Source organism: Coptis chinensis, chromosome 9, assembly GCF_015680905.1.
Source record: "Coptis chinensis isolate HL-2020 chromosome 9, ASM1568090v1, whole genome shotgun sequence".
NCBI lineage: Eukaryota > Viridiplantae > Streptophyta > Magnoliopsida > Ranunculales > Ranunculaceae > Coptis > Coptis chinensis.
In genome coordinates, this window is record NC_141464.1 from 3,279,952 (window position 1) to 3,424,130 (window position 144,179).

The 144,179-nt window shown below is 37.8% G+C and overlaps 5 protein-coding genes, 2 long non-coding RNA genes and 2 pseudogenes across 12 annotated transcripts; 4 read left to right on the top strand and 5 right to left on the bottom strand.

Annotated features, from left to right (window-relative positions):
• Window positions 1-710: 710 nt before the first annotated feature.
• LOC147474420 (DNA repair protein RAD50-like) lies at window positions 711-18,346 on the bottom strand. 5 transcript variants are annotated; one of them, XR_015208912.1, is made up of 7 exons: window positions 18,057-18,346; window positions 17,069-17,144; window positions 15,913-16,044; window positions 15,242-15,502; window positions 14,670-14,792; window positions 14,526-14,563; window positions 711-997 (listed from the first exon to the last, which is right to left on the bottom strand). XR_015208912.1 is itself a non-coding variant. In XM_086584253.1 (4 exons), exons 1-4 carry the CDS (start codon window positions 18,060-18,062, stop codon window positions 15,287-15,289), a joined length of 273 nt encoding a protein of 90 aa, XP_086440379.1. In that variant the 5' UTR covers window positions 18,063-18,346; the 3' UTR covers window positions 14,799-15,286. The 5 variants fall into 5 exon arrangements, 1 of the variants encoding a protein (XP_086440379.1); XR_015208911.1 differs by having other exon boundaries at window positions 14,526-14,792; XR_015208910.1 differs by lacking the exons at window positions 711-997; window positions 17,069-17,144 and adding an exon at window positions 12,805-13,556 and having other exon boundaries at window positions 14,526-14,792; window positions 15,242-15,294; window positions 15,376-15,502.
• An 11,545-nt stretch (window positions 18,347-29,891) lies between these two features.
• Window positions 29,892-30,512, bottom strand: LOC147474421 (uncharacterized). The gene has a single exon (XM_086585075.1). The coding sequence runs from the start codon at window positions 30,510-30,512 to the stop codon at window positions 29,892-29,894; it is 621 nt and encodes a 206-aa protein (XP_086441201.1).
• Window positions 30,513-33,282: 2,770 nt separating this feature from the next.
• On the top strand, window positions 33,283-44,727 carry LOC147474422 (uncharacterized; annotated as a pseudogene).
• A 3,940-nt stretch (window positions 44,728-48,667) lies between these two features.
• On the top strand, window positions 48,668-51,403 carry LOC147474423 (uncharacterized). The gene is made up of 3 exons (XR_015207723.1): window positions 48,668-48,821; window positions 51,176-51,252; window positions 51,343-51,403. It is a non-coding gene; the product is annotated as an uncharacterized LOC147474423 (long non-coding RNA).
• A 7,700-nt stretch (window positions 51,404-59,103) lies between these two features.
• Window positions 59,104-65,247, bottom strand: LOC147474424 (uncharacterized). 2 transcript variants are annotated; one of them, XR_015207914.1, is made up of 6 exons: window positions 64,959-65,247; window positions 64,465-64,552; window positions 62,780-63,058; window positions 61,675-61,733; window positions 61,059-61,096; window positions 59,104-59,890 (listed from the first exon to the last, which is right to left on the bottom strand). It is a non-coding gene; the product is annotated as an uncharacterized LOC147474424 (long non-coding RNA). The 2 variants fall into 2 exon arrangements; XR_015207913.1 differs by having other exon boundaries at window positions 59,104-61,096.
• Window positions 65,248-66,225: 978 nt separating this feature from the next.
• LOC147474425 (putative TPR repeat-containing protein At1g05150 pseudogene) lies at window positions 66,226-67,879 on the bottom strand (annotated as a pseudogene).
• A 22,859-nt stretch (window positions 67,880-90,738) lies between these two features.
• LOC147474426 (uncharacterized) lies at window positions 90,739-91,176 on the top strand. The gene has a single exon (XM_086585077.1). The coding sequence runs from the start codon at window positions 90,739-90,741 to the stop codon at window positions 91,174-91,176; it is 438 nt and encodes a 145-aa protein (XP_086441203.1).
• A 9,801-nt stretch (window positions 91,177-100,977) lies between these two features.
• LOC147474427 (uncharacterized) lies at window positions 100,978-101,929 on the top strand. Its single transcript, XM_086585078.1, has 2 exons — window positions 100,978-101,350; window positions 101,400-101,929. The coding sequence occupies exons 1-2, from the start codon at window positions 100,978-100,980 to the stop codon at window positions 101,927-101,929; spliced, it is 903 nt and encodes a 300-aa protein (XP_086441204.1).
• Window positions 101,930-110,413: 8,484 nt separating this feature from the next.
• Window positions 110,414-110,860, bottom strand: LOC147474428 (uncharacterized). The gene has a single exon (XM_086585079.1). The coding sequence runs from the start codon at window positions 110,858-110,860 to the stop codon at window positions 110,414-110,416; it is 447 nt and encodes a 148-aa protein (XP_086441205.1).
• Between the last annotated feature and the right edge of the window lie 33,319 nt (window positions 110,861-144,179).

Consider the following 144,179-nt stretch of genomic DNA (forward strand, 5'->3'; position numbering starts at 1 on the left):
CCTTTGTTAGATTAATAAAAATAGTTAGTTCTTCATAATTTCGGTTTTGATTTATTTAATTACTTAGATTTAAATTCATATCTTAGTTATTAATAATTTCTTAGTTGTTAATTTAGATTTAAATTATTGTTTAGTTCAATTCGGTAAAGTTAGAACCTTTATATGATGTCTTGTTTGAATTCCATGAGAAATGATAGTTTTATGAATCAAGGCTAAACCTCCATTAGAAGGGTTCGATGAAGCCTTGATGAAAACTTGATTGTATAGTGTAGAATCGTTGTAAGAGACTATTCCACTCTAGAAGGTAGTTGATTCGCCATGAGAATGGGTAGAACTTCATCACATGCTAGTCATTAGTTGGTAGAGATTGTCATGAATGATTAGGGATTAGAACAATCAATTCTTATCGTAAGAACGTAAGAATTTGATTACAACAATCTATGCTAGTTTATTAAGTTGGATTCAAGGTGGAATCAAATTCCCCTAATTCTTTATCTAGATTCAAACCTTAGTATTTCTGTCATTTCATTATCGTATCTTGTTTAGTATTTGAATTTACATCGTAGTATAGTTCTCACCATTACTCTCACTACTTTGGATAGACCGATAGTCATAGAAAACTTTGAATGCTAAAGAACTAGGAGTGGAAGAATCTTTTACTCCACTCTATTTCGATAGATTCGAGAGTATAGAAATCTTTGATAAACATCTCTAGTAAAGACTAGTAATAGTTTTACTTATCTATGCGTAATTGTATTCGTAGGTAAAACTAGTAATATTTTACTCATTTATCAATTGCAAACTTGTTATGGAACTCTGGAAGAAACACAAAATATAGCTGAAAAAAATCAAGCTGCACAGGCTGCTCTCACATCACTTCGTGAATTGTACCAATTCGACGTCAGAGATTTCAACTTCAAAGAACTTAGCCATATACGACAACAACTTAAAGAAGCAAGGAGCGAAATCAATCATCTGCGTCAGATTCATGAAGAAGCTACAAACGAAATCATACAACTTCAAGAAGTCAATGAACAGTTTCATGAAATAAATCAAGAACTACATGTCGATATCATGTATGTTGGACAAGAAAATAGAGAATTACGAACATCATTTGCTAATGTTGACATGACGAGTGATGAAGTTGTCAAATAATCAACATTAGTGATGATGATGATCAGTAGAATAAATTTTAATGGAACTATTACTTATTTAAGGAGCAATAATTAGGTTATAGATTGTGCCAAGTTTTAAACTTATCAAGCACGCAAATATATGCTTAAATTTATTACATATTTGTGATTTATTATGCAATAATTTCTCAATTAGTTAAATTACATGATAATACACTTACTCCTATTACACAATGCTGGAAATGAAATTTCACAACTAGTTAAATTACATGATAATACCCTTACTCCTATTACACAATGCTGAAAATGAAAATTTCATAAAAGAACCCGGGCATATGCCCGGGTATAATACATAGTCTATATACTAAAGTTGAGACCTTTAAAAGGGGATTTTCTCTCTCTTATGTGGCACTCTAATATGAGAGTTAGTCTTTTCTCTATCCTATGTGGCACTCTAATATGAAAGATAGTATCTTCTAATAGCCTACAATCTCACGTACATGGAACCTCTTTGGAGAGGTTGAGTGTATTTCTAATTCTTATATTTGGAGAGTGTAAGTGTATTTCAAATTCTTATATATTTGATCAAATAAAAAAAAAAAAAATTCTAAAAAATAAATGATTTGTAGATAATAATTTCCTATTACGAATCAAACACTTTTAGTGTTCCAATTCTTATATATTTGATCAAATAAAAAAAAAAAATTGCTAAAAAATAAGTGATTTATAAAAACTAATTTCCTATTACAAATCATACAATTTTAGTGCCTATGATAAAACACTGACTTATTTCGAATATATCCTTAACACAGCCTCAAAACATAGTTAAAAACAATTATACAAAAATAACATCACAAAATATATAATAGAAAATGAAAATAATAATAATAATAATGGCAAAACAATAATGATAAATATTTTAAAATATGTATAATACTGAATAAAACTAATGTCAAAAAATAATTAATGGGGAACCGAAAACTGGATGCAAATGTATCGAACTAACCTCAAATAATATTTAACGGGAAATCGGAAACTGAATGCAAATGCAAGTATTAAACTAATCTTAAAAAGTAATTAATAGAAAATCGGAATATGGATATAACTGCATTAAACTAACCTCAAAGAATAATTAACAGAAAATCAAAACTTGGATGCAAATACATCAAACTAACATAAAAAAATAATTGTCGGAAAATCGAAAACTAGATGCAAATGCATTGAGCTAACCCTCAAAGATTAAATTAACGGGAAATTGAAAACTAGATGCAACTGCATTAAACTAACCTCAAAGAAAAATTAATTATAAATTGGAAACATAATGTAAATGCGTGGAACTAATTTAAAAAAATAATTAACGGGAAATCGGAAACAGGATGCAACTGCACTAAACTAATCTAAAAAAATACACTGGATGCAAAACCTCAAGAAATAATTAACGGGAAATCGGAAACTGGTTGCAAATTCATTGAACTAACCTCAAACAATAATTAACGGAAAATCGGAAACTATATGCAAATGCAACTTTATCAAATAATAAACGAAAAATCGAAAACTGGATGCAAATGCATTAAACTAATCTCACAGAATAATTAACGGAAAATCAGAAACTGGATGCAAATGCATTGAACTGACCTCAAAGAACAATTAACAGATAATTGGAAATTGGATGCAAATGTATTGAACTAACCGAAAAGAATAATTAACAAGAAATCAGAAACTGGATGCAACTGCATTGAATTGATCTCAAAAAATAAATAACGGGAATTGAAAATTGGATGCAACTGCATTGAACTAACCTCAAAATATAAATAACGGATCAGAAACTGGATGTAAATGCATTGAACTAACCTCAAAACATAGTTGGGTTATATGTTGTGGGAATGTCTCGATAAATATAGTTTTGCATTTAAAATGATGTTTATATTATGTCTTTTTGTATGATTGAGAACTCCTTGCTATTCGAGTAGCTTCAATATATATGAATTTATCCTTATTAGGCAATCTCATAAAACTTCAATCAAACTTCTATTATTAAACAACAAAATGAAGTTGAAGAATTTTATCAAAGGTGAGTTATGTTTTTTTTTAATGGAGAGTGAGGTTTTCACGTTATAAGAAATTTGGTTGAGTGATCAATATAATATCAATATATAATAGTTTTGCATATTTGCAAATATTTTTCAGAATAATTAATATAACAGCACCCGTTCGTAGATAATCTTTGAAAATTCCACATAATGAGTCATGCATAATTTAAAGAATAATTAACGGGAAATCGGGAACTGGATAATCTTCGATGATCCCACATAGTAAATTAAGCATAATTTATTTTTTATGTCATGCTTGCAAGGACACTACAGATGGATCAGTAGAAGTTGGTATTACACACCACATTGGATAATTATAAAGAAATCGGAAATTTGATTCAAATACATAACTGAGCTCAATAAGTAATTAACGGAAATCGGAAACTTTATGCAAATTCCATTAAACTAATGACAGAGAATAACCAATGGGAAATTAGAAATTGGATGCAAATCTTTGAAAAATATTTAACGGAAAATCGGAAACAATATGCAAATACATCAAACAAACCTCAAATAATAATTAATGAGAAACAAGAAACTGGATGCAAATGGATTGAACTTAACTCAAAAAATAATTAACAAAAATCAAAAACCGAATGCAACTGCATTGAACTAACCTCATAGAATAATTGGTGGGAAATCGGAAACTAAATGCAAATGCATTGAAATAACTTCAAAGAATAGTTAACGGAAAATGAAATCGGATATAATTGTATCGAACTAACCTCAAAGCATAAATAATTAGAAACTAGATGCAGATATATTTGACTAACTTTAAAGAGTTATTAATAGAAAATCGGAAACTGGATCCAAATGCAATGAACTAATCTCAAAGACTAATTAATGAAACATTGAAAAATAGATGAAACTGCACTGAACTAACCTAAATGAATAATTAACTGGAAATTATAAATTTGATGTAACTGCATTGAACTAACCTCAAAAACAATTAACATAAAATCAGAAATTGGATGCAACTGGCACTGAACTAACCTCAAAGAATAATTAATGAAAAACCAAAAACTGGATGCAACTGCATTAAACTAAAATAAGAAATTATCTAACAGGAGATCAGAAATTGGATGCAAATGCGCATTTGAAATAATCTCAAAAAATAGTTAACTAAAAATCGGAAGTCGGATGTAACTGCATCGTCAATGACCTCAAAGCATAAATATCCACTTTTTTAGCCTTTTCACATTAGTAATTACGAGTAATTAGGAACCCAAAACGAAAGTGAGTTTATAAAAATAGACTCTTACATGTATGCAAACAAATTGTAAACTATCGAACTAACCTAGAAAAGCAATTAACGGAAAATCAGAAACTGGATGCAGATGTATTGAACTAACCTCAAAGAGTAATTAACGGGAGATTGGAATCTAGATGCAAATGCAATGAACTAATCTCAAAGACTAATTAACGAAACATCGAAAACTGGATGCAACTGTACTGAATTAACATTAATCGATAACTAACGATAAATCATAAATAAGTGAATGCAATTGCACTGAACTAACCTCAAATAATAATTAACGGAAAATCGGAAACTTGATGCAACTACATTGAACTAACCTCAAAGAATAATTAATGAGAAATTGGAAACTGGATGCAACGTACTACATTAAACTAACCTCAAAGAATAATTAATGAAAAATAAAAAACTTGATGCAAATGCATTAAACTAATAACCCTAAAACATATTTGTATTATATGTAGGGGGAATAAATGTTTCGACAAATATAGTTTTGCATTTTAAATAATGTTTATTATAATTCTTTTATTGTGATTGGGAATGCCTTCCTATTCAAGTAGCTTCAATATTATCTTCGTCATATTGGGCATTCTCACAAAACTTCAATCAAACTTCTATTATTAAACCTAACAATAAAAAGAAGTCGATGAGTTTTATCAAGGTTTGGTGCTTCATTTTTATAGAGAGTGGTCAAGAAATTTAAATGAGTAATTAATATAATTTTCATATCTCATAACTATGCATAGTTGCTAATATTTTTTAGAATAATTTAATATAATGACACCCGTTTGTAAGACACGTTCATATGATAAATATTTTCAAATGGGAGTAGTGTATTATTTGAGGATATGGAAACAATGAATATGTTTTAGTGATTTGTACACATTACGTAAGCCGAATGGTGATGATTTACCGCTAAATCACCATAAATCTAATAAAACTATTATGCATGCTAGATCGAGTTTAAGATAATTTTATTTGAAAATTACGGATTAATATTATAAACCACAATGTGAAGAGGTTATCTCAATTTGATCCCTTAGTTTTCAAGTACTTATGCACTATAATCGCTGCTTATTAACGTATTTCGGTTTATTTTCAATAAAAATATATTCTTATTAAAAAATTTGTCGCTAAATCACCATAAATCTAAGAAAACTATTATACAAGCTAGATCGAGTTTAAGATAATTCTATTTGAAAATTACGGATTAATATCCTAAACCACAAAGTGCAGAGGCTATCTCAATTTGATTCCTTAGTTTCCAAGTACTTGTGCACCATAATCGCTGGTCATTAATGTATTTTTGTTTATTTTTAATAAAAATATATTCTGATTCGAAAATTTGTGTGAGACATTTTTTTTTTTAAAAGATAAGCTAGGGTTTAGGCTGACCCTCACCTGCATTATTTAACCATATCTTACATAGATAGCACCTCGTGCATCCTCCTCTATTAGATTTTGCAATTCTCTATCTAAAGGAGGAATGAACACTGATAACTCTTTACATAGAGATGGGTTTAGCCCAGCAAGAAAGTCTGCCGGCTGGTTAACTTCCCTAAATACATGCGAGAAGGAACAAAAACTAAATTGTTCAGCAATCTTTGTTATCTGAGCTTCTATGTCCACGCAAGTCCAAGGTGGTTTTGCTATCTTGTTGATGATGTTCACTAGCTGTCGGTGAGTCGATTCCACTTCCACCTTTTGGATTCCTATCTCATAGCATACCTCAAGCCCAATTCCTATCGCTTTCGCTCACAAAAACTTGACACCGCTGCTTATCTCCACTTCGAGAAAGCTGCCAAAGATTGCTCCCTCACTATCTATCTCGATGATCCCCATGACCGGCTCAGGTCTCGTCAATGCTCCATCAAGTATTCAACTTTGCTATACCTTGTTTGGTGGTGTCCAGCTGCACTCTTTGCTTCTTTGCACTTGAAACTCTATTTGTAAGCCCAAATGGCCGCATAGATTCCTTGCTTCAATGGATTCTGCGACTTCTTTCACTTGTGTTTGTATATGCGCCTTTGTCTCTCTAAGTAATCTCCTTAGCACCACTGTAGCTGGTCTCTCATTGTTCTTGAATCTGTGCCCATTCCTTTCTTTCCAAATTCCCCTACATCCGCGACAAATATAGACCTTATTATAGACTTGACCACAACACTTTCGATTTTTGCATACTCCGGCGGTGGCGACCATTCTCTGTTCGAAAGCCTTTATTCCCCAAGCATTCTTTCGCCTTCAATGATCTCATGTGAATATGTACACTCAAAGAAAAGGTGATTAGAAAACTCTCTACTCTGATTACATAAACAGTAGGACGAGAAGGAGATGATTTTCTTGTATACTAACCTGTCTTGCGTGGATAAACTGTTAGAGAATAGATTCCATGTAGTAAAGGAGTGTCTTGGTATAACCAATCTACCCCAGACTAGCCTCTACCATTTTACTTTTTCAACTTTTCTTCTCAAGGCTTCATACGCGCTGTTCGATGTAAACTTGCCACTAGGATGAGGTTTCCACACTACTCGGTCCCCGATCAAGATGCTTATTGATCCTTGTATTCAGAATGTCTTCGTAGCCTATTACTTTGGATGTTACGTACCACTTCGTTCCAACTTCCTTCCGATATGAGTTCATCCCATTTGCGTTAATAGGAATTTGTAGTTCATTTCATTGCTGTCGCGTTGAACAAGAGAGGACTCTTGTTGCACCGGATATCATGCCATACTAAGCGTGTCTCGTCCATTTGAGATAGAGTACGAGGATTAGTTCACGCTTCTTTTTCTTCTCTTTAGGATGTTCCTCCAAGACCATGAACAGTCTTGCGGGATTGCCATAGTCCACAAGAACTTGTTAGCCAATTGATTTTTCCACACCCAATCAACCCAAATACTACTATCCTTTGCAGCTACTTTGAATAGCAGCCCACAATAAGCCCCTGTGTTCCATACTTCCATATTCATGATCCCCAGCCCTCCTTCTTCTTTCGTCTTTTAGAGATGATCGAGGCTTGCTTGATGCACACATCTCTTGTTATCAGTTCTACTCCATAGAAAAGTTGCACATATCTTTTCCACGTTCTCTAGAACCGTTTTTGGTAGGATGAAAGTTCTAGCCCAGTATATATGCAACGAGTTGAGCACTGATAAAATCAGTTGTAGTCTTCCTGCATGAGAGAGTAATTTTGCTTTCCAATCCTTGATTCTGCTTGTAACCTTATCTATCAGAGGCTGACATTCTTTGATACCTAGTCGAGCAGAGAAAAGTGGAAGACCTAGGTATCTTACTAGAGGAGTTACCAGTTCAATGCCTAATATCTGAGCCAAATCCAAAGAGGCTTGTTGACTCATGGCACCAGTCATAATAGTTGTCTTGTGCGAATTTATCTGTAGGCCAGTCGCTGCACTGAATTCCTACAAGCAATCTCTGAGAGAATGAATTGAATTCACTTCACCTTTGCAGAAAATTAGAACGTCATCAGCAAACGCCAGGTGTGTGAGCTGATTTCTCTTGCATCTAGAATGATATTGAATAAGTTTGTTTTCAATACCCACTCGATCGGACAACCAAGAATTTCCATGATAAGCACAAACAAATATGGAGACATTGGGTCTCCACGCCTTAAAGCCTCTGCCTCGGGGAAGAATCCTTCGGGAGAGCCATTTATGAGTCTGAGAATAAGAAGGGGCTGATGCACATTTGAATCCACGATCTCATCTTATTTTGAGGCGGTATCTCATTCAACATGTAAAGGATGGATTTCCAGCTTACCATATCATAGGCCTTCCTGATATCCAGTTTCACGGAGCATCTAGGTGTTCCGTGTCTTCTTTCATAGCCTCTCAAAACTTCATGAGACATGAGTATATTATCCTGTATCGATCTTTCAGGAATGAAAGCCGACTGATTTTCGTGTACTATCTCAGGCATCACCATCTTCAACTTGTTAGTAATGACTTTGGCCACACCTTTGTAGATCGTGTTGCACAAAGCTATGGGTCTGAAATCTTCAACTTTGGTGGGTGATATCACTTTTGGGATTAGACAGAGGAAAGTTGCATTAATACCCCGAGGCAACTTATGTGTTCTAAACACATTGTTTATCGCGTTCACAACATCCATCCCTGTGTCGGTCCCAAAGAATTATTTGAAAAAGAAAGGATTAAATCCATTCGGTCCTGGCACCTTGTTGTTCTCCATCTCAAAGAACGCTTCCCTTATCTCTGTTTCAGTCACCTCTGCTTCCAGTATAGCATTCAGACTTGGTTCAATGATTTTTTTAACTTTCAGGTCCATGAAGAAATCTCTGTCACTGACTGAAGGTCCTGTGGCACCCAACATCTGTGTGAAGTATTTCACAATACTCTGAGTTACTTCTGCCTGCCCATGCGCTGTGCCAACACTATCATTCTCTATCGCCCATATGCCTTTTATGGCTGCCTTTTCCTTTAATGAGTTGAAGAAATACTGTGAACATTTGTCACCTTTTGTCATCCATTTTAAAACCTTTTTGATCCATATCTATTGCTTCGGCTCTTGCTAAATCAACATATTTCTTCATAGCCTCTTTTTCACCTCTTCCAAACCCCACATCGGTTGAATTTGTTTTGGAGCAGAATCCGTGCATCTTGTAGGCATGTTGCTTTCTTTGTGATAACCCGGCTCATGTAGATTAGAAAAGTTTTTTCCTAGCCCACGGACGAATCCTCTCCTTAAGCATCTTAAGCTTTTGTATGAGAACATACATAGGATTTGCATAAATCCTTGTTTTCCAAACTTCCTCTAGAATGATTTGAACTCACGGTTGATACACCCAAAAGTTGCAAAACCGAAAGGTGTTGGGGCTCGACTAAAGTCATGCCATGTGAGGAGCATGGGTGAGTGATCGGATACTCCACGAGGCAAGAATTGACCCCGAGTTTGGATAAGCTTGTAGCCATAGGCTGTTCACTAAGCATCTATCTATCCTCGACATAATACTTGCGGCTCAATAGATTTATTCCACCAAGTATAGAAAAACCACTAGAGTTTATATCCGTTAATCCGCATTTCGAAGGCGAGTATAAAGTCATGGGCTTCCCTTGGATGCATAGGGTCCCCACCTACTCTTTCATTAGCAGTCCGATGTTATTGAAATCTCCCGCTACACTCCACGGTTTATTTATTGAACCTTGTATCCTCATCGGATCTTTCCACAAAACTAGCCTTTCTTGAAAAGCATTACTCGCGATACACCAGCAGAAGAAAAATACTTACGCCGGGCGGGTATTCCACACTACAATGGATGAATTGTTCGGACATCTCTATTTTCTGTATCTTCACAACAAAAGGGTCCCAACAAATCCAAATCCGTCCGACGGTCAGGCTTTTTAAGTAGTTATTTTCTTCCTCCCAACAAAGGGCAACCTGACTTGCGGATCTTTGTCATACTTATCCTTTTTCACTTTTGTTTTGAGAATCCCAAACACACATAATTTCTTGTCTATCCTCACCTTATTTATCTCTTTGGCTTTCAAAAGGTCATTTGCTCCTCTCACATTCCAAATGCATATAGGACCTATCATTAATGGTGATGTTTTTTATTCCTTGCTCCCTTAGGTCTCCCCTTACTTTTGCTACCTTGCTTTTTTTTCCCACTGGCAGTTTGGTTCTGTTTTCCTTTGCTTCGAGTCACCACTCCATCTCGAGGTATTGGGGTATGAGTCTCTTGAGATATAGGCAGAAGATTTTTATCCTGAAAATATTCAGTTTCTTCCTCAGACACTTCGTCGTCCGATATCTCCCCAAGTCGTACACTTTCACTGATGTTGTTGTACTCCTCCTGTTCCTCTTCGTATCGCATCAAAGGATTGAAGCCAACCGCTTGTTCAAGGCCTTGTATGCTCTCCACATAAGGCACTAATGCGTTACCATGCTCTTCCATAAACTCCCCTGACAACCTCTCCTCGTTTCTCGAATCCACCACCACTGTCTTTGCTCTGTACTATCACGACCCCCCCCTCGATGCTCGATCGTCCTCAATTGATCCCCGGAACCCCTCATTATACGTACTTGTTCTCTCTGAAAAGCCCTTCATCGTACTTTCAACCACACTTTCGACTTCTCTCCTGTTACCACTATAAATGGCGTCGGAATCTCTGCCTCTATCCGATTGACTGCATTAGCAACGGTTTCGAAAACTCCTTCTGGCCTCTCTATCTCTCCTCTTCTGTCCCTGTTTTCCTCAGACTCACTATACTCTACTGCTGATGCTTCTGCCACTACCTCCGACCGAATCACAAGCTCTCTTCTCGCTATCGATTACGACTACTACGAGACACCATCTCTTCACGAACTTCTTACGCCCTCTTCCTCATCAGAGTTTCTGTCTAGCATCTCCTCTCTCTCAGCTTGTACCTCTCTTCCTGTCACAACCTCAATCTGACGCACTTCCTCCCTTACTTCCATAGAGCCTACAAATTACTCGAGACAATTTGCTCTCTCCAAAATCCCCGTGTCCACTTCCTCATTAATGTTGCAACGATTTGCTCTCTCTACCTCAAATGGTTTGGTACCTCTCTCTCGGTGAACAATGCGCATCAAACTGCTCCACTCTCTCATTTTGGGTTTGTTATTGTAACCCGGGAAGACTGGTGATTTCTTCCACTCTATCATTTCTAACCATGCTACTCTCAGGTATGGTTACAGTATTTTCTACCTGCACCTCCTTTTGACCTCCAGCCCCTATCGTGTTCACTCTTTGCAAACACCCTTTAGTCTTATGCCCAAATTTACGACAGTAATCACACATCTTTGGGATCCATTCATATTCCACTTCTATCCGTCTAATATCCTCATCACCCATATCTATCTCAAAGGTACTAGGTAATTCTGCATCAAACTCTACTAGTACATTAACTCTCGCAAATGCCAATCTTTTCCTTGTGGCAGTTGCTTCATCCATCCTCTGGGGTGTTCCTATTCTACTAGCCAAAAACCCCAATCCTTCACCAGTCCATAGATCTTTTGGCACGTTGTATAGATTAATCCATATCGGGATAACCTTTACTGTATTCTTTCTCTTCTCTACATCTTGATTCCATTGGGTTACTATGAAGCACTTTCCTGCCATAAAGATTTGAGCCATCCCCAAGACCTTCCTTTTATCTTCTTCATTGGTGAATTTGAAGTAGAAAAGGTTTGAATCAGCCACCATCTCATAATCCCCCTTTGTTTGCCATTTTTTCCTAAGGAATTCTCTGACCACTGGGTATGGAAGTTTTTGTTCTAAAAAGAACCCCACAACATAGTCTTTCCATATACTTCGCCCTCTACATATTAAATCCTGTGGAACTTGAGTTACACCCCAATATTGAGGCTAAACTGTTTGAGACCTGTTTCCAGTGAAGCTCCTTTTTCTCCCTAGAACAGCTCGTTCCAATTTCTTGTTTGAGCTCCTGAATTTACTGCATTCACTCCTTACATATGTTGAAGCCTTTTCAGCACACAAAATATTTAATAGATCCCGGACGTATGCACGTGTCCAAAATCTAGTTTATAATCTACATTACACACCTAAAAGCTTAATTGTAAGGTGTTAATCTAATATTCTGTACACGTTAAGTTTTGTTTAATATCTGTTCTAAGTCCACAAACGTTATCTGTACACCTTGAACCACGGCCTTGTGTAGTTACATGCCCTGTTTACTACTTAGGCGTGTCATTTTTCCAGTTATAGAAATGCAAACAAAATACAAATAGAAGAAATATAACATGCAACAAGCGCAGGCCGCCACTAGAGCAAGTAACAACTTCAATGAAAATCGTCTCCAAGTTGAGCGCCAATGATTCCAAAACTACTGAACCACTCTCAAATTTCACATTCAACACCATTTCCTAACAACTGAGCCACCATAAGGCAAAATGTTTTAACCTTTACATGCACTTCATATGTATCCCTTGAAGACTTAGATAGTTAAGTGAGATTGTCATAAAATATCTATCAATGCAAAAGGTACCTACAGGAAGAACGTGTGATTACAATTCCATCGAATTCAAAGAGTCCAAGAGTGCCTTTAATCAGGGCGCTGCCTTTTGGAGCTTCAACGACCTACAAAAATCTTGATATTGCGTATATTCATTTAGAAACTTTACAACATGCGCCTTCAAAATCTTGTAACCTTGCAGCCCCTTGGACACAAAAGTCATCTGAGGATAATTAAAGTTCAGCTTTATTGGGCACAAATCATCAAAGAATTCTAATCCGACAACTTCCTCCTTGGAGGTCGAAATGAAAGTATCAAACTTGTCATCTTCATAAACACGTTTTGCCGGGTTCAACTCTGGTTATGTTCTTCTCTGGTAAGATACAGGGCTTGTGAACCAATAAGGGCTTTAGCTCCTCTTTTTCACTGACCACCTTCATGACCACATTGCATTGAAGCGCCACTTCAGCCTCTGCGGAAAACTCATTATCCTTTCTCAGATTTTTGCCAACTTCACGAAGAGTAAGTACATAGGGAAAAGGAAGCACTGGACCCACAAGAACGTCACCCCGCTTACGTTTCTTTGACAAGTTGTCACTTTCACTCAAACACGACGTCTTCAAGTAAAAGGAAGGCAAGTTTGGAGCATCGGGATCATCCAACTGTAAATGCCAACTGCATAAAATCCATATTTAAACCAGACCACATCCTGCTTGATGTAATCTCATGTACACTCATAGGGCCGTTGATGCAACTAAGAAAATTTTCCATTGAAGGCGACAAACCACTGCAGTCAACACCTGCAGCTCTCAAAAGATTGCCTACATGTTTGCAAATGTCTGGACTGTAAACAACTTTTTTAGTAGTTTTACAACCGGGGTTTTGCAACTTTGAAATCAGGAGTTTAGAAAGATCACCATTAATATATCCCAAAAGATAATCGAATCTCCTTGGAAACTACTTATACTCCTGAACAGGGAACAAATTCAGATGAGAGTCTTCGGCCTGTGAAGATACTTTCCTTGATTCGTTCAACTTGCACTTGTAAGGAGTGGCGTGTCCCAAGAGGCCCACATATTTCTGCTTTTCAAGCTTTCCATTGGACAACAGCCTGATCAATGTGAAGCCACTTAAACCATTAGAAACTTAACAGAATCCCAAAAGTCTCTTTTTTTTCCATTCAGGAAGCCTTTCACTAGAAATAACCTGTCCTAAAACACAGCCGCCACATTTGCATTGTTGGCCAGAGATGGAAATCTCTGAAGGTAGCTCCCATGCATAGAGGGACTTGCAGAAATTGGAAACATATGAAGCTACTGTTCTATCAAGTGCAGATAAAGGTGGTCCATAGCAGAAGAGATTGAACTTAATTCAAGACAGATCCCAGAAGAATGCCGAAACCAGAATCAGTAGCCCACTTATAATTGTCGTCCACGGATGTAGACCTTAACTCTGACAATCTGAACACCTTGATGTACTCTGGGTCATTGTTATTGTGAGCCCATTGCAGCAAGGGCATCACTGGGCTTCTTATATCAAGGATTAATCATTTTGACCTTTTTAAAGGACAACTATTTCATTAACCAAAGGTCCACATTGAAAAATGTAACTAATACATAGTCCTATTGCCAAATATGTCTGCAAGTGTCCTATCGAAAAAAAATATATAAGTTTGCTAGTGAGATAATTGTTTCTTCAACATTACCGTATCTCTTTTCAGACGACAGTTCTGTCTTCCCATCCTTTGTTCCACTCTCAAAGTCCCTAAAACTTATGAAGAATTGTTTAGTATAGACCGATACGTTGACATACCACTGAGCCACTTTTTTATTAACACATTTGCATCAAGCCCTTACTGCGGCCATGCTACTGAATCAGCTGCTTTACTTTTTTCTATCAATTATTAAGAATTGTTTTCCCCTACTTGTGGGCATCAAAAACTAAGTCGGGAGTTTCTAATAAAAAAGGAGCAGTTCTAGTGAGATTTGTACCCTTACATATAATCTAAGGAAAAACTAATCAAGAGAAGACTTCTACCATTCTCTTTCATATAAAATACTAGAAAGTTGCACGTTCTCACCTTCTGACCAGCACTGCACCGTCCACACATTTCCAGCTCTGCATCACCAGTCCGCATGAGCACTTACAAAGTAGAGGGAGAAACAGCACCAAAGTTCATTACAAGGAAACCATATTAAGTCTAAAAGCAGTTTTTACTGCGTACTCTGTAGCTATAGGATCGAATCCTAGCACTCTCAGAATCAGAATGAATACTTGTATAATCTATATCTTGTCCCCTGTATGTTTGCTGCCACAGTTCCCTTATAATCTTGTTTATTTCCTCCATCTTCATAGAGTGAAAACCAGAGAAGAATATAAAGAATATTTAGATAAACAGATAAAAGCAATATTGTGTAAGTACAAATGCGTTGTTGAGAGAAGGAAAAAAAACACAATCAAATGCTACCAGTGAGGCTTGATACAGCAGTACAATAAGACACTATAGAAGGTACTAAATTTGACTGTGCCAAAAAGTTCAACTAAATTATATTAGAAGTATATCGAAGAAACGTGGGAAAGTTTCAGAAGAGGTTTGGCAGAGACGTAGGTAGAGAATGCAACAAGCCACAGTAATTTCTATTGCGCAGAATATTGTGCAGAATTTCTATTAAAATAATTCGAACTGTTTTGCATGTATACAGTTTCATTTAGAACTGCTAACAAAAAGCCAATGGATCAATCCCAAAGCACATTTTTAGAAGACAGGGAGAACTAAGATGTTTTTCGAGCACTCACTTATCAAGTGCATTGTAGTATCTGTCCGGGTCTTTGTTTGCCATCTCAGTTGTCTGTACAAGAAATGTAGTCAAAAGCATATGACGAACAAACAGATAAAACTGATAAACATGTCGAGGACAAGTACATTTCACCTTGAGCTGAATCAGCTTGGTTAAAATAACGATTGTCAATGTCATTGCACTGTGCTTGTTTGAGGTCAATTTTAAGCTTTGACACTTTAGCATAATAGACAGACAACGTTCCATGACACCTGCCAAGCTGCATATCGAGGTATATCTAGTTAAAATTTCACTCAAAGAATTGAGCAACTTTTTTTGTCTTCTTTTGGGGGGAGTGGGGGTGTGGGTGGAGGGGCGGACTGGGAGAAAGAAAGAACCAATTCAGACCAAGTTTCTATACTAGCATTTACAATACTAGGGAGGAAAAGAAAAGAGCCCTGTGTCATGCTGACTAGGACCAGGGAATGGCACTAGATGACATCAACTCATGTTGATATAAACTGCAAGATTTGCTACAGGAACTTCTTTGGATCTGGATCTGATGAAACATTAGACACAGACCAAGTATCTGAACCCAGACTAAACACTGAAATCTGAATGGATACATAATTCATTTTGGTAGCTCCATTTCAGTTCATTAAAATGAATATATAAGGGTCCTGTACATACCTCTGAACGAAGTCTCACTTTTTCCTGCAGGTGTTTTTTGTGATCAGTTTCAAAGGTGGAAACTCCCCCAATCTTTAATATTCTACCTTCAAGCGACTCTATCTCATGAAAATAGCTTGATAAAATCACCCCCTAATCACTTGCAGCACAAAACAATGTGTTACTGCTAAAAGAGTAAAAGAACATTTACAAGAGAAAAGATTTAGTAATACAGATATTGAGATAAAAATCAATAGAGAAACGTACTAAGTAGATTCAACTCACACCAGTAATGTACTTCAGTTTCCACAGGTTGCGAAAATACAATGCAATACAGAACATTTCTAATCGAACTCTAAGGTACATGATTCAAAGAAACTTTTCAACTCAACTAGAAGACTCGAGTGACATCTCATATTGGTAGTTTCTACTTTCTACACCAAAAAGAACAAAGACATAAAATGGATTTGAGTCTGAACAAACTGTTCTCAGTCGCTAATCAAACATGTCTTGTCATTTGGGTTCATGTAATGATATGAAAGATGAGATTACTAAGCAAATAACTGATGGTCACGTATGACCAAGGTATGACTTTGGAACCTAATTCCAATGCCTATGCCGATTTTAGGGTTCGACTAACTTGTTCCTCGCGAAGACACGAACTCTCACAAGAATTCAATTGAGAAAACCTTTCTCTAACACTCAAATTTTATTATTCATCAACTCTAACTATAGCCAATAGCCTACAACTCAATTTATAGTTTTCTACAGCTTCAAAAATAGAAACCTATTCTAAAACCAACTCTAATCAAAATAGAAACATTAAATTCGTAATTAAAATAACCACAAAAATAGAAATAGCCTAAAGCACCTAGAAACACTAATTAGACTCGATTCCTAAAAATCCCTAAAAATACTAATAATAATAGTAACTAATTTGGGGATGATCAACCCTAGGATGCATCAATAACATACGAGAATTCGGTCTAATAACAACATCAGGGAACATACACATATTACCAGAGTAAAAAGACATGATTCAAATTGGGCAAAACCAAATATGGCCATCACTATAGTGTCAAGGTAAACGGGCTATTCTGCAGAGGATAACATTCTACCCTGAGAAACATACTCTTATTTTCATACCACCAATAAAACCTAAGCTATTGCCGTATACCTCCAGCAACAAAGTCGGCTATGTCTTCTCTGCATGAATGCAGTAATACCAAATTCATAGTCAGCCCGGCATGTTTCTACATTTGTCAAGAAATACTACATTAGAGACGATGAAGTTCAGGGACTAGGGATCATAGGTGCAGTAAATAATTATACACCAACAGTTCAACAAAAAAAATGAAATGCCTAATGTTCACTTATAATATACAACAACTGTTTCACTGCTAAAGTGCCAAAAGAATAAATATAAAAGGAAAGATTCGTAACAAGATCAAGATGGAAATTTACCGAGGAAAAGCAACTCAATTTTTTTCTAAAGATATAGAACTTTCAACCATTATAACCAAACTCAAGATCAACTATAATGCCTAGATCTTGTTAACTAAATGAATCTCACGACCAACATTCCAACACAACATAAATCACTACCGATAATCCCGTCGATACAAATAAATGTACATGTCAATGAATACAAATATACATGTTTTTAAGTTCTGCAACGCTTTTATTGGATACAAATATACATGTCTTAAAACATACAACACTCTGTTGGCTACCTTAGTCACCGCAATCTTTCACCAATGAAAAAAAAAGCATCAAACTATGGTTAGATCATGGCATAGTTACTACACGGACTCCACTGAGTTACACCATTATGAAGGCAAACAACTTGGGAGGTGCCTGGACATGGTTTAAGATTCGCTTCAAACCACATGCGTATATGCGTGTGTTTCGATTTCAATCATTGTTGAAGTTGCCTTCTTCCATCTACCTAGCTAGAAGTCTAGCATTCTTAAATTAGATGTACTTTACATGATAATTGTTAAATTAGAACATGTTATACATCGAGGAATAGACTTATGGATATTGTTCCAGAAACGAAGCCAGACTTTCTATATATTATGAAACAAACTAATTAAGCTTATAACCATTGTAAGAGAATGATCACTTTCCAGCAAAAAAAAGGTGACTAATAAGAGATTTGTTACCTTCATTTTCTTCTTCTGCAATCAAATTATTGTATCTCAATCAGATGAGTAGTGGTTCCCCTGAATAGCTTGCATCGCAGTGATCATCAATCCCCATGCGAAAATCAATGTCACCTTATCATAACCAATCCAAATGAAAAAAATAAAATTAAGCAAGGCTTTAAATCGATTATACCAATGCATGAAACATCAATGTAAAACCGTTTTGAACAGTTACGTAGAGTCTAGAGAAATGGGACTATATATAGTTTCTAGATTTAATATTCGGAATATATATTGGATTTGGAAACCTATACTCGTTTTATAAATTTGAATTTGATTGATCACCCTATTATTATAAAAACTTTGTTGAATAGTTAGTTAACAAGTTTTATTGCTATGAAGAGGCGTTGTAATGAAATTCCCTTGGATATATTACCAAACATACTCACTCCCTCTCAAGTCTTTGTAGATTCTGGAAATCCTTGATTATCAATAAGTCCAAAGGCTACCCATCGTTTGTTGGATAGATTATGATCCACTATCCATAATATTCTATTATATTGATGGATGTGGAAAAGCAAGTAGCACTTGGATAAATTTTCATCGTTTGAGATCATCTACTTGCACCCTTTGTAATGGTCTATTCTGTTTTGTTGATTGATCGAGATAATTTGATTGTAAGTAATCCAATTACCCAAGAAAAAGTGGATTTACCCATGACATCGGGGCGGGGGGGATTTGGAAGTTTTATGATGGATTGACCCCTTGTCCAGAAAATTTAAAGTCTTTGATTGGAACAATTACCCAAATTGCCTCATCCACACTTTAGGAAGCAACTTATTGAGGCCGAGAACGAAGCACGCTCTTAGAAGATGGATGGGACCATCTTTCTACAGACCCCCTCTACTCAACGGGAGATTATATTGGTACCACACTCTTAAATTTAAGATCATCTACTTTGACTTTGCTAATGAAACTTTCGGTCTCATCCAAGTCTCTGGAATCAACAGTCCGGTACTAAATCTCTTCCGTTTTGACGGGAATCTGTCTTTGTCAGCTTTGTCATCTCATGCTTTGGAGTTTTGGATATTAAACGACTGTAACAACGGTTGGGATATGATGGTAACTATTCCCCCGCCTTCCCCACATTTCAGGTGGACGATGCCATATACCACTCGAACGGGTGAAATGGTATATGCTATAGATTTTTTTTTTTTGTTAAGATTTAACCTTTTATTATACCAAACGTAATTTACATAATCCTAAGACATCATAAAGAACTTGCATGACACGATCAAAGTTGTTGGACTACCTCTAGATTATTTTTTCGTGCCTGATTATGTAGAAATAAAGTTAGCCTAAAAGACTTGTGAATTACTTCCAAATCAATTTTTTTTTAGCATTATTTTAGCAATAAGGATGGAGTGGTATCCCTTTTTCTCTCTATTTCTCTCTGTCTTTTCTTTCCTCCACTCCTTTTTTCTCTCTCCTCTACTATTCTTTTTATACCCCTTTTCTCCTCCATCTTGATCGTCTGTCTGTCCCTCTATCTCTCGCTTTCTCTGTCGCCACGTGTAGAGTTTCCGCAGCATACCTAAGGGTCCGCGGACTTATCCTATACCATGCGTGTTCACTACTTATCTTACGTTAGGCTAATCCCACCCTTAACCTACAATATTCATCCATCGATGCCCTGCCCCACTTACACATTCTCCTACTAAGATTTTGGTATCCGCAGCCCTGATACAATACTCCCCCCTCTCTTTATTGCTTTGCCCCCAGGTGTCTCCCCTTCCCCAAGCGTGCTTATTCGGTTAGGTGGTATAGATATCCGCGGTCCTGATCCCATACTCCTCCGCTCCATTTATTGTCTTACTACCATGCCCATCTGCCGTTGATTCTTCTGCTATCATAGATTGGGTCACTACAAATGCTGAGAGTCCGCGAACTTGTTGACGCTTGCGGGGTTGAAAACCCACATTTTCCTCCTATTTCTACTTGGCTTATGTCCCACGCTTGGTTATGCCGTCTTAGACATGTTTCACGCGTGCATAGTCTATGTCTCTTCGTTTTCTGTTCCCCCACGTGTCTTGCTTTCCCTGGTTCAATTGATGGCACCTCGGTTTTTGCCCCTTCGCATTTACTATTTTGTCCTTTCTCCTCTTCAAATCCCGCTCGATTCCCCTCCCTCTCTCATTCACTCCCCACTCTCTCCTCTCTCTTGCTTTCAGAGGCCATTTTCAACATCCTCAACTTCTTACTCGCTCTCTTTGCCTTCTCTTTACTACCAGCACCCTTTTTTTTCTTTTTGCTTTGATCCCGTTTTCTTTCTCCTCTCAGTGATCGTTTAGACGCTCATTCCACTAATTGGATTATTGCATCAGGTTGGGTTTTTCTTTTCTTTTCTCTTGTATCTCCTTCCCTTTGTTTGTTGGGTTTTTACTATTTTTCCGTTCATTGTAACGGTTCGTCTCCTTTCACTCTCCCCTGATGTCGGACTCCTAGTCAAAGGATCCAACTTCTTCACGATCTGACACGGTGGCGTCCCCTCCTCCGATGGACTCCACCGCGGCCCCCTCCATCACTAGGTGGCCATTTAAACTTCCGCCACCCCCCCATGATCCCGCCAACCTAATTTAGAAGCGATTAGGGTTGGTTAAGGGATCCCGGATGACGTCCTTATTAAGCACGTGCCTGACGTAACTCACTTTCCTCATTTAGGTCCTAGCAGGTCGGGATGTCTGGTAGCCACGGTAGGTCAAATCGTATCTGGCATGCGGTTTCCAATATCTTTGTTAGATGTCGAAGTGTGCAAACACTTCAATATTCCCCCTTGCCAAGGTATAGACAATTTTTGGCGTATTATGTATGCCGCAAACCATTACAACAAGAACCGTGAGCCCAAGATAGTCCTCCGCGACATAATTTCTCACTACTACATAAGAAAGAGTACTAAGGACATCAGCGTGTGATATCATTCTTTCTATGTTCGTCTATGTAAACGATCTTTTATTTTTCAAATCACCACCTCGGACAAGACCTGGCACCACTACCCCTTGTATGTCTCTGGTAAATTTCCTATCCCGAAGTGACTCTTAATCACCTCACTTTTCTGACCAGCGGTGAGTGCTTTTACATATTTCTCTTTTTGTGTGCAATATATGCTGCTGAGTGATCCTTTACCCTATCTTTGCACAGGCTGGAGGACCGATTCTAAATCTCGCTTCTGCGAGGGGATCACCTCCGCAGGCTTTGAACAACTCCGCAGCTTGATTGGGTCCATATCAAACTGAAATCCTCGACATCAACCCCGCTCTCGGGACTTCCCTACTGACAGACCCAACTTTGTACACACTACGCAAGTATTCTGCTCCGTTATATCGCCCACCACCCCTAAAGAAAGAAAGCCTCGAACCACCAAAGGAAAGTTCCACTACCACGGTTTCACCCATAAAACTTCCAAGTCCCAGGTCCGGGCCCAGGCTCTTTCCGAGATAGTTCGGAAAGCTACCGTTGATCTTCCTTCTTAGTCTTGTAGAAATGCCCCCTCTTCCTTTCGCTCCATCTTTGCTTGGGAAGATCAGTACATCTCTCCCGACACCCCTTCCGCAGATTCCGCACCGCCCCCCATGGATATCATCACTAAGATAAAACTATTTGATAGTGACTTTGACGATGAGGTGACGGAAATTCCTGCTACCCAAGCTATCTTTACTCCGTCTGACATTCCTGCAACTGTTGAAACTTCACTTGGTGAGCCTCCTCATAAGCGAAACTAGCTTTCCACATCCGCGGAACCAATCGTTGCCATTTCTCCTGGTTCCCAGCCTCATCGCCCTGGCAAAGAAATCACTCCTTCCACCAAAGGGACCGCTACCCCTGAGATCTTTTGCCCCACCTACAAGGTTCGCAGCCACAATGTCAACATCGCGGATTCTGCTATGGAGAACCCAGCCGTAGCCTCTGCCTTGTTCTATGGCTATCATCTTCCCCGCCATATTGCCTATGCTGAAAGTGGAACGTTTGAGCAATATTGAACCTCTCTCTACACCAGCTGGGAGAAGGTAACCGCCTTTTATACCGCGTGTCACTCCTTCATGTCTTCTTTATTCTAATTGCTATTCCGTTTCTAGGTGAGCTTGGATGTTTTGTATATGATCCGCGGCCTCTTCTCATCTCTGAATACCGTGGAAATACTGGAGAAGGAGGTTGGCGGTCCTAGTGGATTGCATGCCACTTGTGCTCGTCTCCAAATGGAATTGGATGCCGCAATGATGGCTAAACCCCGAGCTAAGGACGAACTCAAAAATGTTGAGACTACACACCAGCAGTTCATGGACACAGTAAATGATCGCTTGAGCAAGCAGCATGAAACCCTCCTCCTCCAACATAAAGACACTATTGACACCCTCGTCAGCCAGCATGCAGAAAGCACTAAGGCCCTCCTTCTGTAGCATACAAAAGACATGGAGCAGCTGTAGCTAAGCTTCAAGGCACAAGCTAACAAACATGTGGCTAAGAAGCTCGTGAAGAGCATGCCTGTCTTGCCAAGGAAGGTCACCTCCTCCCAAAAAAGCCTTTGTCTCCCGTAATTGAAGCCCATGATGCCGCGACCACAACCGCTTCCACCCCTGTGTCCGAGGACCTCATTGCTGATGATACTACGTCTGAACATGCCACGATATCTACTGAAACAACACTCCCTGCCGACACTCCACGCCAAGACTTAGATTAACTCAAATGTTTGGCTACTCTTTTGAACTCGGAGATTGTATTTAGGTTTGCCCTCTTTGTTTTGTAATTGAATTTGATGCTTGCAGTACTCACTTGTTCATTTTATTGTGTTTACTTTGCTATAATTGTTTTGCTCCCAATTTTAGGCTTCTCTCCCCTTGCTATAGTTAGTATTTTGGTTTATGTGCACTCTCCCCTTTGCAATCCCTGCTCTTGGGACATTTCCTTTATGTCCCTTAGCCAGATTCCCCTAGACTAGCTTGTGGAAGACCCTCTTTTCCTCATCTGGATTGCCCTCGGCAATTTGGGAGCAACTCACTTTGCCCCCAGGTCAGAAATAACCTCTCACGGTCGCGTTACTCATCGCGCAGCGGAGGGCTCCTCCCCTCCCCACCTCTAGATTGCACTTTCCAATCCACTATAGGCTCCGTCCCCCATTGTGTAGCAAGATTTGCATCATAAGATAAAGTTTGGTCATATCTCAAAAGTGTCGTTGTATTATTTATATTGCATACAATGCTTGCCTCGTAAGCCAGACTTATATTGTGATTACCAGTAATTTTTTTTCAACATCCTTACATTCCATGGCCTCTCTATCAATTTTCCTTCTTTGGTCTGAAGCTTGTATGTGCTGGCTCCTCCTTTTTTCACCACGATGTAAGGTCCTTCCCAGTGGGGACCTAATTTTCCATCACTGTCTTTTCTCAAGCTTGGAGTCACTCTTCGCAACACCAAATCTCCTACTAGAAACTGCCGTGGCCTCACTCTTTTGTTACATTGCCTTTGCAGCCTTCGGTGGTATTCCTCTAACCTGATCCGTGTAGTGTCCATTCTCTGTTCCGCCAAGTTCAAATCCCTTGACAATATGCCCCAATTTGTTCCATTTTCCACGGCTTGGGTTCTCGTGGTGGATGCCACCATTTTCGAAAGGATAACTACTTCCACCCCATATGCTAACGAGAAAGGCGTTTCTCCGGTTGAGGTTCGCGATGTAGTATGGTATGCCCACAGTACATGGTTTAGTTCATATGCCCATGACCCTTTCCTATCCTCCAGCTTCCTCTTGAGATTGTTTATAATGATTTTGTTAGATGACTCCGCCTGCCCGTTGCCTTCAGGATTGTAGGGAGCAGAGAATCCCTGCTTCACTTTGGAAGCCTGTAAGAACGCCTTCACCTTTGATCTGGTGAACTGTGTCCCATTATTCACAATCACCGCATAAGGCAGCCCGAACTTGCATATCACATTCTCCCACAAGAATTTGGTATGTAGAGGGACCTCTTCCACCCACTTGGTGAAATAATCCGTCGCTAGTAGCATAAACCTCCTTTTACCACTAGCCATAGGAAGCGACCCCACTATGTCCATTCCCACAAGGCGAAAGGCCACGGACTCAATATGTTGTGCAAAGGCTCTACAGGTGCAAATATTAATTGTGAGAACCTTTGGCACTTCCCGCATTTCTTAGCGTATTCCATAGCATCTCTCTTCATGTGTGGCCAAAAATACCCTTGCATTAACAACCTGTGTACTGTAGTTCTCCTAGCAGAATGACTACCACAATCTCCCTCATGTAACTCCCCAGCACCTCCTGCTCCCGTGTAGGGCTGAGGCATTTCAACAGGGGTCCGTAGAAGTTCTTTCTGTATAATTCTTCTCCCAGCATAGTGTATCTCTGGGATGTTTTTCCAATCTTCGCTTCTCCTTTTTATCTTCTGTGACTGCTCCGGACAAGAATCACTTTATTGGGTCGATCCACCCATTTTTAGCTTCCTCTAGCTATAACACTACTTCGCTTTCCGCAGTACTGGGTCTCTCTAGCCTTCCCACATTTATAACCTTCACCTCTAACCCTGGTATTATCGCTGCCACATAGGCTAATGCAACAACATGCCTATTCTCGCCGCGGCTCAGATGTATGCACTTTATCTTCTGGAATTTCTTTGCTTTTTTTCTTAGACCTCCAAGTACTTGGCCATCCCCAAACATCGGGCGACAAATCCACCATTCATTTGACATATGACCAAGTTGGAGTCCGAAAATACCGTTACCTCCTCTACTCCTAAGTCCTCAGCCATTTTCAATCCTGCTATCACGGTTTCATATTCTGCCTGATTGTTCGATGCCACGAATCCCAACTTCATTGTCAATTCCATTCTCGTGTTATCTGGTGTGACCAATACTACACCTATTCCATTGCCTGAATCTGTTGCTGACCCATCTGCGAATATCCTCCAACCATTCCTTTCGTCCCAAGGATCCAGAAGGTCCTGCTGATGGCCACTATCAGGCTCCATGATCATCTCTTCCCCCCAAGTGGGATCTTCAGCTAGAAATTCTGCCAAGAGCTCAACTAGATCTTATGCCTTCTCCACAGTTCTGACCTGATATAGGAGTTCATAGGAGCTGAGCATTACCGCCTACTTCAGCATTCTCCCCGATTTCTCGGCTCTCAACACTTGCTTGAGGGGCAAATTTGTTAAAACTACCACTGAGTGCGACTCGAAGTATGGCTTCAACTTCAATGTCGAGAAGATCAGTGCCAAAGCGTACTTCTCAATTATGCTATACCATGTTTCCGCATCTAGTAAAGTTTTACTCTGGAAGTAAACTGGATTCTCTATCTTGTCGACCATTCTGATGAGAACCGAGCTTACCACATATTTTGATACCCCTAGATACAGATACAATTTCTCTCCCAACTCTAGACGCGACAACAAAGGGGCCTATCCCAAATATCTCTTTAGATCCTGGAATGCACTCTCACACTCCGTAGTCCATTGGAAGTCCGGGGTACTTCTCAATAATCGATACAATGGCCTACACTTGTCAGATGATTTGGAAATGAATCGGTTCAATGCCGCTACCAGTCCCGCTAACCGCTACACCTCCTTGACATTTTGGGGCGACAACATCTCTACCAAGGATCTAATCTGATCGGGATTCGCTTCTATTCCGCGGTGTGTGACAATGTATCCAAGGAACTTCCCTGTGGTTACTCCGATGGTGCATTTCTCTGGGTTAAGCTTCAATATGTGTTTCCGCAGTATGCTAAATGTTTCACTAAGCCCTTCCATGTGTTCCTTTTCGGTCATACTTTTTTCTACCATATCATTGATGTAAACTTCTATCCATTTCGAATTTTACCCTCAAACATATTTTCTCCCAATCTCTGGAAGGTGGCTTCGGCATTCTTTAACATAAATGGCATCTTTGTATAGCAATATGTTCCCCCTTCTACCACGAAAGTGGTCTTCGATCTCTTGATCCGGTCCATACATCGCGACCTGATTATACCCCATAGACGCATCCATGAAAGAAAACACTTTGAAACCTGTTGTCCTATCTACTAGCTCATCTACCTACGACATCGGATAACTATCTTTAGGACACTCCTTATTTACATCCGTGAAGTCGACGCACATCCTGACTTTTCCACTCTTTTTTGGTACCGCGGCCACATTTGATAACCATTCAGTGTATTCCACCTCCTTTATTATTCCTGACCTTTTCAACCTTACAATATCCTCTCGTATGTATTCCGCATACTTGGGTCTTATGCTTCTCATATTTTGCCTTACCGGCTTTGTGTCTGCGTTCATGTGTAGGTGGTGACATGCAAATTCGGATCTAACCCAATTATATCTTCAATTCCCTATGCGAATACGTCCTGATTCTCTATCAGGAACTTGATCATCTTACTCTTCCATTCCTTTGGTAAATTTGATCCTATTGAGACAAACTTCTCCTCCTCTCTAACTCCCACATTCACTATTTCAACCTCATCCAAGGTCCTCGACTCCCTAGGAGGCTCGCTCTCTTCTTCCGTGGCCTCACTCTGTAATTGCTAGGCAGACATTTTCCCGGGAGCCGAAAACTCCCCTACTACCCCGCGGATCATACTTTTCACCTTTACTTGGTGTATATTCTTTTCCGAAACCTGATCCCCAATGTCACACCCCGAATTTCGACAGAATTCGGAAAAAACAATATTTGTTCCCGACTCTTCGATCTTCAAGGTGTGACGCACTCTCCACTCCCAAAACCCCCAAAAACAGTTTAAATATGTGGATAATTAAAAACCAATAATTTTTTTAACTTAAACAAAGTCCTCTTCATTACAAAAAATTTCAAATAAGATTAGGTTACAAATCTCTTTTCAATAACTCCTTATTTAAATTACAAATGAAAATACAAAAACATTGTTTAGACTGAAAATCTATATCACCTCAAGGGAAAACAAAACATATCCTGAAATGCAACGCTAACGCAAACCACAAGCAACAACCAACCTTCTTCAACACTAAACCTGTTAAGACTTATCAACTATGTTCATTTAATGAACACACCCGATAAGCAAACATGCAAATCGGGTCAGCATTATAAAAATGCTGGTGTGAGTAGCTCTAAAATACAACATATATTTATACATAAAGATACACAATCCATAAGGTAGTTAGTTCCTCCACCGAGGCGCCTTAACTTCCAACAACTAATACAACATTCTTAACTACAATAAGTAAAAGGCGGGGTAGTTCCTCCATTTTGATCGCCTTAACTTCCCACTAACCACACAACAAACCATACGCATAATAAAAAGGCATGTAGTTCCTCCATCGAGGCGCCTTAGGTTCTAACTAAACAAATAACCAACCAAGCATATTCCATACTTACCTCATTTCATGCTCAATTACAGAGTGAGTCGTCTCTGCACAAGTAATTAGTTTGACCCACTCTTCTGCCAAACCATATACAATCATCTATCTAAAGATATATCATTAACCAACATATTACCATAATTATATTAATTAAGGTTTTCTTTGCGTGTTCCTAAAATCACGTCGTATCTGTGTCTTACCTAGTTTCCTTGGCTACCACAATCGCTTCCCAACGCCGAACATGTACATCCACATGCCTCCCCTTACATAATGAACCACTCCGTGCGTAACTACCCTGAGCGGGATGCCACACACCAGGTAACCCTCACACGAAAGGCATTATGTAAGTATTGCCATTATACGGCATAAAATATCGCGCATCTCGTTCTAATTTTGCGAACGGAATAATCAAGCCACCATTCGGCTACGCCAGAAGGGCCATTCAGATTTACTGAAATGCCAGAAGGGCCAATCCAATTACTTTCGCCCAAAGGGCCATTTAGATTCACTGAAACGCCAGAAGGGCCAAATCACATAAGTTGTGGTAGCTAGGTTTCTAGGATTTTCGTTAATTAATTTATTCAAGTGTCAGACATATATATCTCAGAATCATTCCACTATATCACGTGCAGGTCAATTACCTTATTGCACTAAGCCACAATATTTAGAAATATCTCAATTATATCTCATAACCACTTTCATTCTTTCACGTGCAAATATATTATTGCACTACGCCATACTCGTGGGAAATATGCACAAATACTCTACTAGCATCTCACATATAAACTAATGGAGCGTTTATACATTTATTTCTCCAAAACTATTGCATTTAATATATATATCCCAACATATTATATAATGTCACAATATCAATGTCAAATCTTAATTAGATAATGACAACCAAATTTATACAAGCTTCCACAGCATTTTAGCATTTGATTTGTCCATACAATTTACAACATAAAACATAGCACAATTAAATAGTCCACAATCAAAGTCAAAGGTCAATGGTCAACGGTCAAAGTCAAAGTCAAAGTGTCGTTTCCATGTTCAATAGGTTTAGGGTCATAGCCATGGTTCATGGCTAAGGGCAAAGGTGCATGGCTCATGGGCTCCTGACTAAAGTAATAGTTCGGACCCAACTGGAAATATCTAAAGGGGACAGATCCACTTAAAAACCAAAATGACCCAGCCCACAAAGTAAAAAAAAACCGGCCCAAAACTAAAATAGATTTTTGGCCCAACCAAAACCAACTAAGGCCCAGCAAAACAAAACCCATTGGCTTTGGCCCAAGCCCAAGCCCAAACCGATCAACAGTTTTTCTTCTCCCTCCACCAGCAGCCACCGATTTGGCCACCGCCAGTTCTGATCGTCCGCCCCTTTCAACCCCACGGTTTTGATCCCCGCGAAAACCCCTACCACTTTAATAAAAGCTAAATCCCCAACTCTTTCAATTCATATACTTCCTCAAAGTAGATCTAAAATTTGTCTGCCATTAATGGCTTCTCTAAGCTCCAGCAGCACCCTTTACATCCCCCACACACACACTACATTACCCCATCAAACCAACAACCCGCAACACAAACCAAACAGTTCACAACAACGAAATCCCATAAAAATCCAACCCTCAGTATCACAGTAATGAAAATTTACAGGGGAGGAGGTTTGGGGCTCGCGCCTCCATTGACGCTCCCTTCAAGCTTCCACAGCCCCCTCCAAACCAACATTCAATCACCCAACAACAAGTTCCAACCAAACAAAAACAACCCACGCACAACAGTTCACCTAAACAAATCTAAAGGGACGATTTTTCTCTGGCCGCCATTAACAAAGCTCCCGAGTTTGGAACCGTTCCCCCCAGTTCACTAAAACCCATATCCACACCACATCATTATCCCAGTTCAACAGTTCGACGATATACACTACAAAATGCTAGTTTGGGGCTCGCGCCACCATTGACGCTCTTTCGAGCTTCAACAGCCCAAACAGTTTCAATACTATACTAATAGTTCCAAATAAACATAGCCACACCACCACGCAGTAGCACAGTTCGACAGTTCTATATCAAATTTTAGAGTTTTAAGTTTTAACAACACGACAGATTTCAACCGAAAAGAAATCGACAGTAACGAGGATTTTATAAAAATAAATCCATAAAATATCTACTCACCTGTATTTAAACCCGACGAATCCCTCATCGTTCGAATCGTCGCGTTCCAACGCTATAGAAATCCAGCTTCTATCTTTGCCTCCATTTTTATTATATTTTATTCTCTAAAAAACCCTATTCTCTAGAACAATGTGATTATATACTTGGGTTTGAAACCCAAACCCAATACAAACTCGGGCCCAGAAATCAGGCCCGCGTATCTCAAATCCAATCTAGCAAATTTTAAATAAATAATTAAATTAATAACTAAATACGTATTTTAAAATACGGGAGTTACACCCAAGGACCTCCTACATTCCACTAGGTGTCGGGAAGCGGATCACATGGAAATACGTGGATGGCACCGCTCTCATTTCATGTATCCATCGTCTCCCCAGAATTGTGTTATATTGTGAGCTTGAGTCCACCACCATGAATCTGGTGAACACCGTCATAGGACCCATCGTTACCGGGAGTAGGAGCTCTCCCATAGGCTCTATCATGCTTCCATTGAAACCGTACAGGTTGGTTAGCGGCGGCCTCAATTGTTTCGCATCTATATTCATTTCTTCCATTGCCCCTTTAAACAACAAATCCATTAAGCTACCACAGTCAATCAACACCCTCTTCACCAAATAGTTATCCATTGCCACCGTAACCACCAAGGCATCCTCATGGGGGAAGTCCACTACCTTAAGGTCCGCCGCCGAAAAAACAATCTGATATGTTGGTGCCGTCAGCCAAGTAACGGGCCGCGAATAGCTGTTTACTTCATTAACCTGTTGAATGCTCGCGGTACGCCTGATTGTTTCTCTGTGAGCATTGCGACTCAACGCCTCTCCACTAAAGATAACATTAATTGTTCCTAAAATCCTGGCCATTTGAGGCTCCTGTTGGTCTTTCGGGACCTCTTTCACAAACTCCGCCAACATCCCCTTGTATATCAACCTTTGAATCAGCCATTTTAATGGATAACAATCATTATGTTTTTGTTTTTAACCCACCCTATGGTTTTACTTGAAATCTCTAAGGGTGTCGTGTAATACTAGAGGTGGCAAGATCGGCTTATTGGAGTGTTTTTCACCCCGCGATATGGCTTTCTGTCTCTACTCTCTCTCCTAACCATGTCTCAATTCCTCTCAGGCTGCGACGAGCCCCCACTGTACCCTCTCCTTTCCCTCTCTGATGTCTCATTTCTCCTGTTGTCGTCGCTCTTTTCCATGGATAGCACGGCCTTCCCCGTCCTTTTCACTTCCTTATGCATAGTATCCTTATATCTTATGTATTTACCCACCCTTGGATAAAGGTCGTGTAAGGTAGCGATCTCGTTCTTCGCCACTGACTCATGGACTCGGGTTCCCGGGCGCAATCCCCTTTCAAAAGTTATCACCGCGGTCTTCTCATCCAAATTCTCCACTTTCAATGTCTCGGCCTTGAACCTGCATAGATAATCTCTCACTGATTCCGTGGACCTCTATCGAACATTAAACAAGGACGCGATATCAACCATACGTCTCTTCTGATGTATGAAGTGGTTTATGAAGGCCTGCTCCAACTCTTGAAAGTTGCTTATGCTCTTCGGAGGCAGCCGATAATACCAATCTGAAGCCCCTCCCTTTAAACTAGCAGGGAACATCATGCATCGCAACCCATCATACTTGTGTTCTTGCCATAGAGGCATCTATTATCGAAAAATGGTGGATATGATCAACCGGATCTCCTTTCCCGTCATACCTTTCAAATCTGGGTTGATTGAAATGCTTTGGAACCTCAGATGTCTAGACTGCATTTGCCAATGGGTTGCGGTCCACCACTTGGTTCGTCGCTCGACTAAGCCTCTAGCTTGCTGTAGATTTGCCTCCCGGTCATTGGCAATCATCTCCATGACCTACTCCATCATGATTCTAGTTACCACCTTTTCCACCTGGTCGGGCCTTTCTGCCTCTCTTTCCTCTCCTTCATCCGATTCCTCTCTCTCCTCGTCTCTTGTTTCCCTTTCCCTCCGAAGTCCGTCATTCTCTTCTCTCAACCTTCCTATCTCTTCTTGCAAGAGCCTTGTTCCTTTAGAAACCGGTGTCGTGGTCTCTTCCTCACCCTGTTCTCCCCTTTCACTCCTTACTGACTCCATGTCCTCCTCTGGCACCACCACCTTTCTCGGTCTCCCCACTCCTCTTTTTGCTACTGTTGCCATCTTTTACTTGGCTTTGAACTCAAGTCCCCACAGACAGTGCCAAATGTTATATCCCTTTTTCTCTCTAGGTCTTTTCTTTCCTCCACTTTCCTCTTTTTCTCTCTCCTCTATTGTTCTTTTTATACCCCTTTTCTCCTCCATCTTGATCGTCCATCTGTCCCTTTATCTCTCGCTTTCTCTGTCACCATGTGTAGGGTTTCCGCAACGTACCTAAGGGTCCACGGACTTATCCTGCACCATGCGTGTTCACTGCTTATCTTATGTCAGGCTCATCCCACCCTTAACCTACGATATTCATCCATCGATCCCCCGCCCCACGTACACACTATCCTACTAAGATTTCGGTATCCGTAGCCCTGATACAATACTCCCCCCCTCCCTTTATTGCCTTGCCCCCAGGTGTCTCCCCTTCCCCACGTGCATATTCGGTTAGGTGGTATATATATCTGCGGTCCTGATCCCATACTCCTCGGCTCCATTTATTGCCTTGCTACCATGCCCATCTGCTATCATAGATTGGGTCACTACAACTTCTGTATAATTTCATTAATGCACGTGTTATCAAATTTAATTTGCATGTTTGTATGTTGTTTGGAAGTAGTTCATTCTACTCTAATGTTGATTCCTATCTAAATATATTATTTACGTGCTTTATTGTTTTTCTCATATTATTACTTTTAATTTGGCTTAATATTAAAGGTCGTATTTTTCTACATTGAAAAACAGTTAAAACATGCCATTCGACCGTCTTCTCTCTATGAGCTCTCTTATTTAGTCTTCTTGAATTATATTCGTTAACAACATTCTCCCTCTCTTAAGACGAGCTTTTCCTAATGTAGTTTTGCCTACTCTATGGGTGTGTCGTAAATTATGAGTTTAGAATTATGTATTTTAGATGAACAAAAATGCCGAGTTTGTGTTTTTACTGATGTACGTACTTGTTCCATGTAACTGGTTGTTGCATACTTGCATGCATGATCATCATGGGAAGAAAATGGGTGTCTAGTCTCTACTAGTCACCATGCTTCCTTATTCTAGCACTCAGGAATCATGATTTTGTTTGTGGTCTAATAAATAGTGTAGTTTGAAATTTTAATTATCGAAGAAAAGAAAATGCCAAAGATCCATGAAGTTTTTGAGTTTTGTCAAAAGTTAAGGTGATGGATGTCAAAACATTTCTGATATGTTGGTAGTATATCCAATATCTTTGTTCTCTAGTTAGCGGTTTATTACGATATTAATAGGTATTGTACTTAAAATAGGAGTTATCTTTTAAGATATTTTTAGTATTTGTATTTTAGGTAAATACATCTTTTAGGAGGATTTTTAGGAGATCAACATAGCCTTGGAGAGCAAGGACTCTCGACAATTCTTTGTATATATATACTTGATGTTTTGTGAAAAAAGGCAGAGAAAATTCAGTGAACAATTTATCATGGTATCAGGAGCTTAGAGAGATCCTAAGGCAAACATGATTTTTTTTTTCAGTCTTTTAGCCTCCATGAGAGATCATGGCTGGCGGAGAGGGAGAACAATCAGGAGATAGCGAAAAGAAGGTGGATAGGACATATCATCTTGGATCGAGGGACGGTCCGGGAAACATCATTACTCCTATTCAATTACGTGGTGAGAACTACGATGAATGGGCGAGGGCAATTCGCACCTCGCTAAAGGCGAAGAGGAAATTTGGCTTTGTGGAAGGGACAATTCCGAAGCCAACAACAGAGGAGAAACTTGAAGATTGGATCGCTGTGCATTCGATGTTGGTGTCATGGCTGACCAATACTATTGAGCCATTCGTTCGGACGACACTCGGAGAATATGATGATGCACAACTCCTATGGAACAATCTCAAAAGCAGGTTTTGTGTGGTAAGCGGCACTCGTATATGTCAATTAAAGATGTCCTTGGGGGAGTGCAAGCAAGGAAAAATCGAGATTATGGCAATTTACTTTGGTCGTTTTCAAGAATCTGGGACGAACTAACCACATATGTGAAGGTGCCGGTTTGTAAGTGTGGAAGTTGCACGTGTAGCATAGTCATGCATGTAGAAAAGTTGAGAGGAGAAGACTATCTACATCACTTTCTTATTGGCCTCGATGGAGCATATGCTTCAATTCACACAAATCTGCTCGGACAAGAGCCATTGCTGCCGACGCTTGATAGAGCATATCAACAAGTGATTCAAGTGGAAAGACTGCGTGGAGGAGAGTTATCCATATCCAAGGAAGAACGAGATAGTATCATGGCCTTCTCAATTCAGCCTGATATGCGTGGCAAGTCTCGTTCTGTGGATCCTACCAACAAGTTTTCAATCATTGTAATAGAGAAGGCCACGACGAATCCTCTTGTTTTCAATTACATGGCTTCCCGAATGGTGGGGGGACCGGCCTCGCGGAGGTAAGGGACCAGGTCGTGGTGGAGGACGGACAGGAAGAAGAGGTGGGCGTGCAGGTTCTGGTTGTGGCCGAGGGTATGGTTCACCGCCTGTCCACGCAAATAAAACTGGTAGGGCTGGAACTTCGTCTGGGCAGCAGGCAATGTCCTCGCAGGGGCTAGCGGATGCGACCGAAGTTGCGGGTCTTGCAGCTATTTTAGCAACGCAACTGCAGCAACTTCTTGATCTTTTGAGCTTAGCCAAAACAAAAGACCGACTGTATGGTAAGAACAGTAATTTTAGTTGGATTGTCGATACAGGAGCATCGAACCATGTGTCGTGTGACTTGTCTTTGTTGCAGAATGTGAGAAAGGTGAAACATTGTCCGGTGGGATTGCCGGATGGCAACACGAGTGTCGTGATGCCAGGAGGATTGAAGCTTGACAGTGTGCTTTATGTCCCACAATTAACATGCAATTTAATTTCTGTGACTCAATTAATCGATGACTTAAATTGAGTTGTACAATTCACTAAAAATCTTTGTGTTATACAGGACCAACCGACGAGGAAGGTGATTGGAGCGGGTGAAAGATTGGATGGACTTTATTTTTTCCGTGGTGTTCCTCAAGTGAAGGTCTTAACAGTGGATGGTGATTCATCGTTCAAGTTATGGCATTAACGAATGGGGCATCCATCGGAGAAAATATTGAAGATGATTCCGGCTGTCAGTCATTCTCGTCGAAACAATAGTAGAGCTTGTGATGTATGTCCGCGTGCAAAGCAACCTAGGTCTAGTTTTCCCACTAGTATGAATAAAGTTGGTAGGATTTTTGAACTTGTTCATTTGGATTTGTGGGGGCCTTACAAGGCTCGTTCTTCATGTGGGGCTATCTATTTTTTGACAATAGTAGATGATTTTTCAAGAGGAGTTTAGGTATACTTACTATGCAATAAATTGGAAGTTGAATCTATGTTTCTTAATTTTGTTGCTATGGTTGAACGACAATTTGAACAAGTGATAAAACGTGTGCGAAGTGACAATGGGACCGAATTTAATTGTTTGCATGATTATTTTCAAAATAATGGAATTCTTTTTGAGACTTCTTGTGTTGGGACTCCACAACAAAATTGGAGGGTTGAGAGAAAACACCAACACATTTTGAACGTGGCTCGAGCATTGCGATTTCAAGGGAACTTACCAATCAAATTTTGGGGAGAATGTATGTTGGCAGCATGTTACTTGATTAATAGAACACCCTCTACTTTACTGAAGACTAAATCGCCATATGAACTGTTGTTTGGGAAAGTGCTTTCTTATGAGGTTGTTCGTGTATTTGGTTGTCTTTGCTATGCTCATAATCAACGACACAAAGGTGATAAATTTGCAAGTAGGAGTCGCAAGTATGTCTTTATTGGCTATCCTTTTGGGAAGAAAGGTTGGAAATTGTATGATTTAGAAACACATGAGTACTTTGTATCGAGGGATGTGAAGTTTTTTGAGAAAGAATTTCCTTTTGCGCCACACCAACCACGGAGTGTGGTGACTCGATCCTACACTGGTGAACAATAAGGATGGGGCGTGGAGTGAGGATGAGGGTGCCGATGAATGTGCTGTGTGTATTGAGGAGGGGGTTGGAGGAGCATCCACCCTCGAGAAGGGGTTTGCGGTGCAACCCGAGGTGCAACCCGCACATGAGGATATGTGTGATGAGGGGCTGGAGAAGACAGTGGGGGGCAAGATGCGCACGGTGAGTTGGGGTGCGGAAAATGAGCCAAAACTCCTTCCACACGGTATCGTGATTTTGTTACTCATACTATACGAAAAATAAGTCCATCTGAGATTTTATCAGCTCCTTCATCTTGCTCAAGTACACCCTATCCTATAACATATTTTGTGAATTGTGAATGTTTTTCTGTGAGACATAGGAATTTTCTTGCAGTAGTGACAGTGGGACATGAGCCAAAGCATTTTAAAGAAGCAATGAAAGACTTGGGATGGCGAGATGCGATGGGAAAGGAGATACGAGCCCTTGAAGACAATGAAACTTGGGTAATGGAGACTCTTCCACCCGAAAAGAAAGCGCTAGGGAGCCAGTGGATATATAAAATTAAGTATAAATCTGATGGCAGCATAGAGCGACTCAAAGCAAGACTTGTGATCTATGGCAATCATCAGGTGGAAGGAATTGACTATAACGAGACATTTGCTCCTGTGGCAAAAATGGTGGCGGTTCGCACTTTTCTTGCAATTGCTGCTGTTAAAAATTGGGAGGTACATCAAATGGATGTGCATAATGCTTTCCTTCATGGTGACTTAAATGAGGAGGTTTATATGAAGGTTCCTCCAGGTTTCGAGAATACAAATCCTAACATGGTTTGTCGCTTGAAAAAGTTGTTGTATGGTCTAAAACAAGCTCCCAGGTGTTGGTTTGCAAAATTATCAACAACATTGAAGAATTATGGATTTGTACAATCCTATTCAGATTATTCATTATTTGGGTTGTGCAGGGGAAGAACTTAACTCAACGTGTTAGTTTATGTTGATGATTTGATTATTGCAGGGAATGACAAGGTTGCATTGACAATTTTTAAAGATTACCTTGGCAGGTGTTTTCATATGAAGGATTTGGGAGTTTTGAAATATTTCTTAGGGCTAGAGGTAGCCCGTAATCTAGAAGGAATTTTTCTTTGACAAAGAAAATACACACTAGAGATAATTTCCGAAACGGGTTTATTGGGAGCAAAGCCTACGACATTCCCTATGGAACAAAATCACAATTTGTCCCTTGCTAAGGGTGAATTTCTTGCAGATCCGGCTCCGTATAGACGACTTGTAGGGAGATTGATTTACTTGTCTGTGACAAGACATGATCTTGCATGTTCGGTTCATAATCTGTCCCAATTTATGCAACAACCTCATGAGGATCATTGGGAGGCGACTCTCAGGGTCGTGCGATATTTGAAGAAGAGTCCGGGGCAAGGGATTTTGCTTCGTGCTAATAGTGACCTCAGTCTAGAAGGATGGTGTGACTCAGATTGGGCTAGTTGTCTACTTACGCGGCGTTCCTTGACTAGATGGTTCATGTTACTTGGCTGTTCTCCGGTGTCGTGGAAGACCAAGAAGCAACAAACAGTGTCTAGATCGTCTGCGGAAGCTAAGTATAGATCAATGGCGGCAACAGTGTGCGAGTTGAAGTGGCTTAAACAACTTTTAGGTAATTTGGGTGTGCAACATCCGAAGGGTATGAAGTTGTATTGTGATAGTCAGTCGGCGTTGTACATTGTTCAAGATCCAATTTTTCACGAAAGAACTAAGTATATAGAGTCCGACTGCATTTTGTTCGAGATGCGGTGACTTAAGGGATGATTTGTCCGTCATATGTTTCTACTAGTGTTCAATTGGCAGACATCTTTACAAAAGCATTGGGGAAAGCAAAATTTGAGTTTCTACTTGGCAAGTTGGGCATTTGAGATCTTCACGCTCCAACTTGAGAGGGGATATTATGATATTAATAGGTATTGTACCTAAAATAGGAGTTATCTTTTAAGATATTTTTAGTATTTGTAGTTTAGGTAAATACATCTTTTAGGAGGATTTTTAGGAGATCAACAGAGCCTTGGAGAGCAAGGACTCTCGGCAATTCTTTGTATATATATACTTGATGTTTTGTATATATCACGGTTACAACTTATAGCTTCACAAGAGCATACATAACTTATTCCTAAAGTGCATTCTTTTGCAGAAAGGGGTTAATATTATGAAAGGTTTGGAAAATGCTTTTGTTTTCTTGAGAGGTTTGGAAAATGATTGGAACTAATGATTTGAAGTTTTAAAATGTGATTAGGTCAGGTTCTCTTAATCTATTCGGCAATTACAAACAAAAAAAAATTGCATTGGAACAACATAGTGTCAATTTAGTTGAAAAAACTTCTAATAACTCGATTCCTTTAATGAGTCGACTTATGAACACATTCTTTCTTTTAATCTATGAATGTTGATGAGGGAAGGATAAAAGGAAGAACTTAAAGTTGACGGGATGCAGAAACAAACCTAGTCTATACTTTGTACAACATAAGCCTAATTCTCCAATTACAATGTAATTAAAAACCCATTGCTCCAATTCAAGTGTCACACCGTCATGCATCAGCCAACCTCTAAATTTTGTAGCATTTAGTTTTCTCTAAGAATGATGAACAACCAATCTTTCATGTAGAATTTTTAATCACTTTTCAATTGAAAACCCCACCCATTCTATAAATTTGTAAGTAGGCATTCCTTGGATTCATCAAAGCTTATTGCGAATGCATGGGGACAATGTAAAATTGATCGTTAATGATAAAGACAAGAGGTTATCCATTGAGAGTCGTGGCTCCATTGCATCATATACTTAAAATCATGCGTTTAAACACCCTTAAGTCCTTATTGTATGAAATGTGTTGGGGAAAATGATACCAATCGATCCCCACTAAGATAGCTTGTACTTTGGACAATCTACTACTCCAGATAAATAATCTAAACTTTCATTACAACCAACAACAAACCTAACCTTCCAAGTAATCAACAACTATCACAAACAGGTAATAATAATGCCAAGAAAGTAAAGCATACCACAACACAAAGATGTACCGTGGTTTGGCTAATGATGCGTACTTCCACAAGAGCTAATCTTTTTATAAGTATGGGAAGGAAGATTACAATCACTCCTCTCAAGTCTCTCCACCTTACTAGATCACTCTTATCTCCTTACAAGGGTTTTCTCTCAATCTTGATCTCTCTCAAAATTGGGTTTCTATTCAAGACTTCTTTACTAAAAACCTAGCTTTGGTTTTTATAGCAATCTGAAATTTTAGTGCGTCTGCAAAATTTCAGTTCCAACCGACATGCCAATGTCGAAATATCATGTCCCGATGTGTTCAGATCATTGGAAGCCACACTTCCAGACGAATGGGCTCTTAACGATGTCTGCAGACCACTCGAGCACCTTGCGAACGACTCCATGAGATCGCTCAAGCTCCTTACGAATGATATGAGCAGATTGTTCGAGAAAGCGAATTTCGGACGAATTAGCTTTCAACGACTTGAGCAGATCGCTCAAGCTCCATGTGGTCGATGCCACCATATCGTCCAACCTACATGTAGACGATGCCACCAGGTCATACCAACATATATAGTGAGGGACCCAACAATCTCCCCCTCCCGAAACCATGAGGGGGGGTACTGCACACATTCCCAAATCAACAGGAGGAGTGTGCTACCATTCCGGCAGTAGCACAACAAACATCAAATTTGCCTTTAGGCAAAAGTTTGGTCATTATATCAGACCCGTTCTTGTAGGTATGGATCTTCTCAATGCACAATTGCTTCTCTTCAAGAACTTCTCTAATCCAATGATAACGCACATGTATGTGCTTGGATCTAGAATGAAAACTCGAATTCTTGCTCAAATAGATGGCGCTCTAACTGTCACATAGAACTATAAACTGTTTCTGCTTTAGCCCTAGTTCATTGAAGAACCTCTTCAACCATAGCATCTCCTTACAACACTCAATGGATACAATATACTCGGCTTCTGTAGTGGAGGGGGCAACATACTTTTGCAACTTTGATTGCCAAGAAACTGCTCCCCCTGCAAAAGTAAACAGATAACCGGAGGTGGACTTTATAGAGTCAACATCACCTGCCATGTCTGCATCTGTGTAGTCTTCAAGCAAGGTTTTACTTCCACCAAAACATAAACACACCTTGGAAGTGCCCTTGAGATATCTCAATATCCACTTAACACTTTCCCAATGTTCCTTACCCGGATTTCACAGAAATCGGCTTACAACACCAATGGCAAAAGCAATATCCGGTCTTGTACATACCATTGCATACATCAAGCTGCCCATTGTGGATGCATAATGAATCTTTTCCATTTGACTCTGCTCATGCTCACCTTTTGGACACATATCTTTGGTTATACGGAACTGGCCACCAAGCTGACAACTGACTGACTTTGCTTGATCCATGTTGAATTTATTCAACACCTTCTCAATATAGCTTTCTTGAGAAAGCCACAACTTTCCACTCTTTCTGTCATGAGTGATCCACATACCAAGTATCTACTTTGTTTGACCAAAATCTTTTATCTCAAAGGACTAACTCAAGTCTTTCTTTATCTTGGATATCTTGTTGATGTTCTGGCCAACTATCAATATATCATCCACATACAACAAGAGCACTATGAAATTCCCATATGGAAATTTATGAACAAACACACAATGATCGGAAGCGGATTTCATGTAGCCATGCTTCACCATAAAGGAATCAAACTTTATGTACCATTGTCTCGATGCCTGCTTCAACCCATACAAACTCTTTATTAGCTTGCATACTATGTAGACATCTTCTTCAAGGTCTCCATAAAGAAAAGTTGTCTTAACATCTAGTTGCTCAACCTCTAGGTTCATACTTACGGTCAGACCTAATACCACCCTGATAGAAGTCACCTTAACTACAGGACAGAAAATTTCATCAAAGTCAATATCTTTCCTTTGACTGAATCCCTTCACAACAAGGTGAGCTTTGTGCCTTGGATGTGGATTATTCTCCTCATGCTTGACTTTGTAAATCCACTTATTTTTGAGAACTTTTCTTCCTTTCAGTTTCTTAACTAAGTTATAAGTGTGATTCTTATACAAAGAATCCATCTCATTATGCATGGCCTTCAACCACTTCTCTTTGTCTGTACCATCAAAAGCCTTTTGATAGGACATAGGTTTTCCACCATCAGATAGTAAAACATACGTATGTGGTGGATACCTGGTTGAAGCTTGTCTTTCTCTGTTGGACTTCCTTGCCCCATCTTCTTGTGCCTCAAGAGGATACACTTCTGCTTGCTCAGGTGGTGGTTCATGCACTTCATCTGCATCTTCTATATCAATAAGTTCTATCCCATCATGAGCTTCAAACCCATGGTTCTTTTCATTCTCAATGCCTTCTGCACGTTCTATAGTAAGAACTTCTGGTTTTGAATCAATAAGATCATTAGTAAAAGCTTCTAACTTCTCACCATCCTCAAAGTTTGCTATGGTTTGGTATTCCAAGAACACAACATCTAGACTTCGGATTACCTTGTTAATTGGATCATAAAGTCTTTAACCAAACATCTCAACCCCATAACCTAGAAAAATGCACTGCTTAGCTTTGTCATCAAGCTTGGATCTCTCATCTTTAGGAATATGAATAAATGCACTGCACCAAAATATCCTCAAGTATCCATAATCAATATCTCTGCCTGACCATACTCTTTCTGGATAATCACTATTCAGAGGCTTCGAAGGCGATAAGTTAATCACATGTATGGTTGTGTGCATTGTTTCTACCCAGTAACTTCTAGGTAACTTAGAGTGAGACAACATGCATCTCATCCTCTCTACAATGGTCCGGTTCATCCTCTCGGCTATACCATTATGTTGCGGAGTCTTAGGAACGGTCTGCTCATGACGAATCCTATGACTCTTGCAATACTCTTCAAATGGCCCAATGTACTCACCCGTATTATCTGAGCGAATACACTTCAAAGGCTTCCCTGTCTCTCTTTCCACCATGCTATGGAAAGTCTTAAACACGCCAAGTACTTCATCCTTGGTTTTCAGACTATATACCTATATCTTTCTTGATGCATCATCAATGAAAGTCAAGAAGTACAAAGCTCCCTTATGTGACTTCAGTTTCATAGAACCACATAAATATGTGTGTACAAGCTCAAGGACATTGTCCTTTCTGTGAGAGGGGAATCTTTGGAAAGACACCCTGTGTTGCTTTCCTACCAAACAATGATTACATCTATTTAAATATGTACCTTTGATGTTTGGCAAGGCCTTTTTCTTGGCAAGAACTTCCATGCCTTTTTCTCCCATATGACACAGTCTCTTATGCCATAGTTCGGAGGAAGCTTCTTTTTGTGCCACATTTAACTTTGCTTTAGACAAACTAGCCTATGTCTTGTAAAGCGAGCAAGTTTTCTTCCTTTTAGCTACTACAATGGAACCTCTGCTCATTTTCCAAACTCCATTACCAAACGAGTTTTGAAAGCCATCATTATTTAACTTTCTAGCGGAAATTAGGCTTAGCTGAATGTTAGGGACATGTCTTACATCCTTGAGTGTCAAGGTGTATCCGACATTGGTTTTTACATGAACATCACTAATGCCTACAATCTTTGAGATGCCACTGTTACCCATCTTTACCTCACCAAATTCACCACAGCTGTAAGTAGTGAAGAATCCCCTGTGTGGTGTGACGTGATAAGATGCTCCTATATCTATCACCCACTCTGTATCCTGGCATGAGGTACTAATACATCACTCACCACAATCTGACACAATTCCCACTAGATCATTGTCTACTAGTGCGGTAGTATCTCGGCCTGTGTTTCAGTTCCTCTTTACCATGTTTTCATGTACATAGTTATTCTTCTCATCCCTCTTCAGTGTTCTACACTTATACCTGAAGTGACCCTTGGTGGCACAATAGTAACATTGTCTCTCTACCTTAGGAGTTATAGCTTCACCCCTAGATTTGCTTATGTCATCACCTCTAGAATGAGATGGTTTTCTGCTCTTACCTCTCCCCCACTTCTCTGTGACAAGGATCTCTGAGTGAGAGGAGTTGCTTTGTGAACCCCTGCTTGTCTCCTCATTCAACAATGCCCCGATAGTCATCTCCAAGGAAATGATTACATCTTTAGCGGCTTCGTTAAGAGAGACTGCTAACGCCTCCCAATTGTCGGGTAGAGAGTTTAATAGGAACATAGCCTCAACTTCGTCACCCATATTAATCTTCATCAAGTGCAATTGATTGATGGTATTCTGTACATCATTAAGATGCTCAGACATTGAAGAACCTTCTTTGTACTTCGTGTTAGCAAACTTCTTAATGAGTAGCACTTTGTTTCCGGCCGACTTCCTCTCATAGAGGTCTTCGAGTTTCTTCCACAAGCCAAAAGAGGTAGTCTCTTGGGATACATAGTGGAAGACACTGTCATCTATCCACTGTCTAATGTACCCAATTGCTTTTCTGTTAAGCTTGCTCCACTCAGCCACTGCAGTCACTTCCGGTTTTACTCCTCCATTCTCAATGGGTTATGCCAACTCCTTGCAATATAGCAAGTTTTCCATCTTGGCTTTCCAAATAGTGTAGTTAGCTCTATTCAGACTAGTCATGCGAGTGTTTACAGAATGGTCCATCTCTACAAGCTATTTAAACTCAAACCTTCTCTCAGGAATTTTGTCAAACACCTTCCGAGCAAAATTTGGATAACAACCTAGGTTAATTAAACCTGACTCGATACCACTTGTTGGGGAAAACGATACCAATCGATCCCCACTAAGATAGCTTGTACTTTGGACAATCTACTACTCTAGACAAAAAATCTAAACTTTCATTACAACCAACAACAAACCCAACCTTCCAAGCAATTAACAACTATCACTACAAGTAATAATAATGCAAAGAAAGTAAATCATACCACAACACAAAGATGTACCGTGGTTCAGCCAATGATGCCTACTTCAACAAGAGCTAATCCTTTTATAAGTATGGGAATGAAGATTACAATCACTCCTCTTAAGTCTCTCCAGCTTACTAGATCACTCCTATCTCCTTACAAATTTTTCTCTTTGCAAGGGTTTTCTCTCAATCTTGATCTCTCTCAAAATTGGGTTTCTATTCAAGATTTCTTTACTAAAAACCTAGCTTTGGTTTTTATAGCAATCTGAAATTTCGGTGCGTCTGCAAAATTTTGGTTTCAACCGACATGCCAATGTCGAAATATCATGTCCCGATGTGTACAGATCATTAGAAGCCACACTTCCAGATGAATGTGCACTTAACGATGTCTGCAGACCGCTCGAGCACCATACAAACGACTCCATGAGATCACTCAAGCTCCTTAGCAACGATGTGAGCAGATCGTTCGAGAAAGCGAATTCCAGACGAATTGGCTTCTAACGACCCAAGAAGATCTCTCAAGCTCCATGTGGCCGATGCCACCATATCCTCCAACCCACCTGTGGACGATGCCACCAGGTCATACCAAGATATATGGTGAGGGACCCAACAAAATGCACATATTTTTTTTTCTTTCAAAGAAACACAAATCTATATCTAGCTGTTGGTGAAAAAACAATTTGAGCAAGTGACATTATTTTGGGTCTAAATTCCTTTTCTAGATGTTTACTTGGAGCTGATATGTTTGTACTAGATTTTTCTAGAATGTTGACATGTTTATGCATTTGACAAGTAAGAGAAAAAGTTGTATGAAGAGGATGAAGCTCTTGTGAAAGCACTATTTTAGGTAATTGGATTTCACATACACTTTTGTTATGCTTCTAGTATTTTTTGTTTTTTGTGTTACTTCATTGACAAAAAAGGTGTTGTCGATCATACATTCCACTAAATCATATTATTGTGATGTAGGTTCCAAGAACTATCATTCGACGGATAAATGATGATGAGATTGAAGAAGATGAAGATTTGAATCTAACAACTAATGATGATGAACCGATAAATTACAAAGGCAAGGTATGCTTGTAGGGTGTCTCATGAGTTCAGTCTTTTGACAAGCAAAATTTTTATGTTTACTCTATTCTAAGTAAATTAAAACATTTATAAGCCGTACCTATATCCTAAACTTAAAAAGTTTTGTGTCGTACCCTGTACATGTATCTGGGTGTCATAGCCTACGACCTAGCTAGTACATTTCCCTTTCAATTTTTAGCATACATACTTCATGTCCATGACCCTCTACCCAACAAAAAAACTTCACAAGAAAGGGTTTATAAGGACCCCCAGTCTCCCACCAACAAGGTTTTCTTTTCACAACAATTTTCTTTCTGCTTATTGTTCATTTAATAGCATCCCTGTTTGGTACTGTATTGTTTATGCAAATGCTGTTAGATATGCTATATTACTACTTGCATCACTTTTAAGACTGATTACAGTATTTAGTGAAAACTACAATTGTGTTGTTAATTGCTAGAATTGTTTTTGCAACATTTTTAATGAATCATTCATGGCATTTAATAGATGCTATAATTGTAATTATCAATGCAGTGATTTGTGATGCAGCTAGTATGCTCTTATCTACCATGACTTATGGTATGAATTATATAATTGTAATGTTTGATATTTAATGTGGTTGTCTATCTATTACGCAACATTTTTGGAGAAATGATTGTATAATAAAATTGGCATCATGTTTATGATTGAGTTGTTAGAAAATACTTTGTCCCTGTCTTTAGATAAATATAAGACAAGTTTAATTAATGTGGCATGCATGGTATATTCAAATGTGGTGTTTAGTGCAATATATATATTGGCATGTGATAAAGTGGAATGAATGACATATTCAAACGTGTTGTTTAGTGCAATATATTTTATTGGCATGTGATGTGGAATGATTATGAGATATAATTGCAAGATATTTGGATAATTTACATAACGAAAATCCTAGTTTCTAGCTACCACAACTCATTTGATTATATGATGTTGATTAACCCTTGTGAAGACACACTTAGTTTTGTTGGTTGAGAATGGTATGTAAGATTATGGATGGATGATTGATGATGAATATCGTTGACCAAAACTACGTGAGATCAAAACCTAATTATCCCTCAATGAGTAAATGATAAGTATGATATCGTTCCACTTTTAAGTTGTATTATGAATAAGGACAGGATATGATTGGAAATGTTTGAGGGATTAAAAACTATGGTTGTAGAGATTTGAGGATCACTAATGCTAAGCTAAACTAAACTAGAACTCCAAAACGCATAAAATTACCCAACTTAAATATGACAAGTGAAATTAACGATAGTAGGCAGGGTAAGATATATAAAAAAAAAAAAAACTTACTAGGTGGCTAAGAATACATATAGTGAGCGTCGTGCAGTGGCAGGGTCGAAGCCTTTATAACAGTCTTACAAGATAGAAATACTTGAAGAATCGCCAGCTAGTAAATTACAGCCACCCACAGACCAGTGGAGACGTCTCGGGGGTGGTTGCAAAAAAAATATCTTGAAATAGCAATTTGAATGGACCGGTAGGGCAATTCAAAAAAGAAATTGTGTGTATGTGTGTGTGTGTGTGTGTGTGTGTGTGAGAGAGAGAGAGAGAGAGACCATACCTTGATTCGATATAGCTCAACAACAAATGATAAAATGGATGTGGAAATGTGTACAATAATAATGACAAGCAATAACATAATTGATCGAGATAGTAGCCATAAGGAGATGAGAGCACACAGTAGAACTGTAGAGAGATCACAGTGAATATGAGGAGTAGTGTCTGTGGAGATGATGATAACTATGGAGAGGAGAGATATTATAAATAGATTCCTTATGAGATTTCCATACTCTAATGCCTTAAAACTACACTTATGATGGTTGACAATACATTCCTTTTTTAGGAGAACAAACAATCTTGTGGGTAGGGGTGTGCATGGGTACGCAATTACTCGAAACTGAACCGCTGGAACCGTTTATAGCGGTTATGGGTCCTAAAATGTTAGACACATTAAAAGTGGGTCTTCAATAACCGAATAGTAAAAAACCGATGGGTACCCGAACTGAAATCAGAACCGGTTATTATGATTTTGATATATAAAGTTTAGTATTATATATATTACACTAAATAAAAGCAAACTAAAACATTATGATATATAGTTTTTGTTTGTTAGGTGTAAAAGTATACTAAATATATATAGCATAATAGTTAATGTGTGTTATTAAATGCATGTTTTATAATATTATATTAAACACATGTATTATAAATGTTAATAATAATGTCAACGTCTACACGTATACTATGAATTAGCTAATACACTATATATATTAACTAATACGCTTGTACGTAGGGCCTACTCAAGGTTAGATGAGGCCTTTTGTTCTTAAACCTTCCGGAACTAGTATAGCATGTATAGCTCACATTAAAATTGCTAAAAGTATTGAAAGCCAACCAATGATAGATTGAGAAGTAGATACCTATAAAAGAAATATATATTTATTGAACTAATCTAGATTTATATTACAATGTAAACAAAATTTACAAAGGATTATGAAAAATGCCAGCAAGTTAAAATTCCTAATGACAAAGAAACTTGAAAAAGTCATTGCTATATCTAGTAAAAACCACAGTTTAAAGATGATGATAAACTAAACGAGCGAGAGAGTAAAGTATTAGATGAGAGATGTGCAGTGGAAGTGAGGAACTGCAGATTGGAGAGATCGAGAAGAAAGTGGGATTCCTTTATTAAGGTGAGAGGATGAGCAATCAGTTTCTTTTTAAAAGAAGAGTTTTAGTTCAATGAGGTCACTCTCATCACTAAATACTATGATCTGGAGTTCTGGATTCACTTGCAATTTTTGTGTGGAGGACTACCGAATTGTGCCACCTAAACCTTACTAACTTCTCTCCAAAAATCAGTGCGTGCGTTCAACTCAATGGAAAGAGTTTAGTCTTAATACTTAAAGGCCCCTTCCACAACCATTATTTTGTAGTAGTAACACAAAAAACAATTGAAATAAAAGAAAACCGTAAGGAGAAATATGTTATATTGAGTGAGGCCTTAGGTAGCCGCCTAACTCGCTTAATGAACGAGCCGGCACTACGTGTACGTGCTTGATATATTACATGTGTATATACAGGCTGGATAATAAATACATGCAATGCTAACTAACGATATAATTGTGATACATGTATTTATTATATATATGACGCATGTACGTATAGTATAATGTACATATGTTCGTAAAATACACGTGTACATACAATTTATTATATATACTTAAAGTTTTTAGAAAACTTTGAAAAACTATTGAATTTAGAACCATTATTTCCTTTGAGAGGACAAAAATATCGATGACAATTATTATTATTGCACTAAAAACCAACTTTAATATCGATTGCATAAGTAAAAAAGTAATTTTAGCAATAATAATGTATAACCCGGAAAGGAACCGAAACCTGAATCGGAACCAACTTAATTAATGGGTATGGATTTGAGTTTTCTAAATATAAGAAAAAAACTGAAAGACCCGAACCCAATAGGAACCGTTAAAAATTAGAACTAAAATCGAAACAGTTAACAGTAGGCATGGAAAGAGGTAGGACGAAATTACAAATATAAAGGGGTGTTTGGATTCTATTTATTTATTGTAAAAAAGTGTTTATTAGTCAGAAAAACATTTTTTTAGAAAAAATAAATGTGTTTGGTCTCTTTTTTTTTAAAATTGTTTTTCATTCAAAAAACATCTATTGGTCTGAAAAAGTCGTTTTATGATAATTAGGTAAAACTTGTTTTTTAAGACAAAAAACTGTTTTTTCTTCTCTCTCTCACATCTGCGCCCCAAACGCAAAAGTGACGGCCCAGTTATTTTCTCCACATAAAACTCTCTATTTTTTTTTATTAGATCTCAATCTCTGTCTCTCTTCTCAATCTCTCAGTTGAATAACATCTCTCACTCTCACTGGAATATCATCTCTCTTCTTGATCTCTCACAGAAGAATAAGTGGGTGCTGCTAGTGAACTTAAACTAACTTATGATAATGTTTTGATTACAAGTTACTGGAAGAGGTTGGATACGGTGCCAGTGCTACTATTTTCAGAGCGATCTATCTCTCTTCTATAGGTATAACTTGTATTGTTTGTTTTATAGTTATGTGCAATGGGTTTTGTTGAATTATGCAGATTTATTTTGTTCATGAATTTAGCTTGCATTTCTTGTGTTAATGATTGGACAATGGATTACATGGTGATAATTTATGGACATAGAACTTGGGTTCATTTGATTTGGTGTTATGATGAGTATAATGTAATTTTATACATTTTGATCCTTTTCATGTTTATATTCATGGGTTGTTTTAAGATGTATTTAGAGTGTGTTAGGACTTAGGATATGACAAGATTGTGGTGATTCGCTATTATTTGTTTGATTAAATTCTGCGTGTACATTGTATCCCTGTCCCTGCGTCGTCATCTGTTTCTGTATCTGAGCATCATAGGACATAGGGAAAGTGTAGATACATGGCAGAATTAACTTGGGACTGGTCCGTCCGCGACTCCTAGAATGATAGTGAGTGTGGTTTGGTATTCAGGTGTTAGGGTTGATTACCAATTGTTGTTCATTTTTTTAGGATTTATCAAGAAATTCGTTTTTTTTTTTTTTTTATATACTTGAGATGCTTTTGTTGTTGTTGCTATATATAGAAGGGTTCATCTTTACTTGAAAGTTGATCATTAGTTGTTGTCACCATATATAGATTAGTAAAGGCATTAAAGAAGAAGAGATTTATGATGCAATAGAATTGTTTGAAAAATCTCATGCTAGGGAAGCATTTATATCTCTTAAGCCACACCGTCTTTTAAATTGGCTAAGGAGGGAGCTTTCTCGACCAACTATGGTTTAGAGGCTCTCTTAATTATGTTATATATGTTTAGAATGATTGTGACGTTCCATCTTTTTACTATTTAAGTTTAGTCGTGTGTTGAGCTGGAAGAATCTTCCTTTTTTGATGATTTAGATATTATGACGTCTATGTTCTTTTGGGATTTTAGTTGGTTTGAATGTCTTGGGAAAATTCTCTATGTCTGGTGGGTTTTTCAGTTTCTTCTTCCCTTTTTTTTGCTTTATTCATTGATGCTTGTTTGTTTAGTATGGTATATGAAGGTGATGTTAATATCATCATATATGAGACATCCTACAACTTAGATATATGATGCAGTGTGTTTCCTGTCAGTGAAAAAATACACCAACCATTATTATATTGAAGGAAATTAATGACTCCAAATTTTAGCAATAAGAAATTTGAGCACCTACTCTGGGCATAGTTGGTAAATGCTACAGTAGGGCAATTAGGCCTTCAGAGATACCCAACTAGCTGGTGTACATGTTGAGTCATTATCATTAGCGAGGTTCTTAGGTTAGCAGCACTACTGATTAACACGAATAACTCCCCAAAGAAATGAAAAACTGTGCTCACAGAACTCAACCACAAAAGCAGAACTCTTGCCAAGGCAGTACGTAACTGATAACATATCCCCCTTTCAATACCAAGGCAGAACTCTATTACTAAAATCTTTTGTCTCCTTTTTTTTAAATCATGTTTTCTTCCACATCTAATTACTCATTACGTCCTTGTGGATTCTACTTTTAAGCATGTTATAAAGCAAAACTTATCTATTAGATTTCGTTTTAACTTAATTAAGGTTTACTGTTAATATGTTTATACTTGGTTTCTTAACTTGCACATGATACATCATAGCACACCATATATGGACGATGAGATTCATTGGTTGAAAGTGATTACAAGTATGCAGCCTGGGGGATCATTCATGCCTGTATATTGTGTTTACTATCCTCAAATTTCAATTTTTTGATTCTCTATTATTTATTTTGTTTTTTATATCTCAATTTCCTTATGGACTGTTCTCTGAAGCCATGAACTAATAAGTAGTAGTATCAGATGTGGTGTGAAAAGAATATGACCTTGTCGTGATGCTGTATTCTTATGATGACTATATGTTGTATGTTATTGAATAATGATGAGTATTCTTAACAGGTGGGATATTTTTCAATTATTGATTTCGATGATGAGCTAGATGAAATTGAAGAATACCTCATAGAACAGGTGATTGCGTATGCTATTGGTATAATTGGAAGACGCTTTGACAAGCAACCTTGTAATGATTCTATGCTTAGTGGTGGTGCCTATATGAATGAGATTTTAGAAGGGCACAATGATTGATGCTGCAAAATGTTCCGTATGGATAAACCTATTTTTGTGAAGTTTTGCAAGATTCTCAAAGATAAAGAGTTGCTACAAGATTCTTTTACTATTAGTGTACGAGAACAAGTAGGAATGTTTTTATATACTATGGGTTACTGTGCATCAAATCAGATTTGTCAAGAATGATTTCAGCATTTTGGTGAAACAATTAGCCGCCATTTTCACAATGTTCTAAATGCAGTTTTATCTTTATCAGAAGAGTTCATTCACCCTCCTACAACTAATACGCCTCTTGAGATTCAAAACAATGAAAGGTTTTTTCCTTTTTTCAAGGTAATTTATAAACATTGTTTTTAGTTTAAAGTCATGTGTTTTTCATTTGGTATTTTGTATCTGACATAATTGACTATTTGAAAATTATAGGATTGCATTGGGGCTTTGGATGGTACTCACATACTTGCTAATCTTCCACTAAATCAGCAAGCTTTCGTAATAGGAAAAATTAAGTTAGCTTTTGTAATAAGAAAAATGATATCACACAAAATGTTTTGGTGGCTTGTACTTTTGACATGCAAATTTGCTATGTATAGGCCGGTTGGGAAGGCTTCGCAGCTGATTCACGTGTACTAAAATCTGAACTAGAAGACCTAGATGCTAGATTTCCTCACCCACCTGAAGGTATATATGTTTATGTTGATTTCTAATTTATTTCATATGCATTCCACGTTATCATATAATTATTTTTACTTCTAATTTTGTTTTTGAACTAGGCAAGTATTATGTTGTTGATGCTGGGTATGCAAATACAAAAGGGTTTTTGGCTCCTTATTGAGGAATTCGATATTATTTGCAAGATTATAGAGGGAGCAAAAATCCACCAAGAACTAAAGAAGAGTTGTATAACCATAGACATTCATCTCTTAGAAATGTCATCGAGCGTTGTTTTGGAGTTCTTAAATCTCGATTTCTGATACTTAAATTTGCGCCAGCCTATCCATTTGAGTCGCAACGTGATATTGTATTTGCAACGTGATATTATATTAATTACAATATTGGCCGATAAATCTTATATAAGCACACAAATTAAAAACCTTCTGAAACGGACTGTAAAAATTATGAAATTAATACTGCCGTTAGTAGAGACTTCCAGGAACCTACTCACAAAAATCTAGAATTTTCTGATGTCATGAATAATTCCTAAAAATCGTACAAAACAGATATTTAGCGAAAATCATAGCAAAATCATTTATCAACCAAAAACAGTGAATCATATGCCTAAACACATCTACTCAAAAAGTTCTATCTATAGAAATTAGAATCAATTGATTCTAACTTGTAACACAACAGGAAAACGCATTTTAATAAAACAATTTATATAATTACGGGAATTTACCTAGAATTATCAAAATGTGAAATTTAATAACCAATCAACAATTTATAGAGCACAACCATTCAAATATGAAAATGACTACATAGAGATTTTTTAACAACAATGTATAATTCTTTATAACTCTATAAAAAGTAAATTTTTACTCAAGCTATGCAATAACTCAATATTCCTAGTATGTATTTAATCAAATTAATAATGTTTGATCACAAAATACTAATAAATAAATTAACACTCTACTAATATAAATCATATGATAATCAACCCATTAAAATTTTAAAATAAATAAGGCTTAGCCTCATCACTTTGAATTGAATGCTAGTAAAAAATATACCAATAAAGCTTCATTTTCTCCAATCTTTTTTCTTCTTCTTCCCTTTCTTTCTTTTAATAAAAAATATTATTATTTTTAATGGAGGTTAGGGTTTTGTTTTTGAATAAAATGATTTTTACAGAGGAAATTCACAGGTTTTCTTTATTCAATGTTTTAAGTTTGTTTAACTTAACTTTTGGTCATAACGTGGGTCTAAAAACACCCAAGGTCCATACCTATATGAATGGGTACATTTTGATAGTGTTTTCAAGTCCAAAATGATTATCAAATACTTATAAAAGTTCTAAGAACATATTCAAATAATATACTTCATAAAATCAACAACAATAAGAATATCAATGTTCCACTGTAGAAAAAAAAAAAAAAAAAAACAAAATTTGTAACATGCTAGAATTCAAAATAATTAGTTTCAATTTGAATTATATTATTTACGTTGCTTAAAAATTGGGGTTGTTATAATATACACACCTTAAAGGAATCTCATCCCAAGATTCTAGGAGTGATTGTAGATTAACCAAACAAACATTATGCCAAACAATAGTGCTTCATAGAGTTTAAAGTTAACAAATATAATCTCAACGACTAAGCCTTATATAATAATTTAAAACATGTCAGTAAGATTAATTAAACACATTATTTACAACTTGCATCTAAAATTCATGATAAACATATATAAGAAATGAAATACAGGTGTATACCCAAATATACACACCTTAAAAGGAATACACATATACGACCTTAAAAGGAATACACGTATACAATATTGTATAACCTTACATGTAGACATATGTAAATTAAAACCACATAATGAGAAACACCACTTTATACAAAAATGCAAAAGACCAAAATCCAAAACGAGAACAAAACAAACTTGAAAACAACAAGGAAACTTAACCCCACAAAGAAACACTCCTACTACCCATTACTACAATTCGAAGATCACCTTCTCATTCTAAGGCTGCTAACCTTTGCTCGATTATATATTATACTAGGTATTGCCCGTGTCTTCGACACGGATGGCATTACCAAGTTTCTCTACACTATATATACCTCATCCTGTATATTAGAATCACCTCCCAGCTGAAATATTTATGCAAAGAGAAGAACCGGTGTAGACAAATTTCCCAGCTGAAATATGATATTTAGACATTATTTTATAATTTGTTTGGGGGATAAAGGTTGAAAAAAGAAGAACCGGTGTAGGCAAATTTGTTTCTATACGAACTGTGAAATGATATATATACCAGCAATTCCAATCATTTGGACACATTAACACGCATGATTAGAAAGTGTTATTATCAATTATATCAAACTTAAATCAGAGGAAAGAACATATGTTATTCTCAACGTAACAAATCTATTCCAAAGATGTAAGAGTGACTGAATGAGGCTACATCCAAGATTCCACTCCCTTAAAACAATTAGGCGAGTACGTAGTCATTATAAGCTGAGTATATAACTTTGATACAAATTTAGCCTAAAGTTATAACAAAAAGTCGTCCTTACGAAAAGCAAACAACAAAAGATGTTTCATGATATATATGTAAAAGTGTAATACTCCAGCTGACAATGTCTTTCTATCTCCCTCCCCCTCAATTATAACTCCAGGGAAGCTATAGGCAGTGACTAAGTTTGAACACACTATTTCATACCACCTGTTCTTCAACACTGGTAGAGTTTCAAATTGCAAACTTTGGTTTACACATTCTTCTGCCAAAGAAAAGATATTTCATTCCATTCAATCAGTTGACACCACTGGAAAAGGAATGAAGAAAAACCTTTAACACTTCAATCGGTTGTTCGCCATGAGTTTAAAGGACTGGTGGTACCTTACAAATGTCAGCAATGATAGATTATTGAACAAACAATATCAATTGAGTGTCTAAATAAAGGATTGACCCTATGAGAAATTACACCTGACTATCGCAATAAAAAAATTCAATTAAAGTATGATCGGGCTTTTCAAATTATGAAAGGAAAAATAAAATTCATATTCGCTGAACCAAGTAAAATAAGTTGTTTAAAATTTTGAATTGAATATGTAATTAAAATGGGTAAGCAAATTTAAAAGAAACATTTAGTGAAATTGATGGTAATACCGTGTTAGTGTGTACTTGAAAGGAGATCATCCACTTGATAAAGGTTTATTCACAATGAAAGACAAAGTAACTAATTTAGAATATGAACTATAGAGAAAAGCATACCCTTGCTTGTGTTAAAATGAGCTGACCTTTTCATGAGAACAAAAAACATAAAGTTTTCATCATTTGAACCTAAACTACCAGTTCATTTAGAAGCAACCTTTTCAGTGATAAGACACCAATAACCACAAATTGTTTAGTACAAAGTACAAAACACAAACTACAAAATTATGAAAGATCATAGCAATCTTATAACCAAAATTGAAATTAAAATCCTATATTATAAAACAAATCTGGCATTTACATACCACATAATGAGGAACATGAGCAAGCATAAGTTGTTGACCAGATAGCCAGTCAGACTATTGTCGTTGCCATGACAACAGGTTGTAATAAAAATATCACTTTAAACGAACTTTAAAGTAAAGATTGAGTAGTCCACAAAATTATTAGTGTAATGGTGCATGAAACCAAGCAAGAGACATGTACCTTCACTTGCAAATTGGAGATAAGAAGTTGAGCATAAAGTCCCACAAATTTCTAGCAAGTTAAATCAGAAAAATAAGAAACAAAAAAATTTGAGGGAATAAGGATACCTGATGCTGCTGTGGTGGTGGATGAAGTGAATTCTTCGTGTCAATTAGTGAGGGGTTTTAAGGGAGGAAAACTCCTAGTCATTACATGTGTATCCCAAGTTTATTGGAAATCATCCTTTGCTCCGAATCCCCTTCCAAAAATAAAGCTCTCACACCAAAAAAAACATATAGAAATTTAGAGAGCATGATAGAAACATATAGATTACATGATAACAAACGTGAAGAGAGTAAAGATCAAAGTTGACCAAAAATTTTCTTTCCAAGTAGTAGTATAGACACGTATGAGACGAAACTCTGAAAAGAATAGTCGCAAAAAGCACATGTCCATATGTTCATCTCTCATTTTGAATGAATTTAGCCACTCCAATATAATTGTCATAACAAAACTATAAATGAACTCGTACTCAGTTGTAAAAGAAAAGTAATGAATGAGCTAGCATCTTGAATAACTACTTACAATTTGATTTTATATCGGTACTTATTATAGTTTCATAATCAAACAGTAAAAATCATGTGATCAAAAATCAAATGTGATCAATGAATAAAATGTGAACCTTTTCCCCCTTTTTCTTTGATTCACCATTACACATCATAACTTTGAAAATTCATATAAGTTGTTCATAAAGAAATCTAACAACAAAATTGAAAAACAAAAATTTTGTTCAAAAGAGAAATAAAAGTTTTTCACCCCCCTTTTCTTCCATGCCATTTGAACTATTTTATTATAGTTTTTTTAACTTTTTTAATGAGCTAAATGGATGTACAACTCAACAAAATAAAAAGTGAATGAAGTAAATTCCAAACAAAATGAAGAAGCACACATGGATTTTCAATTCCAAACAATTCCAAACTTATATGAAGAACCCACAAAGTTGAATCCCGAATTGACTGTTGGAGGTTGAGGATTTACTTATTTTTCTATTATTATTTTTTCTATTTGCGAATATATTAAGGATAGCATTGGAAGATCAGTACTGTAGTTGGTATGTCAGAAGGCCGGTTCAATAAGTGATGCTGATCATCATCTTCCCTATCTCTAATCTCTATAACTTATGGAAGAAGCGACACAAATCAGAATAATGTAGGTTTGTAGGAACGCGTCTAATTACTCCATAAATCAGAATAATGTACGTAGGCTTGCACGAACGCGTCTAATTACTCAATCTTGCAATTGAGTGAGATACTACAACCAATAGACTACCCCAAGTTTGATGATAGTTAGTGCCTACACCAATAGAGTACGCCATCAATATATTCTATTATAAACTTTAGATGACAAACATTGCTAGAATACACCAATTGTTCCATAATCTATGTTAAGTAATAACAAGTAATCAACCCTGAAGTAAATAAACTGCCATAGAGCAACCAATACTTGGAATTAAGCACTTAACCATTCCCATTAATGAGGTCCTCTTTCATTTTTTGAATTTCTAAGAAGATTAACCTGCATTAAATAGCTTCAGAAGGTCCTCTTCCACATTTTACATCCTACTACTTACAATTCCATCTACGTTTAGCTCATGTGTAATGTCTCAAGTTTACTCAATAAGAAAATGAGAAATTGCCAAAAGAAGCTGCCATGGTTTACATTACTTCCGATTTTAGAATTTTCATCTACGTTTGAACTTACAGCTAATATCTCCAGTTCGCACAATAACCAAATGAGTAGCCTTTGGAAAAAAGTCAGAACAATAATATTTGAAGAAATTTGTATTGACATGGGATTAATGAAACATTCATAACAATTTGATGCAAAATCAATAAACTAATTGAGAGATGCAAACCATAAATTATATACAATGGTAGAAGCCAAAGCGAAAACTAATTTTATCATGTATAATCACCTTTTTGAGAGTTGACGCCAGAAATCTGGAGCGAGAGTTTAGTGAGTTGAGAGAGAGGGGTTGACGCCAGAAATCACCTTTTATCATGGTAGTCAAAGTTGATTTTTTTAGAATGCCAAATGAAAAGAGGGGTTACGGTATTGAAGAGGCTATGAGAAAGAATTAAGTGTAAGAGCAAGTAACCCCATTTGTTTCTTTGAGAGGTTGCAAGATGGGAATGAATGAGGGGCGTTTTAAAGCCTAGCCCACGTCCATAAATCTGATTAAATTGGTATATTTAGTATAGCTAAATAGGAAATATGACATCCAACCTATTATAACTTAACATAGAAAATGGCATCCAATGTATAGTTTAAAACTTTAAATGTGTCATAATTTAATCCAATAAACCGTTTTGCCAAATATGGAAGATGGCAAAAATATGTATAAATGTGTATTAACTTAATGATTAAAGCTAAAAAGAGATCAACGCAAATCTCCACGCACATCTAACTCAGATCCCAAGACAATCCTGACCACTATTTGTCTTGCCATTTTGTTTTATTATAATAATTGGCTTATGTGGTGTTTCTTATGTTGTTTTTGGCATTAATCTCGGTACACCCTAGTAATTTCAAAATATGGCTTATGTGGAAATTTTTAGACATTTTATTTTGAATTGGAGCTACACGCTGGATGACATTTATGCGCGCATACTTCCCTAACATTGTTTATTTTGTGGATGCCAGTATGTCGTAACAAATGCATTTCTCGAAATGGTGTAGATCTTGCTTTATTTATAAAACCCAATTTGAAGTCATGAATTGAAAGCAATTTCATCCACTATACTCTCACCAATGGATACTTGTTCATAGTGGTGATCACACTCTACTGGTGCAACAATTTCTATTCAAATGGCAAAATTTAACTGTAAAGGTACATAATTTGTGTGTTTGTATTTTTTTTTTTTTTTTTATTGTGGTGAAAAAATCCTAATACATAATTTGTGTGTTGGTATTTTTTTTTTAATGCGGTGAAAAAATCCCAACACTCGAACCTTTGTGTTTGGCAATATCTAATGCCTTCTCATAGTTCACACAACCCCTTTGGTTACTTTTGGCAACACATACCACTCCTTGCCAAACATTCCAGCAAAGAAAAAATCAATTGCAAAATAAAAATGGAAAATAAACATTTCATTGCAAGTCTTGATGCATCCAGAGACTTTTGTCTAGCCTTCTTGTTAAGTGTTAAAAAAAGTCCTTAATGTTTTTTGTTATTCAACTATACAACTTACCTACTTCCATCACCAATCCATAATTTCCCACAACCACCAGTCCATGTGAATTCCAAATATACCAATTAAACCATGTAACTAACAACTACATTAGGAAAATCCAAAATGAACAATTGAGATGGTAGTATGGCAATAAGTTCTACTAATCTGGCATCTATGTATGACAAATCAATAAAAAATTGAATGAAACACAGTGTGTGGACCCTAATTATCTGAGTGTATCTCAAACAATGCAACTGCGAGACTAATTGGGGGTATGATAAGTTGATTAATATATAAAACATGTTATTAGCGGGAAAAAAAATATTAATAATAATTGATTTTGGATATTCTGAATATCCAAAATCGTTGAGCATATGCTATTGAGTTTTAAATTGAAATGGTAACGTCATAATTTTTTAAACAAAAACAAAACAAACAATAACATCCTTGTTACAAGGTGTATATATATATATATATGCCAATATCTTCTACACATTTCAGATTCGTATACATATATACCAAAATGAAAACTCAAACAGATGCCACAAAGCTACCACATCCATAGTACTGCTAATGAGTGTTTACATGAATACAATCGAACGTAGTGTATAAGTAACAATGATTACAGCAAAGCTTAAAGAGTAATTAGAGCGAAACAATACATTTCGAGTTAGTTTTTTGCGGAGTATCCACTAATGTCGAATAACCATGACTCTTCAGTCATCCTCACTCAAACATTTTACTACTTCAGTTATTAGCATTTGCCATGCTTCGACTATCTTATCTTTTACATATTTCAATTGGATAGTCTCTAATTCTGCATTATTCCCACTTCAATGGCTTGTACATAGTTGCTTTATAGAGCTAAGGGAGCCAGTGTATGTTACGAATTTTCCTGATCACTTCCCTGTTGCAGTTGTTTAAGTTAATATGTACTCTAGTCTTCATGCATCTTTATGTTTCGGTTCTACCAAATATAACTACCATATTGCAGTGTTCCATAGAATATGCACTCTTTCCTTACCAAATATTTATTGCCTCTTTAAATTGTGAAAGATGGAGCTGACCTTAAATTTTTCTAAAATCCATGCCATACATAGTTCGTTTGCAGTGTCACGCTCCCATATAACAAATGATCAAGACATTCTTCTTTCTAACAAACCAAGCAACACTCAGCTGCAAGTCTGATGCCCTTTCTCTATCTAATGGTGGCAGTGGCAGTGGCAGTAGCAGTAGCAGTACAGTAACCACATAATTTCAAAGCAAATAAAATTAAGACAAATATGCCTTCATGTACCCATATATAGTTGGCTTCCACTCGCACACGTATTCAAAGAAAATATATAGCCATTAAAAAAAATCAAGTAGCCCAAGCAATTACATCAAAGTAGTAGGTTGTAGGTATGCCCTGTATTAAGCAATAATGATTAGAAGTATTACAACAATATGCTCATGTAACATAAGCACTTAAAACACATACTGTTACCATTGAATTGTGCATAAGCAATTTGGAAGACGATATAGGGGGCCAATCAAGAGCCATGCATGACATATATTACAATTGAAATGAGTTATAAAAATCATTAATTCACCTGGTGCTCTAAAGTTCAGTGGCATCGCCAGACTTCTAATTAATTGTACACCCGGTGCTTTGAGAAATTCATATCCACCAAGGTTTGACATGTACAAATGGGGTGGTTGTATGACGCAAATGACTCAGTTTTGGGTATAAACCCCTAAATAAAGTTGGAATTGAATACAGTCTAGACAAATGAATACAAACACCTTGTCACAACTTCAAATAGGGCATGAAACAAACTCATAAATTGTTGCACCGAAACTAAGCATAAGAAAATTGAAGAGAAAAAAAAAATGACAACTAACCAAAAATAAGATTAAAAAAGATGCTTGAAAGAGCAAACCTAAGGGGCACTTTTGACCTCTAAATATTGAGCTTTACCTACATCCTAATTTTTTCAAACAACTGTTAAGGAAAGGGCTAACCCATTGCCATGCATGTTTTCCAAACTATGAAAAGAAATATGTGGATGTGTTCTCAAATTACGGGTACGACACAAAAATTCAAAATGGTCTATGTGAGTATATAACCTAGATGGATGAAGAAACAAATGAAGTTCAAAGGATTAATTAAGTAATAATACAAAAGACCCCAATCTTTGCCTTCCATTACAACCCCACGAAACCATCGCACGATTAATGGAAATTAAACCTTCGTTCAAGTTGCATGCATGGGTAATATATGTATTATTTATCCAACCAAGTTAGTGTTCAATACCTAAAACATGTTACTATAGCAAGAATAGTATACACAGAGCATCTTTCGCAATTCAATTGCGAAATTGATACCATACCCACTCCCAATAAAATTCAACTACCATTTGTTGTTCCGTGATGACTACAAAATTTAAAAGAATAGAAACCCAAATTTAAGAACATAATTAGTACGAAGAACATTGTTTTTTGCATTTAAATCGAGTAACTTAGAATCACTCGCTTAAAAGGAGTAAAATCAAATTGTACTGCTTGAATGGGGAAATAACCTAGATGCTTATTACCTCTCCATATACTAAACATCCTCCAAGCTTTATTGAACCTGCAAATCATTTGGCAAGAGTAATAGCAGAGAATCATCAAAGAAATGAAGCAGACTTTAGGGATATAAAGCAACAAATTGCATATTTTGAAAACTAAAATTACATCCCTAACGGTGGAGGTCCATAACTTGGTTGAGAATTAGGATACCGGCTAAAAAGCAATGAAAAAAGAAATAAATAAATAAAAACAAAAAACAATAATAGGACATAAACTTTGTGTGTGAGGAAGTTAAGGAATGCATTCCGCATGATAAGTCGTGATCTACTAAATTAGTAGCACCATGGCCTCACACTGTCCCCAAAAGGCATCCATGTTGCAAAGTAAAGTGGTAAAAGTAAATGTGTTAATCAGATAATAGGGAAGCAATAACAAAAAGGTTTTTAGTAAGCATAGTAGCTGCAACACATTCCTGTAATTTGGAGAGAAGACACTTTCTTGAGAAGGAATTGGCATATAGTATGACATAGCTTGCATTTTGGGTAAAATCTATATAGAATGGACATGCCACCCACCACCTTATTCTAACATGCAAAAATAGAACGATACCTGAATATACTAAAGTCAAAACACACTTACCTCATCTGTGCAACTTTGGCAGCTTGAACTTTAGCAAGTGCATCTTCAATAACAACACACTGGAAAATAATTATGTAGATTAGTAAATTGACATTGTTAGAAGTGTAAGGCTAAACTATAACAGCCAGAACATATCATTGGAGTTTGAAATTTCATACTAAAAAATGTGATTCTTAAAGTCGAGTAATCACTTTCTTCCTACAAAAAACTGAAGCAATAACTGCTTATTAAAAATAGTCAGTATACATGTTACATGGGTATAGCACATGGTTTTTCCAGTTTAAAAATAGGTATCAAACATAGGTAAGGCTTCCAACTTAAAGACCGATGGGAAATGGCTCTTTTCTTAGAAAACAAAAGCTGGTTGTTGAATCCATAAGCGAATGGTTGCGGTGCGCATTAGAAGTTAAAACTATTTGTGGTGTAACCAATTCAAGCTGGATTAAGGTATTGATAGCGTTGTACATATTGGTTAAATGCACCAAAAAAAAAAATAAACATGGAAAATGTTGGAGGTTCCAGAGTTCAGTCGACTCAAGCATCCTACAATCATGTATTTACTATCTTGCTTCAAGGAAAAGAAAAAAGCTACGCTGAAAAGTATGTTGCAACACACCGAACCAATGAAATACACGTAGCAGCATGCAATGCCTTTTGCTCTTGGTAATCATAGGTTGCTCAATCATAGCCAAAGAAAAGATCTAATCATTCAATGAAACAAAGGAAAAATATAAGACCTTAACTAACATTCAATCTTTCACCACGTCTGTATCTATCAAGGTTGTAAAAGCACAATAAATCAAGATTTAAACTTTAACTTGTGTAGAACACTTGCAAATTGAGTAAGTACGTGTCTAATGTGATATAGAGTTAGCTCTAATAGAGATATTGCTAAATTGATTAAGATGCTCTTTGAGTTTGTAACCAATGCCACCTGTCCTAAAATGTTTTGTGAATGTGTTCAAGCTAATAATTGTCAAAACTATGAACATTCACTATATGATTTGAGTGGTAGATCTAAAACTGTTAAAAGGTCATCAAGAATTTAAATAAAACTACACCAAAAGAATTATAATTAATCAAACTTGATAGTACAAGAAATTACCTTGTGAGAAACTTAACCATTTTAGCTTCATAAGGAATGGTTAGTTGAAATAAATTGGATGCATATACCATTGAACCTTCTATTGCTAAGAAGAGATAGTGTTCTTCCCAGTTCACCCAAAACACTTTTCCAAGTCCCCAAGAGGAGTTTTTTCAGCTCAATGAGTAGTGTTCTTATATCTTCGATTTCTTTTATGTATAACACATTTAAAACAATTAGGATAGTTTAAGTGCGATCAATATGCATGTTGGCGTGTCAGCAGTGTCATAAACGTGTAGACTGCAAGAGTAAAATTAAACAAAACAATTGACATTGTTAGTGCATGTCACTGACACAATTGAAATTAAAGAGCAAGGTGTCTTTCTACCAAACTTATGACATGAATACATATTTTCGAGATTAAAATTGAAACACTACTCATGCCTATCAATATGTTCATATGCAGGTACGCCAAAAACAAAAACTGCTCACTAAAGCAACAATTACCATAATACATGCTTATATGAGCATACTGACCAAAAGACAAAATCGTTTCGCTAATCTCTATTCGGTAAGGCACCTCAACGTGAAAATCTTTGAAATTTGGAATTATCCAACGATAACCATAACTTAATCTAAACATAAGAAAGTGTCCCATTAAGAAAAAGAGAAAAATGAGGGGCAACTACAAGGGAAGGGATGGATTCCATAGCAAAACTTAAGTACTCAATCTTAAACACTTTTTGGTAGCTTGATTATAAAATCAAAACCCAGAAAAGAAAATTTAACCATTAAAAAAATAAAATAAAATAAAAAAATGCATGTATGACTATATAAACACAATCAACCACAAAATTGATATCTAGCATGTTTGTAAAAGCGCTACCAAGGCCAGATTCAAATATTAACTTGCATAATAGAATTGCGTCAGTGTCGCATTGCATATCAGTGTAACACAATTGCATTAAAGTTAGACCATTATTGTTGCACTACTATTATCAAGGGAAGTTGCAGGGATACGATGATTAGGATTACCTTCTCTCCAATGAAGAGTTTACAGATGTATAAGTTTAACAAAGAGTAGTCGTACTGAAGGTGGTGAATCATATCAAAGAAGAAGCTCACATGCCTTGAGAAAAAGCCTTTAATGAACTGACATGCCTTAAACGATTTTACCCAACTGCCATTGGTATGAGAGTTAGAGAATCCATTTAGACACCAGTAGCAAATTATATCAGTTCATCACCTCAGTGACAATTTGGTCACATCAAATGCAACTCAAACCAATCTTCTTCAAGTGGTAATACTCTAGACTTCTAGAGATAAAAGGATACCAATATTTTTCCACCTTCACAACTCTTGGCCAGTCCACACTCGACGTAAATATTAAATCCCACATAGGCCCAAATCACATGCGTTGTTTGCAAGTAGATTGCATACTAAAACAGTAAAATCAAGTATTTTTTGTAAATATTGCAAAGAAAATTTGGAGCACCATTATACCAGATTCAAGCGTCATAGCAAGCATATGCCATTGTAAAACTATATATGAGGCTAAAAAGAAAAAGGCCTAATAGCATATGCACCAGTATGGCAACATGGTACTAGTCCAAGACCGGCACAAAACATGTATATTCTATTCCAATGTAAAAATGTAACAATTAAAGGAAAAAAATAACTGGAAAATCTAGAAATGGCATGCATACTTCGAGGTTTATTAGTTGTGGATATGTCGAGGTTAATTGCGGCTCGCTGGAAATGGAACGCAGGACACATCACGTCTTTGCATGAAATCTATGACAAAAGAGACACATTTAGAATCAAACAATAATTCATACAAATTGTAACATGAAAGGTTGACAGCAAACTAAACCTCGAATATTATATCACGTAGAGGAATCATAACAAACTCAAACTCAGGTTCTAGCAATTGGAAATTTATGATTGTACATCAGTGAATCATATGAGTGATGTAAATATGAAACTAAAGCATATGCAAATAAGAGTGATGTACCAAATCAAAGAATTGGTTTAAACCATGTTTCCTGATAAAGTGAATAGGCACTACCAAAATACATCAAAAGTTAAGGAGGGTTTTAGAAATGAAATAGTATGACAAATTGAGTACGCCAAAAAAAAAATAATAATCACAAAAATGAAGACAGAAACAATGTTTAAAAAACAAATTCAAAAGTTGTACCTTCTGGGGATGGCTACAGCAAGAAGCTTTGTGCAAAGTGTTAGGGAGAGAGATTGTCGAGCCGGCTAGAGTGAGAGTGCCAATTTCTACCCGTGGAGAGTTGGGGTTTTAATTGAATGTATTAAACTCTTAATTAGTATCGGAGTAATGGAAGGAAACAATCACTGGTGCTCTAGCTCTCTTTCATAAGTATGGGAGAGGGAGTAATGGTTGTACTAATGTGTCTTCCATAATCCAATTAATTTTTCGGTGAAGGAAATGGAAACGGGTAGATTCAATGAGTCGTGGGTTATTTTAGGAAATAGATGAAAAAAAAGGAAAAGTTTAATCACAAAACTTATGCCCTCACGTAATAAGCTGGGTTATTGATCGAGCTGTTCAGGCCCTAATAGGGGTGCAAACGGATAGGTTCAGATGTATTCGAATCTGAATCCGAATCCAAATCCGACGGATATTAAAAAATTATCCGAATCCAATTTCGGATATCCGAATTGATATCGGATAATATCCGATCCGAAAATTAATATTAATTAAAATTTTATTTGTTTTGAATAATTCATTTTACCATTATAAAAACTATTATATATATATATATATATATATATATATATTTGTCATTTATTAGTATTATTTTGTTATTATAGTTTTATATTATTAGTTTGTGATTTTATATAATATTTTATACAATAATAAATAAATAAATAATATATAATAACTATTAATTTTTTAAATTGGATAGGATATTTTCGGATGCGGATATGGCAGTATCCGAAACCAGTTCGGACATAAAAAATTATCCGAATCCGAATCCGATATCCGAAATTTTTGGATAATATCTAATTTTTCGAATACGAATTCGAATCAGATTCAAATATTTGGATATCCACTTGCACCCCTAGGCCCTAAGCCCACGTCAAACTCACACGGATGCAAGGGAATGTCTAGAAATTCATTTATATTCAACTTATAATTTTAATTATTTATCCAAAAAGAAATAAACCTTAATTAAGTTTTATAAAATGTTGAAAGTTAATCTAATGTAAATGGATGGCTTTGAAACACAACACTTGGAGGATAGCACACATTTAATGCCCTCCATAAAACTTTTTGAAGAATTACAAAACCCTTAATTACAAAAGTAAATTTCATGCACTCAAAAGTGTTTCGAAACAATCTTGGTATTTAATGGAGGATTAATAATGCAAATTAATTGATGGAGTAACTAATGGAATAGAAGCGATCATTGGTAGGTTAATACACAAGGTATTTATGAAACTCCCTGACTGCAGCTTCTAGAATGCAAATGTAAGATAATGCACTTATCTTTAATTGCTTCAGCCTCATTCCCATACTCTTTGAAGCTATACTCAACTGACTTGATGGCAGACGACACCTTCCCTCCACTGTAGCATTTACTACATAGATTGAAGTGAGATTGGGTTTCCTTGAAGCAGGACCCGGTAATAGGGTAGTGGCACACAGAGCAAGAAAAGTTGAAGTAAGGGATTCTGTCTCCATTTTAAGATTCACCAGGGTGTTCATGATCCCAAATCCACACTCCGGATTATCAAACATCTCCAAGAACTTGGAAAAAGAAATTATTGAAACATCAACTTCTCCATAAAATTCCGACATTCTATTGGTAGACTAAGAAGGAAGGTAAACTGCTCTAAGCAATTCGAGAGATCTCATGGCATCTACTTTCTTAACCACTGAACTACCTTCACCAACATATCACCACAGGAGAGCATAAAAAACTGTCCACTTGCGCTGCTCAGGGGGACCACTGCAAATGGGAGCAAGAAGAGCACATAACATGCCCAAGTCCACCTCACTTGATTCCAAACTATTCAATACATTTAGAATTCTCTTGTTAATAGCTTTTACGGCCCCTTGGAACGTTTCAGGCTTCAAAAAATGAAGCAGATTGCGGAGGATTGCCTCCAGTGCAGACTCCCGGACATATTTCTCAAGGCCAACAGTGCAAGCGTAGGAAACTGGAACCTTTAGTTCGCTTAATTCCTTCATCAAAAAATCTACATGGCAGAAACCCAATCTGGTGAGCCTATGATCTCAAGGGCATTGGCCAAGTCTTTCCTACTTGTAGTCTCTTCATTCCCCCTCTTAAAATTTGATGGATCCACAATAACAAAATCCTTCCCTTTGGCAGGCTTCTTCTACATTTGCTTCATATGAGCAATTGCATCATGCAACTCAACCCTGTTAGTCAGCTTAAAAGCCTCTTTCAAGGCTTTTTTCGCTCCCTTCACCTCATTAGCCCCTAACAAAGCTACAGCTTTGTTAAGCAGTGCCCGCCAATGATTCGGCAAAACAGCTAGAACCCTGGTATACATCACGGAAGCTCTTTGATACCTCCCCATATCTATATAAAGTCCACCCAAATTGTACAATGCGTCAATATGCCCAGGCTTCAAATCAATTGCCTTCTAAACCTCCTGAATGGCTCTTTCATCTTCTCCGACTGCATGCAAAGTCGACTCTAGACCATAGTGTGCATCGACATAATCTGACTTCAAGAAAATAGCCTATTCCAAAGGCTTTTCAGCTGCCTTATACTCCCCTACTCCAAAAAGCACACTACCTAAAACCTTCATAGCCCTGAAATGAGTTGGGCAAAGAGCTACAGCCTCTCTATAATGTTCACAAACACTTAAAGACATACCTTCCCCTTCTAGCGAAATCTCGAGATTAACATGAATTTGAGGAAGAAGGTAAGATGAGTGATTACCACCGCTTTGTGCTGCTTCTAAAGCTAACAAAAATTCCTCCTTTCCTTCTCCACACTTCCCCAGAATATACAAACAATTCCCACCATGAAAATGAGGTCTAAAGTTCTCCAGTTGAAGCTTGCAAGACCTCTTGAAACTCACTAAAGCATCTTTAAACAAATGGTGCTCATATATGATTGTTCAAATGTCAATTAAATGTTTTATTTTGTCCATGTAGAATCACATGATTGTCCCTCGCTTCCTACCTTGGTAACCCAATTCTGAACAATATTAAATATGTTGCCAGACTAAGATACAGAATAGGACTTTGCGTACTTGAAATCGTACACATAGTAACTTAGTAACATGTCAAATTCTCTGTCCTAAAAAAAAAGGAAATTGGATATTCGACAGATGAAAGAAAGGATGGTAGAAATAAAAATAAATTACTAAACGAACATGTCAAAGTTCTAGGACAAAAAGAAAAACAGAATTAGAGTAGTGCTTCTAGGTTTATAACATTTGTCATACCAAATGTCTGATTCACACACCTTACATCTATGAACCACTAAAGAAAAAAAATTGAAGAAGAAACCGTGAAAATAACAAACTCATTGATAGGTCGCATATTCCTTATTAATTGTATGTAATGGAAATGTAAGTGACCTTATAACAATGTAAGTAACCTGAAGCAAATCCGGCAGCAATTGTCAATGTGTAGCAACCTGGGGGAGAAAACATTATGAGTATGTGAGGGATTAGAAATGAAATTTGAAATCAGTCAATAAAGAATCCATACCTGGAAGAATTATTGAAGATGGAGCCGCTACAAAAGGGTTAGAAGAAGAAGAAGGAAGTTAGAAGTTGAATAAATTCATCTTAATGGTGAGGGGGAGTTTAGGAGTTACAAAATTAATCAAGGAGAGATGTTTTAATGGTGAAATGGGGAGAGTGAGGAGTTCACATTGAATTGGGGAGCGAAGCCGTTTCTTTCTTTTTTCGTTAAATAATTTATAATGGAATTAGTGTTTTAAATTTTAACATGTATGGAATGGAGGGAGAAGCTTTGGGTTTCAAAACATAACAATGGCGAATATCACTCTAGATAGCTAGTTCATTAATTGGCAAATTCAAAACGATCCCAACAGTTTAGAAGCCCATTCATTTACATTTAGTTCATTAAGTAAATGGTATTGAAAAGGAGTTTCAAAATGCTCTAGCTCGCACATCTGCCCCAATCTAACTCAGATCCCCACGCGATCCCGACCTTTCTTTGTCCTGCCATTGTGTTTTATTATAATAGATTGATGTTATATGATATCTAACTTTAAATCACCTAAACAAGCCTATTATATGGTATATGGGTAGTAAGAGTGTTTATTTGTGGTGTTAAGTTTTCTTGTTGTTTTCAAGTTTGTTTTGTTCTCGTTTTGGATTTTGGTTTATAGATTTTCGTATAAAGTAGTGTTTCTCATTACATGGTTTTAATTTACGTATGTCTACATGTAAGGTTATATAGTATTGTATATGTGTATTCCTTTTAATATACTTGGGTATATACTTATATCACATTTTTTATATTTGTTTATCATGATTTTTTGGTACAAGTTGTAAATTATGCGTTTAATTAATCTTCTTGGCATGTTTTAGATTATTACATAAAGCTTAGTCGTTGAGATTATATATGTTAACTTTAAACTCTATGAAGCATTATTATTTGGCATAATGTTTGTTTTGTTAAACTACATTCACTCCGGGTTATCGAAAAAAAAAAAAAAAAAAGTTAATCTACATTCACTCCTAGAATCTCGGGACGAGATTCCTCCCGAGATTCCTTTAAGGTGTGTATCTTATAACAACCCCAATTTTTAAGCAACGTAAATAATATTATTCAAATTGAAACTAATTATTTTGAATTCTAGCATGTTACAAATTTTGTTATTTTTTTCTACAGTAGAACATTGATATTCTTATTGTTGTTGATTTTATGAAGTATATTATTTAAATTTGTTGTTAGAACTTTTGTAGGTATTTGAGAATCATATTGGGCTTGAAAACATTGTTAAAATGTACCCATTTGTATAGGTATAGACCTTGGGTATTTTTAGACCCATTTGAGGCCCATAGGTTAAGCTAAACAGACATAAAATTTTGAAGTAAACAAACCTGCTAATTTCCTCTGTAAAAATCTTTTTATTCAAAAACAAAACCCTAGCCTCCATTAAAAAAAAAGAATATTTTTGATTGAAAGAAAGAGAAGAGGAATAAGAAAAAGGATTGGAGAAAATGAATCTTTGATATTGTTTTACTATCATTCAATCCAAAGTGAGTGGACTATTTTCTTTTACATATATTCACACCTATTTTTGTTCTTGTGATAATCAATGTTTTATGGGTTGACGAGGTCACAAAGTAATGGTTATAACATGTGGTACACTATGATATTTGTGAGTAGAAATTGATATGGGTAATTAATATTAGTTTACTTTTGATTAATTTCATGTGTAGTGATATACTTGCCTAGTAGTGGATCCTTTTATGTTTGACTTTGTGGTTTATGTCATTACGACTTGTTTTCTTTATGGCTAAGGTCTTGGCATCTAGTTACTTATAGACGAGTTCCTTGTTAGCAATTCGCCGAATTATTCCGAAATAATTCCCGAATTGAATTTTTGAAGGGCTATACATTTAGTACTTCCGAATGTTTGAAGATTTGGAATAATTCAGCGATTTTTTGCCTTGAAACGTAAAATACAGTTTTTGGCGAATTTTTTAAAAATTCGGTTAAAAAAAATGAATGAAAATTTGGTTGTGCTTTTGTTATTTTTTATGTACTTTATGTCCTCACTCTTGCTTTAAGTCCCCCACTCTTACATTCTTAGTGATAAATTAATCTAAAAGCTTTGTTTTTATACTTTTTGGGTATTATTTAAATTGTCATGCCATGGTGTGTGTATTTTGAAGTTTGAACTGTAATTTCAATCCAAGAACAAATAAATGAAGGTACCTATGTGGACCGTTCAATTAGTTTCAATGTTTTCATAGCTAAATTCACTACAAAAGAAACGACTTTACCCGACTTATAATGATTGTCGCCAAAGGTATTACTCGACATACCAAAACTGTTGCACGACCATCGGAAAACGCTCGGTCGGCATAGGCTTCCGATAGTTATTAATAGTTAGAACAGGCTGTCGGGTTTGATGATCTTTGTCGACGGCTATTCCCACTACCTTGGACCGTCGGGTATGCCTGCTATTATGAACCATCGGATATGGACTGCAGTTACAAACCGTCGAATATTGACTGCTGTTAACAACCGTCGGCTATTGACTTCTGTTGTTAACCGTCAGATATACCTGCTGTCACTAGCAGTCGGATATGATAAGTGTTATAGGCCGTCGGGTATTCCAACAGTTGGCACCTGCTATTGTTGGTCGAGGTAGTTTACTACTAGACAGTTGGTATCTGTCGAGTATTAGTTTTTTTGTTTTAAAAAAAAATATTGGTTATAATAATTCTTTCAAGTATCCCAATCCCAACATTACATTCTTTCCCTCCAATTACATTCTTGTAGGTTCCCACTCAAATGCTACAAGCTCCAATATACTCACAAAAAAACAATTAGAACAACAAAATGCTAAAATTAAAAGTACCCCGCTCAAAAATATTGAACTGTTTATGACTTGCATGACTACAATAATCTTGCCTAACATGATTGTTCAAAGGAGAAACATGACTCCAAGCTAAGATAGGAACAATATCAGGGCTTATGATAAGAGTAGTTAGAAAATTATACACCAATGCAAGAACGTTACTATCTCATACATATTCATCTCTCATGTCTTTACCACTTTGCCTCTTTCATCAGCCATGTCAAGGAAAGCTTGAAGCTTTAATGCCCTCCTGTAGTACATCATTCCTCTGACTGCAAAACCAATATATTTTATCAGAACAGAAATAGTAATACGAAAAAATCATTCCTCCCTTGAGCGACCTCACCAAGATTTGATCTCCAATCATCATGAGGCAATGGTAGTACAACACCTCCGTCATAAACCACGTTCACATGAACTTTGAAGTTCCCCTCTTCCAATCTCCTGTTACCAAACTCGGTATTAAGATCAATATCTTGCACGATACTTCTCGCCACGACTTTAAGTGGCCAACCACCACGCATATCACATTATTTACCAATATATTCATTAACAACCTACAAAATTAAATTGTGTTATCAGTCTTTCCTTATAAGAGTGGATCGTATATGTTTTTCAAAAAATAACTCAAATAATTACCGGGGAAGCATGACTAGAACATGGCGATTCAACATCTTCCATAGGCATTCTTCCTTGGCTCATAAATTCTCTCAACAAAACTGAATTCTCCAGCACTGTATTCTAAAGCACATCTACCCTCTTCACAAGGTCCGTGTTCATCTCTTTCAAAGCTAAATTCTGTTGCGCCACAACTTTCATCTTCTTCACTGATGTTTTTCATCCCCTTCACCCAAGCCTCGAAAACGACCCCTACTATCTGGCCCAAGAACCTATACTTAATGGACAATCGATTTAGTGCCCTTAAAATCATGTCAAACAACAATTAATTACAACAACTATGATTAAATATGAGACCTTTGTGAGGGCATCATTCACCGACGTCTCTCGTGACTTCGGGTGCAAAGCAGTGTAGCCATTAAGCTTTTCCTAGTAAATCAGATAAACAAAAATATCTCAAATTACTATCTTAAAAATAATTTAGTATCTTAAGTTTTATTAAGTCAGCACACTAATAGCTAGCTATGGGTCTTGGTGTTCCCCATTCTTTCTTGTATGATTGTGTATATATTGGTCCAATCTAGTGATAGATGACATAGGGACCCCTTTCTCCTTTCCATTTCAACTTTAGCTATAGCTGCAGATTTTCCTCCCAAGACGAAGAGTTTTTTTGTTGCTTACGATTTTCTGTGTTCCTCAAACTAGAAGCCTGCACATGTTGAAGTTAGTAATAGTGCACTTTAATTTATATCAAAACACATACACCTAATCACCATGAAATAAAATAGAAAACCCATTAACCTTGAATTTCTCAGTATTGCAATTATCCACAAATTTTCGCCAATCTTGTAGAGGAATTCCTTGTTTGGGATGTTCCCTCACAAAGGAAGGAGGTTGATCTTTGACATATTTTTTGAACAACTCATGTTTGTACTCTTTCCATGGTTTCTGGAATTTTCTTATTGTCCAATCCGTGTCAATAGAATCGATGTTTTCAAACACATACATTCTTCTTAAAGCTTTAATAGTTTTAGGTATGACGCTCTCATGCGAATGAACTAGTTTCCAGCTATCATAGCGAATTGGGATGTCACAGCGAGCAATGTGACCAAGCTTGGTGATGAAATTGTCAACCTCTTCTTTGGGCTCATCAGGTTGACCCCACTCATTAAGCTTAATGATTACCTTCTCATAGCCTTCGGGCAGCTCCTCCGAAACACCTATCGAAGGACCTCTTGTTTCCTTAGAAGAGGAAGTTGATGCACTAGAAATGTGTGTCTCACCTGCATATATCAACCAAATTTGTTAGTAAGATCAAAACAATGGTGTGGAAAACTGAAAAGTAAAAGTCATCTCCGTTACCTAAGTCATCACCAAGGCTGTTACTTAGTGAATGTGAGCTGCTATGCGTTTGTCCCTCGTCCATGTGCAAAGAGCTGTAATACAATACAACAAGTATGCATGTCCATGGTGCAAAGATCAAGATTAGTTAATTTTTAATTTAAATTTCTATTTAACTAAGCAAGAGAAATCATTCAATAAAAGGCCTATTATGCACACATGAAAAATACAGCCGGAAAAGAAAAAGATTCAAGTACAGACATACCCTGTTCAAACAAAAAGTTACACTTAATAAAAAAAACTACCAAAATTTTAATACTACAAAACACACACTACTAAGTCAACACAAAATATAAATGGACTATGTTCTAGATCTCTTTCTTTTTTTGCTACTCTCAACAACTTCAAATATGTCGTCTGGGTCGTTGAATATCAATTCATCCACCATAGAAATGTCGAGGTTGTTAGGCCCTATATCTGAATCATTTACCACTCTTTCATCTGAGAGACACGGTCCACCTTCATTAAAATACACTTTTCTTGGAACCTCCAGCACTACATGCCATTCAAGATTCTTGGGAATAGAAAACCTGAGTAGCTTTCTCTACAAGAATAAATGGTTCATCACATTTATGGTCCGAACTGAGTTGATTTGATAAGTTGACCAACCTCAACTTTGCTTCCTCATCCACTTTCATACCAAGTTGTGTGCACTTAGCCCAAACACACTTGAACAAAACAGTCTTGTAGCCTTCACGATAATTTAGTTGAACAATGTTTGTTAGAACACCATAGTAATCAATCTGCATCTCCATCAATTGGATTTTTATCCTTAGAATTAGAATGGAAAGTTATAGGGCAACTTGTGGAACACCACTGTTTTGGTTCCTTTTATTTTTCTGATAGTCTTTGGTGATGAAGAGAAACCCATTGACACAATACTTATGGTACTTTGTAGCAAAGCGTGTAGGTCCCCTAACTAAATCCTTGAAGTGATCATCAGTGGATTGGATTCGAGGAACTCTTGCTATTTTGTCAACCATGTGATGAAATCATCAGAACACAATGCCACCCTAGTGTGCCCAATCCTCCTCTTTGCACTTGTTTTATTGTCCTCAATGAAGCTAGTGTACTTCCTAAATGATTTTTGAAATAATAAAGTCAGTTAGGATTATGTATATAATTTAGATTGTGTTAAGTTTCTAACAACTTTAATATGACGTGATATACTTACGTGTGCCATTTGTCGTAACTGGGATGACTTCTTAGTAGCCATTGTTGTGCTTGTTCATACTCCACACTTTCTAATAAATACTTTGCACTTGGGCCAAGTGGCCCACCCTTATTGGAAGTGTGGTTGTCGTCTACACTATCCAAAAAATCTGGTAAAACATCAGGTTTATTTTCAGCCATCCTATCAAGTTTATCTAAAAGACCACCTCTTCCTTTATATCCAGCACAATACATTAGTGTCTCCTCCTTCAAGTAACGCTTTGTAATACACCCTTCCGGGCGCATTTTGTTGGTAACATAATCCTTGAAATATTTCATGTACCTTAAAAAAGTATTTTAGAAGCAATAGAATCTTAAAAATGAGAAAATAAATAAATAAAATAAGTAACAAAAATCAAGCTACGTACCTTTCAAAACAATACATCCACCTAAAGAAAACAGGCCCACAAAGGCCAGCCTCATGAGCTAAGTGAATAGGAAGATGCATCATAGTAATAAACAATGATGGTGGGCAGATTCTCTTTAGCACGCATAATGCCTTGACCATACCCCTTTCCAGTACATCAAGTGTTTCAATCTCTACTTTCTTCGAACATAAAACACTAAAGAAAGTACAAATGGTAGTAATAATTGTTCGAGCTTCTTTTCTGTTGCCATCTCTATAAGCATGCTGTATTAATACCGACAGCAAATGTTGCATTAGAATATGATAGTCATGTGACTTCATTTGTCTAAAATCCATTGAATCTCCTTTGACAATATTAGACCAGTTACCACTAAACCCAACAGGTACACTAAGATTGCGCAAGGTTTGGATGAACGACTTCTTCTCTTATTTTGGAAGCCAAAAGATACCTTGAGGCATAACCTGTTTCTCGCCAAGCTTAGTCACCCAATATTTCTTCTTTCTCTTCATGCGCTTTAAATCTTTGCGTGCATTAACATCATCTTTAGTTTTCCCTTTCGTATTCAACATCAAAGCAAGAAGAATTTCACATACATTTTTTTCAATATGCATAACATCAAGGTTATGATGGAAGAGAATGTGTTTCCAATACTTGAGCTTAAAGAAGATAGATCGTTTCGAAAACCATGAATTTCCTTTATTCCCTTCCTTATTCTTGCCGAGTTTCCCAAATTGATGATTTTTCAAACTCTTAGTCATTCTCTTAACTTCAACTCCAGTCAACCTTATTGGTTGCTCACCTTGTTCCTTTGGTCTTATCATAGGTGCTTTCTCTTGTATCATTTCTAGCCTTGGATCTTAATGGAAGCCACCGTCTACTTCTCATATACACATGCTTACTTCCATGGTGATGTCTTATAGAAGCAATTTTCAAACCACAAGGAGGGCAAGTGAATTTTCCTTTAGTTCTACAGCCGGAGATATTCCCATAAGCTGGAAAATCATGGATTGTCCATAGTAAAATGGCACACATATGGAACTCTTCACCTTTGAATGCATCTTTAACCATCAGCCGATCACGCCACAACTCTTGGAGTTCTTTAACCAACGGCTGCAAATAAACGTCAATATCATTACCCGGTTACTTTGGACCCTCAATGAAAGTTGAAAGCATGGTGAATTGAGACTTCATGCATAGCCAAGGCGGGAGGTTATAGTTCACAAGCATTACATGCCATGAACTGTGTTGTGCTCCAAAGTTGCCGTAAGGAGTAAAACCATTAGTGGCTAGTCCCAAGCGAACATTCCGTGGCTCTACAGAGAATGGATATTTTAAATTAACTTGCTTCCACACTGCTGAGTCAACAGGATGCCTCATCGTGCCAGGCTTTGATTTTCCAGTACAATGCCACCGCATCCCCTTTGCCACCCAAGGCACACTATACAATCGCTTCAACCTTTCTGTAAATGGAAAGTATTGCAAGTCCTTAGCAGGCACCTTGGTTCGCCTATTCAAATCCTCAATGGTTGGAGTTTTGTATCTAGAAACACCACAAGTAGGACATCTAACCTTAAATTCATTCTTTTCCCAATACAAAATGCAGTCGTTTCTACATGCATCAATCTTATTGCATTTAAGTTTCAAGTCTTTAATCATCTTATCTGCATTGTAGTTATTCTCTGGTATCTTGTTACCAGCAGGCAACACCATGTGGAGTAGTTGAAGCAATAAGGTAAATGTCACACCCCGAAGTTCGACAGAATTCGGAAAAACAATATTTGTTCCCGACTCTTCGATCTCCGAGGTGTGACGCACTCTCAACTTCCAAAAACCCATAAACAGTTTAAATATACTGATAATTAAAAACCAATAAAAATTTCAAATTAACAAAAGTCCTCTTCATTACAAAAATTTACAAATGAAAAATGCAAATAACCTTATCTCAACTGAAAATCTATATCACCTCAAAGGAAAACAAGGCCTATTTTGAAATGCGACGCTAACGCAAACCACAAGCAAAGAACCAATCTTCTTCAACATTAAAACTGTCAAGACTTATCAACTATGTTCATTTAATGAACACACCCGATAAGCAAACATGCAAATCGGTCAAAGATTATAAAAATCTTTGGTGTGAGTAGCTCTAAAATACAACATATATTTATACATATTTATACATATATATACACAATCCATAAGGCGCTTAGTTCCTTCCCGGGCTTTTAACTTCCAACAATTAATACAACATCCTTAAGTACAATAATTAAGGTAGGTAGTTCCTCCATCGAGGCGTCAGAACTTCCCACTAACCACACAACAAACTATACTCATAATAAATAAGGCATGTAGTTCCTCCATCGAGGTTTTAGGTTATAACTAAACAAATAACTAACCAAACATACTATATCCCAGATCAGATTTCATGCTCAAATACTGAGTGGGTCGTCTCGCCCAAGTAATTAGTTTGACCCACACTTATGCAAAACCATCTACAATCATATATTTCAAGATATATTATTAACCAACACATTACCATAATTATATTAATTAAGGCTTTCTTTATGTGTCCCTAAAATCATGTCAGATCTATGTCTTACCTAGTTTCCCGGCTACCACAATCGCTTCCCAATGCCGAACATGTACATCCACATGCCTCCCCTTACATAATGAACCACTCGCGTGCGTAACTACCTTGAGCGGGATGCCGCGACACCGTAACCCTCACACGGAAGCCATTATCCAAGTATCGCCACTATTCGCATAAATATTCGCCTCGTTCTATTTTGCTTAAGCGGAATAATCAAGCCACTATTCGCTAAACTAAGGGCCAATCACATTACTTACACCGAAGGCCATTCAGATTCACCGAAACGCCGTAAGGGCCAATCACATTACTTACGCCCGAAGGCCATTCAGATTCAATGAAAGCCGAAGGGCCAATCACATTACTTTTTCGCCGAAGGCCATTCAGATTCATCAAACGCCGGAAGGGCCAATCAAATTGCACACGTCCACACAGGGCAAATCACATGAGTTGTGGTAGCTAGGTTCTAGGATTTTCGTTACGTAATTTATTCAAATGTCATACATTTATGACTCCTAATAATTCCACTATATCACGTGCAGGTCAAATACCTTATTGCACTAAGCCATAATCCCGTGGGAAAATATCCACACATACTATACTACCTCATAGTAGCATCTCACATATAAAATAATAGAGTGTTTATACATTTATTTCTCTAAAACTATTGCATTTAATATATATATCCCAACATATTATATAATGTCACAATATCAATGTCAAATCTTAATTAGATAATGACCACCAAATTTATACAAGTTTCCACAGCATTTTAGCATTTGATTTGTCCATACAATTAACAACATAAAATGTAGCACAATTAAACAATCCACAGTCCACAATCCAAGCCCAATATATATATGCTTTACACACTACTCACGTCAAATCTTAATTAGATAATGACAAACAACGTTATATAATCTTCGACAATATTTTATTATTATACTTGTCCATATTCTTAAATATGAGAAAACTGGAAAAAGTCAACATTCCACAGTCAAAGGTCAACGGTCAAAGTCAATGGGCAATGGTCAATGGTCAATGGTCAAAGTCAACACATCATGGTCGAAGTCAAACTGTCATTGTCAAAGTCAAACTATCGTTTCCATGTTCAACAGGTTTAGGGTCATAGCTATGGTTTACGGCTAAGGTCAAAGGTGCATGGCTCATGGGCTCCTGACTAAGGTAGTGGTTCGGACCCAACTGGCCAAGCTCAAACCATAGAACCCGGCCCCAAAAGTCTAAACCAACTTATTATTCAACCCGACCCAAATGGGGTCATAAGGACCAACCCACATAAAATTATAAACCAGCCCAAAGCCTAATAGAACTGGCCCAAAACTTAAAATGAAATGGCCCTAAACACTTAAGTGGTTCGGTCCAAAAATTGAACTGAAACCGCCCAATCAAAACAAACTAAGGCCCAAGAACTGAAACCGACCCAGGCCCAAGCCCAAACCCATCAACAGTCCTTCTTCCTCACCAATTCTCTCCTCCACCAGCCACCACCACTTCAGCCATCGCCCTCACTTCATCACATCGGTTTTAACCCAAATCCAACATCAAACCAAGCAATACAAAGTCATAGCACAAGAGTTCAACCACCAAAATCGACCAAACATAGTTCAAACTATATTTATCAGTAGTGTTTGGGGCGCCATTAATGGGCCGCCATTAATGGACCCCTTAATACCAAGCGGGAAACACTCAATCACCCAATCAAAACAAAAACCCAACATACAACATCAAGATCCAAAATCATAGATCGGCGATTTTATTTGGGCGCCATTAACGCCTCTAAAAGCTTCGGACAAAGACCCATGACAACCTCCAACCACCACCAACAGTTTAACCAACACTTCATAACAAAAGGAGTTTAAAAACCCCAACCAACAAAACGTTAAAACTATGCCGCACGATTTCTGCGGGGCTGACTCCATTTGCGCCTGTTCAAGGCTTGAACAGAGCTTCCACAGCCCAAGCCGCAACAGTTCAATAAAAAAAATATATTGACACCCCCACGATTATCACAAGATTTCAACCGTAAAAGAAACGGACAAGAATCTAGACTTTAATAAAAAAAAATTCTATAAAATATCTACTCACCTGTATTAAAACTCGACGAATCCCTCCTTGTCCAAGCCGTCGCGCTCCAACGCTCGAGCAAACAAGTTTCTAGCTCTGCCTCCATTTTCATTATTTTTTATTATCTTAAAAACCCTATTCTCTAGAACAATGTGTTTATATACTTGGGTTCGAAACCCAAGCCCAACACAGACTCGGGCCCAAAAACCAGGCCCACGTATCACAAATCCAATCCAGCGAATTTTTAAATAAATAAATAATTAATTACTTAATTAATAAATATGTATTTTAAATACGGGCGTTACAGCTATACACATCTCAAAAGAATCTCGTCTTGAGATTCGGAAGTAAAGCTATACGAACAAATAATGTTGGTTATTAATTTAGAACATACCCAAGAATGCACGTTGATTAAACTTAAGCAAGATAACATTGGTATTAATTATTTTAATTAATTCCAGAATAGATGTCCTCATGCCATTACAAAATCTATCATAGTTTAACTGTCTATATTAAAACAAATTATTTCTGTCACTTAAATACAAGATAAATATATCATATCTTTTTAGAATGTAGTTTCTTGACATGAGCAGTCTCTACGAAAAATAATATTCTACGTAACTAATCCATAATACAGGGTAAGTTCATCCTTGCATAAAACATTATGGAGTCTTTCATTATCATGCATAAAAGAAAATTAGTGCCCTAATACACTTAAAACAAAAATCACTCATGTCATCGATACTATAATTTTAAATTTAAAACAACCCTTGAATCCTAATTCATGCTTGCAACTGGATCAAATATAGCACGTATCCAAAAATAATTTTTCATATTCATCTATCAAAATCATATAGACTGAAACAAAACAATTAAGAATAAATACTCGACGCTCATTGCTATTATTATTATTACTAATTATTTTAAACGGTGAAAAGATTCAAAAATTAATCTCCATATACAATGACAATTAACATAAGACTTACTACCGTATAACACGAATTTTAAACATTTTAGAATAATATAAACTCACTTCTAATATATCACCCATAACAAGTTATATTCTCATGGTAATATTTATGAACCATAAATCAAGGTATATATTTAAGAATACTCGAATATGCAAAAATCAATGTGAAACTAATTTAACAATATAAATCAATCATGTCATAATTTATAGGCACGAATCACACTTATAAGACAAAATAAAAATCTGTTTATTGTTGAAATACAATCATCATTATATTAAGACATCCTCTACATAAATTCCAATATAGTTTAAAAATAACAATTATCACCATTATTTTAATTAATCATTAATAACGTGACCTTAAGAAAACAACCTACACATGCATGTTTTCTTGGTAAAACAATATTAATCATCACATACGCACGGTAATAGTTCCTCTATATATACAACAATATAAAAACGTGTATACGTAAGTATACACATCTCAAAAAGAATACACGTGTATACGCAGGTATACACATCTCAAAAAGAATACACGTGTATACGCACGTATACACATCTCAAAAAGAATACACATCTCAAAAGAATACGTGTATACAGGTATACACATCTCAAAAGAATACCGCGTAGTATACGCAAGATACACATCTCAAAAAGAATACACGTGTATACGCATGTACACACATCTCAAAAAGAATACACGTATATTTTATTATTATTTTTTTTTTCTATTTATAATTAATCACATCTAACAAATTAATCTCTTATACTTCAAAATAGTTCCTCCAACACCGAGGCAATTAGTTCCTTACTCAGTACGTCACAAAGTCATCAGTTACTGCAGCTTATTCAATATAGATCAAAATATCTTCTTGTTTCTTAAATAATAACATAAAACTCCAATACAAAGTTCACAGACATGTAGTCGCACTTAATCCATAATCCATGTGAAAATGATCACCAACAACAAAACCACACTATAGCAGTACAAATCATTTTGATCAAATCCGTTAATAATTAACATATAATAAATGTAACTACTCCTCATATGGTAAGGAAACAAAAACATCATTTCATATCCACTCCACCAGTAACTAATATAAATATACGCATTACACATACAATCAAATCAAGAAAACTATTGACTCTCTTTATTTCTATATCTCTTTCATTTTCTTTGTAAAAATAAAACAACTAGCGGAAATAGTTTTGAAAATAAAACTTCTTAAACACTACCCATAAACCACGATCTGAGAATCACTTAGACTCACCTAAGTCTAAGCTAACCAAATGCTCTGATATAAACTGTCACACCCCAAATTTCGACAGAATTCGGAAAAACAACATTTGTTCCCGACTCTTCGATCTCCGAGGTGTGACGCACTCTCAACTTCCAAAAACTCATAAACAGTTTAAATATGCTGATAATTAAAAACCAATAAAAATTTCAAATATACAAAAGTCCTCTTCATTACAAAAATTTACAAATGAAAAATGCAAATAACCTTATCTCAACTGAAAATCTATATCACCTCAAAAAAAACAAGGCCTATCTTGAAATGCGACGTTAATGCAAACCACAAGCAGCAACCAATCTTATTTAACACTAAACCTGTCAAGACTTATCAACTATGTTCATTTAATGAACACACCCGATAAGCAAACATGCAAATCAGGTCAGCATTATGAAAATGCTGGTGTGAGTAGCTCTAAAATACAACATATATTTATACATATATATACACAATCCATAAGGCAGTTAGTTCCTTCCCCGAAGCGCCTTAACTTCCAACAACTAATACAACATCCTTAAGTACAATAATTAAGGTAGGTAGTTCCTCCACTAAGGTGCCGTAACTTCCCACTAACCACACAACAAACTATACTCATAATAAATAAAGCATGTATGTCCTCCATCGAGGCGCCTTAGGTTCTAATTAAACAAATAACTAACCAAACATATTATATCCGTACGGCATTTCATGCTCAAATACAGAGTGGGTCGTCTCTGCCCAAGTAATTAGTTTGACCCACACTTATGCAAAACCATCTAAAATCATATATTTCAAGATATATTATTAACCAACATATTACCATAATTATATTAATTAAGGCTTTCTTTGTGTGTCCCTAAAATCACGTCGGATCTATGTCTTACCTAGTTTTCCCTGGCTACCACAATCGCTTCCCAACTTAACATGTACATCCACATGCCTCCCCTTACATAATGAACCACTCGTATGCGTAACTACTCCCCGAGCGGGATGCCGCGACACCGTAACCTTCACACGGAAGCCATTATGCAAATATCGCCACTATTCGACATAAAATATCGCGGCCTCGTTCTATTTTGCAAACGGAATAATTCGGCGAAGCGGCTATTCAGGCAAATGCCGGAAGGGCCAATCACATTAACCGGGCCATTCAGATTCACTAAAACACCAGAAGGGCCAATCCTATTACTTACGCCCGAAGGCCATTCAGATTCACTGAAACGCCAGAAGGGCCAATAAAATTGCACACACCCACACAGGGGAAATCACATGAGTTGTGGTAGCTAGGTTCTAGGATTTTCTTACGTAATTTATTCAAATGTCATACATTTATGACTCCTAATAATTCTACTATATCACGTGCAGGTCAAATACCTTATTGCACTAAGCCATAATCCCGTGGGAAAATATCCACACATACTATACTACCTCATAGTAGCATCTCACATATAAAATAATAGAGTGTTTATACATTTATTTCTCCAAAACTATTGCATTTAATATATATATCCCAACATATTATATAATGTCACAATATCAACGTCAAATCTTAATTAGATAATGACCACCAAATTTATACAAGCTTCCACAACATTTTAGCATTTGATTTGTCCATACAATTTACAACATAAAATGTAGCACAATTAAACAATCCACAGTCCACAATCCAAGCCCAATATATATATATGTTTTACACACTACTCACGTCAAATCTTAATTAGATAATAACAAACAACGTTATATAATCTTCGACAATATTTTATTATTATACTTGTCCATATTCTTAAATATGAGAAAACTGGAAAAAGTCAATATTCCACAGTCAACGGTCAACGGTCAATGGTCAAAGTCAACACATCATGGTCAAAGTCAAACTGTCATTGTTAAAGTCAAACTGTCGTTTCCATGTTCAACAGGTTCAGGGTCATAGCTATGGTTTATGGCTAAGGTCAAAGGTGCATGGCTCATGGGCTCCTGACTAAGGTAGTGGTTCGGACCCAACTGGCCAAGCCCAAACCTTAGAACCTGGCCCCAAAAGTCTAAACCAACTTATTATTCAACCCGACCCAAATGGGGTCATAAGGACCAACCCACATAAAATTATAAACCGGCCCAAAGCTTAATAGAACTGGCCCAAAACTTAAAATGAAATGGCCCCAAACACTTAAGTGGTTCGGTCCAAAAATTGAACTGAAACCGGCCCAATCAAAACAAACTAAGGCCCAAAAACTGAAACCGACCCAGGCCCAAGCCCAAACCGATGAACAGTTCTTCTTCCTCACCAATTCTCTCCTCCACCAGCCACCACCACTTCGGCCACCGCCCCTCACTTCATCACATCGGTTTTAACCCAAATCCAAAACCAAACAACATTAACAAAGGCAACAACCTCAAATGCTTAAATCTAAACTTCACCAAAACTAGATCTGGAAGAAATTTCGGCCTCCATTAATGGCTTCTCCAAGCTTCCCACCGCCCTCACTCGACAGCCCCCACCCAATCCAACATCAAACCAAGCAATACAAAGTCATAGCACAAGAGTTCAACCACCAAAATCGACCAAACATAGTTCAAACTATATTACTGCAGTGTTTGGGCAAGCCGCCATTAATGGACAGTGCAAGCTTTATCAGCACCCTTTAACACCCATCAAAACACTCAATCACCTAATCAAAAACAAAAACCCAACATACAACATCAAGATCCAAAATCATAGATTGGCGATTTTATTTGGGCCGCCATTAACGCCCTCTAAAAGCTTTGACAACACCCATGACAACCTCCAACCACCACCAACAGTTTAACCAACACTTCATAACAAAAGGAGTTTAAAAACCCCAACTAACAAAACGTTAAAGCTATTCCGCACGATTTCTACGGGGCTGACTCCATTTATACTGCTCAAAGCTTGAACAGAGCTTTCCACGTTCTAAGCCGCAACAGTTCAATAAAAAAAATATATCGACACCCCCCACACAGTATCATAGTATTTCAACCGAAAAGAAACCGACAGTAACGAGACTTTAATAAAAAAAATTCTATAAAATATCTACTCACCTGTATTAAAACCCGACGAATCCCTCCTAGTCCAAGCCGTCGCGCTCCAACGCTCGAGCAAACAAGTTTCTAGCTCTCCCTCCATTTTCATTATTTTTTATTATCTTAAAAACCCTATTCTCTAGAACAATGTGTTTATATACTTGGGTTCGAAACCCAAGCCCAACACAGACTCGGGCCCAAAAATCAGGCCCACGTATCACAAATCCAATCCAGCGAATTTTTAAATAAATAAATAATTAATTACTTAATTAATAAATATGTATTTTAAATACGGGCGTTACATGGTATGACATTCTTGTTAACGTGGTGTTATGAGGCAAAGGTTACAAATTCTGTAATACCTCTTATAAAACGCGGATACCGGAAATCGTCTAGATCAATCCAACTTTTATCTATCAAGGACGTTGACTCCATGATGCACTTCTAAGAGATAATAAAGAATGAACGAAACTCAGAACAAGAAAAATAGTTAAATAGTTATGTAGAGGCATACACTAACTAGGCCAAAGAGTTACAATGCTAACTCTAGGCATGCACTGACTTCAAGTTAACTCTACGCATACATACAAAAAAAGGACAATACAAAAATTGTCTAGAACCCAATTTCTAGATTTTCAAGATCTTCATTTGAGAGAGAAACTAAGATGGAAAAAAAAAATGATGAGAGAGAGAAAAAAAACGATCCCATCATCAAAAAAAAAAAAAAAAAAGAAAGAGGAAAAGAGAGATAAGATTCGAAACTCAATGAAGAGTATGAGAAACGATGTTGTGAATTTGAAATCAAACATTGCCACTTAACAATTATATGTTCGACCCAAAATAATGAACATAAAAACAAAAAAAGAACTAAGGAATGTTATTATTTATTAATCTACTAAACAAAAGCTCAAACAAATTTTAAAGACCGCTGCAAAACACAAGGCCCAAAATGAACAGAAGGCTTAATCCCTCCAATTGGATTGCTTCGTCTTTTCTCTTTACACAAGGCCCAAAATGAATAGAAGGCTTAATCCCTCTAATTGGATTGCTTCGTCTTTTCTCTTTATCCAAAACTCTAGAAGGCATAAAATTACCCAAATTAAACATGACAAGTGAAATTAACAGTAGACATGGCTAGATATATTAAAAAATAAAAAACTTACCAGGTGGTTAAGAATACATATAGTGAGCGTCGTGGTAGGGTTGAACCCTTTATTACAATCTTACAAGATAGAAATACTTGAAGAATCGTCAGCTGGTAAATTACAACCACCCCCAGACCAGTGGAAACGTCTCGGGGGTGGTTGCAAAAAAAAAATCTTGAAACAACAGTTTGAATGGACCGGTAGGGCTATTCAAAAAAGAAAGTGTGTGTGTGTGTGTGAGAGAGAGAGAGAGAGAGAGAGAGAGAGAGAGAGAGAGAGAGAGAGAGAGAGAGAGAGAGAGAGAGAGAGAGAGAGAGACCATACCTTGATTCGATATAGCTCAACCAGAAATGATAAAATAAACGTGAAAATGTGTTCAATAATAATGACAAACATTAACATAATTGATTGAGATAGTAGCCATAAGGAGATGAAAGCATACAATAGAACATTAGAGAGATTGCATTGAATATGAGGAGTAGTGTCTGTGGAGAGGATGATAACTATGAAGAGGAGAGATATTATAAATTGATTTCTTACGGGATTTCCATACTCTAATGCCTTAAAACTACACTTATGATGGCTGACAATCTCTAAAGCATGAACGCAGCTACCAATGGGCTGTGTCCGCGTCAGACGCGGACGAGACATGGACGCGGTCAACTAAACTAGACGCAGGTCAAGACACAGTCAGGACACAGGCAACATGGTACGAACGCGGATTTTGACCTAAAAAATTAAAAATAAATAAAAATAATAATAAAAAACTCAATTTTTTTTATTTTTTGTTTTGTTAAGACTTATGACATGTTTTTAAAGTTTGATTAGGAATATTAAACTTAATTTTGTGGCTATTTATCTTTAATAGTTATGAATTTATGAATGTTGATACATATAATTTAGTTTTTAATGTTCAATTTATATAAAATAAAATTATAAATATTAATTAATTTCCGCGTCCTACCTTTTTGAGATAAAATCGAGTCGTTGTGTCTGTGTCCGTGCAACATAGCTGACAATGCATTCCTTTTCTAGGAGAACAAACAGTCTTGTGGGTAGGGGTGTGCATAGGTACCCAATTACCTAAAATCGAACCAAAACTGGAATCGTTTATAGCGATTATGGGTCCTAAAATGTTAGACACATTAAAAGTGGGTCTTCAAGAACCGAACTGATAAAGAACCGAAATCGTTAGAACCGAATAATAAAAAACTGATGGGTACCCGAACCGAAACCAGAATTGGTTATTATGATTTTGATATATAAAGTTTAGTATTATATTGCACTAAATAAAAGCAAACCAAAACATTATAATATATAGCTTTTTTTGTTAGGTGTAAAAGTCTATTAAATATATATATAGCATAATAGTTAATGTGTGTTATTAAATGTATGTTTTATAATATTACATTAAACACGTGTATTATAAATGTTAATAATAATGTCAACGTCTACACGTATACTATGAATTAGCTAAAATAGTTTTGAATTTATGAATGTTGATACATTTAATTTAGTTTTTAATGTTCAATTTATATAAAATAAAATTATAAATATTAATTAATTTCCTCGTCCGCGTCCTACCTTTTTGAGATAAAATCGAGTCGCCACGTCTGTGTCCGCGTCCGTGTCTGTGCTGATAGGGTTATATACTAAAAACATTACTTTTGTATTAACTCTAATTCTTTATATTTTGAATGAGAATCATATGGGCAAATGTTATGCATATTATATATGTTATTAGTTATATGCATGTGTCTAATACTTTATGTTGTAGATGATATGGTGTAAACACACAGAAGATCATATCATCAGTACCTTATAAAGTATAAGTAATCGTTCACAACCTAGATGGATTTGGACAAACCATTGGTACGGTTGTAGTATAATCTGATATTAGTCTATCTTGACTATAGGATTATACTAGTACACTTTGTGTGTATTGAACAACACCAAATGAGGCTGTTTCTCTTTATACTGACTATATAAGAGAACAAACACCTCTGTTATTATGGATGCTTGTCCTCTTAATCTGGATATAATAACGGGCACTTATGTGCATTGTACATTGCTTTAAATCATCAATGAGTGAAATTCATTTGTGAATCAACAAACTCGATGGATTGGGTAATGACATTGTATGTAAGGTGTGTTGTTGATTATAGAAGGAATCCGTGTCCCGCAAGAAGTCGGGCTGATGATGCCCCCTTGAGGAGCTCATAAAGATTGTCATGTAAACCCTGCAGGTGGATTTGATCCGACATGACAATGAGGTTGAGTGGTACTACTCAAGGACATAAGAAGTTGATTAATGTAGTTGTCAGTAACTTGACTTAATCAACGGGCATTCGATATCTTAAACACGGGGAGATCAACGAGCATATAATATGGAGCCCATAAAGGTGACACGTAATTTGGGATTAGGGCGGTAGTGCAACAATGGCCTTTAGTGGAATAAGTCATTTGTTGACGGACTTGGGCCGTGTGTTCTGGGCGAACATGGGAAGCCCAAGCCCGTCAGGAGGCTCAACCCTAATTTCTCCTCATGGTCCCTGTTGTAGTCTATAAATAGAAACCCTTCTCTCCTGGCCAAAATTTACTATTCATCTGGATTGAAAAGAGAGGCAAGGAAAGATAGATCCAAATCGGTTCTAGCTTTGTGAGAAAGAAAGGGGTTGGTAGATTGTTGCCCACACAACGTCCAATCTATTGAAAGGAATACAACAAAAGATCAAGAGGTGGTTGCTGATTTCATAGCTATTGGATTCTCAGAGTCATCTCAACCGATCTACAGGTATGTTTTCCTATCAAAAATCGTGAGAACCATTAATTTCGCTGCGCGTGGTTTTCATGATTTGTAGAAATATTCATTCTAAAATAACGGTTCCTATATGTGCAACATAGCTGACAATGCATTCCTTTTCTAGGAGAACAAACAATCTTATGGGTAGGGGTGTGCATGGGTACCCAATTACCTAAAATCGAACCGGAACTGAAACCGTTTATAGTGGTTCTAGGTCCTAAAATGTTAGACACATTAAAAGTGGGTCTTTAAGAACCGAATCGATAAAGAACCGGAACCGCTAGAATTGAATAGTTTAAAACCGATGGGTACCCAAACCGAAACTGAAACCGGTTATTATGATTTTGATATATAAAGTTTAGTATTATATTACACTAAATGAAGGAAAATCAAAACATTATAATATATAGTTTTTGTTTGTTACAGGGGCGGATCCAGGGGGTGGGGGTGGGCTGTAGCACACCCAAGCTTTTGTCCAAAAAAAAAAAAAAATACTAGTGTTCAAAATAGAGACTGAAGCCAGAAAGCCAGCAAAGTTAGCCCAGCCCAATAGCTAGATAATTGACTCCTTGAGCCCAGTCGCCTAATCGATACGTGGGATAAAAATAGGATGGATAGATTCGAAAGTTAGAAAACGAACCGAACATAGAGAAACTCTCATGTAACTTAGTCTGAAGTCTGAACTCTCTCCTCTTGGGTAACTCTCGGGTGACCTATGACGGGTAGTATCTCACACTCTTGGTTCTTCTTCCTCGCTCTTGGCCTTTTGGGAGTATTTGCTTATCCTTTCTTCGGTTCTTCACTTCTTCGACTCTTGCAAACTCTTATTATTCTCCTAAGGTAAACTTTTTAGTTCAATTATTCTCAATTTATTAACTTATTATGATACTTGTTTAGTTGTTTAAATATTTGTGCATTAGACATTAGTTTAGTGAGACACAAATTTATTTAAATTGTTTATATGAATTCATTTATTTGTCTAGGGATTTAGTGACACCAATAGAACTATTTGTTTGAATTGGATTTTGTTTTTATGCATTAGAAATTTTGGATTGTGTGGATGATATGATAGCGCCCAATGATAATTATTTTCTCTATCTATTGTATATTGATAATTATTTAATATCTTAGGTTACAAGGTTGCATCATCAAGCGCCTAAAAAACCATTAGCTCTTCTATCATTCAATAAGCGAAAAGATGATAAACCAGAAAGTGGCGAAACTTCAACATCTATTCTTGATACTTCAAAACTTGATGGGGATGAGCAACGTCCTACCAAAGTTCAAGTTGTCGAAATTGAAAGAGTTGAACCTTTTTCTCGAGTCCAAAGAGTCGGAGTTGAACATTCTTCCAAAGCTCAAGAAGTTACACCTATGGAAGTTGATGTCACTTCTCCATTTGAACGTGATCCGGGTAAATGTATTGCTATATATGAATATCCACTTAACAAACGTGATGAAGTCTGAGTAGCTTATCTTAGAATGGGACATTGTCGACCGGCTCATGAGAACGAACAAGATTATCCATTGACTATGTTTGGAAAGCAAGGACGTCGGTTCAACGCTAATTGGTACAAACTATTTCCTTGGCTAGAGTACTCACTCCACAGGGATAGAGCATATTGTTTCTATTGTTTTCTCTTTGAAACCAATCCTCCGAAGCATCCGGTGTTTACCATTGATGGGTTTCAAAATTGGAGGAAAGTTAATAGTGGGAAGCAATGTCCTTTTTTGAAACATGAAGGTGGTCTTTGTTATCCACATAGGTCGGCAACATTGTATTGTGAGAATCTAATGAATCCTTCTCGACATATAGATAGTGTTATCAATAGACTTTCTAATAAAGTGATTGCAAATAATCGGATCCCACTTTAAAATGGTTTTCAATGTATTCGGATGCTTGCACTACAAGGGTTTCCTTTTAGAGGCCATGATGAGTCAAATAAATCAAAGAATTGTGGAAGCTTCCTTGCAATGTTCGAGTTTTCAAAATTGTTGAACAAGAAAGTTGCTGATATAGTAGGTAATTGTTCAAGAAATACTATGTATACTTCACATGGTATTCAAAAGGCACTTTTGCATATATTTGCCGAAAATGTGAGAAAGAAAATACGTGAGGATGTTGGTGATGCAAAGTTTTGTATCCTTGTAGATGAAGCACAAGATAATTCAGGGAGACAGCAAATGACAATTATTATAAGATTTGTTAATTGTGATGGTTTTGTTAGAGAGAGGTTTTTTGCTATTGTTGGTGTTGAAGACACTTGTGCATTAACTTTGAAAAAAGAGATTTCCAAAGTTCTTGCTAGTAAGAATTTTCTTATTGGAAATTGATAACCCGTAAAAATAGTAGAATCCTAAATATTAATGCTACAAGAACACTAATACGAAATCCTACCGTTCTTACGTTTAAATCAATTCTTCTTACTCTCAAAACATATTCATGCAATATAATGAGTAAGGAATTCGTTCCACTCTCAATCTATCAAGACTTAATAGAATTCAACTAATCAAACCCAAAAGGAACAATGGTGAGAGTGATGTGTTTGGTGTGAAATTTCTATACTACCATTCTCAACACAAGAACAATAATAACAATAAGACATAATTAAATTAAACTGAATTTAAAACTAAGATTGTGAATAAAGATAATTAACTTTATTGATCTAATAAAAAATAACAATGATATTATTGAATGAATAACAACTATTTTATTTATCTAATGAATGATATTCAATGATTTAAATAACTAATCTAAAACAAGGAATGAAACTAATTAATGGAATGAAAACTAAGTAATTAACTAATCTAGATCTAACTATCTTTTTCTAACCCTAAACTCCATTAACATTAGCTTCCTAACCTAACTGCCATTAACAAAGAGTCAAGCTTTTGTTTTTATACTTCCAGATCCAAAAATCGTGCATGGGCTTGGAGTCATGTTTTGGGCCGGAAAATCGGGCCCAAAACCCAATTTCTTTAGTCCAAAATGGCCTCTTCAGCTACAGTTGACTTCAACAGACTTTTCGTCCACTTCTGCTCCTCTGATTGGGTCAAGGCTTAGACCATTGGAAAGATCTTTCCGAGCCGGTCGTTTTGACATAAGGTAGGCCCAATTCCGAGGTCTGAGTCCAAAGATACGGCCTTCGGAAGTTCTGCTGACTTTTGCTCCTTTATCTCGCTAAAGTGGCACATTTCTGCACGTAATGGACTTTGAAGCCTGAAATGCATAAAAACACGTAATCAGTATTAACTCTTACTTATTATTCACATAATTGGTCTAACAATTATGATTATTAGGGGTTAAAACTACAGTTTTGGCTCTTATCAAACCACCCCAAACAAACATTTTGCTTGTCCTCAAGCAAATATGAGAAATTAGAATAAGTGACCAAAAATAGAGTTCTAACTACTCTCGTTTCGCTGAGTGCGATTGCATTGACCATATGCAACAAGGCCTTAAACCACTAGGAATTCCCTAGTGGACGAGTTATAGCCTCGTGAGAGTTTTCCAGTGAAGGTACTCACAAACTTCATCTATACTACAACGACTAAGAAAATAAAACTATTGTTTCCTTATTCATGCTCAACTATCTATACATCTCCCTAGCAAATACATAAGAATAACCCAGTCAGAACCCTAAGCTAATATATGCATAATAATCAATCATCTAAAATAAACATATAACAATGAGTAATACTATGAAATGTAATAGCAGGTCCGTTTCTGAAAACTCGGAATAGCGTCCTTAAGTAGGTCCTCACATAAATGTCAAGACAAAAACCACTCTGATTTTTCCACTCAAGTTTCGCTACTCCAGTGTGCAGTGGGCACACTTTACCTTACAATCTCAATGACAACAAGGAAGCCGGGTCGATCAAACACATCTGCCACTTACTATCACACTAACCTATTCCTAATTGAGCTAGAGGTCTTTATTAGGTGTTGCGGGGATTAGGAGATGGTTTAAGAAGGAAGGAAATGGATATTCAAAAAGGACAAGTCTGAGATAATAGAGTCTTCATATTATGTAACTAGAGAAAACCTTGTTATTTACTTTTGCTTCTACACTTTGTTTCCATCCTTAGCCATATTTTTCCTTTTCTTTGGCCTTTGACTCCTTTTTATTCTATTTTTTTGGAGTTTTTATTTATTTCTATTTTTTTTTTTTTTTTTTTTTTTTTTTTCTTTTTTTTTTTTTTTCTTTTCTCTTTGGATGGAAACTTCTTTTCTTTATTTTCTGAAGCAACTAACTAATTTTTGTTTACACAAGTTTTTCTCTTCTTCTTTCTTCCTCATTCTATTCTCAGACTTATTCTAAATTGGGTAGGTTGATTTTTTATTTTGTTTTGTTTTTGTAACAGGGTAAAGGAATTGTGGTTTATGGAAGGCTAAAGAAAGGCTCAGAGGGGCGACTAGCGGAAAATAATTCATAGGTTTGAATTTCTGGCTATATCGATCCAAAGAGGGGCCTAAATTCTCGCTTAGGATATGGTTTAGTGATCAAGCAAGTGGACGTGTGATTTTCTATCCGGATTTTACTTCTCCCTTGTGTCATTTCTCAAATGTTTTAGCTCATATAAGGCTTTAGGCTATATTCTCACAGGATTTGTAGAATAAGTACTCTAGCCTAGATTTGTGAAACTTACCGCTAACAATCATAGATACTCATGTAATAAATTTATAGATAGATGCAAAGATTATTACCTACATATTAACCTAAGTTTCTAACAATTATTCTGATGCAAAAGCTATGTGAGACATCTAGATTGTTAAGAGCATAGAGAAAGAAAACAATACCAATATTCCTAAGTGTATAGCATACTTTTTATTTATATTTTTGAATTTTTGAAATTTTAACTAGAAAACAAGTGCACATTATACATATCTATATCCTAACAGATGTCTTAATTACACGTGTTTCTATGCCCCCCCCCCCCCAAACAAGAAGCATGCTTTGTCCTCAAAGCATTTAAATAAAGAGGGTAGAAAAATACCATGGAAATGCGTGAAATTCTGGAACATCTGCAAAACAAGGTTAGAATATACTAATATAGGAAATAAAAAAACTGACGCAACTCTATAAGAGTTCCACCCATTATGGGGTTAACAGAATTAAATTGCTTGGGACATAAGCAGACACTAACTGAAACTAAAACTTACCTCCACTCCAGCGTTTACTCGTCATCCTCCTCTTCTATAAAGAAGTGAGGTTCCTTAAGATCCTGCCATGCCATTATAATTTGCCAAGCTTGCCGCCATTTATCATCTACGGATCCTAACCTTTTAAAGCGCCACTTGGTGGGATGGGGTGTAAGGTGCAACCTGATGAGGTTGTATCCTCCACCCTTGCCAAGTCATTGCGCGGAAAGATCGAATAATAGAATTGGTGGGTCTCACAATGTCGACCCCAACCGGTCCGTGAAAGGGGCACACAAAAACAGGGAAGAAACATAGTATAATCTGCAAACTAATATAGGCATAAGAAGATACTTATGCCTCATGCTATGGGCTCGTGCTAAACTAGACATTAAGGTCTTAGGAAGGTCATATAGCAGTTCCTCGACTAAAGCAAGGAAAACATCGCAAGTGCCATTATTCGCAGAAGAAAAATGTCACTCCCCTAATATGTTTAGCATGATAAAGAACATTACCGTATCATATTAAGGGACAAGTTACCAAGGGCTACATTATATGTCCCTTGGTCCTCTACACGGAAATTGTCGGACCCATGAGCCTCATGCAAAAAGTCATAAGTGTAGACATGAATATTATCTACCCAATAGCATCATGGGTTTTGTATTTCAGCGGGCATGGCAAGTCCAAGAACAAATGCTTGCAAGAACCATAAGCGGTCCCTACTTCGTGTGTGATCACCTCGCATGAAACCAAGCACCATAAGTAGTTCTTTGAAACAAATCTTGAAAAGATTGTTCGGTATCAATGTAGGAGATGTCATCTCAAAATTACGCTCTGGAATAGCTGTGAATGATCTGGAAACTACCCGTAGAAAACTGGAATTTTTTTTGGTCCACGGAAGTCGGTAGATGGGCGCTGGCTTCATTATAGAGGCGCGAAGTCTCTCTGAAATTTTAGAATTCGGTGTTTGGCTGGTCGCGGCAAACTCGGTAAGCGCTAGGTCCGATAGATGAGATGGTCGCGGCTTCGGATATAGAGGCGATGGCCTCTCTAAATAAATTTTCAAAAATGTGAAGGGCAAAAGCGCTTTCGATGAAGAAGCTTGGTTTTTACTCTAAAGAAATTTGAAAACGGAGTTTAGAGCAAAAAGAAGGTAAAACTTTGGAGTGAAAAACGTTTTTGACAAAGGGGCGAGGTGGGGGTAAGAATAGGAAGTTTAGTGATCAAGCATGGAAAAACCAAACACCCACCCCCAAACAAATTTTTGAAAACAGGTTTGTAAAATTTGTTTTAAAACGTAAGGTCTTTTAAAGTCGATTCCCTAGACTTAAAAGTGATATATATGTATTTACATGCGGTTTCCATATATCAATAATCTAAAAAGTTGTGGGTCTTTCCACAAATAATTAACATGGAATGCACCATCAAACGAGAATTAAGCACCAAGATTTTCTATGATGTAGCTTAGTGGAATGAAAGTAAAGCCTTATAGATCTAAAACCTAATCGAGCATCTGGTTTCTTCTTTGTCCTCCTCTGAAGGGGATGCCAAGTAAAATGAACGTGAGAAAATTGATGGTTGTGGAAGATACGTGGGATGTGGATAATTTTGAGAAGGAAAAAATGGAAAAAAATGAAAAAGTGTCAGGTGGCTTGTCCTTGGGTGTTACTTCTTCACTAGTTGGTTTTAGATAGTTATGAAGCATAGGAGAAACACCAAGGTCAAGTACAAACTCAATGGTTCTTTGAAAAGGTAGAGGGCGAGGAACATTCGTGATGGAAGGTGAATGAGTGACATGAGGATGTGAGGTGGGTGAATGGTGTTCAACTAGTGTTCTTAGGTCTATATCATGGAGGCCTTGAGATATGCAAGACATTCCTCAATAGGTGGGTAAGAAGAATCACTGGGATAAAGGGCAAAAAATTCTTCTTCGTCGTCATGGCGTCAAGAGATGAATGGATGTCAATAGGAGAGAACTGAAAGAAGGGTTGCAAAAAGAGTCGAAGGAAATCCTCCTTGATGTTATCTACGTCTAGGGAGTAGAAATTGTGATCCTTGTCTTCTTCCATAAGAGGGGTATCTACTAGTGTGGGGACTAAAGTGTCACCGCGCACTAATGTGAGAGTACAAAACTCTCAATGGACTTCACTTCTCCTTCTATATAGGCAAACCTAGTTGTCCCTGTTTTTGTCTAAACATGTTAACTTCTATAGAAAGATTTCCAAAAGAAAGAGTCATTGAGCCATCCCGACAATTGATTTGGGCATTGGCGGTTGCCAAGAAAAAGGGCCCTAAGATGATGGGAATGGAATCATGAGCAACACGTGTCGAGAATAACAAAGTCGGCGGGGATAGTAAAAATCCTGAACTTTAACAAGAATATTTTCAACTACACCCTTGGGATACTTAATAGAGCGATCGGCTAACTGCAAAGTCATTTTGGTTGGTTGAAGTATTGTTAGACCCAGTTGTTTATATAAATAAAAAGGGAGTAAGTTAACACTTTCGCCCCGAGGTCTAATAAAGCGGTTGTTATGAAGGTATCACCTAAGGTGCATTATCTGATAGGGACGACCGGGGTCCTTGTACTTAACAATTCCATTATGTTCGGATAAAAGGGATATTGTTGATTAAGAATGCTTAGGTGGGGTATGTTGGTTTTCCTCTTCTTGGTGCACAACTCTTTTAGAAACTTAGCGTGTCGAGTAGACTTTTTTATAGCTTCTAGAAAAGGTAGGTTTATAGTCAAATTTTTAAACACTTCCCTAATCTCATCAAAATTCTCGGTCCTTTTTTAAACACAACTAGTCTTTGGGGATATGGTGCTTTATCGCTATTTTTAGCGAAGGGATAAAAAGTTTTATTAGTCTTTGCTTTATCTCTAGCCGTTTTCCAACTAGGTGTCCATATTGGAACCTCTACAGGTGTAGGGTCTTCACTTTCTATTATTGGGTCTTGTAATGTTTTCCCTTTTGGTTGTGGTTTAAGCTGGTACTTCTACACGGTTGTAGGGTCTTGAGTTTCTATTATAGTATTTGGTATGGTATCATTTTTAGTTTTGGGTAATCTTTAGGCATAGTCACTTGGTTATCAACTACTGCTCCAACGAGCGCGAGGGGTAGTGACTGCCTGTAGGTCCCCTTGGTTTATATTACCATTACAGTAAAATCTTTTAATTTCAAAGCGGTGTTTGTTGACTTAGGATTAAGGCCTTTGCTTGACTTGGAAACACGCCGGTTTGGTTATTATTTTGGTTAGAAGACATGTCAATAACCTTTTGGCACAAAAGACGCATCATTTGCATCGTTTGTTTCATCATATTAGAGTTTTGATCATCTTTGATCTTTCATCAAGTTGGAGTTTTGTTGCATAATTTGATTTTGTTTCTCCAACAAGGTCACTACTACTTTGTCGTAGATGGTTGTATTGGAATTAAAGCTTGTTGGCGTTCATGTCTTGATGTTGATAGTTACGGGTTATGGGTACTAAACCTCTATTCTGGTCCTCTAAGTTCCCTTGTCCTTGATGTTGAGTTAAGCTGGTTGAAGTGTGGTGGTTGTGGTGGTGTTTGTGCATAGACAAAGAGGACAATAGAAGTCGAATGCTCAAGACAAATGCGGACATTACAACGAGTAGAGTTAATGTTCATGACTGGAGTGGATTGTTGTTGAGCAGAGATGGCATCTACCTTTTTAGTGAGGGCATCGATAAGAGTTTTAAGCTTCGGGATCATGTTTAACCTCACGAGAAGAAGAAGGAGAGGGGCGGGAGGAATCGTTACCTCCCCAATTGTTGTTCCTCTTAGATTGATCTTCTAAGAATGTATAAGCCTCCAAGGCTCCTTTACTAAGAAAACTACCCCCGGACATGATATCTAGAACCTCCTTATGATAATGTGAAAGCCACTTGAAGAAAGCACGAACAAAGCGTGTCTTTCGCAAGATTATGATCTTGGGCATTCAATGAGAAGATCGATTGAAGCGATTCCGGGCCCTCGAAAAGGATTCATGAGGATTATGGTGAAGAAATGAATTTTGTGAAGCATTTCATCTGTCTTCAGTGGTGGGTAAAATTGTTCCATGAACAATTGAACAAGTTGAGCCCATGAGTCCACGAGTTTGGCGTTTGGAGTTAACCAAGACGCGCCAGCTTTGTCGGCTAGGGTGAAAGGAAACACCCTAAGTTTAACTTGATCCGGACTTACGCTAGGATGATGGAATGTAGTGAGAACTTGGTCTATCCTACGCGATGTGCTGGTAAGGCTTCTCGTGGTCTAAACCATGAAAAACCGGTAACAAGTTAAATATATTAGGGGGATTGAAAATCCCCACTAGGTTTAAAAGAACGATGCGACTTAGGGCCGTCGTTTAGGGCTTTATAAAAATCGAGAGAGAGGAGTCTCTTGTTCTTTAGCCATTGATGCAAGTGTAGTGTGTGAAATTCTAGATAGGCGTGTTGTATTTATTTCTATGAAAAACAAGCTGATTATACTAGAATTAAAACTCCTCGACGTGAAGAGGCGAGGAGTGGAAGAAGAAGTACTGAATGCCTCCTTGCTTCTGCAGCGTTTGAATAGCGTCTTGTATACGCGATTTAAGTGTATTTAACAAGTTAGAAACACTTAATAACTTTAAGGAATAAAAATATGCATTTACCTATGAAAATTGGGCTGTTCGGATGAATTTTCCTTGTTGGGCGGGTAGGGCGCGGGTTGGCGCGGGCGCGCTCAAGGTAAGTTGAAATTACAGTGAATAAGGGCGGGTCGCGCTCAACATGGGCGCGGGCGCGCTCCAGGGTTTTCAAGTTTTAGGCCTTTTATCGTACTCCAAAAATCTGAAATTTTTACAGTAATTTGCTAAGACGTCTATCAAGTAGCGTGTAAAATTTCAGATCGATCGGAGCAGTGAAAGTCCCTCTACAGCCCTCCAAAGTTTGCGAAACCGTTTTGGGACACAATACAAACAACCGAATGGTTAACCCATCAAAACAAATCCAAAAATTTCCAAATTTTTACTGGAGACTCCTGACAGATTCTAGTTGTTCCTGTAAAAATTTAGAGCAATTGGATGTCTACAACCTCTCCTTATTGGATGGTGTTCCAGATATTAAGTGTTTGCAACACTGCAGAAACACACTGGAAACACTCTACTATTTAGGAGGTCAAAACAAATCAAAAACTCATCAAATTTTTACTACAAACTCCTGGATTAGGATAGATACTCCTGTAAAAATTATAGAATTTTAGAACTCCTAAGTAACCTTATTCGTCTGTTTTCAAGAACATACGGTTGTGAAAACTGAAATGCAGCACTGTAAAGATCGTATTTTTTCACAAGGTAAACCAACTTTGAAAATCTGAAAATATTCTAGTAAATCAACAACACATTAAATATTATGTATGAATATTTTCAGAATTTTCGAAAATTTAGAAATACCTTCACCGCAGTGTTTTCTCTGTGAATCCATGAGCCCCTAAAGCTGAAGCGATTGAAGCGGTTCGAAAATTCAGAAATAAGAATGAAAAAATTAAAAGGGTGGGTGGGTAGAGAATGGGGGATTGCCCCTTGGATTCAAGCAATTGAATTCTTGTCTTGAACGAGATTAAGATGGCAGCGGCGCCATTTGATAACCGTAAAAATAATAGAATCATAAATATTAATGCTACAAGAACACTAATACGTAATCCTACCGTTCTTACGTTTAAATCAATTCTTCTTACTCTCAAAACATATTCATGCAATATAATGAGTAAGGAATTCGTTCCACTCTCAATCTATCAAGACTTAATAGAATTCAACTAATCAAACCCAAAAGGAACAATGGTGAGAGTGATGTGTTTGGTGTGAAATTTCTATACTACCATTCTCAACACAAGAACAATAATAACAATAAGACATAATTAAATTAAATTTGAATTTAAAACTAAGATTGTGAATAAAGATAATTAACTTTATTGATCTAATAAAAATAACAATGATATTATTGAATGAATAACAACTATTTTATTTATCTAATGAATGATATTCAATGATTTAAATAACTAATCTAAAACAAGGAATGAAACTAATTAATGGAATGAAAACTAAGTAATTAACTAATCTAGATCTAACTATCTTTTTCTAACCCTAAACTCCATTAACATTGGCTTCCTAACCTAACTGCCATTAACAAAGAGTCAAGCTTTTGTTTTATACTTCCGGATCAAAAATCGTGCATGGGCTTGGAGTCATGTTTTGGGGGAAAATCGGACCAAAACCCAATTTCTTTAGTCCAAAATGGCCTCTTCAGCTACAGTTGACTTCAACAGACTTTTCGTCCACTTCTGCTCCTCTGATTGGGTCAAGGCTTAGACCATTGGAAAGATCTTTCCGGCGGTCGTTTTGACATAAGGTAGGCCCAATTCAGAGGTCCGAGTCCAAAGATACGGCCCGAAGTTCTGCGACTTTTGCTCCTTTATCTCGCTAAAGTGGCACATTTACGCGCGTAATGGACTTTGAAGCCTGAAATGCATAAAAACACGTAATCAGTATTAACTCTTACTTATTATTCACATAATTGGTCTAACAGTATGATTATTAAGGGGTTAAAACTACAGTTTTTGGCTCTTATCAGAAATATGAGAGGCCAAGTTTATGATGGTGCTAGTAATATACGTGGTCAATGTAATGGATTACAAGCACTATTTCTTAAGGAGTGCCCTTATGCATATTATGTGCATTGTTTTACGCATCGACTACAACTTGGATTAGTTGCGGCTTCTAAAGATGTTTTCGATGTTTGGTTATTCTTTTCAAAGTTGGCATCCATTGTTAATCTCCATGTTCCGCCTAAGAAGAAGAAAAATTAAGAGAAAGCTCGAAAAGAGGAAATTAAGAACTTGTTAGCAATTGGTGAGCTTAATAGTGGGACGAGGTGCTAATCAAGTTTGTACATTGCAACGAGCTGGAGAAACTCAATGAAGTTCTCACTATGAATCCATTTGTAGCTTGATGGAGATGTATGATGCAATTTGTATGGTTCTTGAACTCATCATGAAGAATGGGTCTAGTAACACCATGCGTGGGGAAGCTAAGGGTTCTTATGTTGCTATGAGAGACTTTGAATTTGTCTTTATGTTTCATTTATTGCATAAGACTATGGGAATCACAAATGTACTATGTAAAACCTTACAAGTGAAGTCTCAAGACATTTTAAATGCCATGGGTTTAGTCTCAAGTACGAAGGAGCTTCTTCAAGAGTTTAGAGAAACATGTTGGGATAGTTTCCTTGGGGATATGATTTATTTTTACAAGAAGCATGACATTGATATTCCTAATATGAGCTCTCGTCATATGACGGGTACACGTCGTTCTTGCCAACAGAATGATTGTATTACAGTTGAGCACCACTACCATGTTGATATTTAATGTTATAATAGATTACCAGTTGGTAGAGTTGAAGAGTAGATTCTCTGTGGAGGCAATGGAGCTTCTTTCTCTTAGTTCAGCTTTGGACTCGAAAGATGCTTTTACGCACTTTCATATTGATGACATTTTCAAGCTCGCTGAGAAATATTATTGTGAAGACTTCACAAAGCAGGAGATACTTATTTTGAGAAGTCAACTACAACATTATAAGCTTGAAATGACTCGTCATCCTTGTTTTCAGAAATTGTCTACCATTTCTAAGTTATGTCGAGCTTTAGTTGAAACAAGAAAGTTAACTATTTATCATTTGGTTGATAGATTGATTCGTCTTGTCTTGACTCTTTCTATCTCCACAGCGACTGCTGAACGAGCCTTTTCAGCTATGAAACTTGTAAAAACACGACTCTGTAACAAGATGGATGACGAGTTTCTTGCGGATTGCATGGTTATATACATCAAAAGGGAGTTTTCTAATGAAGTTGATATAGAGTTAGTAATAGATGAATTTGATAAGAAACCTTGCAAGTCACGATTTCATTAGTATCATGTTTTAACTTTTGAATGTTTTTTGTTATACTTGTCAAGATCTATTGTGAGTATATGTCTATGTGAAGACATTTGTTTTTATTCATTTTGAATAATATAATGAAAATGATTACTTTTTGGTATAATACGTGACATTTTTATAAGTTTTTTTTTAGTTTAACTTAAGTACATCCCCCCCAACTTAACATTCCTGGATCCGCCCCTGGTTTGTTAGGTGTAAAAGTCTACTAAATATATATATATATAGCATAATAGTTAATGTGTGTTATTAAATGCATATTTTATAATATTACATTAAACATGTGTATTATAAATGTTAATAATAATGTCAACGTCTACACATATATTATGAATTAGCTAATACACTATGGCCCTATTTCGCACCCTGGATAAGGAAGCCTGTACACTGTATAAAAGGGCTGATAGTGTATTTTCTGTTTGGTACGTTTTTTTTGTGGTTTGCGGGTGTAACTTAATGTATAGTGGAGGCCCATAATCGTGGGGAAACCTTGATAACAGTATCTATGGGGAAAGCTAGGATTTTGATCTACATCTTAACAAATAAGAAAAAGACCAAGAGAAATAAAAGAAAAACACAGTTGTACTTCTTCTTCACTCTCCCTTCTTCTTTATTGATACATGATTGATCTCTACTTCAAAAGGTAAAAGATCTCCACCTCTTCTTCTTCTTCTTCTCTCTTATTCCCGACCATCTTTTCTCCACACCTTTCTCTCTTCCTGGAAACAAAAAAGGGAAGTCAACCCTTAAACAAAACCACCATTTTCATCTCACAATAAAAATCCTTGATTTTTCAAAATTGAAAATTTGCCTCATCACAACATCTCTTGATTACTCTAAGTTTTTTATTTTAAGAGATTTAAAAGATGGAATTAGTCCAAATTTGAAGATACAAGATCAAACCTACTTGAATTTGGTGTTTTTAGAATTGTTGGTGTTGCTATCAAAGAAGTTGATGTAATTTTTGTTTGTAAATATCTTTTCAAGAAAATAGAAATATGTATGGAGTTATTTTCTTCGTAAATTAATTTTGGATCTTGATGAACAACTTTGCCCTTTTAGATTTAATTGTATTGAGTTTTCTATTTGAAGGCGATTCAGATTATTTTGGGTAAGTTTCTGACTTTTTTTTGTTGCTATATAATTGGGGTGCGATAAATTTTGAGAAAAGAGCTTGGTGAGAACCAAACACCTTCAGTACTGATTATCTCTTGGACATGAACTACTAGAATTGAATAGTCCAAACTTGATTAGGTACCACCTTATACTGTATAATTTGTTGCTGCCAAACAGAGCCTATATATATTAACTAATACGCGTGTTGTGACCTACCTCTTCTCCTCCTCTCCTATTCTATTTATAATTCCCCTCCTCTCTCTTGGACCCTCCATCTGTCCACCCATCTTACGGTCTCTGGACTGCCATGTGTTAAGTTCCCGTACGACGTTAGGGTTTCACCCTTCCTCCTGCTAGGCACGTGCCCAAATGGTTCGATTCCATGTCGGCTAGCCTTCGGCTCTTGGTTCTCCCTTGTCGGGTTCTGTTTTCGGCCTCCATACTTGGCTTTCTGCCCACGGTCTCCGGTAGCCGCCCGTCATCCCCACCCTCGTCCTCTTCCCGGCTTCCTTATCCGATAGAGTCGCCCTCGGCCCCTGTGGTCGCCACAATGCCCCCTCTCGAGTTCGCGGACCTCCCGAATGTTCGTGGACTCGAGAACCCAAACCATCTGCCTTTTTCCGTAAATTCTGCTGCACGTCTTTCTATTGTTGACGCACGTGTCTCTCGCGTGCTCGGTTCGTGTTGCCTCGGTTCTTGCCCCTCCACGTGTCACCTTCCCTCTGGGTCAACTGACGGCTTCTTGATTTTCGATCCTATTTCTTTCCCCTTTTACCCCTTCCACGCTTCAACTTCTACTTAATCTTTCTTTCCTTCTCATTCCTTTCTCACCCCTCTACTTTCTCTTCACCAGTCGCCATTTTTGCACCTTTCTCTTTTCTTCTCAACTACTGTCGCCCTTGTTTACAGTCACCTCCATCCCTCTTCTCGCTTTCCTCCCACTATTCCATTCTACGCATCTTGCCCTCTCAAACGTTGCTTTTGCTGCTGGATTGGTGCACCAGGTTGGTAATTTTCTCTCTTTAATTTTCGCATTTGTTTTGTAAACTGTTCATATTCCTTAACTCCCTCCCATGTCAGTTCCCAATCCGTCGGTCCGACTTCCTCAGCGATTGGTCGTATCGAGGAGGAGTCTTCTCCTCCGCTGATCCCACCCACGGCCCCTCCACCACCGGGCGGCCTTTCAAACTTCCACCGCCTCCCCACGCCCCGTCGACCTAATTTGGAAGCGATTAGGGTTGGCTATGGCATCGGGACGACATCCTCCTCGAGCACGCGTGCCCGGCGTGACTCACTTCCTCATCTGGTTCCCCAAACCGGGATGCCCTCGTGGTAACCGTCGGACCAAATTGTATCGGCTTTGCGACGCCCGTCTCGACTAGGCGTCGGCGTATGCAACCATTTCAACATTCCCCTTGCCGGGGTATCGACAATTTTTCATTATCATGTATGCCGCGAACTATTATAATCTCCACCACGAGCCCGAATAGTCCTCCGCGACATAATTTCTCATTATTACATCGTAAAAGTACCAAAGATGTGAGTGTTGGGTACCACTCTTTTCGCGTGTCGCCTCGGCAAAGCGATCCTTCATTCTCAAACTCACCACCGGACAAAACTTGGCATCACTACCCCCCATGCGTTTACGGTAACCCGTGTCGCGGAGGTTCCACTGAAGTGACTCTCAACCATCTCACCTTTCGCGCCGGGGTGAGTTCATTTCTTGTCTCTCTTTCTTATGTTGACTTATCTGCGGTCTCACTCTTCGTCTCCATTTCTCTTACGTGCGGGTTGGAAGTCCGACTCCAAATCCGATTTTCACGTCGGCTGAAGTCTGCAATCTTTGAAGCACATCCCGAATTTGGGCTCTTCTCAAGCTGAAGTCCTCGGCATAGATCCCTCTCATGGAACCCCCTTACTGACTGACCCTTCTTTGCACACCTTGGGCAAGTATTCAGCTCCTTTTTATCGTCCTCCGCCCCCAAAAGAACGAAAGCCTCGTCATTCTCCATCCATCTCATTATCTGCCTCCCATCCGTCCCAACGTAAACACCACCGCCGCGGCTTCACTCGCAAAACCACCAAGTCTCAGGCGCGGGCTCGGGCTTTAGAGGAGATAGTCAAAAAGTCCACCACCCACCTTTCTTCCCGGCCCCGCCAATATACATCTCCTTCTTTCCGTTCCCTTACTGACTGGGACGATCAATACATTCCCCCCGATTCCCCTCGGTGACTCATCACCTCCCCTATGGACATCTCCAAGATCAAGTTGTTCGACGGCTGACTTCGGACGACGACGTGGATCGAGGTCCCTCCCTTCCTTCCCAACTGCCTTCCGCCTCTATCGCTCCCGCGTGTCCGCGGATCCCTCATCCGAGGAGCCCCCCAGCGCCCGCGGTCTTCTTCCTTCCATGAAGCCTTTCTATGGCTCCTCCGTCTTCTCCTCATCCCAACGGCCGGGCAAAGAAAACCATTTCGCTCTCTCCCACGGGTCTGCGACTCGGAAGCATTCGCCCCCACTTCAAAGGCGCGGCATTTCGGTCAATGTAGAGGATTACGCTCTAGAAAACCCGCCCGTGGCCTCGGCGATGTTCTCACGGTTCCCATCTTCCTCGTGACTTGGCCTATGCTGATTAAGGACCCCGAACAAAGCGCGACCTCCTTGTATGCGGTGGGAGAAGGTCCGTCTCTCTTTGCTCCCTTTGCACTTTCTATTTTGACCCTTATTTACATTTGTTCTTCCCTTGCTAGGTGAGCTGGACATGGCCTATATGATCCATGGCCTCTTCTCTTCCCCTGGACTCTGTGAAATCTTTGGAGAAGGAGGTCGGTGGTCTCCGACGGACTACTGGGGGACCTGTGGCCGCCTCCCGGCTGAGTTGTCGACAGCGGACATGGCCAAACTTCGAGCGAGGGTGAGGACGGCTGAAGCTTCTCCACCGGGCCTTCATGGGCCAGGGGTGAGCGACCGCCCTAAACAAACAACGAGGGCGCCGCTTGCCCTCCGGCATAAAGGAAGCTACTGCCGCTCTTCTTCAAACACACTTTCGGGACATGGAGCATTTGCGGGTAAGTTTTTCAAAGGCTCAAGCTGACAAGCGGGTGGCCAAGAAGCTTGCCGAGGAACATGCGCGCTTACTCAAAGAAGGCCGACTCCTTCCCGAACAGCCCCCCTCTCTCATGCCGGAAGATCTATCCACCGCGGTACCCATTGCCGCAGAGCCACTGATCTCGAGCAGTTGATGTCGCCCTCCTCAATCCGCTGCCCGAAGACTCCGTTTGCGAGGCCGCCTCCCTGGGCCCCGATTCGAGTACTCGTGACCAAGCTCCCCTTGCCGAAGATCTGGTGCAGAATTTGGACTAGCCCCACATTGGCTGTCTGCTATTGTATTAGCTATTTTGTAATTTACTCTTCCAACTAAGTGTGCCCCTAATCTTACTGGTTATTTCCCTTTCATTTGTTTGTTGGCGTGATTAAATACTGTTTCCCTCTTTCTGATTACATGTATAATCTCTTAGTTTTGATTGCTGCTTTGTCTGGCATGCTACTGTTCGTCATTCCTTGCCTCTATTCCCACTCATTTCGTCCTTATCTACGCCGGGGCTTTCTCTCTTCTTGCCCCCATGTGTGATCCCCGCCTCTCCTTTGGGAACTCTCTTTTCCCTTTGGAGTCACTCGTTGACTCTAGGTTCCATCGGGGCAGCTCGACCTGCCGTGGGCCCGATTTGAACCATTCGACCGCGGAAGGCTCATCCCCACCGCAGCCTCTAGTTGGAGTGGCCTCACTTTCCGTTGGGCCTCTCTCTTTGCCCCCGGTGTAGCGTACGCCTTTCTTCCGCGGGCGGCTCTCCCCGACCCGCGGCTCTATCTTGAGATGGACCTCTCGTCCTCGGGCGTCTCTTGCCCTCACCTGTGTTTTCGTCATTTATTTGCGGTTCGTAGAATGGTGAAATTTGTTCCCCCAAAAGTGCCATTGTATTATATATTTGCAAATAGCTCCAGTGTATCATTCTGGATTTTCATTACATTCAAACATGAAACTTCTTTAGCATTCTCACATTCCATGGCTTTTCCGGCACCTTTCCTCCCTTTGTTCTTAGCTTATGCGTCTACCGGCTCCTCCCACATCGACCAGCGTATGGGGCCCTCCTCGGTTTTGAAGCTTTCCATCGTTCTCTCTCTTGGTACTTTCTGCGTCACTTTCGTCGCAAAGACGGCATCCCTATCTGAATCGGCGCCCGGCTTGACTCTCTTGTTATACCGTCTCTGCAGGCTGCGGTGGTATTCCTCTAGTCTGATCCGCGCCTCGTCTCTTCTCTCTTCTGCTAAGATCATATCCGTTGCCAGTATGCCCTCGTTCAGCCCCGTCTCCACCGCCCTTGTCCTCGTCGTGGCTGCGACCATTTCGATGGGAATCCGCGGCCTCTACCCGTAAGCCAAAGCGAAGGGAGTTTCCCTTGTTGATGTCCTAGGCGTGGTCCTGTAAGCCCACAGAACATGAGTGAGTTCATCTGCCCATACTCCTTTCTTATCCTCTAGCTTCCTCTTGAGATTGTTCATAATGGCCTTGTTGGAAGATTCTGCCTGCCCATTGCCTTCAGGATTGTATGGGGCCGAGAACCCCTGCTTAACCTTGTATGCTTGTAAGAAGCGCCTTCACCTTGGACCGGTGGTCGGGTTCCATTAATGCGCTATGATAATATATGGCAACCCAAATCTACGGATGATGTTCTCCCACACAAACTTGATCGCGTGAGTCTCCTTAACTTTTTCGGGGCCTTTGCCTCAATCCATTTGGTAAAATAATCCGTGGCGCCAACATGAATCTCCTTTTGCTGTAGCCATGGGCGTGGACCCACTATATCCATTGCCCACATTGCGAAGGCCACGGACTTGACTTACAGCGTGTAATGGTTCATTTGGTGCAAAGATCATCGGCGAACCGGCACTTCTCGCATCGTTTAGCATAGTCCACGGCGTCCCTTTTCATATCGCGGCCAAAGTAGCCCCTGATGATGTCGATCGTGTCTTTGTTGTCTGCCGGTGAGTGACTCCCCACGGTCTCCCTCATGCAACTCGCTAACACTTCAAGGGCTAATCTCGGCCCGAGACACTTTAACAAAGGCCCACTGAAATTCGCCCGATATAGCTCCCCTCATGAGCGCGTATCTCGAGATGTCCATTTCGATCTCCTTTCCTCCCCTTTATCTTCCACCCGTCCCCGACAAAAACTCTTGATGGGATGCGATCCATCCCCGCCGTCCTCCTCTACATGACATACCTCCACCCCTCTTTCCTCTCCCCTCCTCCGTCTTAGGCTTCTCCAATCGCTTTACCTTTATCATTCTTTCTTCCGATTCAGGGATTGCGGCCGCCACGTAGGCTAGGGCGTCGGCATGTCTGTTTTCACCGCGACCCAAATGTATGAATCTAACCTTCGCAAACCTGGCAGCCCTCTTTTGCAGCACTTCCAGATATTTTGCCATGCGTGGGCACCGCGCCACGAACCCTCCGTTTGCCTGACACACCACCAGATTTGAGTCGGAATAAACTGTCAACTCTTTCACCCCTACCTCTTCTGCCATTCTCATGCCCGCTATTACTGCCTCGTATTCTGCTTCGTTATTTGATGCCGCGAACCCCAACTTCATAGTTAACTCTACTCTGTTGTTTTCCGGCGTGACCAACACTGCCCCTATCCCGCTGCAATTGTCTGTGGCTGACCCATCGGCGAAGACTCTCCATCCATTCGCCGATCCGGGGTCCAACCAATCTGTTCGCGATCCTTTCCGGCCCCATGACCATCTCGTTTCCCCATGTGGGGTCCTCATTTGGAAACTCTGCTAAAATTTCTGCCACCGCTGCGCCTTTTCTGGCGTTACGATCTCGATCATCGTATCGTCGTAAGAACTCAACATCAACGCCCATTTCAGCATCCTTCCGACTTCTCGGCTTTCAATGCTTGCTTTAGCGGCAAATTGGTCACCACCACTCTGAGTCGCCTCAAAGTCACGGTTTCAACCGGGGCCGAGAACACCAATGCCAAAGCATATTTCTCGATACGCTATATGCGGTCACCGGCTTCCGGTGATGTTTTACTTTGGAAGTATCTGCGCTTTTCCAATTTACCCACAATTCTGACTAGTACCGAGCTAATGGCATATTCCGTGACCCCCAAATATAGGTACAACTTCTCTCCCTGTTCTGGTCGCGATAGCATAGGGGCCTTGCCTAAGTAATCCTTCAACTCTTGGAGCGCCCTTTCGCACTCCGGGGTCCATTCGAAATCCAGTATTCCTCGGCCAGCCGGTATAGCGGCCTACACTTATCGGCGACCCGAGGATGAATCTATTCAAAGCCGCGACCCTTCACGCAAGAAGTCGCGCACCTCCTTGACATCGAGGCGGCGGCATCTCCACTAGGGCCCTTATAAATGCGCGGGGTTGGCTTCTATTCCCCGGTGAGTAACTATGTATCCGGGGAACTTTCCGTAGTGGCGCCCGAGCATTACATTTCTGCGGATTAAGTTTTAAATTGTACAACCGCGATTATTCTAAATGTCTCTTTCAAACCCTCGGATGCTCTTCCTCCGACATGCTCTTCTCTACCATGTCGTCTATGTAAATCTCAATCCCTTTCGGATCTTGCTTTCGAACATTTTCTCCTCCAGCGGCTGAAAGGTGAAGGTGGCCGTTCTTCAATCCAAGCGGCATTCTTGTGTAACGATGCGTCCCACCTTCCACCAATTTTGTCTTTTTTCGATCGGCCCATACATGGCCACTGGTTATATCCCCCATGGCGTCCATGAAAGAAAAACACTTTAAACCCCTGCAGTTCTATCCACCCATTTCGTCTACTCTCGGCATGGGGTAGCTATCTTTGGGGCACTCTGAATTCACGTCCGTGAAGTCGACGCACATCCGCACCTTGCCATTCTTCTTAGGTACCGCTACCACATTTGACAGCCAGTCGGTAAAGGACACCTCTCGTATTATCCCTGCCCCCTTCAACCTCGCGACCTCTTCGCGAATTCCTTCGGCGTACCTTGGTCTAATCCCTCGCATCTTCTGTCTTACTGGTTTAGCGTCCCCCCTCATATGTAACTTATGACATGCGAACTCCGGGTCCAATCCGGTGACTTCCTCGATCATCCAGGCAAATACATCTCGGTTAGCGGATAAAACGATTACTAATTTGCTCTTCCATTCCTCAGACAAACTGGACCCCACTGATGTGAACTTCTCTTCACCGTTCTCCCCCAAGTTTACTACCTCTATCTCATCCAAGGTCTTCGGTCCTTCTACTAACTCCGCCGATCCCTCCCCGACGGGGCACTGTAATTGCTATGCCTGCCTCTTCCTGGACCGCGAGGTCTCTTCCTCTGACCCGCGGATCAATCTCTTCACTGTACTCTGGTGGCTATTTTTTGCCGACACCTGATCCCCGCGGACCTCGTATACCCCGGTCGGGGTAGGGAACCGAATCACTTGGTAGTAAGTGGAGGGAACTGCTTTCATCTCGTGAATCCATCTCCTCCCCAGGATGGCGTTGTACTGCGAGTCGGCATCCACCACCTTAAACCTGGAAAACACCGTAACAGGTCCCGCAGTCACTGGGAGCAATAGCTCCCCCAAGGGTTCCGTCATGCTCCCGTTGAACCCATACAAATTTGTTGGCGAGGGTCTCAGCTGCTTCCTTTCTATGTTCATTTCTTCCATTGCCCCTCTAAATAGTAAATCCACAGCACTGCCGCAATCCACCAACACTCTCTTTACTATGTAATTTCCCATAGTCACCGTGATCATCAAGGCGCCCTCATCGGGGAGTCGATGGTTCCGGAGGTCCGCGTCGGAGAACGTGATGCTCTTCCTTCCCTTTGTGACCCCATAATCTGTCGCGACTGCCCTGGCCGTCTCATGTACTTCTTTGTATGCTTGCCATTTCGCCTTATCCTGTCGCGGTGTGCATTATGGCTCAATATCTCTCCACTGAAGATCACATTGATCGTTCCTAGTATCCTCCCCTGGGTAGGCGCCTGCTCCCCTTTGTCCCCTTCCGCTACAAACTCCTTCAATAATCCCCTTGCTATCATCCTCTGAATTAGCCACCTTAACGCATAACAGCCGTCCGTCTCGTGATTGTGTATTTGATGATAAGCACAATAAAGTTCCGCCTTGTACCTCCAGCGCTTTGGTTCGCGGACCCTCATACCCCTGCAGGTTCTGAATCATCGGTAGTATTTCGCTCAACGGCTTATTCAGTGGCACTTGCTCTTCCTCGCGGTAAGGCTTTTTGTCTCGACCTTCCCTTCTAACCTCTTCGCGGTCCCTGTAGGGCCGCGATGAAGACTTTCGATACCCGCTGCCCCCTTTATCAGAGGGTTCATATTGCCGACGCCCCTCCATTTTATCCAACGATAACACCGCCTTTCCCGGCCTTCTCACCTCCTTCTGCATGGTGTCCTCATACCTAATGTACTTTTCCACCCTCGGATACAAGTCTGTAGAGTTGCTATCTCATTCTTTTGCTACCGATTCATGTACTCTAGTTCGGCGCAACCCTTTCGAAAGCTATCACCGTCCTTTCATCTAGATTCTCCACTTTCAAAGTCTCGCCTTGAATCTGCACAAGAAATCTCTCACCGATTCGCCGACCCTCGCGCTTTACGTTGAACAAGGCGCGATGTCCACCACACGCTTCTTTTGATGTATGAAGTGATCAATGAGCGCTGCTCCAACTCACGAAGTTATTAATACTCTTGAAGGTAACCTATAATACCAATCGGATGCTCCCCTTTTAAGCTTGCGGGAACATCATACATCTTAGTCCGTCATACCGCGACTCTTGCCACAACGGCATCTGCTGCGGAAATGGTGAATGTGGTCGGTCTCTCTGTTCCATCATACCTCTCAAACCTTGGCTGATTGAACCTCTTTGGCACTTCCGACTTCCATATCAAATCTGCCGATTGGGTTGCGATTCAACCCCGCCACCACCGACTTCGCCGGCGCCCTCCTGCTCCTTGAAGTGCGTCCCAAGCTAGCCTTCGGATCGTTGGCTATCATTTCCCGACTTGTTCCTTAGTGAGCCCCCCGTTTGTTCTTCGCATCCGTTCCCCTTCCTCCTCTTTCTCGCTCTAGACACCTCCCTTTCCGACTCCTCTATAGTTTTCTCTCCCTTCTCAACCCCTCATTTTTCCTCCCTCAACCTCGATATTTCCTCATGCAACAACCTTGTTTCCTCTGCTCCGGACAATATTGTCTCTTCCTGTCCGCTCCTCCCCCCCGGCTTCTTGTTGACTCCACGTCCCTCTCGACGGTCGTCGTCTTCTTTGGTCGCCCCACTCTTCTTTTTGTTGCCATTTCACTATTTTTCTTTACTCTCTCTTTCTTTTCTCTCCCCACAGACGGCGCCAAATGTTGTGACCTACCTCTTCTCCTCCTCTCCTATTCTATTTATAATTCCCCTCCTCTCTCTTGGACCCTCCATCTGTCCACCCATCTTACGGTCTCTGGACTGCCATGTGTTAAGTTCCCGTACGACGTTAGGGTTTCACCCTTCCTCCTGCTAGGCACGTGCCAAATGGTTCGATTCCATGTCAGCTAGCCTTCATTGTTGCGGTTCTCCACTGTCGGTTCGGTATTTTCGGCCTCCATGCTTGGCTTCCCGCCCCGGTCTCCCGTAGCGCGCCCGTCATCCCACACCCTGTCCTCTTCCCGGCTTCCTTATCCGATAGAGTCTCGGCCCTCATAAACTGTGTCGCCACAACGCGTGTACGTGGTTGATATATTACATATGTATATATAGGATAATAAACACATGAAATGCTAACTAACGATATAATTGTGATACATGTATTTATTATATACTAGCTATTTGGCCCGGCATATGGCCGGACTTGCAATTTCTTAAAGTTGACTTTGGGCTTGCTATATTTATTATTATTATTTTACGATGAAGTAGAATGGATATTATATTAAAGATTAAAAAAGATAGATATATATTGTTAAAAGAGATTATTAAAAACCAATTGTGTGGCTGAGAAGTGGAATGAGTATATGAGTTGTAGGTGGAATTCATGTATGCGCAATCACAACCTAGGGACAAATAGTATAAAGGAATTGATCAATTTTTTTGTGTATCTATCTCTCAAAGAGTAATCCCCATTATCTTCTAATGACAACGAAATTCAAATGAAAAAAATCTCGGGTTTACATGATAAATTACTCGCTTCCTTCATAAACTAAAATACGTGTCAAGTGAATAATTATATTGATTGAGGTTACTCCAAATGGTACAATATTATGCTATTTTTATCTGAACATGAATGAAATTTGGTAGGGTGTTATTGGCTTTAAGCTACGGGCAAGCACCACAACTAATCCTGGGCCCAGGTTAGAAATTGGACCTGATACTGCTCGTCAGTGACTTTGAGGGGATGTTACTACCCTGTTGCTCAAGTCCATACAGAAAGATTATGGAAGAATAACTGTCATTATAATTGTAAGGCGATAAGCCAAGAAATTTTGGTTGTGAAGAATGGAGGCGAGAATTTCTATTGACATGGGAGAGAAAGAGATGCAATGGGAGATGAGAGAAAGAGTTGATTAGCTTTCGGCTTTGTTGTTTTTGGTAAAACTCGGGACTTTTGTTTGTTTTTCTTTTATTTGGAATTGATTTTTATTGGTATTGAATAGGGCGAACAATTGAAAATGGGGAAATAGGGTGTGGATTTACTTTCTTTATGCCGAATCATTGTTTTTGGCTAAAAAGGCTGAGGTGTCCACATTTGAGAAAAAAAGGGTTATTGACGTGTTTCATTGGGAGCATTTTGCACTACCTGCCTGCACAACCAACACCACATAACTAACTATAACAGTCAACTTACATGCGAGTTCAGCTTGCAAAGAAAAGCATAAGAAAAGCTCAGCTCCACTTGCATATGGAAATCTTTGTCCATGAGGAATGACCAAAAAATAATTAACCAAGCAAAACACAAAGATTAATTAATTTTGCATTGAATAACCAATATGTATAAACAAAGCAGCCTTGTTCAATTGTATTAGAAAATAATCACAATGGTGTGAGTATTTAAGACTCGAGATTAAATTATAGCATGTAATGTCACATCCGGATGCTTGATTATGAATAATCACAATGGTATGTATTAATAAATTTATGATTATTAGGTTAATAGCTATAATTATAGCATCTGGCCACTTAGCGAGTATTAAACAATAGTTATTCTTAATTCATAAAAATCTCGCACTGCGCTCGTTAAAATTACTTAATGACAGTAATAAGTACTTTTGTAAAGGAAAAAAAAATACATAGAGCTCATGTTACATACCAAGAGTGGAGATGATTGATGAAAAACTCATTATACCTGAAGATTTAGATTATAGTGAGTATACTTCAAAAGAGTTTGTTTTAGAAGGTGAGGTTCATCCTTAATTGTTTAGAGTTTGAGTGAGGGAGATGTGAAGAAGAAAGGTAGACTCCTGTAAGATTAGAATTGTTCTAAGCTAATGAAAACTTGAAAGCTTTGATTGTTGTATTGAAATGACTTGAAAACATGAAAAGGAAAATTGATTAAAACATTGAAACAAAGAACAAGTGAACAAGATTTAAAGATTAAAACAAAGAACAAGTAAACAAGATTGATTGAAATAAAGAACAAGATTGAAATGAGACTTCTAAACTTTTTATTCATCCTAGAAAAAAGAAACAAGACTTTTTATTACTAAACGGAAAAATATTTTTGGTCTTTTTCAAAATATAGCAAAACTGTGGTATATATGTTTAACGGATACCACGGTTTTCAAAGAACCGTGGTATATAAGCTATTGAAACCTTGGTTTATATTAGTGTATGTGTTATAATACCGTGGTATATAGTTATACTAAACACTACGGTTTATGCCAAACCGTGGTATATATATATATATTAATAATAATGCTAGTAACAGTCTTCCACTTAAAACCGAACTGCATACAACAAAAATTTACATACTGCCTCACATTACAACATTTCCATCTTCCCAACAAATTCCAAAATGTATAATAAACTATCAAACATTGCAAAAAAAAAAGAAAATAATAATAAAAAAAACTTTCATTAATTTTTTGAGTGCACTAAGAAAACAAACTTCAAATTCCTTTTCATAAATTAAACTAGAGGGGTCCGAACATAGCTAAAACTCATCCTCATTCGCTTCCGGCTGAAACACCCCATTTTCCTTGATGAACTGAATAATATCGAGTCGAACACCATCAAGTTCATCTTGCGTGTATGTCTCCTTCATAAAAAGAAAAAAAATCATTTCAACTAGACCTTAGTCAATACAAGCTAAGGAACCACTAAAACAAGATATTGACTAGTCAATATACACAATTTTCAATTATAAAGCATGGTACTAAAAGAAAATGTCTAATTTATTAGCCCAAAAGACTAACTAAACTTCTCAAGCATGCATCTAATACTACCAACATTCAATCTAATGACTTCCAAATCAAAACAAATCAACTTAGCGCGCACACACTCAACATGGATGTGCAATATGATTAAGCTATTTGTCGAAGCTTACATGCTTACACGAATGTGTAACACATACTAGTACCCACGACATGATTACTTTACATAATGATTAGAAAACCAATCAAATCATAAGACAAGTATTAACATAGAAGCATCTTATTCCAATTCAAAATCGTAATCTAGAAATCATAAGCTAAGACGAATATGAAGGTCAGATGCGAATAAGAGAACCCATATGCATGCTTATATAATATTGGATTTCTACTCGAGCTTAATATACTACCAATCACCTAAATTAGTGAAGAATTAGGGCAGAAATGCTTGCTTGATCAGAAGTTTATTAGGATAAACAAAATTTTGAGTCTGAGGATCTAAAATATAGGGTATATCCATCAATAAAAACTAGAATACATTTAATAAAAAACTAGAATTCTACCTTAACATGCATCATAACTTTAACAAAATGAAATATATAAACCAACCCTTTAATAATTTATCACAATTAACAATTGTATAGAAGTAATATTTAAAAGATGTATAACCTCAATTATACTGAGATATGAAAAAGGACTTACGTGTATCACTTAGAACAATCAAACCATTCGCCATATTGACCCAACTAAGAGACAAAGGGACACAAAGCAATACAAGACAGATAGCGTTATGCATTATAATTCCCAAGCTTTCGGTAGTGTTGCGTCCCATAGGCTTCACAGCATAGTGTGTCTAGTGCACCTTCCATGAAGAATTTCCACCTCATCTTCTGTAGAGCTTGGCGACATATATTCATTTCAATTCCTTTTATAGAAGTGAAGCTAGTGTAACTACTTTAAGAAAAATTATTACACAAGAACATGTCATAAGCACATACTTACCTTGAGTAATTTTTTGAAGCAATTAGACTTACGTTGTATCCACTGTGTAAAAAGTTAAGCCCATAAAAATTGTTGCAGCCGCAGTAGAACTTTGAGTGCATTCTTTCCTAGAATAAGAGTGCATTCTCAAAACTAAAATTGGCGCAATCTTAAACAAAATTTCTACTCAATAGTTATGTTTGCAGTACTTACCATTTTTTGCTTAAGTTAACAAGAGCCAAAGCATAGTATGTGGATATACTATCAAGACCAAGAAATGGCCCCAGGTAATTCCAAATTAGTTGTATATTGATCGCAAAGTTGTTTAACTGAGCAAAAAAAAATCCAAATTAAATGCAAGGCCAATTATCCTCAAAGTACACAATAAGATCCTATTGTGTGGAGAGCATAGGGCTGGAATGGGTGCATCAAATTATAGTGACCCATTCAAAAGCCTGAAAACAAAAGAAGTATGTAACGTTGAACAGAAAAGCAAACTTGAATAGGGGTACTAAAATTATCAAGCAAAACTAGAAAATCCAAGACAAGGGGAAACCTCACTAGATTTTGAGCCTTGTTATATCTTTAGTTGCACACATGTACATAAATGGACTATGCACGTACATAGGTGTACTCACCAAACCAGTAAGTCAAATAGCTTTAAAAGTAGTCTCTCCTTTCAGCTGCATAAGCATTAACCTAATCAACTAATGTACATCTAATGTGAAACTAATTAAAATAAGGAATAATAAAAATGATAGAGAAATCAAGTTTCCATATCCTGCAAATACCAATTTTGTATATCAAACTTCCATTTTGGTTTAACTTTAAAAAAACTTGAATATACTGTTAGAGTAAAAAAAAATGCAATAAGAACATATCAGACTTCATATAGTACATGAGAAACAAAAAAAATAGAAATTGCTCATCACAAAGTTGCTTGGTGTCCCAAGTTACTTGTGATTCGGTAGACAATAAAACCAACATTACCATACGTACTTAGTAGTCCAACTTAAAATAATGTGGTTCAGTAACTACAAGATAATTTTTTTGGTACCACCTCATATCACCTTGTTACCAAATGGCTAATGCTATTTCCAAGGGTGAAATGAATTTGCCTAAAAACCCTAGTATACTATTTGAGGCCTATAGATGAATGAAATTGGCCACTCTGGAAGATATCAATATCATTTTAGATAAAATAGAATATATACAAACAATAAATGCCACAATGTGCTCAACACAAACCTTTTACTAGTTACTCTCTGCTAGTTCTTCACAACTTCCGCAATTACAACAAATATATGTACTAATATACTAGAGACTTGTAATAAAGGAAAAGACAAGGTCAACTTGAGCAAGGATCAAACCATGCATGATTCTTCAAAAGGGATATGGATCTCATCGAGGTAGAACATGCAGGGCATACAAAACCTCTTTGGTGCAGGTGTCTCGAGGATAACTCTTAATATGGGACAACAAGCAACTTGTGTGTATGACATTTGAAAGAAACGGGAGAAAGGGGAAAAGAAGAGTTAAAACTTAAAAGACCTTGAAAGTTAAACAAGCAACAAATATATGGAGAATGAGTAACATACGCAAGCAACCCAATCAAGTAGTGTGAGAGTCACTCCCATCTTCAAGCGTGGCCTGACATAAGCAGCATGCAGGAGATCAATCATAATCCCCATCTATTACCCATTCTGAGTAAGTACGAACCTGAAAAAGTGATAAAATCAATACTACTAATTTGGACCAAACACTGATTAAAATTCTCTATTAATATCTACATTTGTAGTTGAATGCAGCCAACCAAATAGGGAGATTGATGATAGAAATTCAGTGTGCAATAATTGGGCATGGAGATTACCGTTCAATGACATAATAAAATAAAATCTAGTAATAAATAAATATAAATTACCACGCAAATTTGGTGTTCTGGAAAACAAATGCATTCTCCACAAACAGGTACTTCATATAGTACATGAGCCAAACAAATGCATTATCCATAAACAAAAGAAGCAATGTGAAAAGTCATACCAGATGTATCTTTCGCCGCTTGGTTTTGTGCTTGCAACATCCGAACAACAGTGAACTTGAAAAGGGGGAAATTTCAAAACCCTAACATGATTAATCACAGCAATTTCAAGGCTTGCATACCTTTTCCATCAAATTTGATGGCTGAAACAATCGACACTCATATTTAACCACAAATTTCATGTCTTGCCTACCTCTCCATCAAATCTATAACATTTATAAGTGTTTTTCCAAACTTATTGCCTTGAGCGTCTTTGGTTTCGGTACCAGTAGAAAGAATCTTCGAGACTTACTTCAATCGTGCGTTTCTATAGTTTGTTCAGCCTTCAATTCTAGGGTTTCTGTATAATTTTTGGAGGCAGACCTGGTTTAGTGGTAGGAAGTCGAGATAGATGGGAAGTTGGGAACTATATCGAAGAGAAGTGTTCGAGTTGTAATTTATATGAGAGTTGGTTTAGTGGAGGTAGACCGGTCCCTTTTTTGTAGTTTATGGTATTCTAGACATCTTGACGCTCTCTTGCCGTCACATTATTTCTTACAAATCACCAAAATTTAATTAAAATAATTATCATATTATTAGTGACGGTTTTAGCAGTTTTGTGACGCCAACATGCCGTCACAACAGTCCTGACGCCAATTTGGCATCACTAATGAGAAAAATCCAGTGTCACAAAAATCTTGTTATGGTGTAGTGACGTTGTAATACTCGGTGCTTCATCTAGGTTTGTATCTAAAATTTTCTGTAATTCATCTGTAATGACTTCAAACCTCACTGCAGTAGCCATTCTTCCTCCCTTACGTTCTGACAAAGGTTTGGAATAAAGAAATGCCTCAAGATTTTGAAGAAAACGGTTTTGAAGAAAGAATATAGAACAGAGAAATCAAAATCTATATGAAAACGTTAGATTTTGATTAACTTTGATTATCATGTTGTATATATTTTGAAGAAAGAATATAGACAGACATTATAATCAAAATAAAAATAAACCAGACATGAATTTCAAAATAGAACGAGAAACCCTTAGTAGATAATCAGATGAAGGGAATTAATACACGAACCGAGAAGCAAATTAAAACACGAACAAGCTAAAAAGAGTGCCCTGGGTTAGAGTGGTAGAAGTTGGAAAGGTTAAGAGTCGTAGAACTGTAAAGTTGTGGGGAGAGAATAGCGGGAATCCAATTTGAGTGAATTTCATACGTGTATTTTTTTTTTCTATTTTTTTTCTGTGTATTTGACTATTTGGCATAAACCACGGTAGAAAGTGGAAAATTTATATACCACTATTTCTGTTTAAGGTAATGGGGATGTGGAGTACTCTCATGCTGAAAAAAAAAAACTAACCATGGTATATGGCCTAACTTATCCCACGGTTTTCATGTAACTGTGGCATATACTAGTAAACCAATGACCAAATAAGTTTCCGCCGTGGTATATAAGTATTTCCCACGGTTTTTGGAAGAACCGTGGTATAAACGTTCTTATTAACCGTGGTATACGTGTCATTTTGTAGTAGTGAAATCTTTTTGGATTTTTGTATTTTTGAAAACATATATGTAATGCATAAAATCTAACATGCATGCATGATTATTATTACACTATGAAATGTAAAGTATGTAAACAACTATCTATACATACACATATGAAATGTGTGTGTGTGTGTGTTTTGAGTAATTATTTTTCTCAATCTAAAGGTTTCTCTAACCATATAGAGATTTTGACAAGAAGATAAAAATATACGTTGATCCGGTATCATTTTGGTTACTCTGGGGCATATAATTTTCAATTTTATATTCTCTAGTTTTGAAAACTATGGAGAGATGTTATAAAGATCTAACCAAAAGCCATGATTCTAAACACTAAGAAAACAAACCATAACGGTGATCTCAAGCCGTATCAGCAATTTTTGAACCCAATCCAGTCAAACTGGCTTTAGTTATATGCATATAATTTTCGAATTATTTTTATAAGGTTTCAAATCGAATAAGAATTTTTGAAAACGGTTTATGGAGAGATGTTAATTAAAGATTATTCACGAATTATAAGGTTTCGAATAAAATGACATTTGTATTATTTTTTTCATGAATAAAATTGTAAAAATAAAAATAAAAATGTTATATATTTATATATCAAAATTTTAAATGTAAAATATATAGCTGAATTTTAAAGAAATATATTAAGTATTATACCCGTTTAAAACTATTATTATTTTTTTACCGTTAGCGTTTTATTGGACGAATATTTAAAAGTATTATTGTTGAAAATTTGAATCTTAGGCTTAATAATTGGCGATACCCGAACTTTTGCTTTAATTTACTAGCTATGGTTATATGTGTTGTGTTGGGGGTTTATTGCGCAAAGTGTAATGGGAAGGTTTATCTAATTAGACACTAGTGGATGGTGGAACTATGTCTCTTTGGTGGATTTTGGTAGTTCTGGTTAAAATGGGGTGGAACCAATGCTTTATTCTGATTGTTGTAGGTACCTTGTCCTTGTCTGAATATATTTGGTGGTTTGACGAATCTTGGAGGTGGTTGGGTTTGTGGCTTTGGTTATTGCCTCCATGGTGCATTTGGTACATTGAAAACACATACTTCTTCTGGTGGAAGTGATGGTATGATGGTAATCAAGGGACAATTGGTATTTGGTTTAAGCTAAGACAGAAAGTGCATGAGGATATGTGCGACCCTTAGTAACACATAACTGATCCTTAAACTGCCCTTAGAAGAATAGAGATTGCGTGCTTCTAAGGGTTGGTCTAGGTGGAATCCATTTCCCGTTTTGTTTTGGAAAATCACATAACTATTGATGTATCGAAAATCTTTTATAGTAAAAATGGAAAAAACAACTATTTTGAAAAAGAAATGTAAAATAAAGAAAAAGAAAATTGTGTACTCACTCCATAGGATCACACTTACTCAAACTACGAGTAAAAATGTTTTACAAAGAATATGCGAGATACACGTGGACTAAGGCTCCGACACTTACAACCACACACTCCAAGTGGAGTGGTCCGGTTACCTTAAGGATGCACTCCCATGGAATGCATCGAGAAAACATAACATGAATATTTTATAATAAGATATTCAAGACTATATGTGGGGTCATTTTAAGTCAGATTCCCCAAGACTATGCATAAGATGGATGATATGTTGTTAACTATATACTAATAATCTAAACAGTTGGGGATCTTTATACAAAAACATATAAAAGCTTACTCCCCCAAATAGAATGAAATGATGTATTTGGAGTGTAAGATGCAGAATGATAAGAGAATGCTTGTGTAACCCATCAAGGAACTTATGCAATAACCCGTCATAGTTGAATTGTCTAAAATAGTAAGATGTTGGTAGTAGATGTCCTTCATGAGGCTCAGGTGATGGGGAATAGGATATACCAGGTTTCTCAACTACTAAAATGATGGACACTTGCTTTTGTATATTGGGCAAAGTCTCTTTAATGGGAAGGTTTAGAAAATTATGATTGATCTTAAAGGCAATTGGCTTAAGTGCAAATTTGAGGTTTTTTTTAAATGGTTTCTTGGTGCAGTCCTCAGAAATTAGTGGATTTTTGATGAATGGTGGTTGGATTTCAAGAGGTGTTGAATTGGGGTGGTGATGGTTGGTGGTGGTTCTTCACATGATCTCGAGGACTTAGAGAATTCTTCATTTAGTTTTAGCGTTTCCACAAGATTGTGGTTCATATCTATAATAATAAGGATGTCACAAATTTGTTCCATCGATAAGTCTTTAACAACCAAACTAAATTGAAATCCACTTTCTACCATAGATATTATCCCTCTTTTCCAAGCATTTCATTTTCTTTGTCCTCTTTGCCTAGATCTTCATAAATTTTCTCAATATAATTTTCCAAATGTGTCGAGTCCAATACATGCTCTTGAGTTTCTTCTACTAGAGTTTTCTCATTTATGGGTAATGATGCATGCATTAAGGCATGTGAGAGAAATTGTGACTTCAAGCAAATAGTCATTGTCATAAGATCTAGAATTAACACGATAGTCAGGTGGATGGTGATGGAATTTCAATTGGTCATGAGTATCAGGATGGGCTTTAGCAATTGGCTTTGTTATAATAACACCTTGTTTCTCTTGTTGGTTGGGTTCTGGACTGGTGAGAAGAATCTTAGTGTCAGATGTGGCCTCTTGTGAATCGGATTGGAGAAAACATAAGGTAGTTGCTATTTGCTGAGTTAGTATTGCTTTCTTGGCCATTTCCTGGTAGAGTTAGTCTGTGATGGATGGTGGAGTGGAATATGAATTTGATATGGATGGTGATGTGAATGGTAATGGGTTTTGGGTGAAATCGTACTATGACTAACCATATGGATATATGAATGGTGGTTGACTATTTGTGGTGGAACTCCTTGAATTGTCTGTATGACTGGAAAACTTTTGAGTGTATGAGGTACTAGGGAAGTTGGAAAATTGAAGTTTTTAATCGTAAGGATTTCCTGTAGTAGACTCGAATTCGGTATATGATGGACAATGAGATAACCAGTGATAAGGACTACCACAAAAAGAACAAGGTTCTGGGTTTGCATTGTAATTCCATGATGGTTATACGCGAATGTAAATTGCAATGCGGAAAGTAGATTTCAAATAATCACATAAGCATGCTTGAACACACAAGTATCCTCTTACTTGGGCTTCGAGGAGGTTTATAATTTACCTCTCAAGCCGTGCTTACACGCTGCTTGAGGAGAAGGCGACGTCGGTTGGCGCTTGATCTGAGAATCAGGCCCAACCTTTCAAGCTTTACCCTAGTTTTAAGTTACAATAAAGGCTCACTTAAAAAGCCCACAAGTTGGGTTTTTGACAATTTATACAACTTTCCCTTCAAGGGCTCAAACTTAAAACTAAACTAAGATTACACTAATCTAATTAACTAGTTTTCGATTAATCACCTAGATTAACTAGAGTCAATTGGACTTAGAGTGTTGATTACCAAGTTGATTCAAAGTGTGTGATCTATGATCCACAACTTGCTTCACACACTTGAACTTCCCAAGGCAATTAAAACCCTAATCCCTTGTTAAGTATATAACTTAAACCAAGTTTAACTCATGTTCATCATAAGAAATCAATTAAAAACCAATTTTTTTTTTTTCGTTTTTCTTTTTGTCACTAACTATTACAAACAAGTTCCACTGTTTTCTCCTACTCTATTACAAAATCCGGGCTCGGAGTACAACTATTCATCACAAATCAACTAGAATGCAAAAAAGCTGGACACCCTTCACTGGAGGTGCCTGGGTGGTCGCCCCCACCACGCCCGCGAGGTTGCCTGCCAGCACCGGTGAACGATTGTTGATTTCTGTGTGTGTCTTCATCTCCTTTCCAACTTCATTTTGTCCCCCATCCTGATTTGTAAAAAAAATATCTCAGTACAAAAAATATCTCATTGTCACTCCTTCAATCCCTGGCAGCGGCGCCATTTGAAGCTTTAGATTGTAGTGAGTATACTTCAAAAGAGTTTGTTTCAGAAGTTGAGGTTCATCCCAAATTATTTAGAGTTTGAGTGAGGTAGATGTGAAGAAGAAAGGTAGACTTTTGTAGGATTAGAATGGTTCTAAGGTAATGAAAACTTAAAAGCTTTGATTGTTGTATTGAAATGACTTGAAAACATGAAAGAGAAGATTGATTAAAACATTGAAACAAAGAACAAGATTTAAAGGTTGAAACAAAGAACAAGCAAACAAGATTGATGAAGCTTGATGAAGACTTAATGTGTTAGTTAGGATTATTGCTTCTTAAGAGTTTCACTCTAGTAGGTTAGTTGATTCAGCCATGAGAATGGGTTGAACTTCCTCACATGCTAATTATTAGTTGGCAGAGATTGCCATGAATAATTAGGGATCAAACACTTAATCTTAATTGGTTAGGATTACAATAATCCACACTAGCATATTAGGAATACATCAAGTGGAATCAAATCCTTCTAATCCCTTCTCCATATTCACATTTTAGTATTCAATCACCATATTAGTATAAGTACACTTCATTACTCTCATTTGTTTTGTTAGTATCGATTAAACTAGCGGAAACTTACGTTTAAACAACTAGGAGTGGAACGAATTCTCTACTCCACATATTTCCCAATAACCGAGAGTAGATAACTTTGATAATCTAGCAATAGAAATAGCTTTAGTTTTACTTATTCGTAGCATAAATAGTTAAAAGTAGGTAAAACTATTAGTTTTACTTTTATCAAATGGCGTCGTTGCCATCTTAGTTCTGTTTAAATTCATTTCCTTTAGTATTTTCGTCCCTACCAAAACCCCATTAAACCCACCCACCCTTGTTTGGTTTTAACTGTGTTTGCTTGGTTTTGGAATTTGTTTTTTTTTTGAAATTCTACACGGAGCGCACCCGCACCCAAAGTAAGCTATTTTGGGAGAGCGCGCCCTCAAATCATTGGACATAGAGTCAAGCAAGAGTGCGCCTGCACCCTTGTTAGCCTATTTCCAAGTGCGCCTGCGCTCAAATCACTGGACATTGAGTCAAGCAAGAGTGCGCCGGTGCCCCTTCTATGCCTAACTCTAAGTGCACCCGCCCATTTTGAGGTAGCCTGATTTTCACACGTTAGTTTCCAACTTTCTTCGTTCAAGTTATTCAATGTTTCCAAGTTTGTGAATACACTGTGATTGTGTATACAAGACGCTATTCGAACACGTAGTAAGGAGGCATTCAGGTACTCCTTCTTCCACTCCTCGCCTCTTCTGTAAGAGGAGCTTTTAATTCTAGCATATCAGGGTTGTTTGACTATTGTTAGTGGTTTGTTTCTTATTGGCCTTAGCCTTGTATGAGATTAAGGTCCGGTACTAGTAAACCATCTTCTGTTATTTATCACAAATGTCAACGCACACACCTATCTAGAATACCACACACTACACCTGCAACAATGGCTGACGAAATAGAGACTCCTCTCTCTCATTTTTATAAAGCCCTTAACGATAGCCCTAAGTCTTGCATTGTTCTTGCAGACCCAGTAGGGGATTCTCAAATCCCCCCAAATATATTTAATTTGTTATCCGTTTTTCATGGTTTAGACCACGAGAAGCCTTATCAACATATGCGTAGGATGGAACAAGTTATTACCACATTTCATCATCTTACCGTTGGTTTGGAACAAATTAAATTGAGGGTGCTTCCTTTCACCTTAGCCGATCAGGTGACATCTTAGTTAACTACCCAAACGTCTAATTCTGTGGACTCATGGGCCAACCTTGTTCAATTATTCATGGAACAATTTTACCCACCTCTGAAGACAGATGAAATGCTTCAAAAGATTCATTTCTTTCTCCAGAATCCTCATGAATACTTTTCAGAGGCCTGATATTGTTTCACTTATCTTCTCATAGAGTGTCCACATCATAACCTTGCGAAAGACACGCTTGTTCGTGCCTTTTTCAAAGGGCTTTTACATCACCATAAGGAGGTTCTTGACATAATGACTGGTGGTAGTTTCCTTAGTAAAGGTGCCTCAGAGGCTTATAGGTTTTTGGAAGATCAATCTAAATGTCAAAATAACTGGGGGGGGGGGGTAATGACATCCCCGATCCGATCTCTTCTTCCACGATTAAAAGGCGCCGGTATGTTTGAGGTTAAACCTGATCCTGAGCTTAAAACTTTAATTGAATCTCTCACTAAAAAGGTAGAAGCCATTTCTGTCCAACAAAAGCCTACTTCTATCATGAATGTCAACTCTGTTTCTTGTAATTTATGTTTGAGTCCTGAGCATCCCGACTCCTATTGTCCTCTAATCTATGAACAACCATCCGCTCAGCCAGACAATGTTTGTTCCATTAATAGCGAACCTAACACAACTTGGAGACAACATCCCAACTTCAGTTGGCGAAATAATCATCACGTTACACCTCCAGGGTTTAATAATCAAACTGTTAGGCCAACACCCAATTACAACCAAGCTCCATCGAGACAAGGACAAGGACAAGGACAAGGACAAGGTAATTATAATAATAATAATAATAATAATAATAATAATAATAATAATAATTATTATTATTATTATTATTATTATTATAATTATAATGCTAATAGAGGTATTGTTCCAGTTACTAATAACTATCGCAACCCACCCATTAATAATCAACGTGAGATAGTTCCAGTCACACCACCTGTGACCACTACACCTTCACAACCGGATCTTTTCAACGCCTACATACAGGCTAGCCAATAGTTGTTACAATCCTTTCATCATTCTAACCACCAAGTTCTATAAATCATTAATCATTCGATCCAGTAGTTAGCCCAAGAGAAAGCCCCACCAAAAGGTGTGTTTTTAGGTCAAGCCGTACTTAATCCTAAAATATCAAACACAGCCTTTGAAGTAACCGGTAATCCTAGTAATGAAATTATAAACATAGGTGAGCTAAATTCCATCACCACTCTCCGTTCTGCTAGAGTGGTTGATAACACCATAACTATGCCTATTGTTACCCCACCAGTGGTCCCTACACCTGATATATTACTAGATACCAAAGTAGTAACTGATGATCCTACTCCTGTAGAGGTACCAGTTAAACCTCAACCCAAGAAGAAAGTGGCCAAGGTTAAATCTCTTATCGATCCACATGCTAAATATAGAGAGAACCCACCGTTTCCCCAGAGACTAGCCAAGTTACACAAGGATACTAACTTTGATGAGATTAGGAAAGTTTTTAAAAATCTAACGATAAACCTACCTTTTCTTGACGCTATTAAAAAATTACCACAACATGCTAAGTTTCTAAAAGAGTTGTGCACTACTAGGCGGAAGACCAATATACCAAATGACACCTTTTTAACTTAACAGTTCCCAACTCTATCTGAACATAATGTAATCATTAAAGTACAAGGACCCTAGTTGTCTTACTATACAATGCACCTTGGGGGATACCCACATGATGACTGCGCTATTAGACCTGGGGGCGAGTGTTAACTTACTCCCTTATTATTTATATAAACAAATAGGTTTAAACGAGATGCAACCAACTAAAATGACGTTGCAATTAGCTGATCGTTCTATTAAGTATCCTAAAGGTGTGGTTGAAAACGTGCTGGTTAAAGTTCAAATTTTTTACTACTCAGCCGACTTTGTTATCCTTAACACAGAAGTCGCTAACGACTCTGTTCCTATCATTTTAAAGCGTCCCTTCTTGGCAACTGCCAATGCGCTCATAAACTACTGCGATGGCTTGATGTCCTTGTCTTTTGGTTATCTTTCTGTTGAGGTAAATGTTTTCAAAACAATGCAACAGTTCCCAGATACGACTATCGATGGAGAGGTTAGCATGATCGAGAGCTTATCTCAAGATTATTTTGATAACACATTTCTTGATAATCAGATGCCTAAATTCCTTTCCTTCGGAAGTTCCGACTCCAACGCTTTCATCCCTACACTAGTAGATACCCTCTTATGGATGAAGACGAATATCACAATTTTGACTCCTTGGATGAGATTGATGACTTTCTCAAAGATGTAGAGGAATATCATAATCATGTGGATGCGACCAAGCTAGATGAGGAATTCGATAAGTTTCTTAGAGCCTGTGATGATCCACCCTATCAAGAACTACATTACGTACCAACCGCCTCTATTCCCCGCCCTCCACCTTTTCAAAGGACCCTTGAGTTTGCACTTGACCCTCTTGTTTCTCCTGTGCTTCATGATTTTCTAAACTCTCTTAGTAAGAAAATACTACCTAAAGAGCCACCTGATACTTTCATTTTCAGTTGCGTGATTATACCAACCAACACCACCAATGAGTTTTGTGATAAACCCACACTCTCATTTCTTCCATTTCTTAGTTCTAAAATTCATCCATATCCACCATATCTTCCACTACCATCTATTTTCTCACAATCATTCACTGGGCCACCCTTTCGTTAGAGGACAAAGAAGACTTTGCATGCTAGGTTAGGTTCTAGAAACATTAGTATTCACTCTCATCCCATTAGGCCATGTCATGGGAAATCATGGTGCTTGATTGTGTTTGGATGTGTTTTCTGCGATAACTATTTATGACAAGATCCACAACTATTTCAGTTGTTGGTATATGGTAAACTGCAGGTTATATATGTATATCTATTTATTAGTTAAAATCTCGAGTATCTGACTATAAAAGACTCATTTTATTCTTCGGTGTACTCCATTCCAATCTTATATTTTAGTAGTGCACCATTAAAGTAATCGAGCCCTCCCTTTGGAGTGTGTGGCTGTAAGTACTGGATCCTAAGTCCACATTTAACATAATTCACATTTTTCACTCTTCATGTTTTCTCAGTTTTTGAGTCATGTTTATCTATGATGTGAATTATGTCTTTATTGTTTTATTATCTTCATTTCTATTAAAGTTATTCATAAAAAATAAAAATAATATTAAAACCATAAATATTGTAATCTAGCAAGTCTCAGAAATTTGACTTTAAAAAGCCTACGTTTTTAAACAAATTTTCTAAACTATGTTTTCAAAATTTGTTTGGGGTTGGGGTGTTTGGTCTTTCCATTCTTGATCTCTCAACTTCCTATTCTTGTTGTTTATGCCGTTTAGTCATGTTTTGTTTTGGGTTGACACTATCTATGAATTTAGATTCCTTTTGCTCACATAACTTATATCATTCATGCACTTCGAGGCATTTTCCATTTTCTTATATGTCAGCCACGGTTAGATTTGAGTTTTTTTTATAGATCATTGGATTGTACTCTCTTTGATGATCGTTTTCATAGCTCATTCGCAAAAATCGGACCGTTAACGAATCGGGTATTTCAGTTTTAAGATATCCGAGGCATGGGACAGGATGGGTATTATCTGATTTGTTTTGGGCTTGGGCCCGAAAACTAAAAAAGCCTATGCGGTCATGTGACCCCCTTTTAAAACCCAAATCGCATTTTCTTCTCTCTTCTCTGCCTCCACATCTCTGAACCCTTACTGACATTGAACCACCTTGCGTGCACACATGCCTTTACCTCTACACAGCTGCCCCCAAATTTGAACCGAGTTATTTTCATTCATAACCCAACTTCCCCATCACCAAGAATTTTGATTCCAATTCGTCATGAATCCTCGAACCAAAAAAAAATCCTTCCAGAATAAATTTTTACCAGTGCTCAGTTTACACCATTTTTTGATGCAGAAATGCGCGTTAGGAAGTTGGATAGTTTGCGGTACTCGACTGAGGATTTTTATTATCCGGATTTGGTTTTGACTTTTTATAAGAATAGGAAGGTTGAGGGTAATAGGGTTTTTGTGGATTTGGATGATGGTCGGAGGGAATTAACTAGAGGGAGGTTGGCTTAGATTACTGGCATTGAGGAAAGAAAGTTTGTCCTCACGATGCAGCAATCGCAGTTTGGGGGTATAACACCGCTAATGACATAGACAGTCTTGGAAGGACGTTAATATGCGAGTTCGCATTGTGTTCGTCAGAAGTTTCTGTGGAGGAACCAACTAGCTGTGGCTTAGTGGGTTGGCAGGAACGTCATTGCCACCACGAAAGCCAGTGACGTTAGTTCGAATGGTTTACACGTTCTGTGGACTCTGCAGACCCGAAGGTATGGGTTTTGTTTGCTTGAGTTTATAATTAATGAGATTATCGGAATTGGTGGAACTACTGCCACTTTCCCTGTTTTGATAACGAAGGTAATGTTGTTGTGGGGATGTGTGCCAGGTTTAGATAAGGTTATGTTAAAGGTGCATAAGAATGCACGGATTTATAGAGAGTGTGTTCAGAAAGATTGGAATGTACCTGAAGTGTTGGCTGCTGAAATGGAGTCGGAGGAGGAGGACGATGCTGCCTGTTTTGATGTAGGAGCTTTGGAGTTGGCTACTACTGATAGAGCCTGTTTTTCCTTACTTCATCGGGGCCTGCGAACTCTCCATACTCAGTATGAGATGATTCAAACAAGCCAGCGTTCTCTTGATGACCTCTGTGAGGCCATTTAGACTAGGCAAGGCACACTTTTCAGTAACCAACCCAAACTTCACGAGTCTATTCAGTTGCTCAGTGATAGTAACAAGGATATCCAGGATAACATGGAGTTTCTCTGTCTATCTAATAAGGAGCGTTGGGAAGCCATGGATGTGTTAATGGAGAAACAACGCAAGTTTCAAGTCGAAGTTTTTCATGACGTTTGCCACATATGAGGGTTCTTCTTCTTCGCATTTCGGGGAGGCATGAGTGTTGTCGGCGCAGGACGGATGACTCTGGCCTATCTTTGTCTCTTGGCTAGTTTTTATTGTATTATTGTTGTGTTAAGACTTTTTACCTGTTTTTAGTAGATTTTGTTTCCGAATTGTTAGTTAAGTAGTTAATATTGAATTCTGTATTTGTTATTTTTAATTTGAAGTTGTTTTAATTTCCGACATATGTTATGTTTTATATCGTGCATCCCACCCTTCCAACTTGTTTGGGGGATGCATTTAATTATTAAGAAATGCCTCTAATCATATCCACGTGTTTTTTTTGTCAAAATATTATTGCCTGCTTGATAATGATTGAATTATGTGAGAATGTTGCTAATTTGGGATAACTAGAATTAGCTAGTGTTATTTGGTGCACCTCAAGTAGTCATAATTAGATGATTGCTATTTTAATTCCAGCCAAAAAGCTATTCGTTTGGTTTTTGAGTATGCATCTTCTTTGTTTTTATATTCGGATTTAGAAATTTTCTTTTTCCATCTGGTTGCCTTAACTATTTGGGTAACTTGCGGGACTTAGAAACTAGTTCTTTATAAATCCTTGGTTCACTCTAAACTTAAAACCACACCTCTCACTTTGCACATCTCATTTTTATCTTCACTTCACTTCGAAAGCACTTCGGTACACGGAGCATGCACGCTTCTTCCACAGCAATCGAAGCACTTCGTGCTAAAACACCGGAACTCTAGTCAAGCAAGCGCCACTTTCACCTCCATAGCCACTTCCAGTTCTGATTTGTGGTAAGTTTTTCCGTGGTTGTTACCAGCCATTCTAGAGTGTGTTGTGTGATATGAAGTCTCCTCAGATTATACCAGAGATGTCATTTGAAGATTTATTCACGAGTGACACGTATGGATCTTGGTTCCGCGACGTGATTATACAGGCATAATGGCAGACTCTAATGGTAAGCTCTGATGAACTATATTCTCCTGCACTTACATCTTATTTTTATGAGCATTGTACATTCTTTGAAATACCGGATGGAGAGCATGTGTTCTCTGTCACCATTGGCGATGAAACAATGGACTTAATAAGGTTCTTGTTGGCTTTTTCTTTTGGATTGTCTATGCCTGCTGGAATTCAAGACTCATGGGGCTATTAGGTAAATAATATGTATGTCTACAACTATGAGTTTTTTCATGAGACTTATGGGGCAGGGATTTTTTGTATCGAGGACCAAGGGAAATATAACGTAGCCCTTGGTAGCTTGTCCCTTAACATGGGCACTGCTATGTGTTTTATAATGCTAAATATCTTAGGGGAATGACATTTTTCTTCTGCGACTGACGCCACTTGTAGCGTCTTCCTTGCTCTAGCTACATGACGTATGCTCTATGACCTTCCCCGGACTTTAGTTTCTAGTTTAGCACGAGCCCATAGTATGGGGCATAAGTATCTTCTTATGCCTGTCTTAGTTTGTCGAATCATGCTATGTTTCTTTTTGGAGTTTTGTTCCCATTTCACGGATTGGGTTGGGGTTGACATTGTGCGACCCACCAACTGTATTATATGTTCTTTCCGTGCAATGACTTGGCCGGGGTGGAGGCTACAACCTAATTGAGTTGCCCCTTACACCCCATCCGACCAAGTGGCGCTTAACAGGTTAGCGATTGTGGATGATAAATGGTGTGAGGCCTGCCAAATAATCATGGCATGGCAAGATGCCAAGGAACCTCAATTCTTTATTCATGAGGAGGACAACGTGTAAATGTGGGATATGAGGTAAGTTTTAATTTTTGTTAGTGTCTGCTTATGTCCCAAGTAATTTTATTTTTGTTATCCCCATAACGGGTGGAACTCCTATAGAGTTGCGTCTATTTTTATTTATCTATATTAGTATGTTCTAATTTGTTTTGCAGGTGTTCTTCAATTTTCACGCATTTCCATGGTATTTCATACCCTTATTATTTTAATACTTTGAGGACAAAGCATGTTCTTGTTTGGGGGAGGCATAGAAACACGCGTAATTTAAGGCACCTATTAGGATAATATATGTATAATATGCACTTGTTTTCTATTATATATATAATTTATGCTATACACTTAGGAAATAATGGTATTGTTTCTTTCTCTATGATGATAATATTCTAGATATTTCACATTAGCTCTTATATTAGAATAGTCTTTAGAAATTTAGGTTAATATGTGGGTAATAATCATTGCATCTTTCTATAAATATATTGCATGAGTATTTATGATTGTTTGGCAGTAAGTTTATAAAATCTAGGCTAGAGTACTTATTCTACAAATCCTATGAGAATATAGCCTAAAGCTTTATATGAGTGAAATATTTAAGAAATGACATAAGGGAGAAGTAAATTCCGAATAGAGAAATAACACGTCCACTTGCTTGATCACTGTACCATATCCTAAGCGAGAATTTAGGCTCTCTTTGGATCGATATAGCCAAAAATTTTAACCTATATGAAATTATTTTCTGTTAGTCGCCCCTCTGACCCTTTCTTTAGCTTTTCAGAAACCGCAAATCCTTTACCCTTTTACAAAACAAAATAAAAATAAAAATCAGCCTACTCATTTTTGAATGAGTCTGAGAATAGAGATGAAATGAAGAATAGGAAAGAGAAAAACCTGTGAAACTAAGAATTTGTTAGTTGCTTCAAATAAGAAAAGGAAGTTTTCATCCAAAAAAAAAAAGTAGAACTCCAAAAACAGAATCAAATGAGTCAAAAGCCAAAAGAAAAAGAAAAAAATGGCTAAGGTTGGAAACAAAGTGTAGAAGCAAAGTAAAGAACAAGATTTTCTCTAGTTACATAATATGAAGACTCTATTATCTCAAACTTGTCCTTTTTGAATATCAATTTCCTTCATTCTTAAACCATCACCTAATCCCTGCAACACCTAATAAAGACTTCTAGCTTAATTAGGAATAAGTTAGTGTGATAGTAAGTGGCAGATGTGTTTGATCGACTTCGGCTTCCTTGTGTGTCATTGAGATTGTAAGGTAAAGTGTGCCCACTGCGCACTGGAGTGAGCGAAACTTGAGTGGAAAAATCAGAGTGTTTTTGTACTTAAGGACGCTATTCCAAAGTTTCAGAAATGTACCTGTTATTGCATTTCATAGCATAGTTCATTATATATAGAACTCCATTTTTTGGTTACTTATTTTAATTTCTCATATTTGCTTGAGGACAAGCAAAATGCTGTTTGGGGGTGGTTTGCTAAGAGCCCAAAACTATAGTTTTAACCCCTTCATATCCTTACATTTAGACCAATTTATCACGTATAATAAATAAAAGTTAGTCTTGTTTTATGCGTTTATGTATTTCAGGCATAGAAGTCAAATATGTGAAGAAACATGTCATTTTTTCCAGATAAAGGAGCAAAGATTGGTTGCTAAGAAGTTCTATGATTAAAGTCAAGATTTAAGGAGAAAAAGCCTTTTTTAGAGCCGGTTAAAGCTGAAAAGTTAAAGTCAACGCAGCAGAAATAGAGCAGAAAAGTCAACAGAACTTCCGCAGGCCGTATCTTTGGACTTAGACCTAGAAATTGGGCCTATTATATGTCAAAACGACTGTCTCGGAAGGAGCTTTCTAACGGTTCTAGACTTGATCCAATCAGAGGAGCAAAAGTGGACGAAAAAGTTGTTTCAGTAATTTCCAATAGAGAAACTCTTTTAGACATATGTAATTAGGTTTTGGGCTTGATTTAAGGGCCCAAAACATGGCTCCAAATCCCATACACGAAATTGTAAACCTAGCCCCCTCTTATATAAAGAGGACTAAGGCATAACTCTCAAGATATACTTATATACTTAGAGTTAGATCAATATACTTAATTAGCCCTAGATAATTAGACATAGATTTAGTTATCAATTAGTTTAGATCTAAGTTTTAATTCATTAGCTCTTTCATTAATGTTAAGTTAATTATTTGTTCTTCATTATTCAAGTAAGATCAATAAAATCCAAGTTTTTCTTCATTATGTCTTCTTCTTATCTCTTTATTAATGATAGTCTAATGACTTCTAGCTAAATCTCTATTAGAGGGGGTTTGATAAAGCTTGATGTGTTAGTTAGGATTATTACTTCTTAAGAGTTTTATTCTAGTAGGTTAGTTGATTAAGCCATGAGAATGGGTTGAACTTCCTCACATGCTAATTATTAGTTGGCAAAGATTGTCATGAATAATTAGGGATCAAACACTTAATCTTAATTGGTTATGATTGCAATAATCTACACTAGCATATTAGGAATACATCAAGTGGAATCAAATCCCTTAATCCCTTCTCCATATTCACATTTTAGTATTCAATCACCATATTAGTATAAGTACACTTTATTATTCTCATTAGTTTTGTTAGTATCGATTAAACTAGCGTAAACTTACGTTTAAACAACTAGGAGTGGAACAATTCTCTACTCCACATATTTATTGATAATCGAGAGTAGATAACTTTGATAATCTAGCAATAGAAATAGCTTTAGTTTTACTTATTCGTAGCATAAATAGTTAAGAGTAGGTAAAACTATTAGTTTTACGTTTATCAATAACTAATTAATAATCATTAGTTATTTTTTTTTTTTTTCAACATAGATACAAACTATAACAATAAATATAGAAAGCCAATAGGCTTGGCCCCATGCTTGTGAGTATCATTTTGCCATTTTCAGAATTTCACCATATGGTTTTTCCTATGATTTTTATAAGATCCATAGACCTAAACTTGCCAAGCTTCTCAATAAAATTAGTAGTTGACATTTTTCTTCTCAAATAAATATTGTGAATAGTTTTATGTTTCTATTTGGACATTTTTCCCCTCTTGTTTAATGACAACATAATCATGTGCATCCAACATACACTTCTTATCCTTCTCAATGGCATCAATGATATCATTTTCCTTTAAAATTAGTAAAATTTTAGAAAAAATTTTAAATCAACTTTCTAAAAATAGCAAGATAGCAAACATCTTTCACACAATTATGAGCAATATTTAACACATTAGAAGCAAGAATTTATTCCACACCAAGGGATGCCAAGGAACTACATTTCTTCTATATCAAACTGAATTGAGTGTTAAAGTATGCTGCCAAGGAACTATGTTCTATCTCTAACTAAATTGAGTTTTGAAGTATGCCACCTCAAGCCTAAAAGCCATATCAGATGTAGAGGTGTGGATTTGTATCTACAACCTGATGTTGAGGTTGATATGGAATGGCTGCACTCTTTCTTGAGATAAGAGTTTCCCACGATCAAGTTTTTGGGTGAACTTGAATCAAACCTTACGTAGTTCATCTCTCTCTACTTATAGATGTTTGAGTGACCTTCCTTATTTGCTCCTAAGCTGTTATCAAGTGTAGATCCATATTTTGTGCTATCTTAATGATCTGTCATTGCTTCTGCTATTATAAAGTAAATGTCTCCTTCATTGGTGCATTGACTGAGCTTCAGGATTGTGGTAGATCATTTGTTTCCATGTATGATTGTATCTGATATTTGGGACAACCTGAGTTTGGGTCGTTGTTAAGTCCTGGTGACGTAATATGACCTAGGGATATACTAGTTGTGAAGATATGACTTGGACACGTGCGCTGTAGTGAATGGTTTGCGAACGGAGGGTACTTACACAGCCCCCTTTACTTAATTTATTTTTTTGGATAGCGGTGTAGTGAAAAGAAAAGATAAAATAATGCTTTTAACACGTGTCACACAGCTAGTTTGTTTGAATGGTTTTGGAAAATATGTAGAAACTGTTTGGATATGATCCATGGGCCCAACTAGTGGCAGGTTTGTAGGTGAGGTTATGATTACATTTTGTGGGGAAGGTAAAACATTTTGTTTCTTTTTGAGATTTGTGTAGCTGAAGGGTTTAGTGTCTGGCGGTATTTCATTTCCTCATTCTATCAACACAAAAGAAGAAAAAAGAAAGAGAAAAACAAAACTTTCCAACTTTTCATCTTTAGGTGCGTCTCTTTTGATCTAAAAAATTAGATCTTTTTGTTTCCTTTTTTCTTTTGTCATGTCTATTACTAGTGGTAGTTTGAGTGAGGAAGTTGCATTGGATCTGTGGAGAGAGACAACTGTGAGTGATGGAGATGGTGGTGTTAAGGCGCGTAGTGGAGAGGAGGCGTCATCGTCTTCCTTATTGGAGACGATGGCTGAGGAGGCTGTACCTAGGTTGGTAGATTGTACTGTTGCTTTGAGGGAGGAGTTTGGTTAGGTAGAGTCCGATCTGACTTTATACGACCTGAGTGGAGAGAGGAATGTGTTTAGCTTAGGATTACGCGTTCCTCGGGATGGGGGTGTTGTGGTTTGTTATAGTTCGAAGAAATTTTGGGATGAGGTTACTTGTTCTCACGCGTCTACTTTGGAGGTTTTGAACTTTTGTGGGAAAGCCCCTTGCCGGTTCATGGGGAATAGTTGGAAAAAATTTTATGAGTTTGATTTGTTGAATGAGAGGGGTTATAACATCACATTTTATCGAATGTGCTTGAGCATTTTTACGGAAGAGGTCGTCACTATGAATTTTAGTTTGCGGTGGTGAAGCGGTAAATCTGATGTGATTGTTGGTATGAGTAAGGAGGAGGGGGTATGCCCTTACTAGTTGTGGGTAATTACTATCCTTCTCACTAGAAGTTGGCGAATCGTACTATAAAATGGGATGGTAGGTCGTTATGTTATAAGTCGTAGTGTATGTAAGGTAGTTGATACTTTGAACGTTCTGACAACTTTATTTTGTTTTGCAGAGGTTGCTATTCTTGGGCGTACGAACAACAGAGTTATAGAAGAGTTTGCTCGTTTGAGTTGGGAGGAGAAACGATCTGTCTTGGGAGAGGTTACGCATTACTTCAAGAAGCGCGGAGGGGAGAAAATCAATCGGAAGAAGGTTGCGCAAAAGAAGAGGGCCCGAAAGTTAGTATTTGAGATCTCTGATTCTAGCTCAGATACTAAGATAGATCGAGAGGATCAAAGGAGTGGGCCTATTTCTGGTGCTAGGACGGTTGGAGGAGGCTCTGGTGGCCGTCCTATGTCTTGATGACCCGGTGGGTGAGAGTGATAGGGGAGGTCATGGAGGTGGGATTGCTGGGGGAGGTAGTGATGTTCCCACTTCATTTCGCAGGCCTCAGTTGAAGAGGCGAACTGAGGGTGGCGAGCCTGAGGGGGTGAAGAGGACCCGACCTGAATCCTGAGGAATGACCCGCTATGGAAGGAAGGTCGTACTTTATCAGGTTGGGCTCCTTTGAAAAGGATGAACATGAAGGAGCTAGCCGTTGATGTTGGTGTGGCTGATGCTAGGGGCAAGAAGAAAGCTAGTGACACTGAGCCAACTGCCCAAAAAAGCAAAGAGTCTGGAAGTGCTTTCCAAGGTGATAAGGCTGGCGAGTCTGACGTTCTAGATAGGACATTCACCTATTACGACCCAGTGAGTAGGTTGACACGGCTGGTGAAGAATAGGGACTGTAGTTTCAAGTCTTCACTGGTTGCGAATGGACTGTTGGAGAGTATTGCCCTAGATGGAGATAGGCATCAGCTAGAGACTGGGAAAGGTTTGGAGGCAAACTTGAAAGACATGGATCGCTCACTGTGTTTTGTAAGTTTATCTCCGACCCCACATTTTTGTGTTTTGTGATATTGACTCGACTTACTTTATTATCTTGTCGTTTTGGCGATGTAGAGGAAGTTGATAGAGATGACAACTATCTCCTCGACTGGGCATACAAGAAGGAGCTTTGGAGGTTGCCAAGGAGGCTTATGACAAGTTGGTGGTCGCGTGCAAGAGGTCAACAAGTGGTGGAAATTTGAGGGCTAAGGTTAGAGATTTGGCTAGGAAGGTGGCTTTATTGCAGCCATCTCTTGACCTTGAAGGTGGAGGTAGCACATTGGATTGTTGAGAAAGCAAACAATCGAAGCCATTCTTGAACAAGCTTCGAATGAATATAACGACCGATCAATTTAGTAGAGAGTGGTGATGTTCACGTTCTAGTGGATGATTACATGGAACTATAATGTAATTACAAAACCCTCAAAAGGTCTATTGAAAGTGGGGTTACAATAGTAATTATAAAAGTACTATTGTAGATGCTAGTAGACGACCTGATCTACCAACCGACTCGAAGTCTTTGCTCCAACCGTCCAACCAATCAAGATGCTGCCACTGAAGTGCTTAATACAGGTGGTGATCCGGCTAGTGGCTTTGTTAGTGAAGAGAGCTGCTATTGGACCCCTTGAATGTGGAGAATTTTCCTCGCGGTCAACTGATTTTGTTCTTCTTGTCATGTGTATGATGATGAGTGAATTTATTGAACTATTTTTGTCACGATACTAATAACTTTAATTTTTGATGGAATCCGAGGTCGTTCTCGGGATAACTTTGGGGCCTCTAGTATCTAAACGAATTTGTAGTAAAGTAAAAGTAATTAAATTACTTACTTGTTTTGAGATGAGATTATCGATTGAATTCTATATGAATGTGATTGCTTCCTTGCTTTTATTTTGTTATTTGAGGACTTGTGTTACATAGTAGTAATTTCGACGACCTGTCATATTTTGGTAGATCGTCCGATGCATAAGAGGGTCGTAAGTGTTTGTGGACGAGTTGATAGATGCACGTAGTTAGCACCTAGGTTTTTCGTGTCCTTAGGTGTGAGTATTGATTTAGTGGTTCCTTTTGGGGGAACTTCTTATTGATTTTTGACTGATAATTAACCTTTGAGTGGTAATTATAGTTGAGTCAAACTTAACATTTTCAAAGGCCTTAAGTTAACTTGTGGTCCTTTTAGGAGTACCTTGGATTGGATTTGACTAATAATTAGCCTTTACATGGCCATTATAGTTAAATTGTGTTTAACCCTGGCGTTGGTGTTAAGTTGATTTGTGGTCCTTTTGGGGGATTGTGGATTGGATTTGATTGATAATTAACATTTGCATGGTAATTATAGTTAAGTCGTGCTTAACCCTGGCGTTGGTGTTAGGTTGGTTACTTTGATATCCCAGATCGGGCAGCGAGTGCAAGATGTGTGGTACTCATGTAATGCAAGGAGAACATTTATACACAGAATATTGATGAAATTTTATTCATATTGATTGACACATCTGGAGAAAAATTATTGGTAAAAATGCTTGAGTAGAGATGTATTCCAAGGTCGGGGAAGCACATCATCGAGCTGAGTTTTAATCCAATAAGCTCCATTTCCAACGACTCTATGCACTATGTATGGTCCTTCCCAAGTTGGGTTAAGCTTGGCTGGTGCTAAGGTTTTTTTGAAAACTAGGTCGCCAGCTTAGAAAGATCTTGGGACTAACCTTCTTGTTATAAGCTTGTTGGATGGTTTGGTGGTACTTGAGCTAGGGATATTGCGGCAGTTTCCCTTCACTCTTCTAGGAGATCAACTTCTTTGGATAAGATATTGTCGTTTTCTCCACGATTATGATGTCGAACGTGTAGTTGTGATTGTAAGTTCCGGTTATTACCGCCTACGCTCCAAAGCAAAGTGTGAAAGGAGACTTCGTTGGTACCGCTCGGGGTTGTGCCTCGTATGCCCATAAGATCTTCTCAAGTTATTCTCGCCATTGGCTTTTCTTGCTCTCCAACTTCTTTTGGAGATTCTCTTTGACGGATTTGTATGTGGCCTCCGCGGCTATTGCTTTGTGCATATCTAGGTGTAGAAAATGCTTGAGTGATGTGCCACTTTTGTAGGAATGTCTTGACTTGTGTGCCTGCAAATTGGGTTCCATTATCCATGATGAGGTGTGGGGGTAGACCAAATCTTGTGGACTTCCTTGACTTGAACGAGTGGGATTGCCTCAACCCATTTGGTGAAGTAACTGTGGGTCGCAAGGATGTATTTGAGTCCTATTTTCTTTTATGGGATAAATGGTCCCATGATGTCTAGCCCCCACATATGAAAAGGCCACGGTGGCTATATGTTGATCAACTCCCCGTCTTTGGACTTAGGTTGTTGTGGCCAAATGTTTGACATTGGTGGCATTTGAGAACATACTTCTTTGCCTCGATGTGCATGCTTAGCCAATAATACCCTTGGCGATTGCTTTATGAGCGGGAGATCTTGCTTTTTGTATGGTTGCCACATTCGTTTGTGAATTTCGTCAAAGATGAGTTGGTCTTAGTGTGGAGTTATGCACCTTAGGTGGGGTCCTCCTATAGATTTATGGAACAATCGTCCATTGATCACAATTGTATCCGGGAGCTCAAAATTGTATGGCTCGAGCATTCCTTGCTTATGTTGGGAGCTCGTTATGTAAGATAAATTTCAGAAATGGGCCTATCAAGATCGAGTGATCACTTCTTCGATGTGGGATGGAAGTCTGTAAAGGCTATTGACACTTTCATGTTAGTAGGAGCCTCTCTAGTATGTCAATGTAAACTATCTTTGGGACATGCATCTTGGGTTTTGAGGCTAAGAAATCCGGGCTATTTGCATGTTTGTTATCCTCTCGGGGAATGTGTTCCAAGGAGAATGTTGTGGAATGAGTGATGATATCATTGACAACCTGAGCGAACTTTGCTAAGTTTGCTCCATTTGTCACATACTCTTTGGTGATTTTTAACGATTAGTTGTGAGTCAACGTACACTTTGAGCTTTTGGACTTGTAATTGTTGTGCCATCACGAGAAGGCTGTGATTAACGCTTCATATTCGGCCGTTGTTGGATCTTTGCAAAATCGATCTTTATTAACTTTTTGTATTTGGGTTCCTTCGGGTGAAGTTAACGGTCCCGATCCATTACGTTGTTGTTGCAAAGCTCTATCTCCACGTAAAGGTGCCATTAATGCAGGGTTGTTGGTTGATGGAGTAAAGTAATGGGCTCAGTTCCAGTTGATATCTTCGACGGGGTAGTCACCAAGGAAGTCGGCAATGACTTGACCTTTGCGAGACATTCGGGGAAAAATTTGATGTGATGTTCTCCGAAGTTCTTGACCCATTTAGCTATCACGGGTTGTTTTGTTGGTGGAAATCAAGGCACGCTTGATGGGTACATCCGTTAAGACCTTGATGCCGTGAGCAGGAAGTATGGTGAAACTTGTGAGCAAAGTATAACAAAGATAACATTGTTTTCTCAATTAGAAGTAATGCTTTTGAATCTTCTAATGTCTTCTTTGGTAAAATAGCGGTTTTTGATCCCTCACTTTCACGAAAAGAGGACCGAGTGATGGCAAAATTGGTAGTCGCAAAGGTAAAAGCCTCGGTGTTTCTTCTTCATTTGGTTTAGAAAGGACTCAGGAGTTGATAGGTAAGCCTTCGGTCATTGAAAGCTTTGTGGCATTCGATCATCTATGTGAATGTTGTACCGCTTCTTTAGTATTTGCGGGGAATGGTTTGCATTTGTCAAATGCACATAAGATGAATCTGTTGAGGTGAAAACCATGCCGATTAGCTTGTGAATTTGTTGTTTGGAAGTTGGTTCGGCATTTCAAGGAGAGCTCGTATTTGTTCCGGGTTTGCTTCAATCGTCTTTGTGAAATGAGGTATCCTAAGAATTTCCACTGAGCCTACCCTAAATACATGATAAGAGCCCAAAGCGTAGTTTTAACCCCTTTAATAATCATCTTTGTTAGACCAATTATGTGAATAATAAGTAAGAGTTAATACCGATTACGTGTTTTATGCATTTCGGGCTTTAAAGTCCATTATGCAGAAATGTGCCACTTTAGCGAGATAAAGGAGCAAAAGTCGTGAGAACTTCGAATGCCATATCTTTGGACTCAGACCTCGATTGAGGCCTACCTTATGTCAAAACGACTGGCTCGGAAAGAGCTTTGCAATGGTCAAGCCTTGACCCAATCAGAGGAGCAGAAGTGGACGAAAAGTCTGTGGAAGCCAACTGCAGCTGAAGAGGCCTTTTGGGTGAAAGGTTTTGGGTTTTGGGCTGATTCGACGGCCCAAAACATGGCTCAAGCCCATGCACGATTTTGGATCTGAATGTATAAGAACAAAGCTTAACTCATTGTTAATGGCAGTTAGGTTAGGTAGATAGCTTAGAATAGAAAGTAGCCATTAGAATCGCTTCTAGATCTAGATTTAATTGTTTTATTTAATTAGTTTCAAATCGTATTAGATTAAACCTTGGAATCTTGCTCTTCATTTTGATTAGATCAATAAAGTAGTATTCTTTATCAATTTAGATTTTTTGTCATTTCCATTTCTAGATCTAATTTCAATTCTTGTTCTTATTTCATTTTAGTCATTAATTTAGATTTCATTATTGTTTAATTAAGTAAATTTTAATGCTTTATATTATGTTTAGTTTTAATCTAAATGGAAATGATTGCCGGAATGATTCAAGGCTAAACCTCCATTAGAGGGGTTGAGAAGCCTTGATGAAAGCTTGATTCCGTTTTATCGTAGAGTCGTAAATAATTTCTATTCCATGTGAGAAATAATTAGTTCACCATGAGAATGGGTTTAATTGTTCACATGCTAGTTATAAATTGGTAGAAATGCCTTGTGTAATTGGGGATTAGGAAGAACCGATTGGTAGCAGTTCAATTCGGATTGATTAATTCGCCGCTAAGGGATTAAGTTGAGTTAAGGTGGAATCAATCCCCTCTAACCTCCTTAACATCGAATCAATTAGCATTCCCTTAATATTCTCGATAACTGACTAAGTTGCATTTTAGGTGGGTAGTTGCATAAGAGTCTCAGTCCCCTTTTCGTAAAGCTCTCATTGACTTTTAAGTACAGAGTATTGAGACTAGAAAACAAGCATCTGAAGGAAGGACTAAGAGTGGAAGCGAATCACTTACTCCACTATATCTCATAGGATTGAGAGTAAGAAGAAAACTTTGATAAACAAGCACGAGAAAGATAGTTTAGTTTACTTACGTTGTGAATTCATCGTTCATTTCGTAGGTAAACTATTCATTTCACTCTTATCAATACACACTTTGCTGGGTTGAGCTTCATCTTACTTTGGCGCAATCTTTCAAAGGCTTCTTTGAGGTGAGAAATGTGGTTGCCAGCTTTTGTGCTTTTGACTACCATGTCGTCTATGTAGACTTCCATAGTGTCGCCCATCAAGTCTTTAAACATTTTCGTGACAAGTCTCCGGCAGTCGCGACCGGGCGTTCTTCAAGCTTTAACGGTAGGGGCCAGTAGCGTAGCGTTCCTTGTTTGGTTATGAAGGACATTTTTTCTTGGTATTCTTCTGCAAGTGGTATCTGATTGTATCCGCTATATGCGTCCATAAATGATAAAAGTTCATGACCGCAAGTCTGATCTACCAGTATGTCAGTCTGGCCTTTCGGGGAAGGCATCCTTTGAAGCAATGCTTGTTAACGTCGTGCAGGCCATTTTCTTAGGAGCGGCTACAATGTTAGCTAACAAGTCGGGTACTTCGAACTCTCGATGAATCTAACCTTTTAAAGCTTTTCTATCTCTTGATGATGGCTTTTTTGAAATTTGAGTGCTAGTTTCCTAGGTCGATTTGTTTGATAGGCTTTATAGTTGGATTTATATTTAATTTTAATAGTTTACCGAGGGTTGAT

Coding starts and splice junctions, on each gene's coding strand:
- LOC147474420 (XM_086584253.1), bottom strand. Junction 15,503..15,912: donor AAGTGAGACTTCGTTCAGAG/GTATGTACAGGA, acceptor CTCGATATGCAG/CTTGGCAGGTGTCATGGAAC.
- LOC147474421 (XM_086585075.1), bottom strand. CDS start 30,512: ATGTTGGCGGAGTTTGTGAAAGAGGTCCCGAAAGACCAACAGGAGCCT.
- LOC147474426 (XM_086585077.1), top strand. CDS start 90,739: ATGCTTGCACTACAAGGGTTTCCTTTTAGAGGCCATGATGAGTCAAAT.
- LOC147474427 (XM_086585078.1), top strand. CDS start 100,978: ATGTATGATGCAATTTGTATGGTTCTTGAACTCATCATGAAGAATGGG. Junction 101,351..101,399: donor TTCTTGCCAACAGAATGATT/GTATTACAGTTG, acceptor ATGTTATAATAG/ATTACCAGTTGGTAGAGTTG.
- LOC147474428 (XM_086585079.1), bottom strand. CDS start 110,860: ATGGGAAATTACATAGTAAAGAGAGTGTTGGTGGATTGCGGCAGTGCT.